Here is a 143,737-nt window from a genome sequence, read left to right as displayed (position 1 = left end):
GTAGGCTAATACTAATATGCCATTCGTTAAGAGTTCAAAAAGCTGGGCAGGAACAAGCTGGTAAAAGAGGATGTTTTATTTATTACTCTTATAGATAAATAAACCAGTATCATATTCTGGTAACGTATCGTGATCCTTATGGCAGGTATTGTATCGAAGTCATAATTTTGGTATTGTGACAACCCTAGTAGCCTACAAACTCCACAGCTAGCAGAATTAGAGTTTGGGTGTCGACCCAATATAAGAAGGAGGATTAGGTGCTAAAAGGCTATTACTGTCTTTTTCACAAGCTTTCTACAAAACTCATTTTGTCTCTTTTCTTAGAAATGAACACAGAGGTCATTAGCCTCTCAAATCTTTCCTCAGAGCTGTACATTTTCACTTTTAACAGTTAACTGTTCTTCACTGATTCACTTTAAGATGTCGTCTTGTGTTGCATTATAGTTTTTATGTGTTGGAAAACTTAAATTGGGAAAAATATTCTCAAATTATAATCCTTTATATAGGACTGGAGTATTGTATATCAACACCAGTGGTCGACCAGTACAGGTTTCTAAATATCCAATATTTAGAGAGCAGAGCATAGATATCATGTTTTTTCTGCTTTTTTGCATCTGATAAAAACAACAATTTAATACATTTTAATTTCATTTAGATATAATATTTATTTAACACTATGATTATCGGCATTGTCTCTGTTTTGCTAAAGTAGATCTGCTCCTACAAAAAAAAATGCATCAACTAAATCGATGTCTACAGTGTTTCCTCCTGAGGCTTGATCAGGACACTGTTAACAGTAGTCCATGACTGAGGGGTTGTGTTTTTAGTTCTTTACGGTTTTGTTAACCAGCGGGTGGAGAATATGTCATGGTCTCTTCTGCCACCCAGTGACATCCACTAATGAATAAACTGCCCAGTTTGAACACTTGTTACTCCCGTATTCCCTCTTTAGTTGGGTCATCGGCAAGACCTGCCCGGTGAGCTGGTGCCAGAATACGAAAACAACGAAGAATTCCTGAAGAAAGTGCACAGAGTGCTATTAGAGGTAAGAAGCACGCAGTGATTCCTGTTGGGCTGGTGTTTTTTTTTGTTTTTTGACTGCAGCGGTATTTTTTACCACAGTAAGTAGTAATAGGATGCACATGATGAATGTGTGTTCTTTTTAGGCTTGTAACTCACCATCTTCAGTTTCCGTTACTCTGCATATTGTTGTTGTCAATGACTTTATTTAGGCTTTGGTTATAGTAGTGAAAACTTTTTTTGTTGGCATCATCAGATGTGTGGTTTTGTCCAACCAAAAGTCCGAAACACAAAGATATTTAGCTTACAATGATCTAAATCAGAGAAAAAACAGCAAATAAACACAATGGAGAAGTTGGAACCGGAGAATGCTTGGCATTTCTACTTAAAAATTACTGAAACGTTGATCAAAATACATATTTTGTCAATTAACTGATCAATATAGGGAACACTTGGTGCAACCGTTTTTATTTTTTCCATTTGTTACTAAGATCTCGTTCACGGTCAAATATTTAAATTCACAAGTTGTTTTGGCTCGTTTTTTTTTTTTTTTCCAATGAAATTGACAAACTAGCATGAAACAAGTTTTGAAAGTTAGGAAAGGATGTCTTGGAGGAACCACTTCTCCATTCTGGATATTATTTGCCATGTGGGTTCCAACAGTGTTTTATATTCTTGTTCTACTGAACATCGTTATGGGATGTCTTTGTGTGGAACACTTCAGTACTTATTTTGGATCACACAACTGAAAATATTGACTCTCGGTAACATATAAAAGATGCAGTCGGTGCTTCACATCCTCTTTCTATTTCTGGCAATAGCAATTTGCAGCAAAGCTTTCTTGTGGGCGTTTACTGCAAAGTGTCTTGTTTTTCATAACTGCACCACGTTCGGAAGACAGTGCAATTTAAAAGTAGAGATCTATCACAGGAACTGAAGTACTTTGAGACATTATTCTAGCATTGTCAAAATCGTTGGCATTCATGTTAAACAGACTGCACTAGTGCTTTACTCTTTGCCCATCACTCACACACTGATGGTTGACAGAGGAGCTAGGAATCGCACCATCAACCCTGTGATTAGTGGACGTCCCGCTCTTCCTCCCGAGCCACAGCTGCCCGCTATGTCATAGCCACTTTGTGCTGCCCTGACAGCCTCCATTGTTCTGGGAAGACTTTCCACAAGATATTGGCGCATGGCTGCAGGGATTTGCTCCCCTTCAGCTACAAAAGCATCAGTGAGGTCCAATACTGGTCCCAGTTCATCTTAAAGGTGTTGATTAGGTTGAGGTCATGGCTCTGTGCAGTCAAGTTCTTCCACACCAAACTCCGAAATCTAATTTTGTGTAGACCCGGGGTGGCAAATATCATGTTGAAACTTGAAAGGGGCTTCCCCAAACTGTTGAAACTATTTCTTGCAACAAAAGTGATGTTTACATCGGGGAAAAAACTCATTGAAACTGTATTGAATGCATTTCCTTCCCCATAAAACATTAGCAGAAGTATTTTTAAAAGTATATTTCAATTCTTCATTGGACTGTGTATGGCATGCATGAGATGAACAAAACAGGGGCACACTATAAAAAAGACACCTCCATAACGCTGCTGGTGGTCAGACACTCCATAGGGTAGCATTAGTGGTGAGGTACTAAAAAAGAACCGATGCCTTTAAGATTTAAGTAGTGGCCTCACAGGTTTCATGTATTGCTGACGGGTGTTGATTGGGATGGTTACTTCAGCCTGCTTGCAATAAGTCTATTAAGTTACTTTTATTAAACTGTCTTTACAGAATCATATCTTGTGTCCTTTACTGGACCACACCCCAGTTATCAGGAACAACTGGTCTAAAAATCTTTGTTCACTGTAGCATTTAAGATTTTCTGTAATTGGAACTGCGAGGCCTGGGACAAACCAAAAGTATGGCGACAGGGGTGTCCGAACACTTTTGGCCATACAGTATATTCTGCTCTACATTGACATCCAGTGGCGGTCTCTCACCTCTCGACTTGGTTGTGTGTTGTGCAGGTGGAGGTGATCGAGGGCTTCCTGCAGTGCCCTGAATCAGGACGAGAGTTCCCCATCTCCAGAGGAATCCCCAACATGCTGCTGAGCGAGGACGAGGGGTAGATGTCAGCTTCACCAAGTCAACGGTTCTCACACGCAACCTCACCCCGAGCTGTCACTCAGATGGGAATTGTGGGCATTCAGAGAGAAGCGAGATGTTGGATTTAAGTTGGTGCCATGAGAACCACACCGTTTGGTTGATTGTTATGACATTTAAGTGGCTGATTCTACCAATGGAGGAAAAATGTTTTGAAAAATAACCGATGGAAATGTTCCCAGAGTAACCCCGTGTGGTTTTATCTGTATTTATTTTTGTTACTGTTTGGGTTCTTTTTTGTGTTTTTTTTTTTTTTTTTTTTTTTTTTTTTTTTTCAATAAAACGGTCCTGATTTCCACGACGGACAAAATTGTTTTAGGTTTTTGTGGAAAATACGGATTTACTTATATTACAGGCATGCTAAAATATAAAATCCAGAGGCTTCATGAGTGAGGCAGACTCTGAACCCATCTCTCCCTCTCAGGGTTTAAGTGCTGAGGCCAGATGACGTGGCAGTGGCTCGTCTATATTTGGCTTTGAGGAAAAGAAGCAGAAAGGCAGGCAGCCTGGAAGTTGTTTTCGAGGAAGTCCGTCTTTTTTCTTTCTCTCATGACACACACACACACACACACACCTGGGTGGGCTGCTGTGATCTGAGATCCCCCTCAGTGGGTATGATCTTTTTAAAGACTGCTGAAAAGAAGAGTCCACCCAGACAAATTAAGTGTCCTTCTATTCATTTCAGCAGCAAGTTGTAACAAGAAGCCTGTTTGTGGCGGCGTTATCGTTTTTAGAAACCTTGCCAGGGCAGATGATGAAGGGGGGGTTTGCCCTGACCAGAAAGCCTCGAGGCAGCCGGAGTCTCCTACCTTTCCCTTCTACTTAGAGCAATTACAGGCCTGCACCCGCAACTATAATAATGGTATAATGGGATGGCAGCAGAGCAGCAATAAAAACCAACCCTGACAGATTAACAGTCCGCTCCAAGTTCTGAGCTGTAATTAACAATGAGACCGAAAGAGGAACAGAGAGGAAAGAAAGGGCCGGGATTGAAAGCTAGAAAAGATAAAGATAAAAATAGATGGTGGAGTGATTTAATAAAATTACAACACGCCTTAAACTGGGATGAGTGAGTCCGAACTAAAGCAGCATTTAGAAATCACTGCAATGGACTAATAGATTATCCCAATCATTTTGATGTTTAAAAGTTTATTTTGGCATTTTGGGAAATATGCTTCTGGTCTTCTGTGCGGTAAATATTAAGCTACTGCTGATAGTCTGTTAGTTTAGCGACTAACGATAATATCTGGAATAAGCTGGCTTTGTCCAAAGGTTTAAAAAGCCGAATAGAAACTCTGAAGCTCAATAATCACCATGTGATAGAGCATTTGTTTAATTTGCATCAAAACCGAATTGTAAAAACAACAATTCAACATTTTATGAGTGGATACGTACCGGTCTATTTCTAGTCTGGAACCAGTAACTACCTTGATTTTCAACTGGTCTCCTAGCTACAGGTCCTATTAAAACAGGGAAATAAATCCCTTAAAACTGTAAATTGTTTGTTTTCTTTAAGGAATTTAATAAAAGAGATATACCTTGGTAATTATTGAGTTTGAAAAGTGTTAGTTTGCAGGTGTTTCTTTAATCTTATTATGAAATAAATGTTCAATGCACAATGTAATGACTATTGATTAATGTTGTAGTGTGACGTCATTGGTGTTTAGATTGGTTCTCCATAAGCTTGGCTTTTCATTATGCAACTCAGCCCGTCACCGGGTAACTGGGCAGTGATTAAGGCACCTTCCTCTGAGGAATCTCTCCATACGTAACAGGTCCACTTGTGTATTTGTGTGTAAAAACAGTGAATTAGTGTGATTAATGAAGTATACAATATTATTATGTAATTTCTTTGCGGTTAATATCCAGAGTAGTGGAAAAGGGCGAACGTTGGAGCAGCCGAGGAAACTGTGGAAAACAAAATGCAGTCTATGCGTTCCAATACTCAGACGACCGTATTGTTTAAGGTGCCAGAATAAATTCAGCATGTCCCAATACACACTATGTCAAATGCAGAAGGCCAAAAATACCAAAAAGTTCTACTGCATCCGGTCGCAAGCATCTCTGGTTGTTCTGACCCACAATCCTCTGCACAGTAGGTACACGAGCAAGAGGGTCAAAGTTCAAGCTGAAGTAGTATTTCCCAATTTAATGCATACGGCATGCAACAGTGTGTACTTTGTACGGGCAGCTTCAATATGTATTAAAAATAAAATGATTTCTATCTTATTTTGGCTCAGGAGAACAGAAAGTGACCCGGTTGTCTTCACAATGGTTCCTCTTGGAAACATTGAAGCTGAGCTGATGAACTACTGGCTTAGAGCTAGCTTCATATTTAGTTTGCAATCTTCTCATCCAATAAGCAAAGTTCCCAAAATGTTTAACTATTCCTTTTAAGCCTGGCGTGTCCTCGGGGAGGGGGGGGGGGGGGGGGGGGGGGATGTTTACCTGTGGGGAGAGAGTGCTGCATTTTTGTGGAGAGAAGAAATTGCAAAATGTGTGTGAGAGGGAAGATGGGTCTTACCTACATAATCACACACTTGCTTCACTTTGGTGGCAACCTGCCCCACCTCCTCCTCTCTTACATCCAGTCCCTCCTCCTCCTCCTCCTCCCTCTGTCTGAGCATTTCTCACTGAGGATCTGCACAATAATGGAGTCACATCATGCAGAAGGTCTCAGTGTTTTCAGACTGGACTTCATCTGGACCGGGGAGCTGTAATTTACTTTAACGTTTTCCTCTTTTTTAAATTCACAGCACAAGGACTTCTTTCATATATTTTTCTGCGTCATGTCTTTTTATGTCATCTGACTTTTTCCGTTTATATGAGGGGGATCAACAGGCCCACCATGGTTTTTCCAACATAAATCAACAGTTTCTTTCTATGTTTTAGTGCGAGCTGCTTTCTGTTTACATATAACTGAGAGGACCTCATTTGTTTTTTTGTTTTTTTTAAAGCTGCAGCTAGATTTTCTGGAAGTGGGTATGGGCCAGTCTTTTGCTCCACAGATGGGTCATTCGGAGTGGAAGCACGTGAACCTGCTGCATCAGTTAGTTAAGTGAGCTGCTCAGGTTTTAGTTTGGAGAATTTGCGACATGGGCTGAGCTCCTGTGATGAGTAGTTTCTCCTTAAAGCTGTTGAATATTCCGAGGATGGACGACGGGAAACGGAGACGGATGAAACTTAATGTATCGGTTAAAGTGTAATTGAATATATTCACCTTTTACACGCGAGAAAGCGCACGCGCACCTGCACGGGACGACGCGGAGCTTCTGAGCGCACCAGATTGGAGTTCAAGCGTCGGCCACATTTACAATCACTAAATGTGAGTTATTTTGTTTAACTGTGGAGTTTGGTTGTAGTGTGGTGTCATTTGGAGTGGAGAAGCAGTTGTTGTTATTGTCATCTATATGTTGTGTCAGCCTGGTGTTAAAATCTGCAGGCCCATGTATGAACAATAACCATTGCAGAATAAATGTTAAGTCAGCAGATGTGGGTTTCCTTTCCCCAGAAAGTGGTTTTGACCAAAATAGCCCGTTAGAACTGAATATTGGATTTTCTTTTGGGCTTTATTTTATGCCAGTAGGTTTATGCCAGTTCAGCAGAGGGTATTGGTTTCACCCTCAGCTTTAAGTTCGAAAGTTTCACGGACAAATCTCGTAATTGTTGGTTTGCAGATTAATATTTAGTGACAATATCCCACAGTGACCCTCGTTATTTCTGCTGGATTTCCTCCCCGGCCATCCGGAGATTTCCGTCCCTCCGGCTCAATGTGGCTCCCGCGCCTCGCGCTGCTGCTGCTCCGGTTCTCCGGTGTTCTGCTGGTAGAGGGCTTCAACACGTGTCACTCCATCAACCTGGACGCGCAGAAGTCCCGGCGCATCGAGGCGGTCCGCGGCCAGATTCTCAGCAAACTCCGCATTCGCAGCCCGCCGAGCAAGGACGAGGCCCCGCCGCCCGGCTCGGTGCCGCCGGAGATCATGCTGCTCTACAACAGCACGCGCGAGCTGCTGAAGGAGCGCGCGCGCCTGGCCGAGTCCGCGTGCGAGCGCGAGAGCAGCGAAGAGGACTATTACGCCAAAGAGGTGCAGAGGATTGACATGCTGCCCCTCCGCACCGACACAAGTGAGTCCGGTTATGATGCATGACAGATACAGTCTGTGTGACAGAGGTTCTCAACGTGTGGTCCGAGGTCCTTATGGGTCACTGATCCAGATTACCTGATTGAATGGTTTTTCATTAAAATGCATACTAGGTCAATAGTTTATCTATTTGCTTGGGACTCTTAAATAAACAATGTATATCATAATGTCTATCTGTGGACCTTCATTTAACTGTTTTTTTCTTCTTATTGTTTTATTTGAAGGCGTTTTAGAGGCCTGAAGAGGTGAAAGTATCATAGAATATGTATTAAAGAAATAGCCACAGCAGCCCATTTTAATAGATTACATTCAGCATTGTCCTTTTTTTCGCATAATGAAAATGAAATGCACTGATTAAATAGGCTTCACCTCATTTAAGGCCATTTCCCAATTCCCATTCTGTGCCCCATCCCCTTTGGTTGTGGAAGAAGTATAAATATTGTTAAGCTCTTGTAAAAGTGTTGCAGTCAAAGTCAAGTCGTATATACGTGGTGGTAACTATGGCAGAGCCATACAATAGAGTAAAGATGGAGAAGGTCAAGATATTAGGTCATCAGATCCCTTGACTGTGGCTGGGACCACACACCTCTCGCATAGAGAAATACAACTTAATTTGGGAGATTTTTAAGATGAATGTTTCTGAATATTATGGTACATGATTACATAACTGTGATGAGGTTTCATACAGTAAACTCTATGAACTCAACAATTATCCATATTAAACACAAGACCAGACGCATTTACTCACTACCCCAATCCTATAATTTTGTTTTGAGACGCTCATCAGCAGTAATTATGTCCGAGACAATGATCAGGCCCACAGAGCTTTTAACCAACACTATAAATACAACATTGTCGTAGAAGGCATGAGATGTTGTTTGATCTTTAGTCATCCTTTTTATGTTTTTCTTTTCATCCAGATGCGGTACTGCCTGTAACCCCCAACCCCCATTATAGAGTCGTCCACTTTGACGTCAGTGGCGTGGACCTGACCAACAGCAGCCTGGTCAAGGCCGAGTTCAGGATCTTCAGAGCTCCCAACCCGCAGGCCCGGGCCTCAGAGCAGAGAGTGGAGGTCTATCAGGTAAACGGCAGAGTGACGGCTCAAAGCTGTTGACCACTTTGACTTCAGCAGAACCACCAAATTAGCACATAATCACAAATATTATTTCGATGTCCTTTTAAGCTTTTACATCCAAATATACATACATTTCCCACAATTATGAAAGAGATACTGAATCCATTCTTCTTTAAAAAAATCACTTCAGGCTATCTTTGGTATTAAAGAAGCAGACGCAGGAGTTGTTTCTGTTCTTTTGAAAAATTATTCTCATATCCAAAAGGTGTGAGCAGGAATACCTTTTAAATTATTTTTTATGGGGTAGATTTTCCTTTCAGGAACATTGGCATCATGCCAACAAAACTATTATCACAATATATCTTAACAAATTAAGCTCTATTTGTATTTTGACTTGAAGGAGACATTTCTCACCTCTCAGAAATTTGTTCGCCGCAGAAAGTAAGTAAACATAATTACCACGCCTGAGGACAGATTTGCAGGTTGTTGTTGGTTTTTATGACACAGTAATCGGCTCTGTGCCAGACATGTGTTATGAAAAAATGCAGAGAAGATGAACTCGCTGCCCTCTTTACCACAGTGGAAATTATATTATATGTGAGTGTGTGTGTTTTGGTTTGACAGCTGCTGATGCCAGATGAAGAGAGCACCTCCACTCAGCGTTATATTGCCTCCCGCACCGTTCAGCCGAAGGCGAAGGGAGCCTGGATCTCTGTGGACGTTACCGAAACCATTAAGGACTGGGTGTCAGATCCAGGTTGGCCACATAATGATTAATATAAATACACACACACACACACACACACACACACACACACACACACACACACACACACACACACACACACACACACACACACACACACACACACACAGAGCATGAGCTGACCTCAATGTGTGTCCCTCTACTGATCAGAGAACAATCTTGGCCTAAAGTTGGGCGTCCACTGTCCCTGCTGCACCTTCATCCCGTCCACCAACAACATCGTTCCCAACAAGAGTGAGGAGCTGGAGGCTCTCTTTGCAGGTTTGTGGCACTCAGTTGTGTTTTCTTTCTTCCAATGTCTATCATGTTCAGCGAGTCTTGGTACTCACACAAGTGTGTGCAGAGTGGACGGCTACAGCAGCTTTCTGAGGCTTAGATTAACCCTCAGTGATTAAATCCTTGACTTATTTATATTTTGACTTCCTCCTCTTACAGAAAAATGCTGAGTTTAACCTTCTTTTTCAGATGTTATTTTGAACAAGGAAATTTTTTTGAACATGTTGATTTTAGACTTTGTTGAAGTCTCTGTTGATGTTGATGTTAAACAAACAAATAAACAAACACACATGACAGCCAAAGATCAAAGAGTCAAAGCTTGAACGTTGAACATAGCCTCAGTTTTGCTGAATGGTCACTGAGATGAGAAACGGAACAGGTTGGTTATAAATAGCTTTGTGCATTAAAGGCACTTGTGTCAGATTTATCGGCACAGCAATAATTCTGCAGGCGCCTCCAAAACGATGATGAAATGGTGATCATACAGGAACAATGGAGACACTGTTCTTTTACACTCTGTAAAGCTGTTGAAGGACTATCTGTGTTGCTTCATTTAGGCCCCAAATTATGGCACTCCTTAAGATTTACACTGAGTTGAGTAAAGTCAGTGTTTTTACCACTTAATATCAACTTTTGAAACTAATACAAGCAGGGGCTTGTATAGAGCTCAGAAAACACACACATATATATATATATATATATATATATATATAAATTCAAAGGTGTAACTTAGTAGTGCCCAACCTTTTTGGAACTGAACTCTTAAAAACAAAGCAATGTCTCCCCACAAACCTTTATAGCGGGCTGCATTTATAATTATGTTTTTATTTGAATTGTTTTTCCAGCCTGATTAGTGGAGACTATCCAGTATTTCATGATAAAAAAAAATCAAAGCTTAAAGAAATGTCCACAAAGATAAAAACACTTGCAAACATTTACATTTGTGTTGATCATTGTGTGACACTCCAGATAGAGAACCACTGTATTAACTGTTCCACTACTCTACGTAGGTGTGGATGACGAGTATCTTCGTCAGATAAGAAAGCCCGGTCCGGTTAAAGGCCAGGCAGATTTCAGCACCAAGACTCCGCATCTCATCCTCACCGTCCTGCCCAGTGACAGGGTGGAGAGCCCGGTCAGGAAGAGCCGCAAGAAGAGGGCGGCCGCCACAGAAACCACGACCTGCTCCCGGTAGGCCGCCTACCGTGTGTGTGTGTGTGTGTGGGTGTGTGTGTGTGTGTGTGGGTGGGTGTGTGGGTGTGGGTGTGTGTGAGAGGTTATGTGTGACTGACTGACCACACTGACATGTAGTTTCATAATTCTGAAATCTAGTTGTGGTGGGCGGTGTATTTTTTTTTCTCCTGACCCAAAACTTTGCAGGCTATTGTGTGGTAAAACTAACAATATTGACCCTGTGTTTAGACTGCAGGCCAACAGGCGTGCAGTGTTTTATTTAGACTACCTCACGCTGCGGGGGAAGAGTCCGACGGTTCGCTGGCTCTTCATCGGTGCCAAATGGCAACTGGTCACCGATGAAGGGGACCAAAGTGGGGTCATGGGAAAATTCCCATGATCCTTGCCCCAGACCATTTAAAGCAGGATGGGAGTTGAAATATTTTGCTGTGTCTGTTCTCGGTGTGTCTCAGTGGCTCGGACCAGGGATGCTGCCTGCGCTCGCTCTACATCGACTTCAGGCGGGACCTCAACTGGAAGTGGATCCATGAGCCCAAAGGTTACAAAGCCAACTTCTGTGCCGGCAACTGTCCTTACCTCTGGAGTGCCAACAACCACTATAACATGGTGAGTTGGTATGTTTGTGTTTCTGTACGATGAAGTACGACCAGGACTGGGTGTTAAAGCTTTTTTATAACCATCCAAAATGTCTCTAAAGCACCAAGTATTGCAAACTACGGAGCACAAAAACTGGCATCAAATGTTTTGTCTGATTTATTTATTCTTTGATCAGTTCCTGGTGTGAATCAACATTTTATTTAGGCAAAATGAAATATGGCTGCTGCATGACTGTTGTTAAAGTAAGGTATACAGAGTACTGTTTTGATCTTGTAATGAAATACCTACATCTTTTGTAAGTCCACGAGGCTGCTGTGAAACCAGCCACCTCAACAAAAACATCTGTTTTAACCACTCAGACTAATAAGTTACACTGCACCCTTTTTCAGTAAAGACACACAAATGCCATTTGTGCTCTTTTTTGCTGCTATCTTGAGATTCCTGACTTTTTATTTTTTTATTATTTGACTGGAAAAAGTGACAAAATCTTATGAAAACATAGTTATGAACAGTTGCTCCAGTACAAACACAAACAACTTCAATAACTGAGTGTCTCTCTAGTAAAACACTCTGGTTTGGACCAAACTCAAATCAACCTCCAGATGGATTTCAATGTACAGCAAATGCGGGTGATGTTTTCCTTGAAATTAGCTCTAAGTGCCTTGTTTGTGGCGGCTAAATACCACAGTATGACACTTTGTCTCATAGCTTATGACTTGGCCTGCAGCCACAATGGCTCCTACAGAACCTTCTGATGTTATTTATATTTCTTCATATCCTTTATTCATTCGATTTCTAGGATTTTCACATTTATATGACACTTGATTTACTGCAGTGATATATTTTGTTGCTGACAACAAATGCCACTGTGGCTTTCCCACCATTTGATTGAATTGGTTTGATGGAGTTTGTGGTGCATGTTATAGTATTTGAAGGACAAAAAAGGAAACACATTGACAGAAAGTAATATATTTATCTACACAGCCTTTTTTAAAAGCCCCTGAAAACTGTTTGCTATTTTTATAAATGTTCATGACAGAGCTATGACAGTTAAGAAAAACACATTCTTAGGTATTATTTATGAAGATAAATCTGCTTCATTAGCTGCTACTTCACAAGAACAAGTCTGACAATTTGGGAAATAAGCTTTTTTGCTTGCTTGCCTACAGTTGATGAAAAAATTAATACCACTCTGTATATATGAAGCTACCGCCCAGAGTTGATTAACGCAGTTTAGCATAAAGATGAAGAAACAGTTTAATAGTGAACGCACTGTGATGATGTCTTTCCCCTGGTCAGATCCTGCCCCTGTACAACAAGCTGAACCCTGAGGCCTCCGCCTCGCCCTGCTGCGTTCCTCAGGACCTGGAGCCCCTCACCATTATGTACTTCATTGGCCGCACACCACGCGTTGAGCAACTCTCCAATATGGTCGTCAAATCCTGCAAGTGCCGCTGAGTTCAGCGGAGGAGGTGAGGGAGGGGAATGATTACAGGACCAAAACTACAAACTGTTTCGTTCGGGGGATGAAGACGAGAGGACAGGCGGATCCTCTGTTCATTAATCTTCTCTGTTTGATCACCGTTAGCAGACTTTTGAGATGTAAAATTTGTGCTCAAATATCCCATTTTTTTTTACAGGCATGAAAACGTCTTCATTCTCTGGAACTGTGCGTTTGATACAGGACACTGTTAATATCCCAACATAGATTTATTAAACCTTTACTTGGATATTAAAGGGGGTGTTGTGTGATTTGGTCTACATGAAAATCAGGATTCTGATTCCACCTCTGCCATTTATACGCCTGCGGCCACGGGCTGCAAAGCAAGCTAGACGTGTTTGTTTTAGGTTTGAAGGTGTTGATAGGAAGGAGGCTGTGTGGAAAGGTTTGCAGACTGAGATCTTCATGCGAGGGCGGCAGGGAGCTGATAGAAAAGAGAGAGAGGAGCTGTGTCCAGGCGGAGGCTCTGCCAGCTCTCTGCGGTTCCCAGGCCGAAATCTGCCGGGCATAAACAGGATGTGAAAGATTTCCAGACACCGACCCGACCACTCACGGAACGCTAGATTTAAATGCTCCCCTCATCTCCTCTCTCTCTCTCTCTCTCTCTCTCTCTCTCTCTCTCTCTCTGGCTCAAGGTTCTGGGATTTGTGGTGGGAGGAGAGAGAGAGAGAAAAGAGAGGCTTTGAAAATGAGACGTGGGATGATAGGGCTGTATTTGGAACGGCTGCAAGTTTGGAAGGTGGTATTTTGCAGCCTTAGCAAATTTGTACCTATTTGGGTCTAGCTCAAATATTTCGTAATCACACTCTTATTGTCGTTTTATGAATGTGCATTTATTATCTTATTGTAAAAAAAGCTGTTGACTTTGCTATTCCAATGCTGCGAATATATTTTGTCACATCTATTTTTTTACCACCAGTTTCTCTCTCTCTCACTCACTCTCTCACACACTCTCTCACACACACACACACACACACACACACACACACACACACACACACACACACACACACACACACACACACACACACACACACACACACACACACACACACACACAGACAGTCTCTCTTTCTACACCCAAGTATCCACAGTGACCACGTTTGATAGAAGGTCTAAATGCTGAAAGTACAAAAAACATCCCTGGGGCATATTTTAAATATAGACTCTCTGGTATGCCAGTGGTTTGTGTATGTGTGTGTGTGTGTGTACTTGTGTGCCTGCCTGCGTGCGTGCGTGCGTGTGTGTGTGTGGCTGGTGAGGTCATGTGTGATGGCACTGAAATTATTCCCTGGATTTTATTTTATTTTTTTATTGTGTTCGTGACTGGGTGGTGTTCTCTCTGTGACCCTGCTGAGAGTGACATGTGGATTTATCTTTTTCAGTTGTTTAATGCAATTTTATCTTTTTTCTAATTGGATAGCAACTGCTTTATTTAACAACATTGTATTGAGAGTTGCAACATGTTTAAATAATTTCAACCTTATTTGTGAGAAATCCTGTTTTATACACTTGATCAGCTACCATTGCCATGGAAAATGGCCCGACATGCAGAGCTCATAAGAAAGTCAGACACGGACCAGAAGATGAGAAAACACATTTTCATTTAATGTATTTAATTCACACAGTACTATTCAAAAATAGGCTTTACCATGTGGTTATTTCAAATAAAACATTTATTTATTTATATATATATATATATAGTTAGAGATATGAAATGACCTATATCGGGATAGAAGATTTCGTCCATATCGCTCAGCCCTATGATGCTTTAATGTCCTGAAATTGACAGGAGATACGCCCAGAGGATTTGAGTGACTTCTGCCGTTTAAATAAGAGATACAAACTGTTCTCCAGCCATAGCAGTAAAAAAATTTTTTTCTAAGGCACAGTGAGAATGCAGCTTAAATCCTAGTCGTGAGCGTGTGCGCGTGTGTTGGGGTGCTGGTGCTCGAGCTGTGGTGAGGCTCCCTCCCACCCGAGTAAACTAGCCCCAGCATCTGTTAGTCTTTTCCACTTAACTACCCCTTGCTATACCCAACCTGTACTTATCCCACGGTAGAGCGCCTTGCTCTGTCTCGCTGCCCACTGTCCTTGAGAGGGAAGTCCATCGACCCCCGCTCTCTCTCTCTCACTCTCTCTCACACACACACACACACACACACACACACACACACACACACACACACACACACACACACACACACACACACACACACACACAATAAACCATGTCTATGCCTTTGACCTTGATGGGGAGTGTACACACAGACCCTGTAAGCATCAAAAGAACACCCATGCATCCAAACATCCGGCCTGTATAACCTCCATTTAGCCAAATCTTTCATGGCTCTGCTTCTTCCCATACTGACCAAAAAAGAAAAAAGAAAAAGTAAAATGTTCTTGAGGATGACCGAAAGCAATTCTCTCTTTCTCACATGCACCTTGTGGTCCGTGACAAACATAGCTCACATTACAGGTCTGGACGAAACTTTATTCGTCACACAACTAGATTGAAATTGTTCCTATTTATTTCTGGCAGTTCAATTAAAATACAGCTCTTGGGGCAACAGGATACCATAAACACAAAATAAAGGTTATACAAGCAGCAATGCAATAATGAGACACAGGAGTACAGAAGATACCGATCTGTGGCCGCAGCATTATTGAAGCCGTACTATCGGAGCAGTCAAAGTACTTGAGGCCCTACTCAAACAAACCCACAGAGGTCCAGCTGTTCTCTTTTTAATTTAAAAACTGACATTAAATTATATTTTTTGACAGTTAAGTCTGTTTGTATGGAGCTGGTTTTACTGCCGAGGTGATAATGGAAATCAGATTAAATGAATAACAGGATTGGTTTATTGCGTATTATATTGTAACCTTTTTTCTGACATACTTAACTCTTTGTTTAAACATACTGTACTGTTGTTTTTTATGACATACTGTTCTATGACTTTGTATGACATACTTCCTCACTATACTTGATGTTACACTTTCAAAACAGTGTCCCGGATTATGAGGTTTGAAAAATAAAACTGAAATATCCTTTTAGAGTTTTTCACCACATATTTAGTCAAACTGTCTTATTCAAATTAAAAGAAAATTAGCATTAAAATCCGTTGTAGGTCGGTACTCAAACCCGTATACAATATTGATGGCTCGTGGTCGGCACACCAACAATATTTTTCTCCTTCCAGCCCTCTGTCAACAATTGACAATATGTGGGAGCCGGAATTTGAGTGTGGATTCAGTGAGTCACTTATTTTGAACGTGGTAGAGGGCAGAGCACCACAATGGCCTCTTGTCGTAGTTCCTGGTTCTGAGTAAGCAGAAACTGAATGTTTATCTCAAATCCACCAAGAGAGTTCACTCAGGACGTTCAGGGTTCAGCTGTCGGCTCATTTCAAATCTCCTGCTCTCTGGTGAACGGAAGTTTGGGAACAACAGACTGTGTCCCAATTCTATTCTGCAAATGTATTGTATACATTGAGTACTATATAGGAATCTTTTTTCTCTCAATGTTTTTTTTTACAGTTTGTACAGAAGCAATTTAAACTTACTTTACCTTTTTTATACTATAATGCAATTATACGATACATCAAAAATAAAATGCCAATCAAACGTTTCAGAGAGGACCCCAGGGAAAAACCGGAATATATTTATATTGTATATGTTTATATATTTTTATAGGCTGTATTTGGAGCTGGAAAATTAAAAGCGCGGTTAGAAGAAGTATAGCATGAAGGGTGAACACACTCAAAAACTGCTTAGAATTTGTGAGTAGTATGAAACTGGGACACAGGTTTGGTCAACATCCCTAAAGAGCACCACAGGCTTTACACTCAAAGGTGCCATGTGGAGGTTTTTGTAAACATTTTTTTTTTTTTTTTTTACATTGACTGCTTTTCACCAAAACGTATTCTGTGTGTCCTTGAGGTCTAACAGACATGTTGAATGCATACAATTACTGTATTATTTTCAACCATTTTTCCTAGCTCGTCTTCTCCTTCACTTCCTTTGTTGGCACATTAGTGCGTTTCACAATAGTTGACACAATAATATAAAAAAATTAATCACAAAGGCATCTGCACAGGTGAGCCTTGAGCCCCAAGTCCCCCCTAGGGGTGAGAAGCCCTTCTGGAGGCCTTAGTGAGGTCTGTTCAAGTAGGCGTGTGGACCCCAAATGAGTTCTAATACTTGTGTTATTTTATATCTTTTTTTTTTCAGAATTTATTTGTGAAAAAAAATTCTATCACACAAGAAATGCTGGGTATCCAACTGTGCATAAATTTCCGCTTAAGACGTGTGACACGTTCTAAGAAACCTCCCTGACCACGGAAGTCGGCGCAGTCGAAAATGTCGAAGGGAGTAGTAATAATAAGTAGTAACTGTACTACACACAAGGATTCGTAAAGCTTTATTAGACTCATAAAAGATCGTAGGATTACGAAGAGGTGTCTTTTATTGAAATCCGACTTTGTAAAATGTACTGTAAAGTCTACTGAAACGTTACGGCCGCCACCCGGAAGTGACGGAGAGGTTACAGGGTTTGTGTAATTACATAAACTTAACGGTAAGTTAAATTTTGTCTGAGCCGATAGAACCTTTCCCACAAGACTTTACTGTATTTCAGCAATTTAAATGAAGTTAATCAACGTTGTGGTCCCGGAGATCCTTTAGGTAACGTCACTTGACTTCTTCTTCTCATTTCTTGTCCGATAATGGGCGTCGCGAGGCTAAAAAGGTTACGGTTAATGTCAAAGAGCAGTGTGTGTTAAGAGAAGTCTTGTAATCATCACTTTAATCTGTCACTTTAGGACATTATGGGGCATCTAACAGGGTTCAACTGAGGACAAATAGTATATCACTGAAAAGGTGTATACACAGCTATTTATGTGGCAGAGGGGTTCAGTCTTTAAAAATAATAAAACAAACAAACAGTATCAACCAAGAGGAAAAACAGTCACAAGCAGAACCAACAGTGATTTAAGGAAGGAGGATATAATTGATAAACACCAAAAAAAAGAAGTAACCTAAGCGTTGCTTTAATAACCCGGAACACTTTTATTCAAGGTGAGTACACAAAGATGCTTATTATGGTGTAAAGAGCACAAACGTTTTATTACGAAGCAGTGGCCAGTAACTTTTACCCCTTAAAACATTCAAGAGCATGAACCAGCAGCTGTTAGTTACCTGCTTCATCCCTCAAACAACTCGTAGCCTCGTATGACAGCATCACACAAAAGGAGTGACCTGGCCTGATGCTTTGCTTTGTTCTGTGGTTTAGGTTCTCCAACCTCTGCAGGGTTTCCCCCGGGAATGTTTTCAGCTGAGGTGGTAAGCCACCCAGGTCCTGACGCATTTGATCAATTTATTTTTGTAGATGATGTCACACTTGAAAAAATAATGCATTTATTGTGTTTAAAAGCTCCTGTGCTCTTCTTCCCTTTTAAATGTTGAAGTACATAAAAAAGGTACACATTTTTATCTGATTGGTTAAAAAAAAAAAAAAGCTATTAGTCAGTAGCCAAGAGTGTGCCTCTTAAACAACATACATCTGAGAGCTAATTATGAATATGTTTGCCAAGAATCAATTGAGCTCAAAAGTGGAAAAATAGATGAACAAAGTAGATAAACATGTGTAATGATGTCAGGATAATGATGTCTTTCATAACCTCTGAAACTTGTGACCAACTATTTACACACAAGATGTGATCGCTTTGAAAAGATGATCGCCTGGTTTAAAAAAGGCCTCTTTATCTCTCCCTCTAGATGTATTTAGTCAATCCACCATTTTAATCCAGACTGAAATGTCTCAACAACTTCTGGATGGATTGCCATGAAATAGACCATTATGGTTCCCAGAAGAATAATCTTTCCTTGATTGTTTGTACACACATCTACGCCCGCACATTTAACGGCCACACTTGTGACATATTTCTGGCATTTTCCACATTGCCATTAAGACAAGCGTGTGGCGGTTTATCAGAGCTCACTGAGACTCGCTTGATTAATACAAATAGTAATAATAATGTGCAGCACAATTGAGCTCAAATGATTTGTTGGAACAAATAAGTCACAGTTATAATCAGATGATGGAAATGATCTCAGTAAAGTCACACAATGTCGCTTGCTGTAGAGTCTTGTTTTCTGTTCTCTGATGCAAACATCAGTGACAGCCCAGTGAATGATGCAGTCATTCAGTCTGGCCATCGCATCCTCATGTGAAGAGAAGCAGTTGCCAATCATATTGTTCAGCTCCCGTGAAGGAGTTTGTGTCCCGAACAAATTTCCATTGAGCTTTGTCAGATCGCTAAGTAGAAAAGGGATGTATGGCACAACTTCACCTACTTCCAAGGTGCATGGAGGGAAAAAGTCTCAGAGAGTTTTAACCTCCTCAGATCACGAAGTAACAAAGTAAAACGTGTGGGCTGACTTTGTGAGGCTAGCCGTAAATACAAAACAATCTCCTGGAACATTAGCGTTATTTACTTTGGCACCATGTTGTGAGTGCGTTGGCTGTCAGAGGGTTGGACCTGAACCTGTCTGGTTCTCTGAAAGAGAGAGTTCTGGAGGAGGTGTGGGGGGATTTGACGGCGGCTGCATATCATTGTTGGGCCTCCTCACCTGCAAGGGGCTCCACTTGTGTGACAGCTGCCGCCTCATACTCCTCCTCTTTGGCTTTCTTGGCCGTCTCCTCTTCTCCTCACTCGCTCCTGGCTGGGCGCGATCGCTCAGCGTGTCTGAGGACTCGTCAATGTACGCCAGATTCTCTCCGAAGAAATCCAGCAGCTGGCAGCTGGATGAGGAGGCAGCGTGGAGGGGAGGGGAGGGGAGGAGGATTTGGTGGCGAGAAGATGGAAGAGGGGAGAAGCGAGGGTGCAAACCAGGAGCAGGAGTGCGTCTGTGGTTATTTTTGGCGACAGATAAATACTCTGCTGGAATCAGTTTGTCTTTCTCTTGTGCTCTGTTCATGTCTGCGGCTCTCGCTCCTCCCTCCTCCATGTTGCTGACTGTATAGCAGGTCTGGAAATTGTGGAGCGCCAAAAAGGACGAGGAGACTGAGGAAACGTCTGATCTGGAGTCATAAGGAGACTCGGATCCAGAGAGGGATCCTCCTTGCATTGCTGCACCTGCTGAGTCCAGCTCTAAGGTGGAGTGGGCCGCAGGGAGGGAGAACGAGCGGCCCAGCAGGTGAGGAAACGGCCTGCCCTCCACCTGCAGACCCACAGGGGGGTCAACTCTCAATGCAGGCCCCGCCCTCTGAACCATTCCACCTCCAGCGGCACTGAGCCGCGGTCTGGACTTGGCCAGCAACGCCCTCTCAAGAGACGAATGCGTCTCCAGCCGGCTCATGGAGCTGGACAGGCCGGCCCAGCGGTTTGGCAGGTGTCCATTCTCAGATCCTCCTCGAGCCAAGTATCCCAGAGTGCCCTGGGCTCCCCGTCGCATACGGCGACGCTCACTGCGTTTCCAGCGCCGGCGCTGCAGGAGGAAAGGGTCGTTGAACTCCAGAGGGTTTGGGATGCGGAAGTCCATGGACATGTTCTGAATATTCTGAGTCCAGTCTGTAGCGTGGGCCCTCAACTCCTCCATCTGAGAGACAGAGCGGGAGATGGGGAAAAAAGATGAACCTCTCAACAGGATTACGTGCTGCTCCTCTTCTCTTGGTGTACATGCCTGGCTATCTAGTACCATATCTCTCACCTCAGCGCGGGTCCTCTTAGACAGCACCTTCAGCCAGTTGCCTATCATGGTGAGGATGGAGGCAAAGTAGGCGAGACCAAACACTATCCACAACCACACCAGAGGCTTGAAGAACCAGCCGTCCTCACGACCACCTGGACACAGAAAGTCGATTTTTAGTGTGATGGTCCCCAAAAATGCTGTAGTCCCCTTTCTGTTGCCTCCTCACAATAATCAGAAGTCAGAGTCTGATACAGAACAGTCCTGGAGCAGGGAGGGAGACGGGTCATTAACATGGGAGGCCTGGATGAAGGGCAATTGCTCTATCCACAGACCGGTGTCTCGTCTTTTTTGCTTGAGACACCTTAAGTAGAAATGATTCACATTGAGAAGCTGGAAGCAGTAGCAATCTAATCAATTATCACAAATGTTTCTGAATATCTTTAAGTAGATCAGCTCTGTTTGTCTATTGCACATATGTAGTATGATAAAAAAGACCCTGACTTTGACTTCAAACTGCTGCAACTAAAGATAGCAAATAAATGAAGCAATTTAAATAAAGAAGTATTAATTATATAAAAAAAGTCAAAGAAATGAACAGAAATGTGTCCTGCACTGTTTGAAATAGGACGTGAGGTTGCGTGTAACTCGTGTATTGTGTGTGTGTCGGTACCTGGTACGTAGTCTCCAAAGCCAACAGTGGTGAGAGTGATGACCACAAAGTAGAGTGACTCCAGAAAGGACCAATCCTCCACTTTCTGAAACACAACTGTTGGCACGGCGAGGAAGATCAGACAACCAATCAGGATGGAGAGCACCGCTGAGATCACACGCACAGTGGTCGGCCTGACTTTACGCTTCTGAGAGAGAGAAAGATGGCGGCAAATACAGAGGCAGAATGAATGTTAATGAATACTTAATAGATGACTGATCGGCTGAAGAAAGAAAGCTTAAAGTCGATTGACTAACTTGATTTTAACTGGTCATTGTTTTTACCATTTCAGGTCAAATGACAACTTCTTTTTACTTAAAAAGTGCTTATTGGTGTGACACTATTGTTTCTTTCAGATAAAAGTCAATTAATGCTGAATAATTTCAGTACCATTCACTTATATTTAATGTAGCTATTTAATGTAGTGTTTGTATGTGATGTTTTCTTTCTGTGCCATTTATTTAGATTGTATACTTCTTCATGTACATCACTGTACAGCAAATAAGAAGTCAAATAAAGATTTTGCAAGATTTTGCTTAAGATATTTAAAGCAGTTTATATTTAAGGATTTAGGTTTAAGGTTGAAGATAGCTGAGTATTTACAAGTAGCATCTGACAATATATAACTGCATTTTTGACCTTGAAGTTGGTAGTTGAAGTATCTATACTGAGAGTGTGAGTAAGGGAAATGTGTCCTCTTTCTCAGTTACCACTGACATGGCGCCCTTGAGCAAGGCTCCTGTGTACTGCTCAGCGCTGCAGCTGCAGCATGTGGAATCGCAGAGAATCTGAAATGTGCCAGTGCTGACAGCAGCCATGCTAATTGTTGTGCCTTTTGAGGAGTCAGCAGCTACTTTATTTAGCATTTCTTCCTTCCTTTAAAATAATTGAGAAAATGGAAAATCACTTATTTCATGACAACAGGAATATTAATTTACACCAGTAGCAGTGGTTCACACCCAGGTAGTAGGTTCTAGCTTGATTCTTAATCCAAAAAGATTACACTGATTATTCACAAGGTGTAAATCAAACTGAGGTTTGGTTCCTGGGCAGGACAGACCATTCTCACCAGGAAGAGGGTCTCAATCTTTGCCACAGCTCTCCGCAGCACTGTGCCCATGTGGTCCCCTACTCCAGCCAGCAGTATGCCAAACATGGGGATGCCCACTAGGGCATAGCACACACAGAACAACTGGCCGTACCACGTTAGAGGAGACAAGTTCCCGAAACCTGTTAGAAAATTAAAAAACAACAACACAAATCTGGATGAGAGTTCTAAAAAGACTCCTTTTGTATCACCAACTTCCATTTACAATAGACCTGAGACTCAATTCTGAGATGTCTTTTGGACTAACATGAGGTAGAGTTCATTGCACATGGATTTTAGATGGCTCGTATCAAAGAGGAATGAAAAACAAAAGACTAGCATGCCTATTATATTGACAATACTAAAGCATACTGAGTGGCAGTCAGTACGACTGTCTAAAAACAATGTGACTATTTTGGGGCTTTTTGCTAAGATTGACTCAACGTTTCGACCAGAGATATTTTCTTTTGCTTACGAATCTCTGTAACTTTGAAATGTTGGTATAACCAAATCCCCAGTCTGCAGTCTGAACTATTGGAAATCCATGTGTAGACCAGAATATAATTATGCAATAAATATATACAATAAAAGGTCATAGCATCATAAAAGTCATACAAATAAAAATGTATTAAGATATGGACTTGAATATAGTTGTATACTTTATAAAATTGTATTACATAATGTGTCATAAAATATCAAGTAATAAAAAGGTCATAGCAGAGTATGTCGAAAAAAGCTATTCAATAGCGTCTAAAAAAAAAGAAGTATAATATGTAATTAAAAATGTCATGTAAAGGTCATAGTATAGTTGTCATTAAAAGAAGTAATGTCAAATATTATAGTATAGTGTGTTATAGAAAGGTCATTATTAAAAAGTTACAGCATAGTAGTTATAGCATACTGTACCTATGGTGGTAATGATGGTACCACAGAAGAAGAAGGCGGAGGCCAGGTCCCAGCGAGTGGTGAAGTTGGCAGAAAGGTTGTTCACATCCAGTCCCGACTCCACCGCAGACACCACTACCTGTAGGTGAGGTGTGTCATTTACTGACCTCATCTTAAAACACAGGTATGCATCCGAGACAGAAAGGCTGCAGTTTCCAGGGACTTCAGTTAGCTGTCAGTTGGATTGTGCTACAGGGTTTATACCAGTAATGGAATAAGTACTCATATCCTTTATTTATTTACAAGTACCAGAACAAATATATTGAAAAAATCTGATTGCATCAATGCAAAAGAGACATTTTAGTGCTGGTTGAGATCTAATTTAGTTTTCTTGATATGAGGTTAGTTAGTTAGTGCAATAGTCCAAACTGGGGCTTCTTGAAGGGTCAAACAATTATCAATGGGAAGGGAAAGAAGAACAAACAAAGATGCTGCTTTTTTTCAGCTGTTTTTCAGCTTTTATCAAGAACAAATTATGAAAATACTCCTTACTATTATTATGTTTTTCAAATATTATACCGCATATTAACTGCAGTGCAAACTCATATTTTTAATGGAATATTGTGCAAAGATTTGAGATTGGCAAGTGCATCCCAGAATTTTCTAAAAATAAGCCTGATTTACCTGGTTTTATGTTTTTATCAGTGATTGATGTTAGAGATAAAATGGACACTTGTGTGTTGCGTCTCAAGTTAAATCAAACTCCGTTGGTGTGAGTGAGATTATGTAATGAGAGTGCTTAGTGTGTCCAGTGATACCTTCACAAGCTTGTAGAAGTCCCGCTCTGTGACACAGGAGTTATTATCAAGGAAATCGTCCTTGGTAGCGAGGAGGTCCTTGTACGCCAAACTCTCCTCGGGGAGCTCCAGGGTTCCAAAAACAAGCGCCCCCATCACAAGGTACAGCATGACCCCAATCAGCAGGGCCAAGAGGGTGGTACACCGCATTTTCTCCCCGTCGACCCCCCTTACCCCTCCAGGGTTAGAGGGTCAGAGCTCAGAGGCCAGGCTCTCAGTCAGGAAACACCGGGCCACAGCTGACCATAAACAGGAAGTTCCTTTAGAGAGGTACTGTATGTGTGAACACGGAAATAAGCAAACAACACAAGTGTTCTTGGAAGGCTGACACACATTAACTACCTTTATTTATACATGTGTGCGTGCGTCAGACCAAAGAGACGGTCACTGACAGGAAAAGTCTGAATTTACGAGCTGACAAAGTGTAAAGTACACTTCCACACATCTTACAGTAGCTGGTTCAACAGTGATGTGACGCCACAGACGGTGGTGTGGAAGTGTTCCAGCAACTTGTTTTTGTAATTCTCCATTAAAAGCTATGAGCTCACAAAAGAAAGATGAATAAAGTTATGGTTCAAACCGAAGCAGCAGACACTGTGGTACCCGGTCTTTTTAGCCCTTTTGTATGGTTCAAGCAGACATTGGGAAACTACATTTCCCATAATGCAGTTTGATAGTGTCTTTCATTATGATCCGTTCATGTCAATGTCCAAGTTGTAATTGCAATTGGAAACTCTCTGAAAGCTCTGATATATCTGACTTTGCACTTAAAAAATAGCTCCGATCTAAGCTGATTTATTGTTGTTGCACTTGTTATTGTTGCACTGCTGTAACACTTTCAGACTCAGTGGACTGTAGAATCAGAAATATCGTCTTTTTTATTCCACAAACTCTTCCGTTTTTTTAAAAAAACTGGCTCCCATAATGAAACATTCGGATCACATAAAAATGCTTCAATATTGTAATATTGAAAGAAACTATTCTTCGTGCACTCTTTTACGATAAAGAACGTTTTGTAACTGAGAGGGTAATAAAAACAGTAGCGTAAGTCACTGACGTCAGGAGCTCATCCCATTAGCTCCACAAATCAGGTGACGGAGAAATTTCTACCTTCCTCTGGATCTCTGCTTTCTCTCTGGTTCTCCGGTCGTCAATGTTCAGGAGTGGAGGATTGTTGGTCCATTTCCCTCTCCTTCATGCCACTTGAAGACTTAAGCACTACAAAATGCAGAAACAAACCGATGCATGTAGATGTGGAAATGTAAATTACAGCATAGACGAACAGAACAGCTTTAAGTTGGCACAGTTCCCCGTTTCTAACTTTGTTTTAGCAGGGTGTGAGTGGCATTGAATTAGTGTTCACACTGGAGAGACTTTGTCATAATAATCAGGGCGGGACTGACACACTCCAGGCCACGCTGCCATTGGGCTCACAAATGATTACACGCTGCCAAAACTCCAAACATACATCTCGACATTAATCGAAAACATGTTTATCGCTTATCCTCATTTGGCTTCTAATGTTTTCTTTGAACTATGTTTACTTTTGAGACACGCACACACACACACACACACACACACACACACACACACACGCACACACACACAAACACTAGGATTTAGGAGCTTCTTGCTCTGGGTAAGCCGGCCCTGGTCGTCTCCACATGGCAATGTTCTGACATTTCCCAGCCGACTGTCAGCATTCTGCACTAATGGACTGTTGGCTTTGGTTTGTGTGGACCGTCTCGCTCTCTGCCCTTGGCCTCAACACAGACAGATATTATTAGTTATTATCACTGTCTAAACCTGCACTGGTATATTTTGATATTTTGCTAAGATACTAAGTGAGAGGGGCTTAGAACGAGCAGAACTGTGGCTGACGGGCGGTGATCTAATCTTAAGGTAAACAGTGGAGGCAGGTGAGGAAATAAACCATGAGGTGAGCTGTTTAAAAAGAAGCACGGGGCTGTGGGAAGATGTACATTCTGTCTATACTTAGTTTGACATAGAAATCAGGTGCGCAAGACAAATCCGATCAAAGTGGGATAAAAACAAAATTAAAACAAAAGCAGCTGCAAACATTCCTCTCAAAGTGGTCATTCGTTAGGTTAACACACTAGAGGCCCCTTTGTTACTTCAGTGGGATGTTTGGGCTTCAATGTGACTTGAGGACATACGTACAAACTGGATTTGTGACATCACCGCTCGTGTGGCGCGAATCATGGTCCAGTGTGCAGCTTATGATGTGGAAACCTGAAACCTTTAGTGCACATACACCGAGACCTCTTGCGTCTAACTTTTAATATGAACAATATTTGCATATTCATATTTTTGACTTTGTTATAAGGGAGAAGAAGAAAAATATATTTTAAGAATTTGTAACTAGTTACCTGAACATTCTTGTGAGAAACATTTTAATAGATAAATTATCCTGCAAAGCAGAGTATTTTATGTCTAACATTGATTTATCACTTTCTTAAAAAGTTATTATTAGAATTGCTTCTGAAGGAATTGTATGAGCATAACAATTAAATGTAAATCATTTTCATTCATTCAATGTCCTTATATGATGCAATACTAATGTTTCATGGTCATTTTGATATTTTGTCACCTTAATCAAACATGTGAGCTCAGTTTGTAACAAAGGACAACACTTGGTTTGGTTTGATTGAGGTCAGAGGAAAGGAAAAACATTTTTCTTCTTCTTTATAATATCAATTATGGGCTAGTATTCATGAAGCGTCCTCGGACAAAGAGGTTCTCCTATGACTAAACAAATCTTAAAATTAAAAAGATGAACGTTATTCAAGTGTTCACTGGTTTATAGATTATTTACATGCTGGCCAACTCTATACTTATATAGAGCGCCTGTGTTTTCAAACACTTTGTATGGCTTATAATTTATTCAACCGAGATGTTCATTACATAACATTTTTTATTTATAATACTACCATGTTTGAATAGAGTATAACATCCATAATTAGGACAATCTATTTCACTGTACATCATTATCATTAAGAATCTTCTTGTCTTTCTTTTTTTGGGGGATCAACCAAAAATCACACCTCTTTAAAAGAATGAGTCATACCTCCTCATGAAGGCAAAAGTTTCTGTCCCTTCCTTGCTGCTCTCAGAGGTTTCCTTAATCACTCCGAAGCTCGGACTCCTTGCTAGAAATGTTGAGGCTCATTTAGGAGCTCTCTGGATTGTGCCGCTGGATTCTAGAGACTGTACTATTTCTACAGCAAACCAGTCTAACAAAAGAGGCCTCTTTATGAATGTGACCGTCTGCCAAAGGCGAAGAAAAGTCATACACGTTTCTCTGTGCCGACTACCCTGAGAGATGAATATGACTGTCTTTGGGTCTAGTTAAGAATTTGCAGTGCTGGGAGAAAATAAAGCTTCTTTAGATGTAATTTGCCTCTTTCACACTGACGTCAGAGAGATCACAGGTTACAACTTTTATGCTTCGGGAAAGAATGATCCTCAACAATAATGATAGGACTGTTTGTGCTACAGAGGCTGCATAGAGAAAGATGAACTCGGCAAAAATTTCATCCAAGGCTATGAAACCAAAAAAGAATATTTCCAATTAAATGCTTAGCAAATGCAGCCGCACTCCCAAAAGCACAGATGCCAACAATCTTAGAATGTAGTTTAAAGCTAAGCTTCCTTTCTAAATGTTGCACTTAAATTACTGAGCTGTCTGTAACAGGAGTCAGAGAATGTATATTGGCAGGAGATTGATCATCTCTTTTTAAAAATCAGTGTGACAGTCTGCGACTATACTTGGTAACCTTTAATTAAAAAGAGAAAAGGCATAAGCCACTAGTGCAAACTGGATCTAAAACCGAGCAGCATGCATGATAAAAAAATATATACACACACATTTCTGCTTCTGAAGTGACAAACAAGAAACAGTCTCGACACCAAAAAAGAACTTCCGTTATAACCTTTTTTGTTGCATTTCTTACCTTCAGTTTGGAGAATGTTGCTATCCAAGTTCGGCTCGTGCAGCATGAGCCGTTGTCTCACCATTCAGCGCTCAGCGAGGAGCTCAGTGAGAGTGTGTGTTGTGAAAGTACATGTGTGTTTCTTCCTTGGAAGGTGTTTCCCCATTCTGGTGACCCTACATCACTCTGACAGAGGAGAGCAGATCGTAGGAGGATGAGATGGGGGGGGGGGGGGAGAAAGGGACGAGGCATGTGAAGTCCATTACAGTGTAGCAAGTGTGATTAAGTGCCGTGACTGCAGAGGAAGAGCAGCGGGCCTCGGAGTTTCCTGAGCTGGACGAAGGGGGGCTTATCTCTCTAAATCCTCGCCGCTCCAACCTCCGTCTTTTTTGGGAAGTAAAAAGAGACACTTGTTTCTTCAAAGTCAAACGTATTGTGCACACAATTTTTCTTGCACTTGAGGAGGATTTTCATCATGAAATAAAACAGACTGTAAGGTTGGAAAGCTAGACTCTTCCATCGTCTCTTTAAATCTTTGATCCAAGTCTGCTCCTTCAAAGCTTTCGCTCTGAAGCTCAACAATGTGTTCATGACAAAGAGGTAATTGAGGAAATACTTATGTGACTTACCAAGATATTCCACTTAAACACTAGGCGGCTCTCCTCATTGGACCACGGCTCTCCTTTTGACTTAAATGTCCACTAGCAGCAAACAAGTCTTCGCACTCAGCAGGCTAACGTCAAATCATGATAGAAAGTAAACAACGTAGCTTCTCAGACTCAAAAAGGCACTCAAAGATAAATAAATCCACGAGAGACAACTGTTAAATTATGAGCAAGCCTTTTATTGTAGCTGTGACCACAGAAAGATTCACATGAAAGTGTCTAAAACAAGGCAACAAATAAACAGTGAGGCCGTCACTGCCAAAAGACTACAGATCCCAGAGATATGAAGGCAGCTGAAAGGGAGGGGGTGTGAAGATGACGACTCTACCACTAAATAAAATGTTCACTTAAACACAACTGTGTCAAAAACCTAACATTTAATCTCTGAAGTTACTGAAAGACAGTTCAGCAAGGTTTTAAAGGATAGGTTTGCATTTTAAGTGTTAAAAGATTTCATGTATTATCAGTATAATTGTTCCTCCTGTTTATACTAGCCACAGAGTAAACTTTCTTAAAGCGATTTCAGTGTTTTTAAATCAGCGACAAAACCCAGAGTCCTATTTCTGAAGTTATCAGACTTAAGTTAGTTTGTCTTTTTAGCAAGTAAATTCCCTTTGTGTTAGTATTCCTCCATCAGAACTCGGCAAGTAAACACTGATTATTGGCTGCGATGCAGCTATTCACTTTTATTTAAACTCCACTGTGGTTGGTGATGGTGTGCAGACAGTTATCAGACAAGAGTCGATGGTACAAATATGCCCTTTGAATAAACTGTGGTAAACAGAGAAACTAAACCTCATGAGCTATCGATACTGACTGGCTCAAAACTCCAACCAGCCCTGCGAGTATAGTCACTACGTCACCAAACTTATTTTGTTGTACCACAATTTGGTGTGACTAGGCCTAAACTCAGACTGCTTAAGTCTCATATCAGCCTCTACAACAACTAGTCACTCTTTCTATGTACAAGTAAGCAAATACATTGAAAAAAATAATAATTACCCTTTCCTTTAACTTTCACTCAAACAAAGCTATCGGGCATTATACAAACCGAAAGCTCAAAATGCATCTACAAAATCTACAGTGTACAAACTGTTGTCTATGGCACAGTAACAAATGTGCACGTGTCAAATCCCTCAAATAAATTATATCTGAATCGGAATTATATCTAAATATAATGAACCAACTACATCTATCTGTATACTCTAATAAAATAAAGCCTAAATTGATTAGTTTATGATAAATTCAACCACTGAGTGCTCATTAGTGTTAGACAGAGAAGCACAGCAGCAGCAGGAGGAGGAGAGAAGGAGCGCAGTGTTTCACCATACATGGAGCGGAAACCAACACAGGTTAGACTGAGTCATAGACATGTGCTCGCCCCTCTCTCTCTCTCCCCCCCCACACACACACACTTTAATATATATGTATATATATTAAACACACACACACACACACACACACACACACACACACACACACACACACTTTCATATTCACAGCTAACGACTCACTCACACTTTCTGTGCTTTCACACATTTTTTGTAAAGACCAGCCTTCTACAAAAACACATTCAAGTGTCCATAAATAAGCCTCGTCAGGGATTAAAACGAAGAAAATATATGTACCACATTTTTAACAACAGGCCTCTCTTGGCTTCATACTTTTGGAAAACAAGTCAAATTTATCTTGACAAGGACATGTTTAGAAAAGCATCAACTAGGCACTGTGTCATTCAAAGTTGGCTAAAGCTATAGACCCATACCGTAATGCTGAGACACGTCAAACTAAACAGTCCCTTTGGAAAAGTGGTTGTAAACTTTAAATAAATACCAACAAACATCACTAAATCAATACCTCTGGACCTAAATGTACAGGTGGGTGTACAGTGGCAGCATTGTGATGGACAGCAAAGTCTCCACGCGGCAATTAGAGGATAAACTAGTGACCATTAAGACATTTTAGATCCACAGTGGAAGTGTTTGTTCTGCCAGTGCAGGCCCAGTTACCTGCACACACATGCAAATGTCCATAGCAGCACTTTTAAAACTGGTCTTGTGTTTGTTTGACAGTCTGAAGTGCTTCAGGTTGCTGCTGACCGGAGCGGCCCTGCAAAGCGGCTGTCATCCATCACTGAGGTTGTTTGTCCAGCCAGTGATTGTTTTTCCACCAGATCTGTAAACAACCAGTATACAAAAACATGTAAGTCTATATACTTTGGTCTCGAGATTTTTACATAAACCAAAGACAAAATAAAACAGTAATAATGATTTACAATATATCACTTGTTTCCAAGAATTTTGTCGAGAGAAAGGACTACATTTGTTTCAGTCTGGCGATATTCTTATTTTTGCTTGTTGTCAACAAATTTGACCACAACCAACAATTAATTGATCCAACTAACAAGTATCGCTGTGCCACACTGTTGCACGTGGTTACATGATTGTAAAACAAGTTGTTAATAAAACAACAGACATAAATGAGTTTCTCGCTGTGCTCTTCACCCTTAGGACTTACACGACATCACACTTGTTCTGGTGAAGTGACCATCTCTTACTCTGTATGGCACATCAAGGGCTACACTCCCTTGATATCATACTTATGATTGAGTTTCAACTGATTTACCTTCAGTGCAGGAGGAGTTTAGGAAAACTAAGATTGTTTTGGTTTTTTTCTTTTCAGAAAATGTTTGAAAAGTTAAGTTAACTCACATCAACATGCCTTTTGAATTTCTATGTTCTTAACACATACAATCTACACCAGTGTCTCTGGAGGTTACCTGTAGCTGTACTTTAATCCGTCTCCTCCTCTGGTCTCTGGTCTTTCTGAGGGACAGGTAGGACAGTTGTCCCTAACAAACCTCTTCTTACAATGTAGGGACACGAGGGACCACTAGGGATGTCGGCAAACCCTGCAGGGCGGGAAGAGGGGACAGAGGGTTAGGGGTCAGCAGATCTGGAACCGAGTGAGAAAGCACTCAGAACTTCAGTTTTCTGTTGGTTACATAGTCAGAAAAGTCACAACCAAGATTCAGATATTCAGGGACTGCAACAATGAACACTATTAATGATACTCAACCAATCAGACCCTCTTTCAGATTAACAACTGCATCATTTTCACATCTATGCTAAGTATTGAGATAGGATCTAGACTGTAGGTCTGATGCTTCTTGTACTAATTGTGATTTTACGCAACTCTAAATAAAACAAAAATGACTCACTGTTTTCCTTTTTTTTTGTTTTTTTACACAACTTAGTTTCATAACACACCTTTCATAACGACTTCCGGCAGTCCATAAGGTTCATACTCTGTGTCATCAAAGGCGGCCGACAGCTGCGTTCTGTTGCGGCGGATTCTTTCAGCCAGACGGGCCGGATCAGTCGGGATGGGGAAGGAACCCGTAAACAACACTCGGTCTCCTAACGCTGCACCTTCAGAGGATGGGACAGAAGAGACAGGAGGGGAGGCCACCAACTCTTCTTCCCCTTCCTCCTCAGTCTGTGTGTATGCACAGTGGAGTTCAGAGGTTGTTGGAGCATTGCAAAGATGCAAACTCTCCTCTGTTTGACTGCTGACGCATCTCATTTCTGTCCGGACATCTTTGTCTGAAGAATCACGTGTTTGTATTTCAATGGTGGGTCTGGAAGCATTCAATAAGGCCTCAGGGTTCCTTGTGTGACACTCAGTTGATTTGGTCTGCTTTGGTCTTGAGACTTTGGTGGTATCTTTGGTGGCATGTAGTTGACCAGCTTTCTCAAATAACATTTGTAAAACTTCTGTGTCCCTCATCTCTTTGTGGTGTGTTTGACAGGTATTCAACTGATGCAAGAGGGTGATCTCATGGTTTTCTTTTTCCGATTCCTGAATCAAGAGAAACACATAGCGATTAAAAGCCTACATGAGAAGCTAAATCATTTGAAGTAAAACTAAAGCATTTTTCTGAGGAGGTAAATTAACTCATTCTAAATGGACTGCAATTATATAAGGCTAGTGAGGGATTTCTACTAAAAAACCTTGACATAAACAAGCATAAAACACATAATGCCCTGGTATACAAGTGAGAGATTAAAAACAAATCACCTGAACAATCTGAATACATTCCTGAAGCGACGGAGTCTTTTTAGAAGAATCAAGACTCTTTGGTTCAGGGAGGTTGCTGTGCTGAATTCTTTTGGTAAAACAACAACAAAAAAGTTAATTCAAAGCAAACTCAAAGGCCGACAACAGAAACCTACAAACAGACATACATTGTGTTGTTTAGATCTAGTGCCAGTGTTACCTGGAGAACAACATGCGGCCCTGCAATTTGTTGGAGGAGCAGGAGAGGAATAAATCATCTTCTCTGACGACTGTCACGACACCAGGGCTCTCCTGAACACCCAGGCAAGGCGCCTGATCCTGGGTTTGAACAGTCACAGTCGGAGCCTGGCTCTGGGTCATCTCATCGGTCTGCTGCTGGTTTGACTTAGACTGTGTGACAGCAGAGGTCTGGTCCTGGGTCTCAGACTGGTTGTCTGTGTTGGGAAGGAACTGGTCCAATGTTGGGGTTGGTTGGGATGCCAGTCTCCACATAACAAGCTCCTCTGCCTGCTGCCGTAATCTCATCTGCAGCTCCTCCACCTGGACAGGAGGGGAAGGACAGGATCAAACTGATATTCCAGATAAAACGTGACAAAACTTAAGAGTAATATAACTGTACAACAGTTGGTGGAAGAAATCAAAGGGGATAGTTTGCGTCTTTTGAAGAGCGTGGTATGTGGTACTTAACCATTGTCAGAGTATTAACTACATGGCGGTTGACGCGCTCCCAGTTTGGAGAAGCAGACCAGAGTACTGGCACGGGAGCAAAGCAACATACTGCTGTGGACGGGGAGAGTCTCAAAATGTATTTTAGTCACCTAAAATATTATTATTTTTTACGGGGAACTGAACTGAAACAATCAATGCTCTCTTTAAAGCTTTCACTTTCAGTTCCCTGTTGGAAATTCTTTTCTAAATATAGCGCACACTTACCGATATAATTGTTTGAAGTTGGCCTTTCTTTTAGGTAGCTAAAATATACTGTATACAGTGCATTGCTGCAGTTTGTTTTTCCAAACTGGAGACTACTGTAGGTAGTAATACAGTGACTGAATAAATACCCATTTCCTTTAATAATGTAATATACTGTAACATTACATCTATACACTTCATAGTTTCTCCATTATATATTTAATTTTCCTGTGTATGCGATTCATTTATCAACCTATTTCAAGATTCCAGATGTTTTACTGTCATATGCATAGATAGAGTTATTCTATACAATGAAATGCTTATTTTGCTGGGTCCTCCTAACACACAGAATTAGAATAAACTTAAGGTAAAAAATAAATAAAAATAAGGCACAAAATATAAAAGATATAACAGTATTTCACAAAAAAGAATATATAATAATATAATAATAATAAATATAAAATATATATTTATAAATATATCATTATTAACTATAATAATAATAATTAATATAACTAATATAATAATAATAATAATATGAAAATAGCATTAGTATTGCTCAGTGTATAAAGTACACTATGCATTGCTACAATGTCACGTTTTTGTTGTGATAATAAGAGGTAGTATGCCGTCACTACCTGCTGGTGTAGGCGGTTGATCTGAAGCTCAGACACTGCCTCCAGCTCTTCTTCGGCCTTTGTAGCTCTCCGATCTTCCATTCCTAAATCTCCTTCATTTTTCATCCTCTCCACATCCTGAAGCAGTGACTGCTGTGCGTCAGTGGTGATGTTATCCAGCACACTTGGTGACCTCTGCTCCGCCAAGCAGGACAGAGCAGCATTTCCTGTGTTTTGGCTTTGCTCCACTGGGTCTTCTTGTTTTTCACTGTCAGTGTGTAATGCTGGGGTCCTGGTGTCTGAGACCGCCACGCTCTTTATTACTTGTTTCAGCAGCCGATTCTCCTGGCGGAGGGCGAGCAGTTCTGCAACCATGTCTGCTGTACCTCCATCTTGACTGCACTCAGTTTCACTCATCAAACAAGCAGAGTCATGGTTATTCCGAGTCTCGTCCCGAGAGCCTGGATGCTGTTCTCCTGACCTTAGGGCTTCATTGTCTGCTTCACCACTAATAGGTGTTGGTCTTTCAGCATTAGATGTCACAATCTTTGGTTGACCTCTTTGTGCATCATAGTCACTGTCTGCTAGTGAGTTCGTAGTGAGGACGGTGACAGGACACTCATTTCTTTGGTTTGACTGAAGCCCCGAGATCTCCACAGACCTTTCAGCTTGTGTCTCTTCTTTTTGTTCTTCATCCTCCACCTCATTGACTATCATCTCCTCTCTTATTTTCTTCTCCTCTCCCTCTTTATCGGCCTTGCGTGCATCCAGCTCTTGCTTGTAGCGCTGCAGTTCCACTCCCTGGGCGAGGAGGGTACTCTCCTTCTCATGTAGCTCAGCCAGAAGACCAGAGATGTGCTGACTCTGCTTCTCAAAGGCCATGGTAAGCTGCTTTGTCTGACGTGTCACCTGAGAACAAAATGACAGAATAATAGAGGAAATGTTGAAGAGAAACTGGTAATAAGCAGAGTAGTAGCTACTCTACAGCAGCCCCTGAGTGACTTCTTTCAAAACTTCTTTCATGATACCTAAATATTATTATTCTACATCGCACCATTCTTCTATCGAAATTGAATTGAAGTGTTACGGTCAATAAGTGAGAAGTAAAACACTTGGATTGAGTTGGCTAGTCACAATCGATGTAGGGCTCAACAATGAATCAAAACTATCAATATTGCTATCTAGCCATATAGGAGGCACGCTATTTATTAAAAAGGCAAAATGTGTGTCAGACTACCATTTTAAATTAAGTCTCGTCATGCAGCAAAGTCAAATAAATCACAATTAGATATTTTTTCAAATATTTTCAGCCCTAAATCCATGTGTTGATTTAGTATACAACATATTTTTCTTTGTATCTTATCAATATACATTGTTCTACTGTGGCTGAACAAATTTAATGTACTAAACTGTATAGCCACCATTACTTACCTGGCTCTGCAGGGCCTCCAGTTTAACTTGGTAGTGGTTAGCACGTTCTGTCTTCTTTGTATTCTCCTTCTGCAGGCGCTCTACCTCTTTTGTCAAATCTGAGGAGGCAAGCTCAACCTGCTGGAGGTCAGAAAGTGACCTTATGTGGTCCGACAAGGGAGACCCTCCCAGATGCTTTTGTCTGTCGTCTTCCATGTCAGAGGCTACTACACCCGTTTGCCCCTCATCTGACAGAGGTGAGCGTTCGGGATCTATCACTGTTCGCTCTTCCTGGACTAGAACGGCTGCGGTCTGAGATACAAGCATGTTGCGTTGGTTGGTGGACTGGCAGAAGAGAAGGTGCTGCTCTGGTGAAGAGAGGGGTTTGTTGTCGCGGCGAACAATGTTAGAGTTAAGCTCATCATCGTGGAGAGTCAAGTATGTCAGCGGGCTGTTGGCAAATAAGAGTTTCTCCTCTTCCAGTGAGTCTTCTTCTCTACTGCGCTTCACTTCTTCCAATTCAGCTTTAAGTTCTTCCAGTTTCGTTCTCAGCTCTTTCTTTACATCTATGTCTATGTTTGTTAATTTGTTCCTCTCCTCTTCCTCTCTCTTTCGCTCTTCTTTTTCTAAAGCCAGCTGAGCTTTCATCTCCCCCAGCTGTTTCTTTAGCTGGATATTAAGTTCTATCATTTCATTCTCCCGGTCTTCTAGAGCTTTGTTTTTCTCCTCCTTCTGCTGCTCGTCTCTCTCTCTCTTGTCTCTTTCCTCCCTTCCTCTCGTCATCTCTATCTCCAAAGCAGCCATGGTCTTCTTCAACCTCTCCGTCTCAGCCCTCTCACTCTCCAGCTGTGTCTTCCATTCCTTGTCCAGGTCATTCTTCTCCACAGCCTGGTTTGCACATTTGCGGCTGAGTTGTTTGAGCCGGGTCCTGGCTTCTGTCTCGGCCCGTCGTTGGGCTTCCAAGTCCTCAAGTCGTTTCTGCAGTTCTTCACGTGCATCAAGTAGCTCTGAACGCAGTGTGGCATTCTCCCTCTTGAGGTCTTCAGAGGCCTCGCAACGATCACCACTCATAGAGGTGTTGGTGGGCGTACCAGGAGCAGAATGAGAGGAAGTAGAGAGCACTTGATCAAATGTGGAGTGCTTGTTTGCCCTAGAGCTGTCACTCTCTATTGCCTCATTTCTACTTTTATTCTCCGCCTCATTACTTCTGTGTCCTCCACTTTGTAAACACTCAGAGTCTGGGGAGATATGGTTAGTGATGTCTTCAGAGTCGATGCCTTCTCCTGGCTCTCTGTCAGACGGGTAAGATGCTGCAATCTCTGCCCTTCTCCTATCCACATCCACGTCCTCCTCCCTCTTCTGCTCGGCTAGGGAGGTGACACTGGGCCTCTTGATGTGAGTTGATGGTCGAGAATGAGAGTAAGAAGGTTGAGGGGAGAAACTCTGCCCAACAGGGCAAAATTGGACAGGTTGAAGAGGGGTTGCTGGGACAGCCATTTGTTCTGGAGTCAAAAAAAAAGAAATACAAACAGCAGAATTATAAGATGCTTTTTTTAAACTAAAGACAGCACATACACTAATAAATCATAGGCTCGAGAAAAAGCAGTAGAGTCAGATCTTATCTCCATTTTTAATGCATTATTCGTATATTTACTTGTGTTAATTTGAGAAAATGGTTGGTGCATAAATGACCAGCAGGGGGCAGCACTGGGATAAGATACTTTTACATTAGAGGGGAATGCACATGGTATATTGTAGAACCCATGAACATCAAGCACTTATTAGGACTCGTCTACTTAAATAATGAATGTCCATAACCCATTTTATATAATTAAAATTAATAATCACAAATTTGCTCTGCTTTGGAGACTTTTAACAAGACACAGAATCCCTACGACTTCTTGACCTCCCAGTGGACATATCCCATGACATATCCCTTTGTCTTCTCTCCTACACACAGCTCGCTCCTCACCCTGCAGTTCTTTGAGGAGACGAAGGGCGTCAACTCGCTCCTCTGCCAGTCTCCTCCCCTCCTCCTCCAGAGCTCTCTCTCTCTTCTTGCTCTGCTCCAGACTCACTGCCACACCCTCTGCCTCGCGCAGAGCTTCCTAATGGGAGGGTAAAACACAACACATAATGAGGTGGATTCAATCCAGCCAAATAAAATGCTCAGTTCTCAGTTAAACCTGTACTAACCATATTCATAGTCTGCTTTGAGACAGAATTTTACAATATGTGTCTGTTCACATTAAAACCTCTGCAACAGCCTCTTTACAATATGTGAGACCTGAGATGTTTGCGTTTGTGCAGCAGGACTTCCCTTTGTAAGAGCTATGTATTGACAGCTACATACAATCAGAGTGTCACAATAGGAACAGACCACAGACAAACAAGCAACAGATAAACGCAGCATTGATGCTGATGTTGCAAGCTGGTATGCGTGTAATAAACAATAATAAACAATGGGAGGCCATTTAAAAAAATAAAAATCAGATAACTCATCTTTTAAGCTCTGTGAAATGCTCTCTCATGCTAAGCCTTTATTCAAATATTATAATGCAACAGCTGGATGATTGAAGAAGCCACAATTTACTTATAATTTATAAACAGTTCACTCATCTTAGACTGACATATGGCACATTAAGATGTTGTTTAAAAATGGATAGAGTTCACTATACAGTCACTGCTCAGACTCAGCTAATGAATAATTCAATCAAGTGAGACACTGACTCACTAGTGTGTGTGTGTGTGTGTGTGTGTGTGTGTGTGTGTGTGTTACCGTCAGTTTGGCTTGTGTCTGTGCCTCTTTCTTCTGGCTCTCCTGCAGCTGTCCCTCTGTCCACTTTAGTTTCTCTTTCAGCGTGTCCATCTCCTTGTCCAACGCCTGCTTCTGTAGAGACAGCTGATACAGGACATTAAGACTCAGTAGCTGATAAAAAAGTGGAAACCTAAATTAAAAGAAGATTACCGGTAGGTATAAGAAAAAGGTGAAGGTAGGAGGTAAAAATACAATAAATTAATGTCTGTAGTTGAGGGCACATGAATCAGGACCAGTGGAGGGAACAGGAAGCAGGAGAACAATCAGTGATCAATAACGGGCATAAGCTCTGTCTAATGTCATTAGCAGGGATCTCTGTGGGGAAAGTGAGGAAGACTTAACAGGCTGATCGGCTTCCCACCAGTGTTGATACCAATTTTCATGTCATGGTTCACGTGAACAGTGTTTAAGGTAGCGCTATTGTCGAGTGCTGTATAAGATCACTGCTGATCCAGTTTTATTAAATCACATTACTAATCCAAGTAATTAGTTACTTTCCTCAACCTTTTTAGTTTCATTTTTCTTGTTTCTTATCCTCCATTCAGGTACAGTGTACCTGACATAACGAACGAGGAGGTAAATAGAGTTCACAATGACTGTTTGATGTTGATTGACCCAATTCTAAGTTAGCCAAGTTCATGCCTGGTGTAGTGTAACCAGTTTAACTACTTGTAACCACTTTTCTCATGATGGAGTCAATTACTAATGAGAGATGTAGCAGGGACAACTTAACAGCTCTCAAATTATGTTTCTACAAATCATATCAGCTGATCATGTTCTGTGTTGGCAATCTTCTTGCAAACTGGTTCCGCCTGTTTTTTTGGGACAACTTATGCTCATGTTCCATGGGCACACAAGGCAGTGATATACTGTTTTGACACTTTAATCAGTTCATTAACTGCATTCAAATATCTAAAAGAGAATCATTAAAACCTTGAGTTCAATGGGTTAGTCATGACTGAAACTCCATGCATTTGCAAACACAAAATCCATAAAGAGCTGTGTAAATGGAAATATGCACTATCAGCAGTTGAATAAGCGATTTGATTCAACTCAAACTGTGCCTCTACTGTGTGTTTACTCTCTGTAGCCTTGTCAAATAAAACAAGGTAACATCTGTGTGGTTTACAAAGGGCTTACAGCGTGGGTAGAATGAATGCTCATTGTTAACACTTTTTACACCTAGTCTAAAGGATAAAAAAAACTCACCCTATTGCTCAAAATTATATTATTGTTCTACTGATAAAAAAGGAATTACGACGGCATTCCTTCACATAAATTTAAATCCAAATAAATAGAAGAAAAAAAATTACAACACAGTCTTCAAACACAAAAACACTCCTCAGACATGCAGCTTGCCTCAACACACCACAAATCTCTCGACCTTCACCGTCATCCCACAGCCATGCCTTCACGCCTCGCTTACGATGAACTCTTTACTATTTCTCGCACACAAGTTATGAGTTTGTTTCACGCTTCCATAACCAAAGCATTCTACACCATCAAAGGTAGTCACACAGTCATTACCTTCGCTGCTCAACCTTTCCACTGGGGAGAAACCGAGAGGAGGACGAAGCAGAGAGGACAGCGGGTAGAAAAAAAGGAAACAGAAACACAGAGGGCAAGAGAGTGAAACAGAGAGTGAGAGAAAACAACAAGGGTAAGAAGCAAGTGTGGGAGAACAAGCAAGAAAAGTGTATGGACCTTTGTGTTTAGTAATACAAGTACCAGGAAAAAGAGAGAGGAAGAGACAAGAAGGAATAGAGACGAGGAAGCAAGAAAGAAAAACATGGAATAGCTGAGAAAACAGAGCAGACATATGAACCAAAATATAAACAATATGTACATATTCCTCCAAAATTGATACAGATCTGAATTAAAGGCTTTACTTTTATCTTGGTGAATGTATTTGTGTGAATAAACATATTAGTGCCTTGTTCATGCGTATATAGTTTGTGCATATGTATGTACTTTGTGTGTATATTTACCTTGTCAGCCTGGGCCTGCAGGGCGTTGTGGAGCGTCCTGGCCTGCTGGAGCTCCACGTTGAGCTTATTCACCTCCTGCTGATGCTGCTTCTCCAGACACTGCTTCTCCTTTTGGAGCTCTGTCAAATCCTGGACACATACACAACACACACTGAGTCACTATCCTCAATTGTAATGTGGAACAAATTATTTTTTTATAAGAGTTGAATGAAACAAAAAGGCGGTTGGACCAAAATCTGAAATTTTCTCTTGCTTCCTTTATCCATTTCTCTAAGGATCATCTTTTATTTCTCTCAATCACCCATCTCACCCTTTGGTGTTGTTTCTCCAGCTCCTTTGAGCGTTGTTGGTGTTGCAGTCGGCTGCTCTCTGTGTTTTGCCTCTGACACTTCAGCTCTTCCTGGAGGTGCTTCAGCTTTTGTTCAGCTCCTGACGCCTGCCACACAAACATACACTTTAAAATGACAATAAGACAACTTTCTTTGTTTCCATCACAGGCTTAAGAGTGTGTGCCCTGCTAAAGAGTAGTCACATTAAATTATTCTTAAGTGACATGTAAAAAAAAAAGTTGGGCATGTTTTTGTAAGTCAAACTATAAACCTGTTTTATCAACTTGCATTCACATGATGTGTTTAAACACATTTGTTATATTGTTTAAATTTTGTTTTACCTTGTTTTGTATCTTGTGGTGCTAATTTGGGATATCAATTTGACAGTCTAACACAAGGAAAGCACCAACACTGAGAACTTAGCATAGATATTCTTTATAAATGGGACAATTGTCCGCCTCTCCCTGTCTCTGCTTGGCATTGCCAAATGGTTAGATTTCACAAAATATCCAGTGGATTGTTGTACAGCTCAGAGCAGAACAAGAAACTGTTTTTCTAGCTCACTCATTTCAAAGTACAGAATAATAACTGATTGCGTAACATTGAAAAAAATATTCCCAACATGTTTTGTTATGTGCAGGAACGTCAAAGAGAAATGTTTTGCCAAATGAGGGTGACACCCATTTCGGAAAATACAGAACATTAGTTTTCAGTGGTCATACCACCAGTTGAATCAGCTGTGATAGAGTGTTTTTACCCGCTCACTCTCCTGGGCCATGCGTGTGTGTGCCTGGCTGAGCTCATTGCTGACTTTCTGAAGGCTGAGCTCCCTGGCCCCGAGCTCCTTCTTGCATTGCACCATTTCACTCTGGATGGACTTCAGCGTCCCGGCCTTTGCACACAGCTCCTCCTCCAGAGCAGTCACACGACTCCTTGCATCTGTTAAAGATGCTGGTGGATGGACACACAGAGATATTCCGGTTAACATGCTCATGAGCTCCCCCAAACACCTTTTAGGTAAGTCAATTATGAAAATCGAAAGCACAACAGTAAATCAAGTATTGAGGAAGATGAGTCCTGTTATGTTGGTGAACATATTGCACGTAAACCGTTTTTAAATCTGTGTTGTAAATCTCAGAGGAGGGGTGTTGCACAGACAGTCCTGTAACCACATATAATATATACACACAGAAATCTTGTAAGGCCATAAATAATTGTCCCAGTGTTTCTAAAAGTTGTATCTTCTTTACTAAAATGAGATAGAGTTTGCATCACTGCCCACCATGTTCCAGAAGAAAACAGCTGACACAAATATTGACTATGTTGTGCAAATAATATTTAAGGGAAATCAGAGTAATACAAATATTTGAATCCCAGAGTTAGAAGGTTTTCAACTTCAAAGAGGGGAAAGGTGAATGAGTGGGTTGAGAGCAGCAGAGAGACAACAGGGGAGGATAAGTACTAGAAAAACACAAATTTGTCCCCTCAAAATGAGCATCGGCATTATCACCAAGAACATCTTGATTTCTTATGCAGCATTACAACTGACCACCAACAGTCAACAACACACGGTCGGGGTCTTCACTGATGGGGTCAATCCATACCGACTGGCTCATCGATCACCTCAGCTGTTGGAACTCTGTACGATACTTTCACAAAGCCTGTGGATGTCTGGCTGCTGATTTCTAAAGCCAGGGATGAAATCAATGTCTGTCCAATATGTTGTCCTGTATCTTTTTCCTTTTCCTTAATTTTACAACACTGTTCAACATTATTTTAGTGAAGAGCCACTACAAAAAGAAGCATCTATAATTATTACCCTCATCACGATCTTTACTTCACAAAAAAACAATCTACTTATAAAAAAAATTATGTTTTATATAAGTGTACTGTTTTTTACCATCTATTGTGAAATCCGTTAAAATATATTTGTCTTTTACAAATTAATCACAATTACTTCATCATAAATCACAATGTGTTGTATTACTAATCAAAAAATAACCTACTGTTGCTTTCTACAATTTACATTTACCAAATACAACCTGAACAAGCAAACCCGAGTAAAATCCTGCAACGTGCATATAAAGTGTGTGTGACTTCAGAGATTACAAGAGAGAATAACATAATAAAACAGCAGCAACAAGCCGGTGAAAAGCACACCTAATGTAAACACAGCACTGCTGCTTCCTCCTCCTCTGTGTCCCAGCAGCTAGAAGAAGCATTTATGGTTTCACATTGAAACCATAAAGTCTCCTTCCTCGTCTGAACAAACACTCTGAAAAGAGGAGTGTCACATGACAATTAGTAAGTGTACTAAGAGCCATCATGAAACTGGGAGCAGAGTCTCTGGCTGAGCCAATGAGTTCAACACAATTCTTATGTAACAAGTGTTGATGTTATACAGAGTACATGAGATTTGTTGAGGTAGATAAGCCTCAGTGTGACTTAGTGTGATGCAAATATTACAATTTCAGCCATTTCTAAACTTTATGGAATAATATTTAAAAGCAACTAATTAATCCTACCAACGAGTGTTGACTTTCTCACCAAAGACTATTTTTATTATTATTATTGTACAAACTTTGCAAAAATGAAAATGTAAGCATTGTACTTTATTTAGCTCTTTATTTCCAACACATACATAATTTGCTTCTGTTTGAGTGACATAAAAATCAAGGAATTGTCTCAGTAGCAGTTAAATGGAGAAATGGAGAAATGGACAACATGCCGCTTCCCGGTTAGTTAGTTATCCAAAAAACTTAATTAACCTTGCTTTAAGAAGAAAGAAGAAATAATCCTTTATTAATCCCACAGTGGGGAAATTGGTCTCTGCATTTAACCCATCCTTAGTAATTAAGGAGCAGTGGGCAGCCTCGTGAGGTGCCCGGGGAGCAACTGGGGTTCAGAGTCTTGCTCAAGGACTTCGACATGCAAACGATGTGGAGACCAGGGATTGAACTGGCTACCTTGTGGTTTCAGGACGACCTTTCGCCACATGAGCTACAGCCGCCAGGAGACATGCTGCCGTGTTGAGCTGTATGTTTATATTTGCAACTACAAATGGGCCACACCCAGTTGTACTATATTACCATGGTGACCATTTGACATTACTCACCGTCCGTCTCTGTCCTGTGGTCCTTCTCCTTCCCACAAACCCTCTTCTCCGACAGGCCTTGACTGATGACATCTGCGCAGGGTGTCTGGGGAGAACTCGGAGACGGTCTCCTGGCTGCTGGCCTCGAGTTATCCTGTTCCCACGGAAATACAGCTGAAGGAGTGGAGTCCGATTGGTCGGACGAATGGCGGTGGGGTGTGTTCTTGTGTTGGTCTCGGGGTAACGAGGCTGAGCCAACTTCGGAGAACTGGAGCCGCTGCAGAAGGGAGGAGAAAAGAAAGAGAAGAAAAGAAAAAAGGAGGGTGTGAACAGGATGTCAAACTAGAAAGAACACAATAACAAAATGTACAAACAGGCCTAAAGTTCTTTCACGTCTGACAGTCATTGCTGTTATGTTCATGATTTCTTCCTCATAAATTTGACTCTATACAGTCGCACTTCTTTCTGGACAAAAGTGACAACTTTTTCTTTCTTTTCGACCTAAAAACAACTGCACTGGGGTATTCCCATGAGCAAAACTCTGGGAGTGATGAAAACAGCTGTTAATTAGTTAGTTAATCAGTGGAGGAAAGAACAAAAGAAAACCACAAAACAAAGAAAGTTCTGTTTAACTTTCATGAAATGAGCCAATTCCTACATCTAGAGAACTCCAGCTTTAACCTAAAAACCCACATTGGTCTTGAACAAGCCAATACATCGCTCAGCACAAACACATGCTAGTACTTACTCGGAGTGTCCGGCTCTGTCCGTCATCTCTGTAACCTGGCCGCTTCTCCTTTCTACTCCCTACAGGGCAAAAACACAGCATACGGATTGGACTTGGTTCCTAAAACCAATCACCAAAGCTGAACATAACAACGGCAGTGAAGACCCAAATATTTTACTGACATGAGAAGAAAGAGAAATACAACAGTCCTCACAAAGTGACAGGTTGGGAAAGGCGCTAAGGGCGTTTATGTATAAACTATGTGCTCATGCATTTTCTAGTTTATTTTCAACATTATACAATCCATTGGTGAAAAGATATAGAACCAAAGAGAATAAACAGGTTCTGCATGACTCTACCATTGTCTTCCCAGGGGGTGGTTGTATTCCAGCACGGTGTAGAAAACAGCGTTGTATCTGTCGATCTGCTGCTGTTCTGCAGCTTCTCCAGCTCTGCCTCCAGTCTGAGAGAAAGAGAGTTGAGAAGAGCCAAATGTGGCACCATTAACCCAATGAGAATAATGACAGCTACAAAACATATAATAGACTATTTTTATTGGTGTCCATGAATGTCATTTCACTGGTCCTAACCTTTTGATTTCGAGGGCGATTTTGTTGTTGAGGGTGCGAGCAGCATCTACCTGGCCCTCCAAAGAGCATACTTGGGCTTGCTTAGTCTGAAGCTCTTGGGTCAGGCGCTCGCTGCTGGTCACTGCTGTCTTGGCCTCCTCTCGAACACCCCGGAGCTCTCTCTGCAGAAACTGGAGCTCGCCACGGACCTCTTCATACTTGACAGGGAAGAGGAGGAGAAAGAAGAGGAACGGTACGTATTTTAGGATTTGGTATGAAAATACCAAATCGTGTCAAAGATGACTGGCTCTGCCAAAGTTTGGCAGGATTATACAGGTTATCAAATGTTTATACAACATATAATTTACAAAAGTTTGCCATTTCCAAATGCATTGTTCATACAGCTGTTTAAGGAAGAAAAACAATATGTAGGTCACACTAAAGAAGATGACAGTGTTTTATTGAATTGAAGGCTTGGATGTGTCTCTCAACATGAATGCCTGCCTGTACCTTCACGTTCTGTTTTTCAAGGCTCGTATGGATGTTGTCCAGTTGCAGCTGTTTCTGCTTGTTCTCTCTGGACAGTCGATCCTGGTGGACCTGCAACTCCTTCACCTTTTGCAGAACCCGCCCAGATAGCCCCACCGTCCAGTCCTCCTCAGCCCAACTCATCTCTCTCTCCCTGAGCCTTACAGGGTGAGAAAATAACATCAGCACAAAAAAGTTAAATACAAGTTAAGTTTTACTTCTGGATTTCTTTTTTTGCATGCATTATAAGACACTGAAGAAAACAGTTCCTTTCTGTTCAAAAGGCAACTTGGTTTCTGAGGCCTTGGGTTAGCCATTTGTGCCAAATGCATGCGTCGATGAGAAACCCTGCAAGCTGACCTGTCTTATTCTGGCTTGACTGATCTGGAATCAGACAGTTCCTGTAGCCATGGGAGTCAGCAGCTGGAGTGAAGAAAACCAGCAACACACACAGTCTGAAACAAAGGAAGTACAGGTCTAAGGAAGTAAGGTGCAGGGAGCTCATTGTCAATCAGTGCTTTAACAGATGATCCAATCCACACCACATCATCTTCATTTTTCAATCATCTGTGTTTGTGGCTGTGTGTCCTGTCTTGAATATGTTATGTTGCTAAGGCTTTGATCCCTTAGGAAGAGACTGGTTGTCACCGCTGGGCAGCTGTGACTCAGTGTTTTCCAACACAGACCGCCTGCAATGTTCCAAGAGGACCTGAAGTTTAAAATAAATCTCTTCTCTCCCTCTCAAACTTCGACAACAGTTATATACTTACTTACAAATAAAGTACATCACATTTGTAATGCAATTGTTTTCAAGTTAAATCTGTAAACACTGCATTTACTGCACCATCACTTTTTATAGAATGTGGGTGAACACCAAGAAATTGACACAAAATGAAAAAGTAGGAAAGAAGAAGAGCCTGATAAAAATAAATGGCCAGACCAAACCTGTAGAAGTTAATTCTGAAGTCAGCTTTGACATGCACTCCAGCCTCAAGGCGATTAACATCAGTCTGTTCCAGTCATAGCTCACAGGCTATGTCACTGTGTTTACGTGTCCCTGGAGACTAGAGTGGCAGAAATACTCAACTTCTTCCAAGTGAGTGTGTGATTTAATTTAAGCCTTGCATTAATGATGCTGGTAAACAAGCTGCATTTGGTTTCAAGCTGCAACTATCACATATTTGTATCAGATTAATCTATACATTATTTTCATTATTCATCAATTCATAGTTTAGGCTATAAAACATCAGAAAACCGTGAAAGAAATATCGCTGTAACAATGTTCCCAGAGCCTGGGGAACCTCAAATAGCTTATTTTAATCAGTTCTGACAAAAACACAATTTACAATGAGTTAAAGAGAAAATCAGCAGATCTTATATACATAAACAAAATAAATCATATCTTACTGTCAGCGACAGAATAATGAAATCCTTGAATGACTTCCATTGTTGACATGAGTCACAGTGCAGTACTTATCAAGACGGAGGCAGGCAGGGTGTTCCCTAGATCTAAGACACATACTTGCAACATCCCTTATTGAATTACGGCAGGGGACCATTGTTGCAGGCCATAGCCAATGCTCTCTTCATGTTTCCTGATACTCTACTGTATAATCTTTAATAAAGACAGGTATTCAATATTTGAGAAAAAAAAAAGGTACCAACACTAGCAAAATCCCAGAAGTTGACATAATACATATGCAAACATCAGTGTATTAGTTTAAACTCTAAAGCAGTTTAAGAATACAATCTACCTGCCACTATTGCCTTTAAGGCAGGACAACCTGTCACCTCCATAACAGAGGAGGCAGCTTTGTGTAAAGACCATCAGCTTCCTCACGTTGAAGCAAACTAAAGACAGAGTAGCTTATCGTCCCTTCCCGGGAAATGTTCCCCGAGTGGGTTGCCTAATGGGTTAACAGCAGGTTTAGCTAGTTATCTGAGTAGAGGAGGAGACGGGCATCCAGGAGTTGAACCATGGCCTGTTCTGAACCAGCGGACGGTCACGAGGTTCAGACAACAAACGACGACCGACAACTTCCACAACAACTAAATGTTCAATTTAAAAGTAACCACAGTCAGTCAGTGAGATCACGTGAACGCTCACAAACCCCGCGCCGAGACTGATTGAGACTTTTCTCCCGCCTGTTGGTGCTTCAGTGGCGATAACTCGGGTTGAACTAGCAGCGACGCTACAGCTAACCCCTCACCACCCGACTCCCCGCTCACCGTAGACCGCTACAGAGGTCCACTCAGACCGGGAGCTCCGACACCGACGCTCGCCAGTAACGGCGGCCTCCAGTTCTCCTCCGCGACACACCGGGCCAACCGTCGCTTTGAACAGAACCGACGCGATCAACTGACGTTAGCTGACGGTTTTCATATCTGAGACAAGATGCCGCGCGTCTCGTGCAGCTGACAAGCCAACTGAGTCGTTGTGGCACGAGGAGCGGGTGGAGCCTAGTGACGTAGCACGGGGAATGTTTTGGGAAAAGTCCTCGCGGCGGTGTGACCTACTGATGACCTCTAGCGGTCAGACGTGTGAGCGAAGCTGCCGTTTTCCATCGAAACATATTTTTATATTTATTTTGTTTGACAATCATTGTATTATCTATAGTTTCCTTTGGTACAACGGGATTAAGCTCCACTCATGAACTGATGAGGTCTTCAGGCAGATGTGATTCATTAGCAGAATGTGAAGGACTGTCTTGGGGAGTTTCCCCGAGTGGAAATCTGGTTTCACGACTTCCTTTATTACTGCTAATACATGCTGCGTTTATTCAAATCAACACACATCAAAGTCGAAGCAATTAAAGGTAAATCCTTCACATACTTGTGTTCAGGGAGTGAGAGGAAATGGAAATTATAGGCACCCAGCAGCTAATGATTTTAAAGATATGGTACAAAATGTGCTGAACACAACATTATTTCAACAAATGGTTCAGGGGCACCATCAGCTCATGCTTCATTGGTCTCGCCACATAAATAATGGATGGAAATGAGCAAGACATAGCTTTAACCATGACGTGGACACTGACATTTATTAATCTACTTTTCCTCTATTAACCTACTTTAGACTGTCGGGCCGTGTCTGGGTGACACTGAAGAGGTCGTTGCCTAAGAGACCAACAAGTTTCTCTTGATTGGAGAAACACACACACACACACACACACACACACACACACACACACACACACACACACACACACACACACACACACACACACACACACACACACACACACACACACACACACACACACACACACACACACACACGATGACGAGGTAGCTCATTGTGAAGATAGAAATCGTCAAATGTGATTCATATACTGTTAACTATAATTCAAATATTTGTATTACCATTGCAATTAGGATATGAGCAGACAGAGCAGCTAGATCAAAAACCACACTCTAAAAAAAGTGACTGGCCGAAGAACAAATTACCCATCACGCTTCATGTTGGTGACCCCAGAACACGAAGACCAAAACAAATTCCTATATGTAGTCATGTAAGAAAATCTCAAATGAGTATCTTCTTCTATAGGGCAAAGTGTTTGCAGTAAACAAGACGTTATCTGAAGTACGAAGTGTAAAGTCCCTCAGGGTCCTGTTGAATGTATATAAATGATTTTAAGCTGTAGTAATGTGCTTCCAGATGTGTGTGCTTTACTCATGATTCATTAAGATCAAACTTAAGTCCAACAGTCTCTCAGTAAGGCTCTTTAAAAAAGTAAGCACGATATCATTCGTTCACCTTTGAAAATACCTCTTTATTTGTAAAAGGAGTCCAGTGTAACTAAGTGACTTCACCAATATGTAGTCAATTCCTTTTTGTTTTGAAAGGACAACTGTACAATTAACAATTGTTAATGTTCCAGGTCACTTTGACTATGGGGCCAACTTTTAAAATTGTTAAAGAAAGTGTGTTCTCTGATAAAAGACAGCAATTCCACCTAAGAGTACAATAAAATATATACTATTTAATTTTAAGGGTCTGATATGTAAAAATATGAATACATGCAAATTCATCTCCTCTGCTGCAGCACAATGAAAGACGTTTTCTACAAGTCTAAAGTTGATCAATACTTCAAAAGTGGCCTTTTAAAGGTGGTTCGTTAGCTTAGTGACTCTGCATATGTGTTTGTCCTGCGTCGTTTTCTGGATGTTGAACGAACACAATAGATATGATCCTTTAAATAGTTTTTATGTCTGAGGATTGTAGCTATTGTGTAGAATTCTAGTATTTGTATTAATCAAATACATTTAATCAGTAAACACTGTTGATCACTTACAGTTCCTGTGTATTTACAGCAGTAACAACATCCATCCACTGCAGGGAACTGTAATTAGATTATAATAGTCATTATAGTCGCTCATTCTTCCAGGTAGGCTCTGGATTTGAATCTAATCTGGGATTTGGTGGCTCAGTGCTGAGTGGTGCGGAAACCCAGGAACTAGCCTGCAGTTACCTTCCATACGAAACCATTTGTTAGCCAGTGCCACAGACAAGAGAGTTTGTGTGTGAGAAAGAGATTACTTGGGTAGTTATGTAATCTCGTCCATAACAGTTTGGTAATTACAGGTGTGCCTGAAGGATTATTGTCTGCGAACCGGCAGACCATTTTGAGACGTACACTGTTGTTTTCAAGGGTTGAGCCAGATTTAATGGCAGCAGGGTAACGGTTTGAAACCAGAATGTATGCTGGTTAAAATTTCATGACTGCCCATAAATATCTCTGTCGGACACTGGGGAAGTGGTTTAAAGTACCGTTGAACGAGACACTGTCCAGCCTGAGTGAGCTGAAATCTTCAGTTTATAGTTTTATTAAAAAATGAAGGAAAAACATATTTTTTTTAATGTGTTAAAGTTAAATTAAATGATTAACTTAATTAGCCAACACTCCCATGCTATTATACAAACACCCCACCTAAATTGTCAGTCACAAACACCAACACACACGACTCTCCCAGGCGTAAGCTCATGTGAGGTAAGCTCCTCTCATAACTCGCTCATTATTAATACAGGATTACATATATTCTCAATCCCAAACTCACACACAGTCCACGGGCTCCTCACTGAAGTACACACCCTATCTGCCAAGGACCGTCAAAGGTAGCAAGGCAGTCAGGTAGCTGTGTGCCGCCAGCTGGAGTCCGAGGAGTTTTTACCCTTTTTGAATGTCACAAGCTCATAGAGACCTGCTGTTCATCTGGCTGCTAGCAGAGGCTTTACCAGGCAACAGGTGGATTTCTGTCTGACAACAATACACTGCAGCTTTGTAAACCCAGTTTCATGACGGTAAGACACAAGTTAAACTTCTATGAGAGCATAGAGAATGACAAGTGATACTATTCTTCCTCAGAAAACGTGGTTTGTATTGATCAGCTAGATCAATTGTTTGCCGTTCACAACTTTGAGAGTTCTGTTTTACTTGAAGGAACTGTACTGAAGGATTTATCTGGCATAAAGGTTGTACAGTGTGGTTATACAGTGTTTTTGAGTTTTTCTGTGATTATCGAAGCTTACATTCTCTAAACAATTACAGTAGACATGATTAAGTCCATATATCTGGAAAAGATTGTATCCAAAATGTAAAATAATGCTGAGGTTGTATTTAATGGTCTGCAAATGTTAATGTTTCCTTTCCTCTGTCCCAGATGTTTCCTTGGTCAGCTGTTTTCTCCCTTGAGCCCAAAGTGCCCGGCCAGCGCAGCTCTGAGGAGTTGGTGACCAATACTCTGATGTTAGAGCTGGGGGCCATGGTGAAGCGCACTGAACGCATCCGCTTGGAGCGGGCGACCGAGGGTCGCCGCCGCCGTCGCAGCTCCTCCTCCACAGCTGACTACAGCTGGCTGGCCACCGCCCCGACCCCACAGCCCTACGAGCTGACCCCCAAAGACCTGCTGGAGCTGCAGGACCTCTGCGTCAAGATCCCTCCCGCACAGTGTGGCCCTCTGATCGTCAGGTGAGACAGACAGGGAGACACAAAGAGAGTTGGACATAGAAGAAACTGACTGGGTGGAAAATAAATTGAAATAGTGAGCCAGACTGAAACAGTGCGATGTAATGCTGGACTAAGAGCCTAAAATACAGACTGGAAATAGAATATGAAGAAGAAACAGATGAAGCGCGACCTGCAATGTTTCAATCTAATCCCCATAACACCCTTTAACTATATCTTGGAAATCAGGCCGATACTTTCAGATCCAGACACATTCTTTCTCTCAGAGATGACGACACATGACATCCCAACCAGAGATCTTAAACCGTGCTCAAATGTCTGTTTTTGCCGCTTTTGCATTACAAAGGTCTAAAGCTGAAAGTCTGTGAAGCAATTAGTTCACTTTCATTTTCTATTATTCAACAACATTGGATTCTGCACCCTTTAAAAAAAGACTGCCCTGCCACGCCACCTCCTTTCTTAAGGCTACAACTCCCTTCTCTTTTATCAAACTACTCTGTTAATGCATGTGTTATTATACATTAGGCTGTTTGCATAATCACGGCTCCCACTGCAGGTTCAGGAGGCTGGTGACACAAATGGAGCCTGAGGTTCACGAGGTCCCCCGGCTGTTTCGCTCAGTGCTACACGACTGCATGGACGAGGTGAACGGAAATGACGACCTGCAGACGCAGGATGCCATCTTTGAGAAGCAGCAGCGCAGCAAGAGCCTGTCTTTTGTTACCTTCCGCAGCAAGTTCCGCACAGGTCAGCTCTTCAGGGGTGGCAACATGAGAGGCTCCAGGGGGAATCTGGAGCAGCAGGTGGATTGGTCCGACGAGGAGGAGGAGGATGGAGAAGGAGAGGAAGAGGCCATCAAGGCCAGGGCGAGGAAGGGAAGGAGCAGGAGCATGCCAGAGATCAGCCCCATGGAGCAGAGTGCCCAGGGGTGAGAGACTCAGGGGAGAGACAATGCAGAGAGGATGGTGGGAGGGACCGATAAGTAGAGAGACGGGTCAGCTGAATGTAAATAAGGGGAGGAGTGTTTTTTCTTGTTCCAAATCATTTCAAAAACAGAAGATAAGTCTACAAAGTGAGCTTAGGAAGATTTCTTAACTTTCAGGAAACCGGTCTAATTGCTAATGAACTTGAAGTCTCTAGTTCATCCCGAAAGCATCGCGGTTTTGGTTTTAAGATTCCGAAACATGTGATTAGCATTTATTAAAAACATGTCATGCAACAGACAGGACAGCTGGTATTTGCAGTAGATTGTGGGATATTCGGCAGTCAGTTTGGCGCCACCTGCTCGGTTATCGAGTACACTCATAGCGTATCCATCTAGCAAATCCTTGCAAGCAGGAAATAACTAGAATCTTCTGTAATCTTTCTTTTTTTATTGTGAATATGATCTGTATATGGGGGAACAAATATACAGTGTTGTCATTATTTCTATGCGGTTAATACATGTTTCCCCTCACAAAGATGTGTGTAGCATTTGTGTAGCACAGTTGTACAGTTGTGTAGCATTTGAGACTAAATGTTAAATTTTTGCCCGTTTATGTGTATGTCTAAATTTTTTAAGTCTAGAAGCCTTGACGCCTTTCAAGAAAAGGAATGAAAGATGCAAAGACCTTTATCACCTTATTGTGGTTGAGAAGGTTCAATATTTATATGTAAAAATGTCTGGGGCCTGTAAATAAATATAAGTACTACGCATGTTTCTGGTGTAAATATGTTGAATTATGTCATACAAAGCTGCACCTGCTTAGCACATCTCTTTTAGCTAATCTTAGCCTCCCAGCATGGCTAATTATATCACTGCCGACTAATCCTCTTATCCCAAGAAAATCTCAGCCATGAATGCCAGCACCCCATTATCATTTTATTAATATGCACTTTCTTATCAATACATCATTATCACTATTTGCACTTTATACACTGAAGTCAAGGCATTTGGCTAAAAAAAGAACAGACAGGGGAGAAAAAAAAAAAATCGGAAGAATGTTTTCTCTTTCATTTTAAAAAGCTATGGTCATTTATAGTAACGTCCGATACGTTTAGAAAGATTAAGAGGAGAAGCTACTACAACAGTGGCATCCAATCAGACACTTCCAGGGAATCTGGCTGATTGAGTCACTTCATTAGAGCCTCTGCAACCAGCCAGCCTGACCCCTTCATAAGCATTGATGTCAAACCTGGACCCTTCGGATACTTGACTCGTACGCTGAAATCGTTCCGCAGCATTTAATGTGCGAGGCTTTAACTTTTTCAACCTGCCCAAAGGCGAACAACCAAACCGTTTCATATAAAACAGTTTTGTGACATATCTTGTGATTTCGTACAGCTTGTATCGGAATACCACCAGCAAAAGTCCCCTCAGCTGTCTAACTTCTTGTGCCTTCCGGACACGAAATGCTGGACCACAATACGCGTCTTTGTTTGTGTCACAGTTCTATACGAGTACCCATTTGGCAAATAAAGTTAGAAAACACAACAGAATAAGAGATAAATTGTGATGAATTGTTGATAAAGAAGGTCACAGTCATGCTCTCCAATAATAGGTAAGTAAACTAAGAAGCAAAATTATCTGAGGATAAAGGTTCTGTTGTTTGGCTTTTAAATAGTATGATTATTATATAATTAGTATTATGATGTGGGGTAAACAAGAAAATCAAAAGTTAAAAAGACAGTTTGCAGAATCAAACCATTAAATTATAGCCATTTTGATTAAATGTTTATGAATAAATTGGTCAAAGTACAATACTGAGCAACCTCTCTCTCTCTCTCTCTCTCTCGCGCTCTCTACAAAGTGGGGATTTTAGATAATTTATTCTTTCATTTGGACAGAATTCGACATCTTCATTCATCACTGAATGGTCGAATTAAGATCAAGAGTCCGTGGCTTGGGCATAACCGGAAAGTCTGTTTAATGAATGTGAGCGGCTCCCAGGCCTCCATCAAAGTGTCACTTTGAAAGTGAAGTCTGTCCTATAAATACGTTGTCTGGACATGTCGTCTTAGTCCGGCTTTAGTTTCACTTCACCTCGTTCAATGTGCTTTTCCTCTCCTCTCAGCTGCTTCCCTTTTCTTCAAGCGAAGAAGACAACAAAGACGATGAAAAAGACAACGAGGACGAGAAAGATCTTGATCATCAGCCAGCGGTTGGAGGAGACTGACTGGAAGTATTTGAGGATCTCCGTGTGGGCGGACTCAACGTTAAGCTGCGTGTCTTCCACGTTAGCGTCGATCCTGTGAGGGAAGGACAACAGGCGGTTCAGTTTTTGGCAATTATTTTAACCATCAGACCTTTTCTTTCAGATCAGTCAGTTCCGGTTATATATATAAATAAAATAAATTCCTATGAAGAGTCCATTTAGTGAAATATATCAATGTGAATTGATCACAAGCAACTGAATTCGGCATGAAGTCAATTAAGTTATAGTAGCATTTCCCTTCTTAACTCACAGTTTTCTGTTTCCTATTGCTTGTTTATTAAAAGAGTAGTTTAACATTTTGGGATATCACCCCCCCCCCCCCAATTCTTGCTCCGTCTAACCTCTGAATGGTCTCCTCTTGCTCCTTGACCATGTGTGCCAGCTGCTGGAATATCGAGCCCAGCTCCACAATGGTGCTCTCAATGTTCTGCATGGTGTCTGCACGGCTCTGGATGTACGAGTCCTGTAACGGCACAGCCAGCAAGATCTCAATGAGGGCAACAGTACAGCACAGTTTATCCATTAAGTTAGGTTTCAGTCCAATATTTTTGATAGATGTTCTACTAATAGTGACAACAATGCGCATCGACTAACTTAAAAATAAACAACAATTTGTGCTCGCACATATTCCTCTATATCTGCCTGACTTTGACAATCATACACCAGCAGTCTACCTGCTCATCAATAAGCTGGAGTTGCAGGGGATTGGTCTGAGAGTCCATATCGATGGCTACGTCGCCCAAACTCCTGGACTCATCCTGCATCAGGACCGAGCTCTCTGAAGGGAGACAACAAGCAAAACACACACACACACACATGTTTAACGAGATCAGACAGAGATCCTCAATGGTAGAGGGGGGAAACAAAAAGAACAGCGGGCACATACAGTGGCTAGTTATACCCACTGGGAGAGTCAGGCGTTCCAGGGAAATACCTTTTAAATTTGAGGTTGTATTGCCCTGGTAACCATTGCGTGGCTCACGAGCTGCATGCGGCTCCTGGGCCCCTTTTTTGCGGCTCCCTAAAATATTTTTTAATTTTTGCATTATAGATGACCAAATACAATAATTATCATTCACAAGGACTTCGATCAGTTCCCAAACACAACAGCTGTTAGAAAAGAACACTGCCAGTCAAAATCTTTCTGTAAATCTATGGCATTCGTAGCTAAATTTCAACTAATTTGCTCATGGTGAATAAGCTAGTGAGGATATCTTAAAATGACCAGGTATACAAGAACTTTTTAAATGAGCAAAAGTGCCTCGATAAGTGTTCCAAAGATGTAAACATGTCTAGTCATGTACAGTAACCGTTTCTGACGAGCACCATCGTATAATATATATATTATTAAAAGGTGGGACAGGTCAACCCGTTAAGTCTAGACTGTTATATTCTAATGTTTACTCTCCTTTCAAACTTCTTTTCAATTATTTGTTGGTTATTACAAATATAATATTACAAACATTTTTAATTCACACATCAATTTGCTACCTATAATTTATTGTCGGTAACAGTGAGCACAATGTTTGCGGTTTTACCAAAAACTGAAATGTAACCCGTTCATAAACGTTTCACTGGCAGTGTAAACGCCCCCAGAGCAAGCATCTGTGATCACTAAAAAGGACAACATTTGTCTATTTGTTTAAAAAAAAAAAAAAAAAAAGTAAACTGAGTAGGAGCAAGACATAAAGCGGTTTGCCTCTAAGCTAAAACAAATACTCAATAAAAAGATGTGTTCACTCTATAACTCTTTTTGAAACAAATTTTCATGTGAGATGAAGAGATGTTGAGCAGGCGATGTTTTAGGTAATAATTGATTTTCAAAATTGGGAAATGATGAGCAGGATATAATTTGTCCTGCATGTTAAGGTTACACCAGTTGGTATATAACAGTTACCTTTCATGTTTTAAGAGATTATTTTTAGGTTGGGATTTGAATGAGATACTGCTGCGTTAGGCGTTTAATCAGCACAAAATGTGGCTGAGGCAAAACTTTTCCCACAAACAATAATCAGTAAAGAGTGAACACGCCCTTATGAAGCTGAAACATCATGCTGTGTTGACCCAGTTGGTGCCAATACTTTACTGCGAGACCCTTGTAAAAATTCTAGTGTGAAGCTAACATGTGGACAGACTTACTGAAGTTGTTGGCCATCAGAGGAGAAGACGAGACTGGGGGCTGGGAGAACTGCTCTCTCCTGCTGCGTTGCTGCTTCAGGTTCTACAGGAAAAGGGACAAATGATGGAGGAGGTAAACACGGCTGAGAAACCTGCACCCGATTCAAAATCTTTTTGTTTTGTCTGCCTTGATAGATGATATAAGTATGACAAACATCTCTCACCTCTGTTCTGACTTCTAGGACTGACTTAAAGTCATTGGACATTGAAGCCAGTTTGGACTGTAGAAAACAAAAGATACAGAACAAGGTTCAACAAAGTGCAGCTTAATTCATCTGTGTACAGTTGTTACAGAGCACCAATATGTGAACAAGAAATCTAAAAACATTTTATGATGCTATTATATTAGAGATTTAACACAATTTATTTTTGAAGTATTTAATTACCTGTAATGACACCACTATAGTGTTAGAGTGGGTTTGGATGTGTCGGCCACCTGGAGCTCCGCGGGACCTCACCAAGTCCTGCAGCTGTGCAATCTGTTTGTTTAGACTGTTGATGTCCTAAAAGCAAGAGAGATAGAAAACAGGGTGTATAGTTTTACAAGATAATACAGGATTAAATGTGGCTGCAATATTTACAAATAATGTACATGCTTGCAAAACCACATTTCATGGGATTTTAACAATTCAACTTACTTGTTTAATGATGTACGTTAGCTCCTCGATCTCCACTGCCTTGTCGTCAAATAGAGATTTTCTTTTTGCCACTAAAACATAAGAGCATGAAGAATCAGCACTTTGAACAGCATGACACAAAAATAGATGATTTAGGCTAAAATAACATTAAAAAAGGAACACTTACAAATAGTGAGCTTTTCCAGTTTGGCAAATGTATTGCTCAAGTCTTTTCCAATTCTCCTACAAGAAAACAAACAAAAATGTAGCCTTCTTTGTCATACACATACCAAAAGGAGTACTACAACATGTTGAATACGCTTGTTTACATTCTTAGAGGGAATGAGATTCTACCAATTTCATCTCTGTGCTTCCCTGCTCTGCCAAACAATAAGGACAAGGAGGTGAGAATGTGCAAACACAAATATTGCAACACCCCAAATCATCATAAAAGAACAAATATGTATGAGCTGGTGAAAGACGTAAGAAGACTTACTTGGCCATAACTGTGAAGTCACTGCGTTGCCTGAGAGCGCTGAGAATTGGTTTACTGAGCTGGACTCCATTCTGCCAGGAGAGAGAGAGAGAGAGAGAGAGAGAGAGAAGAGTATGAAATACAATTGGAGATACAATCAAGGAGTAACTGTGAAAATAGGGCTGCAGAAATCCTCAACATTGATTTAATCAAATGATCAAGTGTCAGGGAACTAATTTAGTCCAACTTATTGACAGCCTAAACATTGTAGTCAATTATTTGGTTAAAATTCCAATTATTTACTGATCACACCCTTCACTGAGATAGTCCATTCGACACTGTCATATTTAGGCTGTTATCAATGGTGACATTTGAGGGTTTAAAAACATATCAGATAACGTTAGACAAGCAAGTTTAATAATAATTCCCTTGGCTTGTCTTTTAGCCAAAGAACTGTGACAACAATGTGCACTGAGTGGAACATTAACTAACTATCTATCACAATATGGAACCAAAACTAGACACAGAGGGGGAAGTAAACAAGAAACTAAAAGCAAAAGTCACCAAACCCAAATTCATCTGAGCTACAAAAAAACTACAGTGGTAACACATAATTGTAATGTACATGTTGTACAGTTGGGGGAAATGCCTTATTTTACATAACGTGGTCAGTTATTGTGCTGTGATGCGTCAACACACCGGTCTGCCCTGGAGAGATTTACAGGCGGACTGGAACTCGAGGGTACGGTCACGGCACGTCATCCTGCCGCAGGTAAAGGGTCACTAGCCGGCTCTCGAACCTGGGACTACCGGGTCCCTTTCCCTCTGGTCTGTGTGGTCGATCAAGAGGAAAACCTCCCAAAACTCACATCCAAGGTGGGGTATCCTTCATGGGCATATGTACACACATGTCTGCAGAAACGGGAAAAGAAAACAACTCGTGAGCTGACAGTTTGAAATGTAGCTAGCTGATTAATAAACACAGTTTATAATGTAACTAATAAATAAACACAGTTGATCGTGTAACTGATAAAAACACAGTTTATAATGTAACTGTTAACGCTAGTTAACTAATAAATAAACACAGTTTGAGGTTTTACGTTAGTTAGCCGTTAGCTAACAGCAGGAGATCGATTGAACCGCAATAAACAGACAATACATGACAAATGACTGCCACCGCTCACAAATAAGGCCCCAGGTGAGTTAAATACAAACATCATGAGGTAACAATAGCTCTCTGCGAGTAAAGGCCGTCCATCGCGACACACAGCTGATCACGGCCTGACCGGTTAACGTTAACGTTAGCTTCAGAGAGCTAACTGGACTCTCCATACGGTCTCACCTGCTCTATCTTGTTAAATTCGACCTAAGCTCAACATGCGACGTTACATCTGATTTAAAAGACACAAAACGATCAGTTCCTACTCACTTGAATCGACATTACATCATATCTCGGGAGCCCTCGACGTTTCTGGTTTAAACTAATCAACCCAGGAGTTAAAGTTCCGATCCGGGTCGTTTCCGGCACCGACGTCACTGCCACGTCTGCTTTACCAAGGATGAAAACCCCTGCGGTACAACGCGTCACCGCCAGGGGGCGCCACACCTCCTGTTTGTAGTTTAGCTTCATAGTATGTACATTATTTAGTTTATATGACTGTAAGAAAGAAGGACAGTACAAAATGCCACAATAAAGTATAAAACAGGAAAAATACAATATAATAGTTTAACCAGAAAACCAATGAAATAAATAGCCAACCTAATGGCCTAATTTTTTATTATGCAATGGTGTCTTTAAATCCTAGAATCATGGCCAAATTAACCTGCGAGTGAAAAATAGTAGCTATAGGTCCAATTCTGCACAGATATAGCCCCTGTGCTAGAACATTACATATTGCCAGGTGAGTAGATATAAACCTCATGTAAGTAAGGGTTGTATAAACTGAAATAATTAAGGTCTTAAAACTAGATTTTGACCCAGGCTCTCAAGATCAGGTTCTAATGGCAGTTTTGTGTGCTGAAGAAGTATATTTTCCTGTATTCCCAAACAAAGCAAAACAGTGGACTTTCACCTGAAGCTTTGTAGTCTTTGGGGTTTCGGGGTCTGCGCCTTGGAGCCAGCCTTGCCACTAGCGCTTTATTTGTTACATTTGTTCCAGCATACAAGGAATTTAACTCCAGTTTTTAGGAGTTGTCAGTATATCCACATACTCAGTTTATCCACATACTCTAGACTAGAGTCACATATACTGCAGATTTACCCTTGGATTTAGTATCAACAATAAACAAAAACATTACTATGACTGTAAACAATATCTAATTTAAATTTAAAAAAACTAGGCTACATAAACATTGTGGTTTGATGATCGCTTTTCTGATTTAATTAATCTGAAAAGATTGCATTGCATTATTTTGTCTAGTCAGGATTTACATTTCTCAGGTGGTAGGTTTGAGCATCCTTTACTACAAGATAAATACAAGCATGTTGGAGCCTAATGGTGGATCAAACAATGCAATACAGTAATACTGTATGCTATTAAACCTAAATTATTAACAGAGAAACATATAAGTGCACTTATAGAATAAGAGGAACAAAATGATCAATCGGTCACTTCCGGCTGACGCCTGCTGAACCAAAACAAGATGTGTCATTAGTGATGTTATGCTGAACCTTTGAGTTTTTTGAGAGGGATCAGAGGAGGAATGAACAGACAGACAGAGGATGTGATTGGCTGCCGGCTCAGGTGAGTCGACCTGCAGGTATGGTATGGACAGAGCGATAACATCCAGCCGGCTCTCTGATCTCCTCTGACTCCTACTGGTACCCGCATCCTCTGCCTGACAGGCTCCAGCACGCCCAGACCACAGCTATGCCTTCGCCTCCTTACCTGCTAGACCCCAACCACAAAATCCCTTCACCCGCCCCTTATCCTCTGCACCACCCCTCATCTACACTCCCTTTCACCTTTTATACCTCACTATAATCTACCATACTTATCTCTTCCTCTGAAACACCTACCTCCATGCTTTCACACATTTTTGATCTCTTTGACAAACATCAGGACGGAACAGAACAGTTTCTCATTTGTATCTCTTTCTTTATGTGCATTGCCTTACATTGTTAAACTAAATCTCATTTCATCGGCTGTAGCTCATGGGGAGGGTGGTCGTCCTGGTAGCCGGTTCGATCCCTGGTCTCCACATAGTTTGCATGTCGAAGTGTCCTTGAGCAAGACTCTGAACCGGCTGCCCACTGCTCCTTTATTACTAAGCATGGGACTAATAAGAAAATAAAAATAATGAAATCATATAATTTTATCCATAACTATGTCGGTTGGTTGAGGCGGTCCACTAGCTATGAAACGATGTACCGATATGGTTCACATCATACCTGCTGAACGTTGGCTTCTAAACATTGTCATTATGAGCATTTTACAGCAGCATGTTGACATTAGCACACATACGCACAACTGTGCATTAGTGTCGTCTCACACTAAATTAAATAATGTATGTCAGTGTGTTTATGTTAAAACCATTTGTAGTCTTTTTTTTATTTTGAATTCTTACATTTATGTTGTGAATGTTGCACAACACACTTTGGCAAAACTAGACCTAATTATGGTCATGACAATAGAGCAAAACTATTTGATTTTTCGGGGGGTCTTTTCAGATGCTGGTTCCCCATGTAGTAACAGGAGCCGTTAATATTTTATCAAGGTTGATGTCCTTCAGTGGACTGAGACAGACGAGGCCGGTGGATCCATGTTTCGATTGCAGATAACACTGTTTGTTTATTTTGTCAAATAAAATAAAAAAGTTCTTTGTATTCACAAGAGATGCTAAAAAACACCCGCTTTCCTGTCAGTTTGGCAGAAACCAGCGAACACACGTGATTCGTCTTTGCACTGCACATATTCTCTCCCTTTCTCTCCTAGTCTTTCATCTCTGTCTCTCTCACTCTCTCTCTCACACACACACACACACACACACACACACACACACACACACACACACACACACACACACACACACACACACACACAGGGGTGCTGATATCATCTAACAAAACACACTTGCAGGCCAGATAGCGTCCAGTACCTGCTTCAACACAGCTGCTGCTACAAAAGCAGGGAGGACACCGCAGCTAGTTATTAGAAAAACATGGCTCTGAACGCAGAGTGAGCAAGGTGGAAAAATACAGGAAGTCCTGATACAAGTGCAAAGACTGAGAGGTGCAGAGGGAGATGGATGAAGTGAGAGGGTGTAGAGGGATACATGTGAGCTTACTGGTTGAATATACACAGGAAGTCAAATGAATGCATGAAATGTATGAGAACGTGATGATGAATAGTCAAAGACCCACATGAAAGTCTGTGCAGCGTTTCTGCCTTTCCATTTTTATTCACCCGTACGATGAAATATTTTTGGGGGTTCTGACGTGCACAGAGCTTAAAAAAGCAGATTTGGGAATAAAGGCATCTTTTCTGTATCGTGATGGATGACTCACTGTGTCCTTTTCTTTTTCTCTCTCTCTCTCTCTGTCTCCCTAATCTTGCAGCTATATTTAGTACTGGCATGATGCCCTTCCAGACAGATAGGTTGGAAGCAGCATTTAGCTCCTCTTTCCTCTCCTCTTTCATCCTCTCCTCTCTTCTTCACACTCTGTAAAGAGTAACGATGGCCAAATTAAACTGCTGCTAATATGACGCCATCATCATTATACAAAGTCAATAATACTGTCATGGAAGCTTATCAATTTATAGCTACTACAAATAGACATAGTCATTAACATATCACTCGTCCTTTGGTCTAAAGTCTGCTCTGTAACGTGAGGTGATAATTTGAGAACAAACATCATATTGCCAGCCACCTTCGTCATCATCATTATCGTCATATCCATCATAATCAATGCCAGGGGAAAACAGCCACAGTGCCCAGCAATGCCAATGCACAGAACACACAGACAAACTTAATCTCCCAGACACTGTATCTCTCACAGAAACACAAACCACACTGAAACTTTTGTTGAACAGCAACCATTATGGCCACAACTGGCAATTTGGGGTAACTGCTGAAAATAGGGTAACAATAGCAAAAGTAGAGAGTGAGACAACTCAGTTCCACAAAAAAATCTTTCTAAAGTTTGCTCATTAGCGCCATAACCTACTGGTCATACCGGCATGCAGCGGCAAAAGCCCTGAGTGTAATAAACTAAGCAATTAGTTTTACTTATGAATTGGATTTTTTTAATCTGTAAAAGGAAAATGTGGTTATTTTGTCTTTTTTTAAATCCCATATTTTCATTTCAAGTAAAAGAAGTAACACCATGATGTAAAAATAACCAGCACCAATAAAGAAATGTTTTAGTCATAATCTTGACGAAGCAGAATGACCCCTGCAAATGTTAAAACATGATATATTACATAACTGTCTTATTAGGCTTAGATGTTTTACCATACAGTTGGTTTGCTCTAATCTACAGAAATAAATACATTTTATTAGTGAGGATTATAACGGATGGATGTACTCCAGGTTTGTCACATGATCCACATTGTTTTATGTGAGCTTTTATGTGAGTTTTAGCATTTCTTTTACCATATGTTTGATCTATTTTATCCTGTTTTATTTATATCTGAGCCCACGTTTCACCCGGCTGTAAAACACATTTAAAGTAAAATTTAAGTTGAACTGGTCATGTGTTTTGTATGTAAAATCTTAATTTGCCAAGTAACGAGTAGCAATAGCTCTGAAATAAATAAAAAGTACAACATTTGGCTCTGAATTGTAGTGGAGTAGAAGTATTAAGTAAGTTCAAGAGACTCAACTGCTCTTGAGTAAATTAACTTTTGTGTGGGGCTGCACACCTTTGTACTCGACCAGCTTCTGACTCAGCAGTATAAACGAGAGGAGGAGAGGGAACAATATTATGTTTCATAACACCACGACACATCACACACGCACTTTGTCTGTACCTGACTCCCATGGTGTTACTGTAATCAAAAGTGTCTGTTTACCTTTCATTATCGTTAAAGGAGAGATTAAAACAAAGAGATGGGGGCGATGACGTCAGAGCAGATGGACGTTAGAGTGGATAAACAGTGACAGGAAGAAAACAAGAGGTTTATACGAAAAAATAAGACATTTCCTTTAATAATATATGTAACATCACGGTTGTATCCTGGTATCATTTTCAACATATTTGATGATGTAGTATAGACTTCTATGTGGACATTGAATTAATTAATTGGCATTTATATTCTAATACAAGATAAGACTGCATTGTTTTCTACAAAGACATCATAAAAGGGCACAAATGGTGTAGCAGCAAAAAAAGAGTTTTCTTTATACATAGGCTACAGTAGTACAATGTACTGGCAGCGAAGAGATTCATTGCAAGGTATAGCTAACATGAAGTTACAAATACATCTCTAAAGTATGCACTACGTCATACACAAGGTCAGGTTAGAGATTATAAAATGTTATATAGTTTAGTAAGGGGTCTCTATAGGCTAAGACACTGGAGGCTAGAACAGGGCTACCTTTACGGTACAATGTAGACTGTGCAGATACAAAGCACACTGATGTTGGATACTGACACAGGATCAGGACATTTGAGTAGGATATTAATATGCCCAAGTTGTACATCTTAAAGAGTTGTGACGTTGAAATGATGGGAGCAACAGCAGATACCAATGCTTTCTTTTTTGAAGATAATATTTCGGGGGCATGTTTTTTCTTTGATAGCTGAGGGTGGAGAGAACGGAGACGACCTGCAGCAAATGGCGGTGGGTTGGATTTAGACCCAGACTCAGCCTTAGTACGTGGGAAGCCTGGTCTCCCTTTCAGCTTTCTGAAGGCAATTTGCTGTTGTCGCTTTTATTTTTCAGAATTTGTACTTTGAAATAAGATCATTTGGTAACAGGAAGTAAACACTAGAGCCCCAGAGGCCCTAAGAAAAGAGATCTCAGTGCCACAACTCTTTTAGGTGGAATGTCTTTGATATGTCGTACATGTCTGCATGAGTAGAGCTTTTCGATCTGAGTCCATGTGCTCCTTTAGATGTTGTTTTTAGTATTTAAAGTATGTGCTTTACAATCTGAAACATGAGTGCAATCTGTACTGAGGTTCAGGGACTCTTAGGTTCCCCAACACATTTGTCCCCAAAACGCAACATTATCCATAAATGAATGCTAGAAAATTGGAAAAAATAATTGAGGCTAGCTGTTTCCCCCTGTTTCCAGTCTTTATGCTAAGCTAAGATAACTGATTGCTGGCTTCAGCTTCATATTGTACAGACGTGAGTGTGGTATTGATCTTCTTTTCTAACTCCAAGCAAGAAGGGGAACGAGTGTATTTCCCAAAAAGCCGAGACTTCAACATCACCAGTAGTTTGAGGCTACAAACGCTTTGGGGGACCTTCTCCTGTTCCACATTATCACACAGTGTCAGGTCTGTACTCAGAGTACCAGTTCAGTTCTCCTCATATGAAAAATGCCTCCCATCTGCTTATTAAGACGCACACATAAAACTCCTATAGGTTCCTCTAAACCAGTAATTATCGCTACAGATCTGCTGCAGCTCTACATATCTACATTAGACTGTGTTTATTGCTAAATGTAAATCAAAACCGTATTATCTTAAGAGAGGTCTGAAATAACACAAGAGAAAGTAACAACAAGGCTCTAATACTTGGTCATTAATATGTTGTGATATAGAGGTAGTGATTGAAGCATTGATTGATAGGAATAACAAACACTGAACAATGGACAAGCGTGGAAAAATAATCTCATCTCAGGAAAGTATAAATACAAGAGCTTATCACACTAGCCACTGAAACAAAGTTCTTTAGCTCAAGGCTGACACACAAATGATTCAGCCTCTGAACTGTTTTAATCAGCAGGATCGTATAAATCCTGGGTAGAGTAAAGACATTAATTATGGAATTTCAAAGCTACCGTTTGTCACGATGATAAGATGTCACTGGTAAAATGTTCTCAGGAATTTTTGCCGATGACAAAGTGCCTGAATGAGTGTCAAAAGATGGGTTTAAACTCCATGACCCGTCATAATGGGTGCTCTGAGCTCTGGCTTTAGCCCGTCACGCTGACTGACAAGCTGCTCGAGACCTCGTCCTTTGTGAAACCAAATCAAGGTTCCCACCCAACGGCCAAGCAGTCATGAACTAACATGGAGTTAAACCGTGAGATTCGGTCAGAATACAAACAAGTTATGTTCCAAATGAATAATGCTCTTTCCATCCCAGCTCTCACATGCAACAAAAACAGCCATGTTTTCGTTCACTGCACTGGGAACGGCTATTTGCTTGGTTTCGATGTACTGCGGACAACACTGCCCTGCTGATTGTTTGAATTACACATTATAATGTATATAGTCTCCCATTTGTGGCCTGTGTGAGCTGTGTCTGTTTAAATTCAATACATTTGGGTATCGGTTTAAATGCTGACTGTATACATAGACGGCCACCCAGCGTGACTCTTTCATTCAGACGGATTAAAGATGAACAAACAAAACAAAGACTCACATTCTACAATATAGAATTTGCAATCAACTTGACATAATTATAATAAAATATAAAACAGAGGCATATAATGCAATATTAAATGAAGACTTTGCAGTAAATCTCAAATACAAACAACTAACATGTGTATATTTGCACACTTGGTGTGGCACGAACAAATGCTTATGGCTACCTGCATTCATTTCACATTGCGTGTGTGTGTGTAAATATGAATGTATGTGTGCCTGCTATAGCACAGAGTGAGTGAGGTTGTGTGTGTCTGCATTTGCAGTGTCGTTTGTGTTCCTAGTATTATAAGTGTGAATGTTTGTGTGTGAAGCAGTGGACAGCCGCCAAGCCTCATTATTGTCATTCTCCTCACTGCCTAAAAGAGAGCCAAAGAGAGGCAAAGCGGCTGCTTTCAATCCAGGAGCCAAGGGAAGATGGAGACAAAAGACCCAAATTAAACAAATGCCGGAAAGCGGCTTGGAGAGCCAGCCCGTGGTCATACGCTTTGAATGAGAGAGAACGGCTGCAGGGATATCCCATCTGGGTCTTTCAGTGGGGAGACCACACAGATATTCTCCATCCCGGCATTCAGCTCAACTATAGGTCCACGCACACTGGGGTGCCAGTTCATGCGCATGTCCTGTGTCCTTCTGGTATGTCTGAATGTGGACGTGTCCATCTATAATCTGTTGCTGTTGCTTTTCAAATCCTCCACAGAAAGATTGGCCTTGACTTCACCCTGGAATACATCTCAACAAAATCACAACTTCCCCTGAAGTGTCAACACGTAGGACTCTTGCGACTGATCAACGTCATATGCATTGTGCTTGTATAATCAGTCAAGTTTCCACTGCTCTCTTGTATTAAAAGTTCAGCCCTAAAGAACCTCCAAATCACAGCAGAGCGGGAGTTCGAGTGATTGTGTCCACCAAGAAAGAAGTTTTCTGAAATCCACGTCTCTCAAAGTTGCCATTAAGCTGCCACCTCATCCCTCCACTCATGGGATGTGTCTGTGCCTCTACATGTCTGGACACGCATGTTCATGTGGACTGACAAAAGCTTTGCCACAGAAGCAGAGGAAGTGGTAAGATGTTTGGCTGCACATGCATACGTAGATCTATATTCCGGCTGTAATGCTTGCACTTGTTGCTTAACTAAGAGCGCTGCTACATGTTTTTTGTGTGCTTCCGTTAATATTTCCTTCAGTCTGAAGTTATTGGATGTGCAAGCGTCTGTATGCTCCATGGCACTGATGCTGAGAGTGGGCGATGAATCAACAGGGGTGGGTGGAAAGAAGGAGGTAAAAAGTAGGTGAGTAGACACATCAAGTCCTCATGGCATCACACCTGAAACAGTAAACATTAAAGAGAAGAAGGTTTTAGATTCAATCGTTTTTGACAGATTCAGGGCTGATTCACACATGCATGGTGGATTCTATGTACATTTACTTTTTCCTGACGTTATTGTCCAACACAACATACATTTAATAAATCAAATATACTCACTCTGGGGGCAATGTAAGGCTACGGCACTGTGAAATCAGCACCAACACTACAAAAACTAGTCAACTCACTCTACAACTTGAGTTACAGCCACTCCCAACAAAACGTTCTCACTACCTCAAAAGCTCAAGCCTCTGATCAACTGTCCAACTTGCATAATCTATACAGGAAATGGATTGTGGGTTGGTTATAGCTGAAGATTATAGTATATAGTGAATACCCTGAATCGGACACACACAGCTTCAATTTGTACAAGAGACAAACAGATGCAGTATACATCTGCCTGTGTATTGTTGTATTTGAGTTTGAGTATTGTTCAAACAGAATTAAACAGAGTTATAATTTCTGAGTTCTGAGTGATGTTTTTGTTTGTTTTGGTTGCGCGTAAACTGACCTACAGCGGCGAGGATTGAGCATACGCTCTTTCCGACTGCAGCTCTCAGCTGTGATGGTGCAGCGGCACTGACAAGACGTTGCATCCAGTGCCCACTTCCTTCCTCTGCAGGGGCGGCAACGAGGCCTCGGAGATGGTGACTGAGAGGGAGTAAGGCTGGTTGGCGGATGTGATGGAGGAGGAGGTGATGGGGGAGGAGGAGTGGATGGGGGAGGAAGAGTTGGGGGAGCATGGGTCCTGGATGGAAGGAAGAGGGATGTAGAAACAGCGTTGTTAGCTGCTGAATGTTAACTCCAGAATCAATACAGGGTCTACAAGATTTTGCTATTGATCCTGCAACACACTGCTAAAACTGAAATGCACAGCTTGTTTAAACATGCAGTGCCAGACTGAAACAAACCCCCACAAATGTAGTGTGTGTGGGAGATGTGTGACTAATGTGAGATACTGTTTCCTTTGCTGCTGACAAACTTTCTGCTCTTTGTCATTCTGTGCTTCTGTTCGTCACCATGGCAATAGTCACATGAGGCTTTCAGTTTCTCCTCCTGACGCTCTGTACTTTTTCTCCGAGTCTGAGAAAGTTGCCTGCATCAGTTGGTCCATTAACTGGAGCTGGTTCTGTCTCAGTCTTCCCGGGAGGCTGGCGGCTTTAATGAAGTTACTTAATGAGGCAGAGAGGGGTAATCTTTGTCCAGACCCCGATGACCACGCCTGCCGCTGGCATGGAAAGAGGAGGTGGCATTTGGGAGCAAATTACACAGATTTCACCCCTGCCATAGTCTGAATAAAGCCTGTTCTGAGTGATGGATGGGTGCTAAGGGACATCACACCCAAACCGAGTCACCTCTGGCCCCCCGGGGGCCGGAAATGACTGACAGCAAAGTGAAGAGGAAGCAGATGGAAAAAGAGACCAGACTCTTTCATCCTTCGCTGCTCAGGAGTGAATCATGGGAATCAGAAACAGAGCAGACACTCAAAGCTCAAACTCACCTGTTCCTCTCAGATTACAGTGTAAAAGGTTACTTCAAAATGTTTTTTTATTGACCTTGAACTGACCTTTTTAAAAGCCTGTGTTGTGAATTATGTAATATAACTTATCACAGCAATGAAATAGTTGCTAGATACTGTTATTATGAAGCTAATTGGTCTTTACACAGGCGTGAGTCCTAGGGCTTTGTGTGTGTGTGTGTGTGTGTGTGTGTGTGTGTGTGTGTGTGTGTGTGTGTGTGTGTGTGTGTGTGTGTGTGTGTGTGCATGAGGGAGACCTTGACTGCTGTGGCTGTATAACAAATTGTCCTTCAGGACTAATTTAGACCATAAGTTTCTGTTCCTGTCTGAAGTTGATGGTATCTGTAAAATACTAACAGAATCTCAATGTAAGGCTTGTAACTGAGATTAATATATATATATATATATATATATATATATATATATATATATATATATATATTAATAAATGTGTGTTTTGAATATTCAACATACGCAGCTCTGACGGCTCCAGTTGTCTTCTGTCTGGACTTTTTTTCTTTTTTCTTGTCTGTTCTTGTTGGCTTCAGATAGGGCCTGGGAATATGAGACAAACAAAATGTGTCACACATTAAGGGGTAAGGAGTTATATCTTTGACACATTTGGGCAAAAAAATTTAATTAGTAACAACAAAAAACAATATATATATATATATATATATATATATATATATATATATATATATATATATATATATATATATATATATGTGTGTGTATTTCTCAAAGGAAAGGATCAAAAGACGGTTTTATTTTAGTGTTGGTACCAAAAGTCATGTTTCGTATCTGCACTAAATTATTGAAAAAATGTCAAACAACACCCAGTCTCCATATATTTCATCTCCAAATGTTGTTTTCACAAAGCACAGAGCTTTTAAATAATGATCTAATCCAAACATATAGGCCTTCAAAAACATGATAAATCACCTTTTCAAAACAATTTCTGACCTCGATACCATATTTCTTTAAATACTCCTAACGTGTCTTATGATATTTGTCTGGTATCAGTATTTAATTTTGCAACTTTATCCGACTTTGCATTACTTTTCATCATATCATACAGTAACATAGGTTCTGTTGTAGCTGCTTAACAGTGAGTTTTGAATATTTTTCAAATATGATATACTTATTATTTGCAATCATTCAAAGTAATTTCAAGTATCATAGACATAAGTTGAAAGGTAAAATCACTAGTTAAACATAATTGAATGTTTTTGATACCAGTATGTATTTCAAAGGTTGAAAAGTACATTTACTCAACTAGTATTGCACTTCTAGGGTTCTGAGGTACTTGTACTTAACTTTATAGTATTTTAGTTTCATTCTACTTTACTTCAATCCCACTACACGTCAGAGGAAAATATTGCACTTTTCACTCCAATACATTTATTCAGCAGCTTGAGTTAGAAGTCATTTAGCAGAAAACATAAAATGTGAATTATTGTTCAATATGGAAAAATCAAACCACCCATCAGTTTATAAAATAGTGAGAAATAACTCCACCCCGACCTAGTAAAACATTAGAATGCTGCTTCAGTGTTAAAAAAACGGCAAAATATATCCAGTGAAAGCCATTCTGCTGCATTATGACAAGAGATACTTTAAGTCAATTTTGCTGATATTACTTGTACTTTTGCTGAAGTAAAATTTTGAAAGAAGGATTTTACTTGTAATGGAGTATTTTCACAGACCGGTATTGTACTTTTACTAAAGTGAAAGATCTAAATACTGAATACAGGTAATTGACAAGGAGGCTCCAAAAACGGCTGTCTATTCACATGACATTAACAAAAATCAAGCAAACCAATGACGTCAGGGTGCAACCAGCAGAAGAGAGAGAGAGAAACTCCCCAAAAGGTGCTCTGGAAACATTACACGTATTACTGTAGCGTTTCATTTTGGGGTCCTGTCCACATTGCATGATGTTTACCATGCTTTGTCCATTCCCCTGTCTTCCTTATCATTTTAAGTGCTTGGTCTTAATTGAGCACAATCTGATTTACTTTAATGTATGCTGGTGGTCAACAACAAAGTGCATCTGCTCACTGCTTTGGTTTTCGGCTTGACTGATTTAACTTCCTCTAATCTCATCCGCTATAAACTGTGTTCAACTTTTATCAAATTACGAGGACAGCGTTTAGAGGCCTAGCTCTGACAACATTAACTGAGTGTGCTGCGGCTGCTGTTGCTGTCTTTGGAGTTCTAATTTACGATCATGGATGCGTGACTCCGTCAGTCTGTAAGAGAGCACATGGCAGGGGAGATAAAATCATCGCTATGGTGACAACAGGATGCGGGCCGTCCCAGGGGATACAGGGAGAGTCACACAGATGCTAACTCACTGATGGACACACACACACACAGAACAATATTCTCACACGCACATATACTAACACAAGAGAATGTACACATGTGCAAATACATGCAGAGATTTAACAAGCGCAGTCACACAGACACACAGACGCACAGACACACAGACACACGAACAGGGGAAAATAAGATTGTATGCACACACACACATACATTGGAATCCTTTATTTATGTCCACATCCTAACAGGAAGTAGGAGGACATAAACATTAAAGATGCAATCATATGATTGTGTGGTTGGACCTGCCAGTATGAGGTACACAAACAAACATCAGGGATCCAACGGAAATGTTCCTTTTGCAGTGCAGCTGTCAGTTGGCTGAACCGCAACATGGATCATTCAACTGAATGCAATTTGTCATAAAGATTCAAGGTGAAGATGGTGTTGTTTGTTGTGTTTTCTTTGTTGCTGCTGTATTTAAGACACTTTTCAGTCCGCTGCAGTAAAGCGTATCAACAGCATACATTGTAATCAGTGTCCTACATGTTGATTCTTCACTATGTTTATTCATAATTAAACAAAGTTAAATTATTAAAATGAAGATGTGAATTTGTTTATTTCTTGCATTCAAGAGGTGAGATATTGGCCTGAGATGTTGGATTTCTACAGCAAAGAATGACTGAATGTTTGAAATTGCTTCAAGCCTTCTGTCCTCGGATAATTAATATTGGGACAAGTAATCTTTTTTCAACACTATTATGCCACTTATCGTTACTTGGGTTTCATCCTCTGAATACCTCCTCCTTGTCAATAGCATCCTCATCGAATTATAAGAGCCTCATTAGTGAACATGGCTTCACATTAGAGATGATGGAAAATGACATTTTACAACAACAGCTCACTCACACACAATTTAACAGGAACAGACAAGGAGAGATGAAAATGGAAAGAAGGGAGGAGGAAGGGGAACTAATAACAATACAAGATTCACAAGATATACAACATAACACAAGATATACAACATAATATGAAGCTTACCTTATTGTAGGTTTTGGCTGAATTTCTCCTTTTAATCTGCTCACAGATAAAAACAGATTTGTCAGTATGAAGGTGCAGTGAGGTCAACCAACAACAGGTACACCAAGTATTTCTGAACACAGACTGTGTGTTTTATTACCTGCACTCACACTGACTGTGCTCGACGAACGGCAGCTCAGTGAGCTCATGTTTCATGAAGGAAGTCCTCATCAGCTGCACGCAGATCAGAACAATATTCAAACATCATCTCGCTGTTTCCAACATTAATGCCCTACACTGAAGCAGGGATTTTGTGTGTGTGTGTGTGTGTGTGTGTGTGTGTGTGTTTACCTCCATGGTGAGTGTGTGTGTGAGCGAAGGAACACACTCCAGGGCCTCGTCAGCACAGCAGCCACCACATCGCCTCACCGACACACAGGATGGGACGAAGAGATGGTGCGTCTCCCCCGGCAACTCCCGCCAAACCTCCACCAGAGTGTCCCGAGGCTCACAGCCGCTGCGCGAATAAACCTCCAACCACCGGCGCACTGGTGTAGATAAATCAATACAGTCAGGGTTTTATTTCACACTATCAGCTCCATGGAGTGGTGCAGGGGTCAGCCTACCTTCTCGACCTTCCCTGGATTTTGGGGAGTCTGCCGGCCGCCAGTGAGCAAGCTGGAGAGGGGGGTGGGGAGTGGAATAAAAGTAATGAGCACATGTGAAAAGCACTGTTTCAATACATTTAGGGTTTCCTGGTCAAGTTGACCTGTTAGATAGCATTCAGCTTTGCACTTTGGAGTCATGACAAGCGGTCGAATTTCAGTCCAACAAAAACTTTCTTTCTGAACCTGTTATTATATAACAGTAAACTGACTGTTGAGCTATTTCCTCCAACGTCCTGTTTGACCTTGTTGTAAAAAGGCTGCTGGTGTACAGATCAAAGTATTTTATATTAATGGCCACCACAATGTTTCACACCTGGCACCTGAATATGACGGGCTCCATAATGCATTGTGATAAGTGGAAAATAAGAACTGGATTATTGAACTTTGATACGCATGTCAGAGCCGCCCTACAGTAGTATGCAGGCTAAATAAAACATGCCTAATTTTGGGTCCATTGGTCCATTTGAGTGTGAGACTGAACACGTCTACGTTCCCGACCAGGATTCAACCATATTTTTAAACAATATGACTACTGACTGAACAAATTGAGGGAGGGTGCTGCTGGTTTTTTGAGCAAGTTGTACCTGCTACCTTTGCCCTCAACTCTATCACCTAGCGTTTGAAACACGTTCAGTAGCCACGCAGCGGTAGATAGTGAGCGTATCTGACACTTCTTAACAATAAACTGCTACAATCAGTGAAGCTTTGAGCAAGACGCCTAAAACTATTTCATAAATGAGCTGAAGGGAGTGTCAGGGATTAATCGGACAGTAATATCAACCCGGTATATAATACTATTTACTGCTATTATACTTGTTCACATGCAATTTACAATCACATATAGTTTCTGTCCAAAGTCAACTCTGAGAGGTAAAAGTACAATGTTGAGGTACTTCCAGTAGATGAGCAATTCCATTTTCTGTTACTTTCAACTCCACATTTCAGTGACAAATATTGTACTTTCACTCCACTCCATTTATCTTTCTGCTATAGTTACTCATTCATTTGCAGATTAAGATTTTACATAAAAAATCACATGATAACTTTGTAAAAACATCATAATTAAATATTAAACCAGTGGTTCCCAACTTGTGTGATTCTTTATAGAACGTGTAAAGTGTGTGGTTGGAGCCTCTTTGTCGGGTTCCAGATGTCGATGAGTTGTTAGCAGTTCCACCAAAGTTAAGATTTACCCTCAAAACTTCTCATTGAATAACTGTTTGAGGCCCAAATTTCACATACAACAACAAAATATTATAGAAAAGTCCAAAAGGTAAAACAGATTTGTATTGCAGAACTTAGTTTTGTCCTCTACTATTAGTCATCTCATGACCCCTCAGATTTATCTTGTGACCCTTTGGAGGGGCCCGAAAAATGCTGTTCACACATTATCAACCACTTAATAATGTCATATTTAATTATATATCAGGCACAAGTACTTTCACTTTTGAGACCTTATAGCGTACATTCAGCTGATGATACTTACTTTCGTACTTTTACTTAAGTGGGAAAGAGACACTGAATTTCATAGCTCTCTAAAACACACACGCCGTTATTGGACCTATGTGTGTGTGTGTGTGTGTGTGTGTGTGTGTGTGTGTGTGTGTGTGTGTGTGTGTGTGTGTGTGTGTGTGTGTGTGTGACAACCAAGGCCACTTGTAAGGGAATGTAGACTTTGTCCAGTTGCCCCCCTTTGACTGCTCCACCCCCTTGTACCCACCCACCCCCCCCACACACACACACACACGCACACGCACACGCACACGCACACACACACACACACACAGACGCAGGTTTGGCCCACATTGATTCTGAGTTAAGCTGGGACTGAGGCCATTTTGTGATTGGATGTGAGCTTAAGTAAGTGTGTCTTTTCTGTATCAGGCTTTAAGATGGGGATAAGATGACCTCCTTTTGGCAGCCACACATTCACACATTCTCTCTCTCACACTCTCACACTCACACACACACACACACACCCACATACACTCCTGAGTGCCAGCCCAGTGACATCTGCACTGGTTTGGTGTCTGTCTATTGTCTAACATGTCTAACTCACAACCACTCCCAGAGCACACTGTACAGCAGGGCCAAGAGTGTGTGTTTGTCCTACAGCTACACACCACCTCCTCCACACTGAGCCTTATCTCTACAGGAGAAAGGATGACCCCTTTTCTCCAGTAATCTGTCAGTAAAGCAGACAGCATGAAAGCAGAGCGCCTCGGGTGAGAGCCAGCGGCTGTGAGCAGGTGAAGAGTCACACTATGTGTGTCATGTAGCGTCTAGGATGATACATCACTAAAACATAGGCTACAGCAGCTCTAAGTCAGGGCTGGCTCTCACACTGCTGCAGAGCACTGCCTGTTCCTGATACGAGCCTCCAGACATAAATAAAGAATCAGCAGGTCTCTCCATATATGTGGGCCTGCTGATGTGTGTGTGGAAAATGTTAGTATGAACATGTATTATCAATAATAAGTCAAATGAATGATAACCACAATCTTTTGGAATGACACAAAGCAAAACATTAAGTCCAGGATTATTGGTACCACAGTTTAATGAGATGCCCTTACCTGAAATAACTAGTCCTTTAATCAATCAGTCAATTTACAGAAAATTAACTGCCACAAATTATGTATAATGAAAATAATGATTGGTGGCAGCCCAAAATGGTTGTATTGATGTCAAATGTACTCATGCTCTATAGATCCGTTATAAACCATTAAGACTTTGTGGTTGCCAAGATGACATCTACTTGGTCTTTTTTTTAACTGACGTTAGTTCTGAGATCATCAGGAAGACAGTTTGGGAAGTACACAAAGTTCTTGGCCAGAGTAGTTGCTAAGCAACCAGAGGAGACTCGACAAAATTACTGGCCATTTTTTTTTGCTTTTACACCTTTTTCTTTCTCCAAATGTATACAAAGTACTGGGAGTTACCTTTGGACAGAGCAGGCTATTATCCTGTTTTCAGTCTTTATTCTTAACTAAGGTAATGTGCTTTAAACTCTCGGTATAAGGGCGGCAAAAAGTACATTTCCCTAAATGTCAAACTGTTCCTTTAATATATAACATACTAAATAATCCATTCAGTAATAACATTGTTAATGAATGAATATCTGTACTGATGCCCTGCCCTTTCTGATTTATTAAGCTAACTATAAAGACAAGTTAAATGCCATGCTGGAGGAGGATTTTCCACAACCTGGCAACCCAAAAGTTGTTCTTTTGAATGGCATACTGATCTACAAAACTTTGGTAAATTATTTATTACAGTGTATAAACTCTCTGTATCGGGTGACTCACTAGAACATATCTGGCACTGAATTGTGACGTAGAGACAATAAATACCACAATGTCACTATAAAGTCAATAAATCATTCACTGGACTAGTGACAGATGTCATTGACCTATAGGGGGGGATAACGTCCACAAAACTAAAAGCCCCTCATGTTCTCCACCTGACTAAATTCATTCATTAGGATGTTAGTTTGTGTCCATCTGAGCTGGAAATAAACCGCTCAGGCTCATAGCTGATGCAGGCTGACCCCCTCAGACATACAGTCTTTAGGGTCAAATGCCGATACATACCTTGGCATGGGACGTCGGTATTCTGGTTAGCAGCAGGAATTGAAACATTCCTAGAATAACTTGAAGCATAATCCCCATTGTGCAGGAGTCGAAGGGGAGCGCAAAAATATATTTTGGACCAATCCAAAAAAGAAAAAAGAAGGTGGCTCCGTCTCCTTCCTTCGCCTCTGTGTCCGATTAAAGACGCAGAAATCCCGCTTTCATTTCATTCTCCAGGCTCCCTTCCTTGAAAGGACGCCCAGGGCGGCATCCTTGCTGTTGGAATATGAACTTTACCTTGTTGCATTTGAGACTAAATGATCGTCCAAACTAGCAGGAGTAGTTTGTATTGTAATTAGTCAGACTGGAATAACCCTCCTTCCACTAATGACAGACATACAATCAGCCACTCTCAAGTAATAACTAAATATGCCTCTCCATCTAAAGGTGGCACCATAACCTTAAAATTCTGAATTAAAAAAATAAAAATGTTATCAGACTTGTTCAAACTTTGAATGCCTTATGTGTATTGTCGGTCTGTCTATTGGTCCTGATCCCATTGAACCAGTGTGGGGGTCCGGGGTGGCGTGACATTAGGAGAATCCAGCATCCAGATTCCCGCTGAAACGTGATGCGATCATAAAATCCTCTGTATGGCTGAAAGAAATCACATCATTCATCCCAGACATTCCTCCGGTAAAGACCCGACGCTTTAGCCCGACGTGCAAAGCTGGACAGTGGCGCATATTCCGCTCCCCGGTTCGGTCAGTCTCTCCACGTTGTCGCTGCATGCATGCACGTAAAAATATGATCTTCCCGTTTTTCTTTTTTTTTTGTTATCCTCTTATGAATATAAATATGACATCCTCCACTGACATGGCAGCACAGCTACAACAGCGCCGAAGCAGCAGGGTAGTCCGCAGACAGACAGAGAGGTCTGGAGTGGTGTCTTCTCTTCATTACTTGTTGTGATCGGTTTCCTCGTTTCCTTTGCCCTTGAGACGCACGCAACGTAACCATTGCGCTGCCAACTTTTTCCAAACGGGACAGGCAGACTGAATACAGGTGCAGCGTCTCTACTGGTCCCAACATGGGGGGGGTTCAGGGGCCCCTTGCGAGTGGGGAACAGGGCCGTAGCTGCCACTGAGGACAATGAGGTCATGTCCTCGGTTTTATCTATGCATATTTGTTTTGTTTTAGTTGGGCAAGGGCTTATATTCTCCTAATGATTCTGGTTGGGAAATATATGAAACAATGGGTCGAATAATCAGTGAGTCCATTCACATAAAATGTATCTGCGACTTTTGACAACTGATCAATCTTTTCAGTCATCTGTTGAGGAAAAAGTGCCACAAATGAACTGGTGCTCAAATATGTATATTTACTGGTTTTATTATTCATCTAAAGTGATCAACTTAAATATTCTCAAAAAATTTAAATATCAAACAATATCCTGGAAATTTTCTGGCATGGGCCATTTATTTATAAAATATGTAATTCTCAAATAATTAATCATTTTAGAAGAATTAAGATGGTTTGATATTGAGCTGTTGTGGGTATTTCTAACAGCTACGGCGAGAAAATATAATACCTTCATTACATTTTAAAACTCTAAATGTGAACACAGTGAATATTAAGTTTACCTATCAACTTATTTAATCAAAACTCATTGAAAATATTTTTTTTGGGACAGAATTATATCAAAAATAAAGCAGTGCGGTGTAAAAGTCTGAGGGTCACTTTTCTATCAATGATTTATTTTCCACTCCATATCTCGATCTACCGTTTTCTAAAGGATAAATAAGACGACATGCATGTCCAGTAATATTCAGAGCACTGACACACTGCATATGCAGCTCATTAAACTGAAGATAAGAGACAATTAAAGCCGTCTTCATAACTAGTTTCCCTCTGTGTGTGTGTGTGTGTGTGTGTGTGTGTGTGTGTGTGTGTGTGTGTGTGTGTGTGTGTGTGTGTGTGTGTGTGTGTGTGTGCGCGCGCGTGTGTGTGTGAGAGAGACATGCCAGAATCTCAGTCATTATAGTGTGTTTGGGTTATGACAGGGCACATGAGGGTGAGGGTGTCTGTAAGCTATGCTGGGATGTGTTATCTCCAGCTGAAGTCTCAGGACAAGGGCCGCTGGTGACAAGAACACAGAGAAGGAAAAAGGCAATATCTCTTCTGAAAACACAATTCACATGGTATGGTAGTCTGTACGTTAGTTTCAGAAGTTCACTTGTGCATGTATTCTTTAAACAACTAGAAACCAAGCCTTTTTCCATGATGTCAGCAGCAAACAAATGTTGTGCACCCAGGATGTTCTTATGAATAGTTTCATAACCAAAATCATGTGAATGTAAATATGCAAATAAACATGCTGTGTACTGTATTGGTAAAGTTTGTTTCCCGGTTAATCACATCCGCAGGTCCACATGGGAGGTTCAAGGTTTAGAAGGGCTGTTCAAATCCACTTTAAAAGAGCATAATGGAAAATAAACTTGTGAATTCTGATGTAGGGCAGATCAATGATTATCTCAATATTATCGGTCTACAATGGTACGGACTCGTCGGTGTGGTTGCTCATTGAAAGGAGACTGTCTGCATCTGGATGTCTGAGCCTCTTGCTAACTCTTCAGAGGAAATCTTTTTCACTGTCAAAAGATATCGCTGTTATGGTTGGTTAACTTTCACTGTCCCTTTTTCAAAGATAATCTAACATTTATTGATATGAAAACACAAACAGTCTGTTCTGTATCACAAAACCAGAGCCAAAGCATATGTGAATGAGACAAAACAAAGAGAAGTAATAATTGATGAGTAAAAGTGTATCTTTTAATCATTTTCCTCTGACATACCTTAAAAAAAAAATAGGTAAGGCAACAATGTCTAATATCGAAAAACTGAGAGGACAGGTGGTAAGTGCTGAAATAACCGGTGTACTTCATTCCATGTGAACATTTTCATTGTCTAATTTTTAACACAATAGTTGGACTATATTTAAATTACTCAGCACCACTCTTTGAGTAATAATACTGATCTCCTTCTTCTCTGAATCCAGTTCAAACAACCAATTAAATTACAATGAATAATTATTATTATTCATTGTATTTCTACAGTAACACCGGGTCAACAGAGGGATCAATAAGGAGTTTGATGGCGATGTCCCAAGATTCATAACCCTGAAAAGTAAACGGGCATTAAAGCACGTTTCAACCACTTTTGCTTGACAAACTATTATTGCAAAAAAGCTTGACTTTGCACATGTTCCACTTCACCCCTGAACAGCCTCATCAAACCTAAGAGGACATTACGGAAACGTCCTTGTGTGCAAACTAATATTTGATTTTAATCAACACAAGTCTTATTGAATACATTGGCACTACAGCTGGTGTGTTTCGGCTCAACTAAATCAGCTCATCCGCTGTCATCTGGCGTTAATTCACTGTTACCCGTGAACCCCACCAAGACGGCAAAGAGGCTGAGGACCAGAGATCGTGTCCCTGTGAGTTCATTAGAGGCAGTTTAAACATGTGTTCATTATGGTTCCCGAGGACACACACTGTGGCTGGATCCTTTTGACCGTCACATCACTTCAAATATCAGTAAAAGGTTCAATAGACCAGGTCCAGTCGGATGAAGAAACCCATGTATGACCAGAGGAAACCCTCCCACATGCCACCCATGTTCTGTGTGTCTTCCACGTCCTCATCATCACAACTGAGGCCAAACACGTCTGCATGTTTCGTTTCAATAAATAAACTTTAAAATCCTAAAACAAGTACCACATCCAGTTTGAACTCCATCGTCACAGAGCACAGTTGGAGACTCTTCTACTTGTCATCTCCATCGTTCCGGATGTTGTATTTCTCCAGAAACTCTGCATGTTTCTGCCGCAGGATTTCTGTCTGTTTCTTAAAACCGTTGGCCCTGAGAAACAGCACAGGAGACACATTTACACTCACAAAACCCAAACAAATGTACTGCTACCACCCAAATGTGCCATCAAGCAGAAGAAAAACATTTATTAACATAAAAAAAGGGTGCTTTCACCTGGCCCGCTCTTTGGATTCATTATAAATTTCTGCGATGGCTCGATCTTTCTCGTCCATGAAGTTAGTGTGAACTTCTTCCAGTTTCCTGAGAGTCGGAGAAACACTTCAGTTAGGACATCGCTCGCAGAATAACTTTGCTAAACCTAAAAACTTGTCGCTCAGCACGCACGCTGCGAGCTCAGTTGTCTTTACGAGTTTGTACAGCTGTTATAACAGCTCGGCAGATCACAAAGAAGCAAATCCCCGCAAACAAAAGTGGCACAGATTCACAGAGTGTGAAAACAAACACAAGGTCACATGCCGTGAGGTTGTGCCAACACACATGGCACAGAGACATGTCCACAAACCAGCCCATTCATTTGGATGTGAACGTGCAGCAAAGAAAACTCAGCGCAGTGAGGGAAGTCAGGAAATAGGATGGATGGACGGCAGTGAGAAGTTTGATACAAGGTTATATACGTAGTATGGATATTGTTATCTTTCTAACATTCACCTTTTAAATGCTTTGTGGTTTCCTTTTAAAAGTGTCTGCATCGTGTGCCGGTTTTGTACCTGAAGAAGACTACGTGGACTCCGATGCTGAGCACCATGGTGATTAAGCAGTAGCCCACCAGGCGAAAGTTTCTCCACTTCCTCCTCTGCCACTCCTCTGCTGTCATCTCTTGTGCTTGAGATTGGCGAAACTGCTCCCAGTAACGAAAGCTCTTCTGGGTATCCGTGCTGATGGGGAAGTCGTTCAAGAAGAATTAGGATTGGTGACATCAAAAACAGGAAGTGTGATAGACAGTACAAGTGTTAAAAACAGTCTTAACTGAATCGTTACTGAGTCTGAAGGATTATTAAGGAGCAAATTTGCACCAAATTGTGATGGACAACCGCTTCTAGATCATATTCTTCCACTTGGCTGTGTGGCAGTAAGCTCTCACTGACTTGTTTTTTTTTCTCAAAAACTAGGAAAACTTGAGATGTTAAATCTTAAGTGGTTTACCGACTATAAAAATAATTTTAACAACAACAAAAATACACAACGCAAACAAACAATCTGCTGGAGATTGGTTTATGCTTTGTGTAAAAACAATGTCAAAAGCACAGTTTCTAGACATGTACACAAGGTTGAAAATAACCTAAAACTTCAAACTATGTAGCACCCCCATCAAGGATTATCTAGAAATATAAATTTAAATATCTGGCAATAACTGCATGGGTAGTTTTCCTTCTTTGGGAAAGTACATTGATTCATTCTTCATTCAGCTTTGCTGTAGCATTTGAGGTTCCAGCTAAGGCTTCATAAAAACAGCATGTCCAATGAGAGTGTTACAAAAAATATTCCACAAAGCCACAGTGTTGAAGTTGAAACTGCAGGTCTTCTTGACACAGAAGACCACCCGCCAATCGTCTCTTTCCCTGACATGTTACAGAGTGAGCAGGAAGGTCAGGTTACGTAAAATGAATAAGCAAGCTCAAACTGACATATTGCATCATGTCTTCACCTGGCTCTGTAGCTGGCGTTAGAGGAGGTAGCTCTGAAGGCCTGGCCACCACTGTATGGATGTCTGGTTTTGAAGTCATACTCCTTCCTGCTCGGATTTTTGCTCAGCACTCGGTAGGCCTCGTTCAGCTCCACGAACAGGCTGTGCAGCGCTGGGTTGGATGGGTCACTGTCTGGGTGCAGCTGCATGATGAATGGATCAGTTACAGTAATGAGATCTAAACCAAACAATTAACCAAAATATGTATTTTGGTGCAGACATGTGCTAATTGGGACAAGTATACCTATACACCTCTCTTACACGAATGCATTCAAATGTATGGTTGTCCATACAACCATGCTTTTTTCTCTTATGGCTGAGTTGGCTCACCCCTCAAATTACACCAAAGCCACAAGGTAAATACACATGCACATCCTTATTTACACTGGGAGCCACAACATGAAAACAAACAGACATGAAGCTCACTGTGGGAACAGTTAAAAAGTAGAAACTAAGCTGTGAAAGGCTGCCCTCATGTGGCGATTCATTTTCTTGTTAGAAAAAAAGTAACTTACCTTTTTGGATTTGTCAAAAAATGCATTTTTTATTTCCTCCAAGGAGGCGTCAGATTTGACTCCCAGGAGATCGTAGTAGTTCACAGCTTTTCTGAGGTTGAGAAAGCAAATAACTCAAAACCAAACAAAGCAGAGAAACACACTAAGATGTTTTCAGTAATCTGACTCAATTCAACACACACACACACACACACACACACACACACACACACACACACACACACACACATATACATATATATATATATAATAATATATATATATATATATATATATATATATATATATATATATATATGTATATAAAATTCTACCTGTGTGCATAGCTCTGGGAGAGCAGACGCAGGCCGCTCTTGCAGCACCAAAGACAACTCTGACAAAGACGCAGCTGAGCCTCCAACTGCATGATGTAAAATGTGTGAGGTTGCACGAAGAGGACCTGTGGAGATATTTTAAATGTTTCTCTAATTATTAACTTCTAAGTGGGCAGACTTCAGACCCAGGCCTCACAGCATATTAAAAATATAGATGTTTCATTTTGAATATCTAAATTTACTTCTGTTATGGACATAGTATTTATTCATCTAAAGTTTGCATTTATTCAAAATTCTCAAGGACAAAACACAAAACAGTATGCTTAAAAATATTTGTTCTAAACTTTTATTTCACCACAGTGGTAAGAGATCAAACCATGGGCATCTGTGAAATAGATTGTATGGACTAACTGGCCTTTACCTAAGAGCAATATGTGAAATGCGCCTATAATATGTAATCTATGGCAAATGTAATTGAAAAGTATTGTATATTACGTTTGAAAACACATTGATACTAGTTCAGGTAAAAAAATAAAGAAAGGTTAAAGTTGCTATTAAGACAAACGTCCTGTTTTTACCTTTCAGTGGGTTTCCATTGAAAATGATGCAGTCAGCAACTTCCCCCTCATCTGTGGACACGTGACCTGACTAAAGACAACAACGGGACGAGGTGAGTACATATCTTTGAGGAGTAAAGTCAATCAAACGTAATTGTAGTAGCTGGGACCGTTCTCGTCATCTGCTGAAACATAAAACACAAATAAATCTGTCACTTCGTAACATTATGCAACTTTGTATCGGGGCAGTGTTGACCCAAAACAATCAAAGATAGTTTTAAACGAAATACTTTGAATTAAAAAGTACTGCTTAGTGACTTTGATTAGCTACACCACCACCCACAGACTACTGCAGTCTGCACGCGTCTCGTTATATGAACGAAACGGTCAAATAAAGAGCAAGTGTTTCCGGTAGGAACACTTTGTTCCGCTAACGTTACCTGAGAGCTAAAGCTAGTCCGGGTTAGCTGTGCTATTGTTAGCTTGCTAATAATGATCGAACTTAATGGTGTTTGGGTTAAAATATGAAGAACACACATTGAACAATGCAATGAAGCCGGAACCTAACAAAGCAGAGTGACATACCTGCAGGACTTCGTAGGACTAGATGTCCTGTGGGCCCCTTACATAAACTCAGCCGCTTCAAGCTAGCGACAATAAAACCGGGAAACAGGAGATTTACCCTTTCAAAATAAAGCTTAATTTTCACCACGACAGGCTGTGCCTACAGGGACACGTCGTACCTTTTTGTAAAATATAACATTCAACACAGAAGACAAATGCTATTATAATATACATTTTACTATATACCTCTGCCACGGCCGATAGCACATATGACGCTATATATTGTTAAGTGTTCTTTACGTGGATACAATATAACTGCACTTCATTTATTAGAATGACATTTTCCTATGCAGTATTTACCTTTAACTGTGACTTGCAACCATATATTGTTGTAACCCATGGCATAGACTGTTCTTCCAAGGCATTGTCCAAGAATCTTATTTTGGTTATGACCGGAAGTTGTTGTTGGTTCTCGGCAGCTTGACACACAACAACAAACACGCCCCATGCACGCGTTTCCCAGGATTTAACCCTGTTGTTGCCGTATTCACCTACAAGAGGTGAATTGCATGATGTATTCATCGGACCACTATATATTGATCACAACAAAATACATGCACGGTTTTTAAAATACACGTAATAATGTATATCCTTTAACCTAAACAAAACTAAATGAATTGCTGTCAGTCCTTTATTTTAGAAAATTAACCTACCTATATGTTGTTTGGACTCTTGGTCACTGGATGGTGATAATGAACACATTATGCCGTATATCTAAAATAGAGGAAGAAACTACCCTTGGCTCATCTTTGCATTGCATACGCTTCCACAGGAAGGTAAGACACGAACTACTTTTGTGCCCAATCTTAACATAATAGTATACTAGTAATACTAGTTTAGTAACGTTACAGTAAAATACAGGCGGCAATATCGTATTACATAATAACTTGTGATTGGTACTTCAGTAATTGTGTCGGTGTTCAGCTGCTGGATGAACTGAAAGTCTCTGAAGTTAATTAGTGAACAGTCGGAACAGTTTACAACATAAACTCAAGTAACTCAAACGAAAAGAATCTGCAAAGCAACATCTGTGATCCATGAGAAACAAACTGTACACTAGCCTGCAAAGGAAAGAAACATTAAGGATTTTCTCGCATTTTGACTCTTTTAAAAAGTCTGAAAAGTTCTAATTCGCATTACACTAATTAAAAAAACAGTAAACCTCATCAAATAAAAAATAATCGTTTAATGTATTTAAAAGAAAATAACTTAGAGAGATAGATACAAACTGAATCTCTTTCTCTTAAATGAAATGAAATAAAGTAACATTAAGCATATGCCAGGAGTCAAATTAAACAAATAGAAAGTATTTGGGACCACAGTCTCTTAACAATAATTTATGTTCTCTTCTTTTTGCTGAAGTTAAAATGTAGCTCATTACAACATGAAAGGTGTACGTTGTTGCACCATTACGAAGGAAAACCAGAAACAAGACCAATCGCATTGTCTTTCTTTGATAATGCTGTGCAGAAGTACACAAACTGGTTTCTTAATGGCTGGCTTGTTTTAAAGACAAGCACAATGACTAATGCTGCCCAGCTTTTATTCTCTGAATGAGTGTATATGTGTTCTTGGTTTTCGACTACACCTTGAATAAAGAAGGTAGCGCCGTAGTAGCACTTTAGTAGCACTTAGATGGCACTTACTAATAGCACTTTGTAGTTTAACTTCATTGAAATTGTACTTTCTTGTTGTTCTGAGGTTGGTACTCATGGTGGAATTGCACTTATTGTAAGTCGCTTTGGATAAAAGCGTCAGCTAAATTAAATGTAATGTAATGTAATGTGTGTTTGTTTGTGTAAGAGGAGTGGAGGAAGAGGCCTGAAAAAGGTCAAATTCCTGACCTTGGCGTGGTTATTTGATTTAGCTCTTGTTAACAGTTTTTTTTCTTTCCTGTGTGAAATGTTAACAGTTGAAAACACGTACAGAGACTTTGACAATCCCTGGTGGGAGATGATGGACTCTGAGGTGTCTGTGCTGCTGCACTGCGCAGCCTGGAGGGGCCTGCTGCAGTCTCAAGTACAAGTGGAGCTCTCTGAAAGGTAGACACGTCGACGAGGCCTCTTAAAACCACAGAATTATATAACTACCCGGCCTTTCTACTTAAAACCATTATGGCTTAAACATGTGACATAGATATTGGGATTTGGGATTCATTTTTAAATAATTACATTGCCCGCCCCAGTGTGCCACAGACATAGTCGGCCTGGAATGATAGCTACCTTTGTGAGACGATATATTGTCCCGAAAATAATAACAATAAACCAAATTGTCTTTTTTAGACCATTTTATGTCATTGATAATAACATAATATTGTACGCCCTTTCAAAGTGCAACAAGCTTCTAATTCTTAAGAATATTCAGACATTGGAATGCGAAATACATTATAAAAAAACTCAAAATAAATAAAACTACACCATAAATACAATTAATTAAATGGACTCTTGAGCTCTGTTCACAAAAATTGCACTTAAATATTAAACTATTGGCACAGGGGTATAAAGACTCATTTATTCCTTTACAGGCAATATGCTGCCAATCAGTCCCTCAATGGTTAGTAGAAAGTAACACCATATTAGGTATAAGTTAGATAAAGTAAAAATAACAACAACACTCTCTTATTCGGTTTAAACAAAAAATCTTCCCATGTCATAATATTATAATATACAGTATATATATATTATATAATGCTAGGAATTTTTTTTTTAATGGGATTTGTTGATGAGAAATATAGAATAACACCAGCCTTGTCCTTACATCAGTTAGACATTGGACAAAATGTTACTAAACTGAAACTTGCTTCCTCTTCATCTTCCCAGATTTAACAGGCAGACAGATCCATCCCTGGAGCATCAAATAGAGGAGCTGTGGACAGAGCGGGTGTCCAAAGAGCCGTGGCTTTTCAACGGGTCCAAATTCAGACTGGACTCTTTCTGCTTGGCCTCATCATCCTCTGTTTCTTCTAAACACTCACCCTGCACCCATCAGTGCCACATGCCCCTCTCCGACTGTGCAGAGCAACAGGAAGGGAAATTAAAACACAGCAGACAGAGGATGGAGGAGAATGTGCCCATCAATGATTCTCTGCATGATGCTGTTCAGAGCGGTTTGGACAAAAGAAACAGACCTGTGAATCAAAGAGAAAATGAAGATCGTGCATTGTCACAAGCGTCGTCCATTCACAGTGAATCTAAGAGCGTCACGGCTGAACGTCCTTCCAAAAACATAGATGATCAGGGGACCGCGACGCTCCTCACTCTGAGACTTGGCCTCACCTGCTACAAAGATTACCTGGGAACAAACTGGTCGTGTCGAGTGGCAGAGCTTCGTCAGCGTGGAGAGGTGCAGTTCGGGGATCCTCTGGCGCTGCTGGCTCAGCCTCTGGGTGTGGGCGGGGTCCTGTGTACGGACGACGGTCAGGTGGTGTTGATCAGGAGGAGCCAGAGGGTGGCAGAGGCAGCGGGGCTCCTAGACATCCCCGGAGGTCACCCAGAGCCAAAGGTAAAGATATTAAAGTGAATGAAGTGTCATTTAAATATGTGTTATTCACACCGTCGCTGCACCCCTCCAGGTGGTGTGTGAGCGTCTGGGCCAGCTTGTGTGTGAGGAGCAGATCAGTGTGGACATGATGCAGCAGAGGCCTGTCGTCTCGGAGCTGTTCTCGTCTGTGTGCGCCGAGATCAGAGACGAGGTAAGTGGGGGGGTGGGGGGGGGAGTACTCTCAACTTGTTAGTTCATGTCAAGTTGATGTTCAGTTCCACAGTTTCATGATTAAAGGTAGGATCTGGTGGCATCGAGCAGTGAGGTTGCAGATTGCAACAAACTGAAGCGTCTCCCGTGAGCCAATGCCTGTAGGAGAAGTCTGGTGCCCGATGTGAAAACATAAAAACATGAATGTCCCTTTCTAGAGCCAGTGTTTGGTTTGTCCGTTCTGAACTACTGTAGAAAAATGGTGGCCGGCTCCGCGAAGAGTAGATTCAAACGGCTCATTATAAAAGGTAACAAAAGACCTTTTTTTATTTTCAGGTGATCATAGACTAAAATAAACATACATAATAATAATATATTCTATTTCTGCCAATAGATGCCCCTAAATACTACACACTGTTCCTTTAATAGAATGCAAACTAAAGGCTGCTGCATTTCCACAAAATAAGTAAAGCTTTAATTGCTCCTTTTATTTCCTGAGGATTTGTTCGTATAAAAAAAAATGTCCTTCTCTTTCGCTTTCACTGAAATCTATAGTAATTTGTAATGTCCTCATATTGTTGATTTATTTTGTATTAATTGATTAATCATTTAGTCTATTAAATGTCAAATTAGTGGAAAAAGTTCTCGGATTTCTTCACCAACCGTCCAAAATATTATGTTCAGTTTATTACCACATAAATTCCTTATATTTGGGGAGCTACAACCAGCAACTATTTAGATTTTCTTTGTTAATCAATGAATTACACAATTAATTAATCATAACAATTGTTGTTCCTTAATACTGTCTTGATCAACTTATTGTTCAACTGTTTCAGCACTAGTTTGAGCAAGTTTAAGATTGAACTGCTTCTGTCCTTCAGTGATAAACTAAGAAATCAGTAACTCAAATTAGAAAACATAACTGTTTTCAAAGAAGATGAACTCTGGTGAACGTTTATATTTTACCTTACTGATTGATGAACAAACTAAAAAATAAAAAAATGAAGAAAATATGAAACAATGCTCACGTTTTCCAATATATTGAAGCCAGCATTTTAGCACAACTTAGCAATGATAAGAGAAAATCTACCATATTCACTTTAGAAACTTTCTTCATCCCGTCTGCAGGTGAATATTCCTCTGAGCTCCCTCGGAGAGCCAGTCCTGATGGGTGTCGCTCTGAATCACACCAGCGCTGGCAGACCAAGTGCTGAGTTTTACGTCAGGTTCTCATTCCCTCACGTTTGACTCTATATGATGGAAGTTTGACTTCAAAACCTTTATAAAAATATAACGTATAGTCTGTGTTATTGGTATGTCCTCAGCTGCTCGTTGACATCTGATGAAGTCAGAAAATTGTACTGGAAAGGAGGAGCAGAGGCCAGCGAGTCCACAGAAATATTTTTTCTCAGCAGGATGGTGAGTGAGCCCAAGTTACAGATGTTTAAATGTCTAAATAGCAACTAAGGAATGAGCATTCTTGTTTTGGCAGTTGCATTAGAAGCAAAGTACAGTATATATACAAAAAAGATATACAGTCCGGTCCATAAATATTTGGACATCGACACATTTTTCATTATTTTGGCTCACAACAATGGAGTTGAAATGAACAAATCAATATGTGCTTTAAGTGCAGACTTTCAGCTTTAATTTGAGGGTATTTACATCCAAATCAGGTGAACGGTGTAGGAATTACAACAAATTAAAATGTGGCCACTCTTTTTAAGGGACCAAAAGTAATTGGACAATTGGCTGCTCAGCTATTCCAAGGCCAGGTGTGTGTTCCCTCGTTATTTCATTTACAAGGAGTAGATAAAAAGGTCTAGAGTTCATTTCAGGTGTAGTATTTGTGTTTGGAATCTGTTGCGGTCAACTCTCAATATGAAGTCCAAAGAGCTGTCACTATCAGTGAAGCAAGCCATCATTAGGCTAAAAAATCAAAACATTTGTGGCCAAATCAACTGTTTGGTACATTCTTAAGAAGAAATAACGCACTGGTGAGCTCAGCAACACCAAAAGACCCGGAAGACCATGGAAGACAATTGTGGTGGATGACAGAAGAATCATTTCCCTGGTGAAGAAAAACCCCTTCACAACAGCTGGCCAGATCAAGAACACTCTCCAGGAGGTAGGTGTATCTGTGTCAAAGTCGACAATCAAGAGAAGACTTCACCAGAGTAAATATAGAGGGTTCACCTTAAGATGTAAACCATTGGTGAGCCTCAAAAACAGGAAGACCAGATTAGAGTTTGCCAAAAAACATCTAAAAGAGCCTGTCCAGTTCTGGAAGAACATCCTATGGACAGATGAGACAAAGATAAACCTGTACCAGAATGATGGGAAGAGTATGGAGCAGGAAAGGAACTGCTCATGATCCAAAGCATACCACCTCATCAGTGAAGCATGGTGGAGGTAGTGTTATGGCGTGGGCATGTATGGCTGCCAATGGAACTGGTTCCCTTGTATTTATTGATGATGTGACTGCTGACAAAAGCAGCAGTATGAATTCGGAAGTGTTTTGGGCAATATTATCTGCTCATATTCAGCCAAATGCTTCAGAACTCATTGGACGGCGCTTCACAGTGCAGATGGACATTGACCCGAAGCATACTGCGAAAGCAACCAAGGAGTTTTTTCAGGCAAAGAAGTGGAATGTTCTGCAATGGCCAAGTCAATCACCTGACCTGAATCCAATTGAGCATGCATTTCACGTGCTGTAGACAAAACTGAAGGGAAAATGCCCCAAGAACCAGCAGGAACTGAAGACGGGTGACCACTTAAAAATTTGTTGTAATTCCTACACCGTTCACCTGATTTGGATGTAAATACCCTCAACTTAAAGCTGAAAGATTTTTTCATTTCAACTCCATTGTTGTGGTGTACAGAGCCAAAATAATGAAATGTGTCAATGTCCAAATATTTATGGACCTGACTGTAGATACATAAGACTGCATTTGGTTGTCCCTTAATTTTGTAGGAGGTGTTGCAGCTGGACAGAAGCAGCCCTCTATGGTCGGAGCTATGTCCCTCAGCTAAAGGCGCCGTGGTGCTTTATCAGACAGTGAAGCCAGACAGCGAGCGAGGCCAGAGCACACGACACGGCACGACAGAAGATACATCCAGATGATCAAACGTACACAAACATAAAGAGTTGAGTCATTTATTACTCTTTGACTTTGAAAACTCTCAACTGGTGTTCACAGAATACTGTGCATTGTCATCATTTGTAAACTTTGCAGTAAAAACATGATTGAATTAATAAAATATTTTGAATACAAATCCTTTAAAGTGATCTAGGTCAAAGAAGCGATATATGTATACTGTATTTCTTTATAATGCGTTTCGTGGTTGTAGTTTAGCAAATGACATCATTAGAATGATTGTCCCTTTACAGATGTGCATCTGTTTCTTCACCAGTAACCTTCATATCCGCTGTAACCCACGTCTCTGTAGTAGCTGCCCGGATCCTGATGAGGGACACTCCACTGAAATGTAAATCACATAAAAAGACAATAAGATTTGGTTTAAAAATAAAACTTAAGTGGCTGTTAGTTAATTGGAATCTTCCGGCGGGTTAAGTGGCAGCTAAATGATTAATTGGATCCGACTGCTCAGATTCAGTTGAAACACAGCTAACCCAAACAAGACGATGAGGTTAACGAGACCAAAACCTCTTCAGCCTTAAAGTGCAGCTCAGCTAAAGGACAAAGCAAAAGCCCCAAATGATGTCACAGTGAGTTTGTTGTGTCGGATTTCAAAGTTCAAGAACACTTACGTATCTTGGCTGCTGCCTCCATGGCTGCATGTTGAGTCTTCTGCCGTTCCCTCCTACAAAGACCATAAAGAGATCAACTAACATCTTAAAATATCAAGTCTCCCAACATGTTGTCCCTCATTTCTCACACTGACCATGACGTCCAGTCCACTGGATCCTGTGTGAGGGTGGAGGGCCGTGAGGGTGGGGTCTTATCTTGTGATGTCGGGTTTTCTTCTTCTCCTGTTGGGAGACGATGGGGGGCAGCAGTCGCCGAGCCTCATCGGTGTACTCCTGCAGGAGCGCCCGCGCCGGCTCCTGAGGCAGCTCGACGTACTGCAGCTCCTCCAGCAGGTCGCTGTGCTGCTCTGGAAGACTGAAGCTCACTGGAGACGAGAGAGCCAGTGTCCGTTATAGAACACGGAAACACATGTATGTGATGTTCAGTCTGGACACATTCAAATGACTGTTCTGGCCCTGGTTTACTGGCTGGCTTACTGGCTGCCCACCTCGCTTAAGTTTTACAAATATTATTCTATTTCAAATACAATATTAATAAAATAAAAACTAAACGATCAGGCCTATACACCTCTGTTAACACACTGAATTACATGGTCCTTTCCTCTTGTTTCTCTCTGTGAGGAGTGGTTTTAATTACTCCCAAAGAGACGAGATGATGTTTAAATGTGAATAGTGATACATTAAAAAGTTTCCATCCCCAATAGAAACGCCGTTCAGATCACCTACCGAAACCAGTTTTACCGACATCTTCTGTGTCCCTAAATTTGCACTGAGATATCTTCTTGTGACTAATTGAGATGTTATACTTCCTGTAAAACAATTCACACCTTGGAGTTTGAGCAGGGCGGTCTCAGGGATCTGTTCCCCGCTCAGCTGGTGTTGAGACAGTCGTCTTTTCCACTCGTCTGCCGAAGGAAAGACCACTACCACCCGGCGCCTGAAGCCTGTGAACAGCTGCAGCTTGTAATGCCGTGCAGAGAAGAGGATGTTGCACTAGAAAGAGAGATTTGAAAAAGAGAATATGTTAAGAGAGCTGAGGAGGTGGAATACAAGTACCGTTATACCAACGCATGTTTCAGTTCTTCAATTAATAATTCATTCCACATGGTTATGACTAAAATAAGTTAATATGCAGTCACTTAAAGGTGATTTCCGAGTTAAAGTGATGTGTTTAGAAGTGAAGAGTTACCTGGTCGAGGATGTAGTTGCCAGGAGTCTGAGCAGCCACCTTGATCAAATCAGTGAGACACTGAGAGGCCCGCTGCACCCGGGTGGTCCTCTGTCCATCACTCTACACACACACGTCAAACATTTTTGGATCAGTTAGTCAGAAGTTGAACATCTTCTTTAAATATGAATATAAGCATGAGATTGAAGACTGGAGTTTTGACTGACAATCATACATGCAAGCAGCTCCTCAGTGCCCAGCAGCCTGTACTGCTCCTCAGGATGCTGCTTCATGTGAGTCCTGGCCCAGTGGCTCTTCCCAGACCCAGGAAGACCAACCATCAACAACACCTGGAGGGGGAGAAATATTTAAATGCAACAACTTGTAATGAATACCTTTTAGTTACTTTCTAAAAATATGTTCTTTATTAGCAGCATGGCTTTAGGGATGTTGTCTGTTGGTCCTTAAACAATTAACCTTTCCACCACAGGGATGCAGGGCTTTCCTTGACTAAAAGAACATTTTCAGTCGTCTAACACAATTTTGCCGACTAATCAATTAGTTGATTTAATCTACAGATCTGTAAAACTGAGTTTCCCAACCAAAACAACACATTAGTCGACTAATCGATTAAGAGGGGACAGCCCTATAGGGATGCATAAAAACACCTTGTGATAATGTGAATTCTGATTCAGCCGTTCCATCATACAAATTCAAATACTTTGGATGGATAGTTCCTGTCTCACCTCACACTGTGCTCTGGAGGTAGGAGGCAATGTGGTGCGCACCCTCTGCTGAGCAGAGAGAGCTGCCAGCGGTGTGAACTCTGGAGGACCAGGGTACCAGGGAGGAGCTGTGGGGTCCAGGAGAACTCGGACTGAACAGCTCTTACAGAGGACGTGAGGAAACAGAGGACGACACAGCAGCTCAGAGGCCTCCAGGGAAAAGGCGACACCCATGACGCGACCGTTCTTATGGAAAGAAAGTTCAACAGCCCCGTCTGTGGAGAAGGACTATCGATGTGTAAACATCTCACACACACACACACACACACACACACACACACACACACACACACACACACACACACACACACACACACACACACACAGAAAAAAGAAATGTCCTCAAACTTTACCAACATAAAGGAAGAGCAGATAAGAAATGTGTCACTTACAGCATAACAGCCAATGATATCTCCGACTGAGAGGAGTTCTCCAAACACTTCCTCCTTCCCACCTGACACTTTCTTACCGCACCCATCATAAGCAAAAGAGAGGTCATCTTCACCTGGTATGAGACGGTGAAATAGCCACAGAGGGAAAGAAGAAAGGGACATTAACAACAATAAACATATCTACAGAAGTGCCTTTGTTCAAATCAGTTCTTAAAATAAAATAAACCAAATGATGAACCTAGTTCACTTCTTACCCAGCAGTAGAGAGGTGTTGGCTAGAGACCAGCCTACTCTCAGGCCACAAGGATCCATGTCTTCTTGTTCTTCCAGTTGTGTAGTCGACAACTTGCTCTCCAGCCTCACTTCAAAACCCACCTTGCCCTGCAGCACCCCGTGGGTGAGCCTGCATCCTGACCACAGCGAGGGGAATCGTGCCCAGAAGCGCGGCTGTCCACATGCGCCATCAGGACCCACCTCAAAGTGCAGGTGACTTCCATCTGTGCAGACAATAGAATATCAAGGATTCAACAAGCTTATCATAGTTTAAATCAATTTAACAAAATTAAGTTTGTTTCACGTTCCTCCACCAGGAAGGTGGTGCGTGTTGTCCAAAGACTTACGTGGATCTAGTCTGACTTTATCTTCAGCTTCCTTCTCCATCTCTTCTCTGTCCTCTGGAGGTTTTGTTGATTTGGTTCTGGTTTGAGACGAGAAAGAGACGCATGTGCTGCATTAGAACACCCTTTACATAAAAAGTCCCTCAAGACCAAGTTTAGGATATTTTCAATATTTGAACCCAAACCCTGTCAAAATTTCCATACGTCTCATCTGCGTATTCAGACAGGCATTAGTGTAACTAAAAGATATAAAGTACATGAAGTCAATGACATTGAATTAGAAGTGTCGCTTGCGATCCTCTTTTTTAAATCAGTAAAAAGGTAGACAGGTCCATCATCTTGCTCTGCGATGCATCGTTTAAATTATGAAATGTCATGAGTACATTTATGTTATTTAAACGGCCAAACAATTGCCCCATTGAACAGTGAACCGTGACTTTGATGAGAAGCTCATGATATGTATATTCACACATAAAGCTTCATCCTCACATCTATAAGCTACCCACCCATGGTAAAATATATTAGGATTCTGGAGTGGGAGCCTTACATGTTATGGGACATTGGTCTAACAAAATCCACTGTTTTATAATTGAGTATTTCAACATGTGCCCAATATTCTTGCAGAAGGAGTGAACTAACAGCTCATAAATATCTATAGTATAATCCCAATTTGTTTTATGTAAATGTATATTTCGGCTGATCCTGAAATATGATCCTTTAATTTAGCTAACTACATCACTACAAAGTAAAATCTCTCTCGTGTTACCTTTTGTATCGCACCTCCTCTTTGAACTCGTAGAAAGCTCTTCCTCTGCCCATCTCCTCTGAAGACAGAGCTCTCCTGTCCTCTCCCGGATCCTCCGCGCCTCCCTGCTGCATGTCAGCGTCTCTTTCCCCCGCTTGGTGCGCGGGCACACACTCCGAGTCGTGCTGTTGTGATGGCAGACTGCGGGCAGCCTCTGTCTGCGTGGCGCTGTCTGTGCAGTCCGCTTTCCATCGCTCAGTAGCACCCGCTCCTGTCGGGGGCTCGTCCGTTGACTCCGTCGGTGCTGTAGGTGTCAGTGAGCGGTCCTCGTGTAGTTTCCCCTCTTCGTCGCCGTGTTTCGCCCCGTGTCCTGCCTCTAGCGCGGACCACAGCCTCCCCAACAGCTCAGCCTTCAGCCCCTTGTTGTCCAACCCGAGCTCTTTAAGTCTGGACCGCAGCTCGAGCACTTTTAACTTTTTGATGTCCGTTAGCTTCATTGTTAAAGAAAGAGGACAAATTCAGCTGTCTTCTTGTTCCAGTTGTGGGAAAAACGGACTTAAAGTAAACTGCCAAAGTAAATTGTAACGAAGAGCTGGATCAAAACATCGGTTCACTGGTTCAATGTGGTGCCCTGGTTTGCAATTGGCTCTTTATTTCTTCTTTCTTCTATATTTTAGTAGACTAGACACTCGCAGGAGGTTTTGCTGCCACCCAACGGTTACGAAAGGTACTACATCTGGTGGTGAAACATGGATGATCCACATTTTGTTAGTCTTTATCCATCTATTCTCCGCTACGCACTCCAATTCAGTAACTTACAACAGTGAACACAATAACAAAATGTATTGTTCAGCAGTTGTGGAAATACTCAGATCATTTAATTGAGTAAAAGTACCAAAAGCACAATGTGAAAATACTCCATTACAACAAGTAGAAGTTCTGCATCCAAAACCGAATTTAAGTATTATCAGGCAAATGTACTATCAAAAGTAAAAGTAGTTCAGTGTTTTACTTTCATGCATGCGTTTTTTGGATTACTATTACAGGTGCATCAATGTGTATGTTGCATTTTACTGCTGTAGATTAAGGCGGTGCTCATTTTAAGCCATTTATATACTGTTGTTGGATAGTTCAATCTACAGCTTTAGGCATCATATTCATCATTTTTGTATTGTCAAATTCCTGATAAGAGCCACTTATCTCTAAAAAGTAAACTTCTCATGCTCAGAAAAACATATATTTTTAGCTTTGTGATGTTGCATCTTCCAGCTGATTCACAAGGCCTTTTAAATAGCTTATCTATATTAAGTAATGATCATTAGTTTACTTTTGTGGATGTGAGGAGGTAGAGGTATTAATAACATTTAGAAATTAAAACGTGTGAACTTACATATTAATCTTGTTGACCTGATCTGCTCCGTTTACTTTTTGTATATTTCTAGGCAGGTTTTTTCTAATCATGTTCCTCTTTAAAAGGCAAGAGATATAAAGTGAGTCACAGCCGGCCTTATAGGATGAAATTCTCCACCTCTCAACACATCAGTCAGTATTGTTGTATTTGAATGTTCTTATTTTCATACGAAAGTTGGAACATTATTATTTCAGGATGGGAAGCTTTTTATTTTCGATAAACAAGACAAAATGCAAAAAAACATGAATGAGCACAAACAGTTAATACAAAACGTTTCATATATTACAATTCATCTCAAACGACATTACTGTCTCATCTCTCTTTACTTCAGATTTCTTGCTCCGCTGTCTGTGTGTCATTACAACCGCTTGGCTCCATGATAATAGGAGGGAAGTTTAACATTTAATCATTTGTTTTAAAAACTCAAAAAGGTCAGTAACTTCTTTCCTCATCACTTCAACCCCCTGGGCTCAGCACAAATCTCTCTCACTATGAAAACTACCTTAGATCCTTGAGGTGTTTACCTCCTAATTACACTCTGCAAGCTCTACAAGTATCATTGGAGACGATTTGACCGCTTCATTAACGCCCCCGAGAGCGGTTGCTTCAAGACAAACAGCATCATGAGAAAATCTTCACAAGAAGAGAGACGGTCAGCAGTCATTTTTCCGTTACACAACAGTGCATTTGGGTCGTGCTCACACAGTGAGCCTGGTACTTGGTGGCTCAGTCACTCTCTCACCACATGCTTCACAATAAAAGCGCCTCAGTGCTACATTTGAATGTAACACTCAGAACAGTCAACAAAGTGAATTCTCCCTGATGAGGTCACAACGGTGCAAAATGTCATTTTCCAGCAGACATGTAAACAACCATGTATATTAAATATATTCCAAACAGACCAAAAGAAAAACCCTGCTTCGTTTTTTGTGAAGTCATTGAGGGACGTGAATAAACTGTAAATGCATTAATTCACAAAGTCACCCTCAAGTGACAAGAATGACTATCAGCTTCTAAATAACACTGTTGTTACTAGATGACTGAATACATGTGCTTCTGTGTCTTTTTTATTGTGTAAAATCCCTTTTGTTTTCCGGGATAGAGCTGAGGTTAGTCCCAGTTAGTGGCTCTCATGCATCACCATTACGTTGGAGCTAAAAATAAACAAAATTCCCGCACAGCTTTGAAAAAAACAGAAGCTTGTTTTCCAACACTTAGTGCTTTTCAAAGGGCATTTCCAGAATAATTTAGTCCCTTTTAACCATATAGATTAAATCATATTCAGTCTGCAGCATGATAATAAACTAAATGTAGCTGGAAATGAAATATGTTCTTATTTAACGCTGTACTGCATTGACATTTGTCTTATTTCGCACAAAACAAGCAGGATATGTAATGCTGCATAATTTCGGCAGATTGGGAAGAACAGGTAAACCGTCACACATTATTCACACATTATTCCCAAATAAAAGCTTTAATTAGCTTCTTTTGTTGTGTTATGTATTTGGAGTGGTTCATCAACAAATGCTTTAACTGTTGTTACTTTCCGGCTATCTCGACAAGGAAACAGGTTAAAATCGGGATACTTAAGAATTTGGGAAATTGGTTACGATCATTCAGGAAAACAGATGCTCAGTTCTGTTACTCAAATGTAATAAATACAAGAGTCCCAAATTATAACTCTAAATTGTGTTCCTTCAGTGAGACAGGCTGTGATGGCAGTATAATGTAAAGTAAGTTATTTTGGCCCAGCTCAGACGACCTCATGTCATTATATAATATAGCCTGACCGCTTTGTGGATGGTAAAAATAAACGTGTCAGTACTCTCTGGAGGACAAACTATGTAACGGAGACACTGCTTCTAAATGACTTAAAGCATTTCTTTGGCATTTCTACACTGACATTTATTGTCATATATCAGCTGACACATAAGCACATACCAATTATCTGCCAGGATCTTATTATATAAGATTATGAATTATATCAAAATAGAAACATACGTCTCTGCTCATATTCTACATGCAGTAGTGAGAACTGTATTCAACGTGGACATTATCATCTAAAACTGAATTCAGACAGCAGAGTTCACTGTAACATTGTTCATCACTACCTCATACTCTCTCAGCTAGACAAAGATGGTGGGTGTTGCTGGAGGATGTGGAGGTGTGGGGGAGCCGCTGTCAGACGGACTGTGTCCCAGCAGCAGCTCCTTCTCTCGGGGGCGACACGGCCCGCTGATGTGCTGGCTGTGAGAGTGGTAGAGACGCAGGAAGGCCAGTATGGACTGAGTCAGCCACAGAGCCGTCACACCCCACAGGGACGCCTGAGGACCAAACAGGCTTGATGAAGCGTACAGTAACACTTATATAACTTAAAAAATAACATCAAAGCCATGAATATTGATGTGTGTGTGGGCTCCAGTTTTTTCCCAAGTTTGGAAAAACTAAAGAGCTAATCAGCACTTTGTAAAAGGAATTAAGAGAAGAAAGGTTATCGTTCTTTGCAGAAGCCGAAAAAACATCAACATCCTTGGAAGAAAACAACAGAAAAGGTCTCACAAACCCCAGTGTGGATGAGATTGACAATGCTATAAAATACTCATCTTCCAAAAAAGGGAACAGAAATAGGAATGAGCATAAGTTCTGTAAATTCTTGTCTTAATTATTATTGACTGCTTGCTGCACTTTACTGTTATGCACTACTTTACAATTTCACAATTGCTTCTAGGAAAAACTGCCACGGTCAACTTCTGTCTTCAACCTTGATTGCAAATGTGTTGCCATACATAGCATTAGCTGTATATCGACCCACATAGTGAAGGCAGAAGATTGGTTGAATGCTAGCTAATTATTATAATGCAGTGCGGTAGTCGATATGCGAGTAGCACAGAATATCACAGTATCATGTCTCAGCATTATAGAACTACAAATAAAGAAAAACCCCTGTGGGAAAATACTTTGTCTAGTTGAAGGGCTGTGTTGAAAAGTGGGACTTTAGTTATCTGTTGTACATCTGTGTGTGTGTGTGTGTGTGTGTATTTGTGAGCACTCGTAGTCGTACCTGTGCCAGACTGAGCTCTGTGTAGAAAGAGGAGGTGTTCACATCCAGGTAAAGCGGGACAGACTGGGACTCTGCACAACTGAAAAGAAACAAACAAAAACAGATGAGACTCAGAATTTAACTGTTTTTGTTTGTATGTTCAGGAATGGTGACCCTTCTAGTTTTGGATGCACTCTTGACTGAAAGATCTCCACGTAAAATATTGTAGGATGTTCCACCACCAGATGCTGTACCTGAATGGCTTTATGTTGTGATCCGTCACGGTGTCACACCAGGAGACGAGTCCCAGAGACAAGGTAACACTGGCCCCTCCAGACAGGAAGAGCACACAAACACTCAGCAGCACAGTCAGGAAGGATGAAAACAGGGTGCTAAGCAGAAACACACATAGACACAACTATCAGACATATGGTACGATTCATATTAACATAGATTAAAAGCTATATGTAGACACAGCCACTAGAGGTAAAATTAGTAGTTGGTGAAAATCGAATTAACCGACACCGGTTTTGATAGTTGAATAATTATTTTTCAAGTAAAAAGACAACACGTTCTCGGGTTCCTGCAATTCAAATGCAATGATTTTCTGCTGTTTAATAACATACTGTATAACATATAATGGTGAAAGGAATTTGTTTGGGTTTTTGACTGTTGGTCGGAAGACAGCATCTTGGGCTCTAAGAAATATTGATGTGCACTTTATCACAAATGTGTCTATGAAATTTTAATTTCATAGACAAAGAGATGAATCATTAATCATACTTGCACTTAAACTGGAAATAGGAGATGGATATAACAAGTATTCTCAGCTTCTTTGTTTACATCCCTGAATCTCTACTCTTAGACTATAGGTAGGCATCTGCATTTACATTTATATACTGTATATATTAGCAAAGTCCTGCATTCAACATCTTACTAAAGTAAAAGCACTCATTAAGTGTACAGAATGGCCCATTTCAGAATAACTTTAAATTAAATTATACAGTATCCAATGAGCGTTACTAGATTATACTTAATGATGCGTAATTTGTAACTATTAATATTGCTCCTGCTAAAAGGTGGATCTGATGTTAATGACTTTATAGACTGCTGGGTAGCTCAATTTATAAAAAAATATATTTTCTAAAGCTTTAAAATAATAGTGGAACACATTTGCCTCAAAAACGTCAGTATCAGGTCTAATAAAGAGCATTACAAGTGTATAACAGAAGTGTAATCAGTTGTCTGTGTCCACTCACTCGTCGTGCCGTCCGTGCAGGTAGAAGAGGCTCCTCCAGCTCTGCGCTGCGCCGTACAGCACCGTGAAAATACCGACGAAGGTGGCGAACTGGCAGGCGGCCGGTGGGCCCCACTGCTGCACCACCAGGTGAGAGACGGCTCCCGGCTGACCCGTCAGCTCCTCCCGGTCCTCTGTCCTCCAGTAGCCGGTGGAGAAGAGCGCGCAGCGGCCTTTGAACGCAGAGCCGTTGAGAGCCATGGGGACGACCACCAGCAGGCCTGCCGCGATGGAGAGGGCGTGAGCCGCGAAGTGGGCCAGCAACAGCCGCCGGTCCAGCTCCATGTTACAAGTCAAACAACAACTCAACGGGGAAAGTCATACGTTGATAAAAATATATGTATTAATGTCAGCACATGTCCGTGTATTTTCCATGTAACGGTTCCCCGATGTGGAGGTATTTAAAAAGAACAGGGCGGGGACCGAGTCATGGCTTCTCGGATCAAACGTTAGACAACGCCCATCACAGAGAGGAGGAGGAGAGGAGGAAGAGGTCTCACTCCGTCGAAAAAAGAAAAGACAACACCATTCATCAACATTAAACTCAAAATAATGATTCCTGTAATACACGCTTTCTGTTTATAATTCATATCAAGGAATATGAGCCACTAATTGCTAAATCAATCAATGTAGTGTAGTGGCATAACTAAGATCAAATGTAATGGCATTAGCATAATATACATACATACGGCTTAAGTGATATCTAATTTAGTTAACATACAAGTCACTCCAAAAAAAAAAGGAAACCAAATAGTATGTTTAATCAAAAAAGCGTTGTGACAATAGAAGTAAAAAATAAGTAAATGTTTCTTAAATTGGAAAGAAAGGAGGAATCTAGGAAAAGTATGATTTAGTTTGCTTCAAATTAATTATGAACTAAGATGTTCGAAAGATTAATCATCTGAATCACACCAAAAACAATACAAACAAATGCTATGGCAATGGTCGGTAAGTTATTCAACTTGTCTAGAAGTGTTTCAATTATCTTAACAACAGACAAACAAACTGGGACAAAAACAAACTACTTCACTACTCTTTCTGTTAACACTATTTAAATCCAACTCCCTTTTTTGTAAACTCAGAGGTCGTTTTATTATTGAGCAGAGGAAAATATCTTTCACACAAACGATCATTGATGCTAGACATTTCAGCAGTGACGTAGAGACGTCGATCTGACGTCTGTTTTTAGCAACTGGCCTATTCTTATCAGCTGGATGACCTCGTTGATGAAGGGGTTGATTAATTACTTTAATCAAGTCATTGTGTGTTTATTGTGTTCAATAGAAACCTTACTTAAAAAAACAGAATACACTGTTACTTTTCCTGATCCTGAATCCCAAAGTCATGTTGGGTTTATTACAGACACAGATATTCTTAAATTCTGGGACATCATATGAGTTAAATTAATTAAATGTTCATGAGCTTTATCTTAGAGGTGCAGATTTAGAGGACCAGTGCTGATAATTATGCCACTAGTAAAGATAGCTCAGGTCTTTTTTAATTCAGACTGGATGCCACTGTTTGGTTGACAGGAATGTGGGTGGGTGGAGCTGGGTGAAATTCTTCTTTGTGGAAAAGACCAGCCTATTACCCCCATCCAAAGTTGATCAGTGAAACATTTCCCTAGAAATCCTTTTAAATTATGTGGAGAGGTTTTCAGGTTTCATGATGCCAATGCAGAACATTCAAAACCACTGAGTGAGAAGAGAACGGGTTTCATTTGTAAACTACATGCTATTGACTTTTACGGCCATACATATAGCTAAATAATATACTAGCACAAATCGTCTGTCATTACATAAACATATCAAAAAGAAATGTAGTTTAAATGGGAAACATATTTTTAATCAACTTCATACCCACAGAGCAAGAGTGTGAATTAAAGGGAATGAAAGATGTGAATAAATCCCAATTACAAATAGCATTTATTCTACAGGGATGATTCAAATTAGTGCAGGGTTTTAAACGTCTTATTTAAAGGTTACAACGAGAAAACAGACAAGAGACCTAAAACTGCCTTTAATGCAAAACTATGCTCACAAAAATCCCATATAGTGCCAGATTGAATTACCACAGAACTGAATGAACATGTTTGGGACAGTCACGAAAATGTGCTATTTAGTGTAGGCTGCCATTCAAGAAACAAGGCCGATACACAGAAAGCTCAGCTACATCTAAATCAATTGAGAATTAAGGAGAACATGGATTTAATTGATAGTTAGGACATTAATTGAATAGATTACATTATGATAATAATCAAGTAGATGCCCAAATGGTACCGTTATGTTTGGAAACAAAGCCTACATTTTTATCAATATTTTATTTATTTGCAAAAGATTGACTAAGCTGGTTTCCAAAGTATGTGTACAACAAAATACCGATGCCGAAACCCGGGATCGAACCAGGGACCTTTAGATCTTCAGTCTAACGCTCTCCCAACTGAGCTATTTCGGCCATAGGACAAACCCAACGCGCATATGGATTTTGACGACAGAATAATTACGGAAGCTGTTATGAATTTATCCGCGATTAAAGTCTACACAACCCAACATGGTAAAGAAGCTTTAACTGGTGGTTTAACTGGTTGGTTAACTTCGTGTCTCCGTTGCTCTGGAGTGCTGGTGCGTTCTATACGATGACGTCATTTTTGCGCCCACTTTAAGCGCGGAGGCTGCTGGGAAGAAAGGTCAAGAATCGATGGCCGTGGCAAGCGCGGATTAAACGTCACTGCTGCAAGAAAGATTCGCGCTTTAATAGAACAAACTAGCTAATGGTCCTGGAACACACTATTGTATTATATAAAATGAGACAGGAACGCCCTGTTTCCCTTTATACAGCAAACATTTTAATGAGCTATTGTCTGTTTTTTAGACTCAGTCGAGCTAGCTGCCGTTAGCCTAGCAGCTGCATTGTTATTGTTTTCGCTCCACCAAGCGACAATAAAACACTGTTACTCGAGGTCCCCCAGCCGAGGCCGGGGCTCGGACTGCCTGAGTGATGCTGTTTTGTCCGCAACGGGAAGATGGATGACAAGTCCAGCAGTGGCAGCAGCCACCACCGGCTCCTGATCGTCCTGCTCATGGTGTTGCTCTTTGGCGTCATTATGATCCAGTATATCTGCCCGAGCAGGTCCGATTGCCAGATGCTCCACCAGCTGGGGACGTGGTTTAAGGACGGCAGCGGAACTGGTTCCCGGAGCAGTGGCAATACGATGCAAGACGGGCTCCAAAAGGATCCGTATATCGCAGAAGATGGCGCTCTGGTCCGCTTTGTCCCTCGCTTCAATTTCACCAAAGCTGATTTAAATCGTGTTGTAGACTTCAACATCAAAGGAGATGATGTGATAGTTTTTCTACACATTCAGAAAACAGGTGGCACGACGTTTGGTCGACACCTGGTACGGAATATTCAGCTGGAGAGGCCCTGCGAGTGTCATGCAGGCCAGAAGAAATGTACCTGCTACCGGCCAGGTAAAAAGGAAACCTGGCTGTTTTCCCGTTTCTCCACCGGCTGGAGCTGCGGGCTCCATGCGGACTGGACTGAGCTGACCAGCTGCGTCCCGTCACGCATGGATTCTCGAGAGGCTCCCGTGGACCTGCCCAGGTTGGTGTAGGAGGGTACTTGTGGTCGGAATTTAAGGGTGTTATTGAACATAAGATAGAGATCTCAAATGTAATAATGTAGCTGCATGCCACAGCTGTTAATGTAATACATTCATAATGCAACACTAGATTGATGTAGCTGTTCACCTAGTGTGTGTGTTAATGTGACCCTTGGCGGAAGTTTTTCACAGAGGATGTACTTTTGGATAAATCTTCATAACAAATATTTAGTGCCTAAACTTTCCTTTAACCTAATTCACAAACACGTTTCATACACGGAAACCAAACAGTTGCAAGAGCTTCTTACCAAACTAATTCAACCAATCTATTCTCCAAGCATTACAATTGGTACATCAAGTGCTGACATGGAATAGTAGATACAATAATCAACTGATTAATTAATGATGAACACAAAACAGTTGCAGCACTTTTAAAGTTGGCGTATTACAGACCTATAATGTTGTCTTTTTCTCTCCAGTAGGAACTATTATTATATAACCATCTTAAGAGACCCAGTATCACGCTACCTGAGCGAGTGGCGTCACGTGCAACGTGGTGCCACATGGAGGGCCTCCTTACATGTGTGTGATGGACGTTCACCAACACTGACCGAGCTGCCAAGCTGTTACTCGGGAGACGACTGGTCAGGTTGCTCCCTGCAGGAGTTCATGGACTGCCCCTACAACCTAGCCAACAACCGGCAAACCCGCATGCTAGCTGATCTCAGCCTGGTGGGTTGCTACAACGTCTCCACGATGAGGGAGGAAGAGCGCTGGGCACTTCTTCTGGAGAGCGCCAAACGCAACCTGCGCGTGATGGCCTTCTTTGGGCTGACAGAGTACCAGCGTAAGACCCAGTATCTGTTCGAGCGCACCTTCAACCTGGAGTTCATCGCACCCTTCACGCAGCTCAACGGCACGCGCGCCTCCAGTGTCGAGGTCCCCAATGAGACACAATACAGGATCCTCCAGCTAAACCGGTGGGACGTAGAGCTGTACGAGTACGCCCGTGACCTCTTCCTGCAGCGCTTCCAGGTGGCGCGGCAGCAGGAGCGCAGGCAGGCCAGGGCGAGGCGGCAGCAGGAGAGGAGGCGGCTCCGTGGAAGGCTCACAACGAAGCAAGGGAGGCAGTTGAAGCCCACAGATGCACCCCGTTACCCTCTGAGCCACTCTGTTGTAACTGAGGAGCAGCTGAGGGGAAAGGCTGGGGGAGACGGTGAGGCGCTACTCCCAGACTGGTGGGATCTGGATGAGAATGGCACCATGGAGGATTACATGGACAATGTGGAGCAGTGGTAGTGAGTGACTGGAACAAGCAGTAGGTTGTCTTAATACTAAGTGTGCCATGTTCTGCCTTGTCTGTTGTTAAGTAATCAAAGTTATTTTAAAACATGCCTTCCACTAAATTGTTTTTTTCTTCTCCATGAACCAATGACATACGTGTATTTATTGAAACTGATTGTATTTCTTTTCCACAGCTGACATTCATAATGAATACTTTTCTTTGACATAAAGAGGCTTGTTTAGGTAACTGCAATGCTTTACCTTTCAGTGATCACACAAGCCTTCTAGATTGTTCTCCTGGCTTTTTAACACATCTGCACTCTTGTGGTGGAGCTTGGAATAAGGGGGTGTTTGTTTATCTTTTTTCTTTCTTAAAAAGAACAATTTAATACTTGTTGTATCTATGTTATGCTACTGTTTGTGATATACAATCGAAATGTTTGCCAAAATGTTGTCCTGTCCGAAATGCGTACATTTTAAATGTACCTGTGTTTTTATGTGTCTTTTAAGTAACAGAAAAGGAAAATGGAATTTAATTATTATTAATTATTAATAGATACCTCATTGTGTAGCATTAACTGCTAATTTGTAAAATCCTGAATGTGTCTAAAGTCTGAATTTGTTTTTATATAAAAATGCTTTTACAGTCACTAACTACACTCTTGTCTTCTCTTGCCATACTTAAACATCTGTATGTGTCTGATGTCCTTTTGTCTGATAATGTGCACACAAGGGCTGCAAGCTTTTGTTTTGCACTTGCAAACCTCTGGAACACCAGCAGGGGGCGCTGCAACAACTTTAATGAAATCCAAATTTCCTTGGTGGAGCTACTGAGGTGGGAGTTTGCGCCACAGCTTGTTCTTACATTTGTCTGGACAGGATTTAAACCATCTTCAGTGGATTTAATAGAGGGATCAGCTGGGACAGCTGTTCTTAAAATGTATAATTATTCATCAATATACTAAAAATGAAAAAGCTCAAGACGATATGGAGGTTAAAGGATTGTTAAAAACATGTTTTTTTTTGTATAAGTACAATTGCTTTGGCAGCGATGGGTGTGGGATGAGAACAGTACCTGCTTTTAATTATAAATTAACTAAGTTACAGTATTCATAAAGAAAGCACGGCCATATAAAACCCGTATTACACTCAAGAAGCTCTGGCCCTCAATAGGGAGACATGTTGCTCTGCAAGCATACAAGTCCTGTTTGGGATCAACTGTAGCTTATACTTGCTTCTACGTGTATACAGGCTACACCACCATACTACAATTATAATAAACAATCTATATGACACAATATTGCCATATAATTTGCTTAAAGACTCGGCAAACCAAAACGTTTGCGTTTAACTGCCTTTTAATATCAGCCCAACTGCTATGCTAATATTTAAACAAAATTAAACCGAGTTAGCGGTGAAATTATAATCTTAAAATGATTTTGTAATTTTGATTTTGTAATTTTGTATATTTTGTATGGCTAACGTTAACTTGACCAGGTCGACATATCTTTGTCAACCATAACGAGTCGTCTGTGCAGGTGAGTCTTTTATGAGTGTGATCTCCAACACTGTTGGTTGAACCTACCTGCGACGTGATTTAGGACTGTTTTACCTTGATAACCTGCCGGGCTTTTTGTCGTGACTTTGATTTCTCCTCGACGCTAAACACGTTATCTCAAAACGAGAGCAAACCACACTCTTGTCCCTCCCAACTCCACCCTCACCACCCCGCCTCCGCTCTTATTTTTTTCCTTCCAAATCTGTTATTCTGCTGTGTGCTTCAGTCTGTGTTGCAGCCGAGCAAATTTAGTTGCAGCAAACATTTCCTCATCCAGCCAGACCCGCTTCTTCCTCTCTTTCTCTCTCTCTCTCTTTCTCCCTCTCTTTTTCTCCCTTTCTCCCTCTTCGCGGCGGCAGCACGTTGTTTCTACTTGATTTTACTGCTCTTATCCGGCGACAACGCGCTTTTATTTTATGTTCCTCTTTCCCTTCACGTCAGATTATAAGAACGCGTCTTCGTGGGAAATAACCACAAAATAAACATTGCAGCCGACGTGACTATAGGAGAAGATACATCTGAATCCGACGCGGCTCTACACAGGTAAGAGGCTGAGCACGTCTGGCGCAGTTTGCAGCAATACCACTACTCCCTAGTTTTATCTTTAAGCCATGTTGCAGTCATTCAAAATGCCTCCTCAACTCTGCCTGTTGCGTGGAGGCTCAAAGCCGCCTTTGTTATTGTAAAATATAAATAATACTTAGTGTAAATGCTGCTGATAGTTAACGGCTGTGTGGATACGTACAGCATATCTGAGTGAGGGATCTGCACACGAGGGTTTGGTTGAATGCAATTGTATTGGATGTCCCAATCGCAAGTTTTTGTTGACATGTCAGAGATTGAAAGGGCAAAACAATAAATCGTATAATTACTGTTCACTGTAATACTATATTTATTCCCATTACAGTTGGCAAAAGTGAGGAGCACCTGCAGTTTCCTTCCTGGTTATCTATCTGTGTGTCTGCAGGATTTCGCAGCCAGGCTCTATGCATGCATGCGGTGCAGGGAGGTTGAGTCATTGCGTACCCAGAGGGGTCAGATGCTCAAACCAGCATAGCATACTGTGTTGTCACTACTTGCCTATACAGTACATACTGTATACTGCACGCAGCTCCAGTGCCATCATCTTGGCTCGTTTAATAATGCAGCCAGTTAAGACATGTTCAGCACGCTGCGGGATGTGGACTCTGCACCAGTCTAGCTAGTTTGTCTTTAAATTATATAAACACTGATGGAATGACAAACACACGTGGGCATGTTGCCATATTTCCCACACAACCTGTTTAAAAAAAAAAAATTCCCATCTCACACATTAACTGCCTGGGAAGCTCCATTTTTGTTATGGTGCAAATAAATACATTCACAATAACAAATCAGAAATATAATGCTGATGATACGCTATTGATTGAACTCCACACGGTTAATTTTCATGAGCTCACGACAGGGATGTGAAACTCCCAGCTCATAACCAGCAACGTTAAATGAAAGCTCAAGAGCAACCACTTTATGCAGTCTCTTTTTCAGAATTAAAAGTGCAACCGGAAACTAAACTGCAAGTATTGCATGCTTTATGCAGACTATGTGTGATAGGGTAGGCTGGTTGTTTGGTGAATGAGAACTGTGGTGCTTTAATGAGCTGAAAGGATTACTCATACTTAACCTAATTACATTGCTCCCTTCTTCCCGGCTGCTAGCTTTCACTCTCATTGTGATTTATGGATCTTCCACCTTATGCTTTTTAATCAATCACCTTTTGATCAACGTTATCCTGTTCTGTACTTGTCCTTGTCAATGCTCCCAAAAGAGCTGACTGTTTCGTGAGCTAAACAACAACCGTAGCTGGAGATCAGAGTTCTGTTTATATAGCTACAGTATTCGTTACACAACTATCGGTGCCTCTAAAAAAGAAATTCGGCAAGCTTTTGGGAATGGGAGATAACATTGATTCTCGCGTGAATCCAAACTGACTCATAGATGTGAGCCAAAGTGTTTTTCTTCTCCAATGTGTATAAATGCTCAAATGAATCAATGTGTTTCCCCAATTGGTGAAATACTGAACTCCATAGTTGTATGATCGTTGTGTTCTCACTTGGAGAAATTCACAACAATAATTCACAAGTGAATGAAGCAAGCTTATGTTTCCAATCACTGACATTTCAACTTCTTTTAGTTCTTGAAGTTCAGCTGAATTTTCAATTCACTTAGTGCTCGCACTTAATTTGAATGACTTTCACCTCTTTCATTTTAGCTGATGTATCCAAATATGATATGTTCAGTACTACCATCTTTCATTATCTGAACTATTTAAAATATTTTATCTGTACATTTTCAGCAGTATGCATACATGCATTTTCTTCTAAAAACATGGCCTTATTTAGTTTTGTAAAGCCTTTCTTCTCTCTGTCAACCTGCTGTATTAGCCGATAACACTTTGTAGTCACATTTTTATTTATTTATCGAAAGCTCTTAATTTAAAGGAATAAAAACAGTAGAATCAAAAAATGTCTACACCACCAAAATGGCTGTCGACCACTGGCGAAAGGAAAAATCTAAGGGGAGAAATTAAATGGGTTTTGTGTTTGTTTATTTGTTAATATGTCACCTTACCTTTGACTTATTCCATGACAAACAGTTTTATCGACGTAAGGCTATCTGTTAGTGTGAGCAGATAAGGTGTCTGTCGAGGTGGCACCCAGCCTGCACACCAGCCATAATGCAGACGTCAGAGCTCCGGTGAAGGTTACACTGTCGGTGGCCCTTTGGTGCACTCTGTTTGATGATGGACGCAGTGCGCCGGAGTCAACAGCAGTCACCCCCTGTGTCCTCCTTATACTTCCCTCCATCCTGTTCCACCTCCATGTTGACCCCCGCCTACTGACTGCTTGAACCCCTCTTCTCTCTGCAGGCACCTGGTGGACCGGCAGCAGCATAATGTTATAACTGGGGCGCTCTGTATTTATTAACCATGCCGCATCCCCGCAAATGATTGTTTATGCTGCATTGTAAAGGTCGGACAAGTTCAGTGGGCCAGGATTATTTCTGTTCAAAATGTACACTTTTTATTACAGTTCTCCTGAGGTGAAATTATCATTATATTTATGGATTAGCTGATCACAGAAAACAATCAATGCAATCAATGCAACTATTTTCAGTTTCCTTTATTAAAGCTTACAGTTTGACAGTTTTTAAACAGGGAATCCTAAAACGTGTCAGGCAACCACAGTGATCGTCATGTTAGACGTCTAAAACAATTTGCAAAACAATTTTAGGTCATTATTACTGTTTAATAGCATGAAGGTGATAACTGTTTTAGGTTTCACCTTCTCAAATGTTCAGATTTTTTAAGAAAAGGTTGTGGGAATTATTCACTGGATGAAAACAATCGTTAGTTGCAACCGTACTGTGTATTATATAAGATTAAATTATGTATTGACACATAGCTACAGTAAATCCTATTTTCATCGTTTCGTATATGTGGTTTGTTATTGAACCATAACCCAATCATCAGTGTTGTAGGGACAACAGTCAGATAGTTGAGGTGTGTGGGTTGACACAGCACAATAATGCAGCCTCAAACATGTAGCATCAACCCTCTCCTTAATAACAGAGCTCTTGAGCAGTGTTTTGAGATAAGAGTCCTTCTATCTGGTATCCTTCCACTTCATCTGCCTCTTAATTATGGGCTTCTTTGCTGTTTGTTATGCTGGTGTAACTTTTGGCCTCTTCCTGTTTTATCATGCTGTGGTAGGTAGGTTGTGCAATATTGCGGCTTGGCAATCTATGTTTCATTACAAACTGAAGGAGTACTATCTCTTAAAAAAAACAACTGCTGATTATAACATAAAACATCAATTAAACGCAGGGAGACATATTTTGCTGAACGCAGACAATTCATGTTTTTGTACATAAATACAAAATGAATTATGATGCAAAAATATTTCTATCATCGTTTCTATTGTTCCGAACGATGGTTTCTTACAATTGTGTGACATCTTTAAAGTCCTCTTTATAAATTCTAAATTTTTGTAAAGACGTTATGCTGTTGGATTTAATCCGGTGGTTATACCAGTCTGCTGTATTCACTGAATAATGTGCAGATTAGCCCCATAGTCACTTTTTACCCAAGCTAGTGGTGAGGCTTTATGAATGGTTGATCTGTTGATGCACTTTAGTCCAGACTGAAATATCTAACTGTTGGATGAAATAATGGCATTGTTTTTACAAACATCCATTGTCCCCAGAGGATGAGTCTCTGTGATTTATGCTATTAAACATCCAGTTGAGGGATTGACACAAAGTTTGTACATTCACGGTTAACAGATGCTGATCCGGGTTTCGAACCCTAGTCTTCCCAAAGTTTGCATCTCAAAGTGTCCCTGAGCAAGACACTAAACTTTGACAGTTGTTCCCCGGGCTCTTCAAGGCAGTCTCCTTAGGATGGGTTAAATGCAGAGACCATATTTCATGTATGTATGTAAATATGTAATATGACAAACGGATACTAATATATATCCCAACAACTTTGGTGATATTTTCCTGTCATCCAACATGAGGTCGACATTTCTGCTTTAAAGTGGTAAGACTGTCACAACATGTGGTACACACATCCACGTCTCCCCCAGGATGGAAATGTTAGACTTAGTTTAATTGATCAAGGTAGAACTCTGCATTAATTCAATATACACATTCATTGTATTTCAATGGAATCATATCGTGATGAAATCATAGTTTATGGCATCATGATACATAATCATGTTGTCTAAATTGATAATAAGCATTTTCTAACTTGGAGCGCCTTCCTGTGCAGTCAGTGGATTGAGGCCAGCAAAATGTGTCTCTGCAGTGTTTGCAAGGTGCCGTTGGAAACCTCGGCTTGGAAATAGTTGCGCCCATAATTTCTCACTTCTTAATTTAATGAGAAAATACTCAATACTTTTAATTCGTCCCGGTATTTAATTCACACAAGGGTATTCATAACCATGTGGTTATTTCATACAGACTATTTGAATTACCAGAAAACATGCTATATCGAGATATATATATCGTTTTGTGAGATGACTCATATGGTGATAGAAGATTTTGGCCACGCCCAACCCTATAGGTCAAGGTTAACTAAACATTAAATATGTACATTAACGTACACATCATGCCATGGCATGATTTCTCTATTTTTAACTGCCTCCATTGTCTTCCAGTAACTGTAAAGGGGAAGGATTAATTAAATAGTGGGTGAAATTTTCCTGAGGGTGAATCTCCTGAACAGCAGAGTCACAGCAGTGTATATGAGCAAGTGAAAGGTCATTACTGTGTATACTCAAAGGTGCAGGGTGTCGTATAAACTAGAACAGCCCTGGAGGAGAGCCAGCGTTAGCTGCGCAGCTTTCCAAGAATTGTCGTAATGGCAACTGTGCGCCATTTGGTGTCTGGTGTGGCGAGAGAGAGGCGAGGAAGTGAAGAGTGTTGCTGAGGAGCATTTTGATGATGCGGGTTGCATATTGCTGAGCTGCGTCGTCAGGCTGTGCGTAAGCAAGGGCGCTCGACACTGACGTGGACCTGAATGCAGGACAGGCAAAGCTGCAGGAGGAGTGCTTGTTTTGTCCCCCTGAGAAAAGTTTCTATCGATCAGTAGGTGGGCTGGGAGGAGGAGGAGGCACAGACAAGCATAATGGTTAAGCAAGCAAAGCAGTTGCTGTACCTGCTCATCTCTCATTCCTGCCTCTCTTTTTGTTTTGGGCTGGTATGGGTCTTTGTTCTTGTGTTTGAAGGTGGGTGTATCAATTCAGTTCCCACCTCCCCCTTATCCCTCCTTCTCCCACTCCACTGCAGTGTTCTCCTTCTGGGCTGTCTATCTGCATGCAAACACACACACACACACACACACACACACACACACACACACACACACACACACACACACACACACACACACACTCTCTCTCGTTCCCTCACACTCCCCCCCGCCGGTTCCTCCGTCTGTGTCTGCCGCCATCAGACGCAGGGACTGATAATATCTGCTCCTCCTACTTTTTGTACTCCTCCTCTCGTGCATCTCGCATATTGTTAATTCACTTTGTGCATTAATGTAATACCATGTTTCATACAGGACAGCCTTCTTTTCTCTTACATTTTGACCAGCTCCAAAATGCAGTTTGGACTTAGCCTTCTCTTGTGAAGCTAATTTGTAGTTTCTTCCCTGAGTGTATCTTTATTGAGCCACCTCACTGATTGTTATCTGTATTCAGTTAGTGTCCGGACACGTCGCTCTGCTCCCTGCATGCATCCCCTCTCCTTGCATCCCACTGCAGTATAGCCCACTGTTTGAATAAGACAGGACTTACTCCTCACCGTCTGTCTGGAGTCAGAGTTGTTGTACAGTATGAATATAAGCATGTGGCTCAGCCATGACTGTGAAAAAAATACTGGGAGGAGCAAGGACGGGCTCCGTGGAGGGAGGAGCCGCTGTGGAAACTGCCCTGTCATTGGTCGGTGATGTGCTCTGCATGCCAGCAAAAATGTGTCTGATTTGCTGGAGCCTTGCATTGAGCACAGCAGCTGCAGTTGTGAAGCACTACCCCCCACCCCACCCCTCTCTCTCTCTGCCCTGTCTCTCCTTTTTTCTACTTCTTCCCCTTCACATTAATAACTGTCTGGGAATCATCAGTGTCGACCACACACGTGCCAGACTTCAAGGGCATCGTTTTTTACAGTATATTGTAGCATGATTCATTTGAAGTTAGTCAATTACTTTCTGCTCCGTGGAGCTCAGGGGAGTTGAAGTGACGTCTCTGTCCTGCCTGCAATCTCCCTCCATCCCCTCTCTCTCCCTCTCTCTCTTGTATCACTTAATCAAGACATAGCTTGCCCTTTCCTGTTCATTTCTGCCTCCCTCCCTCCCGTATGCTCTGTTCCGCTATTTGTTTGTCCTCGCTTTATTCTCTTTGGCTCTTTCCCTTCCACGCTCTTGCCTCGTGGTTCTCATCACCCTCCTTTAAACAAGCTCCACACAAGGTTGTAGCTTCACATTAATGACATTTTTTCTCCTCAACAGGCTGCTTATTCTTTGTCAGTGCTTTGAATTAATGTTCTGTCTTTACAGTCCACAGCGAGACTTCAACAAAGGACATGCAGAAGAGAGGCAAGTGAGGAAGATGACAACAGAAGAATCGACAACGGCGAAGGAGGGATGAGAAAGAGACTGATATAAGAGAAGGAAGTGGAACTCCAAAGTGCCTACTGCGAGGGGTCGTCTGCTGCTGTTAAGCCGCTGGATGAGAGCAGGACGTGGCTCTGTGTGTGTTTGGCCTTGAATGGAGGCTATATTTTATCCTGACAGCCACAGAGTCATCCATCCTGCGTTTGCTGAGCTGCAGTCCCCACATAGCCTGAGCTGAGCCGCAGCCTCGTCTCATCACTGCAAGGACACCATCCCTATAAGGTTCTGCTTTTGTTTTTGCTCTTCAGAAGTCTTCTTTTTCTTGAGGCCGTTCAAACATAACTGCAGTGACGGCTCCAGCCCCGGCCATGTTGACGTGAACGTAGCAGTGACTTACGGTGGGCGTCAGTCGATTCAGGTGAAGGCACCAACGCTCAGTGTCAAATGCCAGAGTGATGTCCTCAGAGTAGCTCCTGTTTTTCCTTTTTTTTCTTCTTACTTGGAGACAGAGCTGGCCTCTGCTCACAGTCTTCCCCTTCTATCTCAAACTTCAGCTGCCACGTTTCCCAGGAAGAACTAATAAACATTCCCGAAAATACACCAACCAGAAGGACTCGCTGCCTATTTACACTGAGGAAAAACAGAAAATATTTTTTTTGCTTCTGTTTTGCTGGGGATTTTTCTTGGATCACTATTAGTCACCCTTACTCACATCAGACAGTTTCCCGTCCATCTGCCCTCATCGCTGTGTAAGTGTTTGTGAGCGACTCTGATGGCTGTCAACATGACCATGGGACGGGACACCAAATGGCTGACCCTGGAAGTGTGTCGTGAGTTTCAGAGAGGCACCTGCTCGCGGTCTGATGCTGAGTGCAAGTTCGCTCACCCCTCCCGGAGCTGCCATGTGGAGAATGGCCGAGTCATCGCCTGCTTTGACTCACTCAAGGTAACAACGCAACAGACATCCTAAAGACCTTCCTTAAGACCTGTCTTAAGGAAGTTGATGCCTTTTGGCATTGCGTAGTATTAACATACAACAGGCGCACACACACACACACACCTTTGCTGTACATATATTAAATAAGCGTGACTATCGTTTCGGGTGTCATCTGCTAACTAAATTGTTACTAGAGATGCGTCAAGAAGCAAGTGGCTCATCACGTCAGCTCAAACATTTCCTGGAAACCATATAAATATGTCAGTTGGTCAGCTGATCCACCCTTTTTACCCCCACATTGTGTTTCGAAGCCATTTTCTCAGACTTTCTCTTATTTCATCTATATACCCTTCTGATCGTGTGGTTTTTAACAGGTTGATAAAGATCAAATCTTTTAACACAGTGTAGCTATAGTTATACTGCATATTGTTATATAGTTAATTATTTTTTCTTTAATGACCATTTTTTTTCACAAGATAGCATATTATTGAGAGATGAACAGAAAAGGGAGAGAGATAGGTTTTTACTGCCATAAACAGTCTTACTCATTGCAACATTGCCTGCAATGACGTAATACAACCAGTTATATTAAATGGATAGTTACCACAGGATGGTATTGGAAAGTCTCTGATGGTGGACACATTTCGTCTTATGTTTTATATACACCCAACAAGTTGTAGTGGTTATGGTCATGGATGTAATCTACTCTCCAGACTCACAAATATGGAACACATTCAAAATTACATTTCCGTGGTTCTCACTCTTATTGGTTACACAAATAACCCGAGCTCTGAGCTCTTCAGCTAAGCCGTATAGGGTGTGGATTCACTTTAAAAAAAAAAAAAAAAAAGTGAACCCAGACCCTACGGTCAATCAGAATTGAGGATTTTCCGTGCCCTTGGTAGAAACATCAAAAACGTTTTATTCTCTAAAAATAAAAACATATGTCAGAGGAAAGTATTATAGTTTAGAATGTGTTAATTCTGCTCAGGCATGATGAAAATTTCTGGTGAAGCCACTTTGCCGACCTTCTGCCTGTCCGTCAGCGATGTGGGCTTGTGGGTCGTGCTGCTTCAACATCACTTCAGCTGCTCTCCTGACTCTCGTCTCCACCGCAGAACCACAACACTAGCTCCACTCATACACAGCGGAAAAACCAACAGTCTGAAACGTGATTACGCTTTGCTGCATTTTAGAAGAGCTCCGACCATCAGTGGCCGATTGCGCTAAAATAGAGAATAGACTGTTGCTGTATCGGCGTTTGTGTTGCAGGGAAAAAGTGAGACTCAGACAAGGGGCTCTCTGTCTGAGTGCAGCTGCTGTCTCCTCGTTTATTGAGTTAGAATTTATTATTCAGCCATTTTTCTGTGTTATGTCCTCCAGAGCAGGAGGGAGATGGAGAGGGAGAGAGAGGGAGAGAATCAGAGAGGGGGGCCTAGCAACAGCACAGGAGCGCGTACCCATTGGATAGTTTGATCTTCCTGAGTGGCACGGCTGTTTTTAGCACAGAGCAACAGCCTGGCTCTGTACTGGTTGCATTGATGGGAGAAAGAGGCGAGCTGCTTTGTACCAAAGGCAATGAACAAGCATTAAAGGCCACTTTCGATTGTTTGAAGCCCCGGGGTCATGTTGTTTGAGAAAGAACTGAAGTTGGTGACAGTTGAAGGTCAAAGCGGCTTTCTTTATCAGAAGCTGCAGTGGGGCTTTAGTGCCAGTATGTCAACAAACACCTCTTTACAGCAGTGTTGCTACCCCCATTGCTGGCCAGGATTATTCTCAGCTGACAGACGTTGTTTTTGGTTCGACTACCTGGAAAAAAACAAAGAAGCACCTCGCTTGAGACGTTCTACAGCATCACTCCTTCCTCCTGCTCTCCGCCCGCCCCTCCCTTTTTTGTTAATTTTATGGATTTATCTGCTAATGGCCTCCCTCCTCACTGTCCCGCCCATATCTGGCATCCCCGGTCAGTCCGAGCCGACCGCTGTCATTCCCTGTTGCTCGTCCATTAGCTCCGTCTTGTTGATCTGAACCTGCTGGGGGGGGGGGGGGGGGGCTCACCGCCTAGTTCTTTTTACCTTGTTAACTGGAGTGCTGCTGTCATCTCAAATGATTAGTGTGGACATCACATCTGCCCAACGCACAGCAGATTCAACAGCAGTGTCACTTTTGGATGACATGCTTGGGCTGCAACTAACAATTATGTTTATCGTCAATTAGTCTGCAGAACACTTTGTCGATTAATCGATAAATCTTTTGGCTTTTAGAGCGACGGAAAATAGATTAAAATGTTAAAGAGGACTTTTTTAGAGTGCTGCTTTTGTCCAAACAACAATTATGAACCTAAAACTACTTCTAAAATATAAGTAAAAGCAGGACATCTTCCCTTTTGAGAGGCTGGATTCAGCATATTTTAGGCATTTTTTCTATGAATAAGACAAAGGGTCGCTAGCAGCTCTGTGAGGCTCTGTGACTGGTCAGGAGATCACCAAAGTGATCGTGATTCATCGGCTAAGTACCATGGATTTCTGTACCAAATGTCATCATAATTCATCCAATAGTGGTTGAGATTACAGTCTCAACCAAAGCGTCAATTAACAAAACTGCTTACAACTTATTTTCTATTGATCAACTAATCGACTATTTGTTTCAAAATCATCGTCACTTATGAGAATTAACCCAAACTCCGAGCTTGTCCCATACCAACATACAGTTTAGATCGGTTTATTCCTCATTAGATTTAATCGAAGATCTCTTCTCTCTGAATCCATCGACAGCACACTTTTGTATTAACGGGGACTTTCTCTGTGTTGCGTAGTGTGTTGCTATGGCAACCAAAGGGAGATTCCTGACCCAATACTCTCCTCGACGCCACGTTTCTTTGGCCTCTTTCTCCAACCCAGATTGTATAGCTTTTTATAAGTGTTTTGTTTCCGTATCAATGTTTTTGGTCCAACTTTTGTTGTTATGGAGGACACGATGCTTAAAGTGCATCATTATGCTCATTAGTAGGTACTTTTCATTTCTCTGTGAGTTTGAGTAGGCTTGCTGGCCCCGTGGGACTCACTCCTCATTACAGACTCGTCCCTAAACACACAGCTCGCTGACGCAAAGCTCGCTCTCATGCATCTCCAGTGTGGGCGAGAGTGTTTTTGTAAGCCTCGTGTACCATTTGGACCATTTTTCAAGCAGCTACATGTTTTGCTTGTATGCTTTTTGTGTGGTGTGTGAGGTTGTGTGCGTCCCTCCAGGATGCTGGTATAGGAGACATTGCAGCTTGTCCTATATAGCTCCCCTGCTACTGAAACCCTTTTTTTTTTATGTGTCCTCATCTCAGCGCGACATCATCCATCACCGTCAGAGTCTCTGCACCATGACGTCAGTTTGTCTTCAGAGTTTTTTTTATTCTCCGCTACCAGTTGTGCGGCACTCTCACCCTCCCGTAATGTGAGCCGGTTGGTGTGGGTGTGGTTTGACGACAGAGCATGTGGCTGACGTTCAATGGAGATAGTTTAGCGGGTTAACAGCTCATCTGCAGGGCCAGACAGCTGCTGTCGGCCCAGGGGTTTAATGGAGACTGCAGTTTTTGTGTTGACCTGCAGTGTTCCTGCAGCACCATCTTCACCTTCCCCACAGACTCCGGAGGGAGGAAGGTCACTGCCTTAACAACGTTTGGGCACAAAATGAATTGCTTTTAGATAAGTGGCTCAAAATCAGATTTAGGGTTTGACGAAAAGCCAAAAATGGCAAGTGGAAAAATGAGCTTAAAAAGCTACTACTGATCAAAAAGGTTTCGTGGCCGCCGAATGGAAGAAGACTCAGCTGACTAAATACAGAATTATAGCAACCGACGTTAGTATTAGGTTGTTGAAACGCTTGTTTTGCATACTGCACTGATCACAAGATTGAAAGATTAATCACTGAAACTAGCATTTATGAAGGGGTTATAGGCTCCTTTATCCAATATTCAGTTTAATTTATAACCCCCAATATTGCTAAGATATGTGACCTCTGGGAATGTTTTTATAAATATTTCTTGCTGTTCTACTCACATTCATTATGAAGGGAATCTGCTTTGCTGAAACACGTGTAAGACGTTGCCGTCATACAAACGTTCTGCCTCCGTTGTGCCTGGATGTGATGAATACGCTTTGCATGAAAGATAAATAGAAATGCTTTGACTGTGAACAGAAGACAAACAGCAGACTATGGCTGCACAGCCAACATGCTTCATGTGTTCATGAATATTCATGAATACAGTAGTAATGCCGTAGTTATGTGTTCATTAGATTGGCATGTTTATTTTTTCATATCTATTTATTTTTGATTGGGGCGCAATATGAAAATACTTAATACAAACTTTCTGTTAGCAAACCCTGTTCCCCCTGAGTAAAGAGTAGTAAACATAATACAGAAACCAATAATCTAATCTAATACCATGTGCATGGAATACTTTTGATTGTTTTTGATACTTTAAGTACATTATGCTGATAATGTTTGGTTTCAAAGCAGGACTTCTACCGACATCGCTTATCAGTATCATTACTTTGTGATGTTTCTACTTTTACTCAAGTAAAGGATTTGAAAACATCCACTGACAGTATTATACAAGTTTCCGAACAAATATAAGTAAAACAAAACATTAAAATGAGCTTAATGGTCTCTGTTTCCCATCTAATCCCATTTTAGCTCTTCTCTAAACATAACAAGTGCATAATAATAATGATAATACATTGCATTTGTAATGCACTTTATATTTAAACAATCTCAAAGTGCTACAGAACAGGATAAAACAAGAACATTTTTAAGATATATCTAAAAGCAAAGCCCATAAAAGATATTTTAGCTGTACGCTTTCTTAAAATGTTGAGCATGTGCTGCTGTCAGTCATATATATATATATATATATATCGTAGTTTATTTAGTAACTGATAACCACCAGGTAGACATAGAGATACAGAATCTGTTGTGCAGGGCGTGAGAGTGGAACATGTGTTTTCACGGCTTTATTTCTTGTCAGTTAGGTTTATCTGACATCTGCTTTGCCTCTGTGGAAAAAGTAGAAGCTGGCTCAAATACTACACCTGTCATTTCACATTGCTATAAAATAACTTGTTACGGTATGAAATGAAAAGTACAGTTTGACTGGCTCAATGGCTTTAAGTCATTTGCTTAAACAACAGATGAATGACAGACAGTTAAATGTGACTTTTCAGCTTTGCTCCGATTGTTGTTGATTCCAGTGTAGCATATTTTTTAATGATGTAAGTGGTTGAACATTTCTCATGAATTATCCAATATGCAGTCTTCTGGGACTTCATTAGTGCTTTATTTCAGCAGAATTTACCCTACGTAGTTCTGCTCTGTAAACACGCTTTAAAATTGATGTTTAGTTCAACAAATTGTACTTTATTATACAGAGGAGTGCTCTGCTAAACTCAGATCAGTTGCAGCAAAAAGGTGAGCTTTCCACCACTGATTGATTTAGTGTTACATTATTCTCATCATTCCCAGCCGTCTGCTCTGACACTCATATTTCCTCCCTCCTGTCTTCTTCTCAGGGGCGCTGCACCCGGGAGAACTGTAAATACCTGCACCCACCACCTCACCTGAAAACCCAGCTGGAGATTAACGGGAGGAACAACCTGATTCAGCAGAAGGCCACGGCAGCCATGTTGGCTCAACAGATGCAGTTCATGCTGCCCGGAACACAGCTGCAGCCTATTGTGAGCAGCTCACGCTAACACTACGTCTTTACATTGCAATGTGTTTGAAAATGGGGTTTATCTATCGAAATATTAACTGCACTCTGTTTACTGAGTGATGTTTTAGCCAGCAACAGAGGGGCATTCATTTTGACTTTCTGCTAGTGCAGTTAATTTCTTCAAATTTCTGTCTTCCAATAAAGATAAAGTAGGGAATACAAATAAGCCTTCTTCTATCATTAGTTAAATATACAATATGGCTTCCTGTCCATTTACAGTGAGAACTATGCAGAATGTTCTGCCAGATATAAATTATTTGGTTGTTTGATTTATTTTAGTTTTTGTTATATCTTGTATACAGTAGATAATGATGCAGATTCAACAACCATGAAAGTTGTCTTATTCAACCTTTTTAAATGGAAATGTAAAACTTCCTGATTAAAAAGTGAATGCAGAATATCCATATGTTATTCATACACAGGTAATTACATATTTAAAGTAGTAGTAGTAGTAGTGGCATAGCAATGGGTAACTGCATGGTCCTCAATTAAGGTAAAAAGACAACAACACAGTACTACTATGTTGCACCAAATCTTCCTCTAAAGCTTCGCCATAACTTGTTTTGTCGCTCTCGTCTCTGCCCTTCTCTCCCTCCCTCAGACAACATTCCCAGTGTCGCCCTCCCTGGCAACATGCCCCAGTATGGCATTCAGTCCCTATCTGAGCCACATGGGCCCAGGCATGGGCTTGATGCCTGAGTTGCTGCCCAGTGCTCCCATGCTGGTCCCTGGGAGTCCCACCGGCCTGGCAGCCATGGGCAACGGCACCTCCTTACAAAAGCATGTGCGCACAGACAAGCTGGAGGTATGCGGCATGCGCGCAGTTGTTGTGTTTCTATGTTTGTCCGAAGAATGATGAAAGGTAAATGTTGATCAGTGCTCCCGCTGGCCCTCCCAGGTTTGTCGAGAATTCCAGCGCGGTAATTGCACGCGGGGTGAGAGCGACTGCCGCTACGCTCACCCTCTGGAGGCCGGCATGGTGGACTGCAGTGAGAACTCTGTCATCGTCTGCATGGACTACATTAAAGGCCGCTGCTGCCGAGACAAGTGCAAGTACTTCCATCCGCCAGCTCACCTGCAGGCCAGGATCAAGGCTGCACAGCACCAAGCAAGTCACAACACAGCGTCCGCAGGCATGGTGCGTACAAATACTAATAACTCTTTGTTCTTTATACCAAAAATAAACATAAAATGCTAATCTATGATAAGCTGAACACACCGGTGTAAATCAATAATGACATTTTCAAAAGCGACATTCACCATTTCTTCTTAATACAGCAATGAAACAGTAGAAGATGTTCTTGTTCTCTACTTGGATATTGTTTACTGATGCAATGGAGGATCAGGGTATCGCAGTATCCCTCAGCCAGCTTGAAATTTGATAATGTAGGCTGGGGATTATGTTTTTTCATGAATGTCTGCTACTGTGCATGTGTCTGAGCCCGTACTCTCGGCTACAAGGGCTAAAGTTAGCATTGAGAGCAGCTGTAACATAATCAGGTCAATCTGCAGTGCTGGTGCTAAAAACAAAAAAATCTGTATTGCAAAAAAGACTAAAAATAGTATGAAAGAAATCAGAAACTTACCAAGGGTTTATATATGATGGCTTTCATTTTATTAGGTTGCCGTTCCTATTTACTGCTTTAATGTTAAATAAATCCGGTTTATCAAGTAGTATAATAAAAAACTAATATATTTTTGAAATGACAGCTTGACATCACAGCCTAATGTATGTGTGACTAAAAATGTATTTTGGTTATTTTCCACTGTAGTTTGATGTTTCAGCACCGGCCCCATTGCTGAATGAAATCATAACAATCCCATTTCGCTCTTGGCCTGACCTCTGGGCTGTCCTACATCACTTCAGCTATACTGCAATACTGCAGTGTCCTCTTGTGGTGGTAAACAGAAACGTCCACGTCAACTGGATGTTGAGTCTTTAGAGCACCCAGTGTATATTTAGATAACACCAGATAATAGGTGACTTTTCTTGTCCTTTCAGATTCTGCCTCCAGGTGCCATGCAGCTGCCACCAAAGAGGCCGATCATGGAGAAGAGCAACGGAGCTGCCGCCGCCATCTTCAACCCCAGCATGATCCACTACCAGCAAGCGCTGGCTAACATGCAGCTCCAGCAGCCAGCCTTCATCTCCACTGGTGAGTCTCCACACACACACTGGAACACAGGGCTAAACAGCTACCATACATGTAGGAGGTAAACTGGAGTCATGGACTTTCATTGTGGGCAGACGAAGGTATAAGGGCTTTTATGTGAAATGATAATGTTAGGTAATATTGCGGGATACATATATACAGTTATTTTGCAGGTGTAGTTTCAACAGTTGCATGCTGTGGCTTCTCTACTGTGTAAAATGACAATACAGTTATAACAGCTGGCCTTTACTCCTTCTATCACGCCACGCTTCTCTTCTGTACCCTTTCTGTTGTGTTACTTGCATTTTGCTTCTCTCTGGGTTGATGTGTGATGAGAGTTGTTGAAGCCATTACATTTACGTGACAGTAATCAGTCAAAAAACAACAACAATACACTCATTGAACCATCAGTCGGGACTGTTTGTGCATGGATTGGTTGCATGCATTGCAGGTTTCTGGAGGTTTTTCTCTTTAAAAAGTAACGTTGCATGTGTTGCAGCTGGCAGCATAAAGAACGTGAGACAGAGTAAAGGAGATAGCTAACACCAGTCCTACTACTTTCAACCATATTTAAGACCCTGTGATATGATTTTTACATTGTATTGGTTATCATGCGTTTTAGCTTTAATTTAGATATATAGACGGGTTTATTAGAAGAAATTACAGCTGGAACTGTTAGTAATAAGTAATTAATTAGTGGATTGACAGAGAATCCATTGACAACAATTTCTAAAACAGCTTAATCGTTTAACTCATTTATCAAGCAAAAATACCAAGTATGTATTTATTTAATATTTTTTTAAATATTTTTTGTATTTTTCTCTGTTTTATGTACCAATCATTATAACTTGAATATTCATATTTTTAAGTCTTGGTCAGAAATTATATGACGTTTGAAAGTGGCACCATTGGCTGTCAAAATGAACTATTTCTGGACTTCTTTATATGAAGCAATTAATCGATTGATTGAAAAAAGAATCCTTGGTAACAGCCCGAGATGAAACTGAAGATGAAATAACTAAAAATGTGTAGGGACATGGTGTTGATGAAAATGCATTTTGTTAACATATATTTGGCACATATTGATACAATTGACACTAGCAGGTGTTGTGTCATGTTCACTGTAAATACACAGGTTAACTGTAAAGAAACATGCCACATACCTAAATTATGGTTTTTATCTTAATTTCTTGCTGATTTGATATACCACTAATGCTGATCAAAGCGTCAATGCCTTGTGTGTCCTTGCGCGTCGTCACACATGTGCACTAACTGTAACAGCCTCGATGTCGCCTGTGTTGCCTGCACTAACCTGAACCTGTTGACTAGCCTTGGTCGCCTGTGGCCGGCGACCCCGTTGTCTTGTCCTTGTTTTCTGCTGTCCTTCTCGTCTGCTCTCATCCATCTCGATGTGTCTATACATAATGTGACAGGCTCTCTTTCTGATGCCCTCAGGAGACATTGGTAGGTCATCTGTATCATAGCTGGAGATCAGTAACTGTGTTAGTGTACAGGAGCCCTTATTGATTGATTGATTGATTGATTGATTGATCGGATTAGCTGCTGGAGAACACAAAGACATTTTTCTTGGAGCTTTCATCCCATTGTCTTCTTCGTTGCATCACGTCTATGTGTTTTGTCTGTAATCACATTGATGTCCTATTTGTTTAACGAGTCATGCTTTGTGTGAGCAAGTCATTAATTCTTTTCTCTGTGCATGCCTGGTATGAGTACACGGGTGCATGCATCTCTTGTGGGGCTTATGAAAACTCCATACGCTGTGGTTAAGGGACTCCCTGTAGGTTATCCCTGCTCAGACCCGGCCTGTACCAGCTTCCTAAACCTCCCAGAAAAAAGGCTAAACTGGTCTTAGTTGAGCCAAGTGTGGAGCAGTGTGATGAAAATATCCACAAAGCTGATACTGAAAACCTCAGAATAGATTTTAGTTTAATCAAAAATGTGAGGATTGCCAATGCAGCTGCGTTTACTAATTTAGTCATTTTACATGTTTATTGAAGTCTATCAGTACATTTGTGAACCTAAATAGAATTAAGACCAGTGAGCCAGGCTTCTCGTCTGTGATCATTTAATGCTGACGTGTTAACAATGATATATATATATATAAATCAAAACACACTTGAAGACAAAGAAGAAAAAATGTCAGCTATTGAGATGCTGATCTTAATCTCAGTCACAAATCTTGTTGATGGTAATCATGGCAATCGTGTGTGTGTGTGTGTGCGTGTGTGCGTGTGTGTGTGTGCGTGTGTGTGCGTGTGTGTGTGCGTGTGTGTGTTTTGTCCTCCACCCACAACACATTTCCAACTGGCCCATGCTGATATTATGACATAATGATATAATATCCCTGTCAGTAAAAGTAGAAACTTAAGAGGCAGTGAAGAACATATGATCTATGAGCAATGATTCCAATGTGTGTTGACCCGCCCCAACACATCAACAAAACCAGCAGAAGTGAGATGAGTGAGATGGCCATTAAATGTCTTTGTATTCGCCCACACAGTCCAGAGAAGAGGTCCATTTAGGCAACATAAGTAAAAAACAGATACAAGAGATTTAAAGATAGATTTAAAGATATAGACACTGCATTCCAAATCACATTTTCTTTTTACCTTTAGTACATACTTACAAAGCACGCACTGTTAAATGCAGTATGCATTCAACTGGGACAACTGCTGGGTTTCATTTGAACCGGGAAGTTGTACATTTTCAAATTTTCCCATGGGAAATTTCTACTGGAAAGCATCCTGAAGCCGTAAGAACCCCACCAACCCTGACCTCAAAATCCAAAATGGCTTCTCTGCATATCAATAGTACAAAAGCTGTATTAATATGCTTTTTATTAGTATGTCTGTCTGTTTGTGTCCCATGAAATCAGTCATATATACAACACTGTCCAACTTCTATCTGTGGACATGTTGCTAAAGTGTTTGTATGCGCAAAATACCGACATAATGTGCTGTTATTAACTGGTATTCCTAATAATAGCTAATCTGGCAGCAGCAAACCCTTTTGAGTTTTCGGACTCGTTGTACTGGAACGCGGGCAATTCGTGCTCTGACAGCTGATTTCTGAGGGTAAATGGACCGGGGCAATACTACTTCGTCGTAGGACTGCACCTTGAACTTTTACCCTTTTGCTCTTATATCCACTATATCGTTGTGGAATAGCCACAAAAGCCCCCCCAAAAAGAAATAGCCACAACAGCTCTGTAGGCTGAGATAACCCCTGCTGACATCATCAGGGGTTACTTTCTCTCAGACTTGACAAATACTTCAGACACAGATGACACACTGTCTGTTTTCAGGATGTAGTCATACTCCCAATGCCTTGTAAACTCAGTTTTCCTTTAAGGTGTCCCCAAATTAGACATTGTCTTATCTACCTCGTTTTTTAAATATTAATTAAAGATGCTGGTAGAAAGCAGATCGTATTCATGTGACATTATGCAAATATTGTTTTTGTCCAAAGCACCTTCAGCGCAGGACATTTATTTAAGTGGAATATAAAGTTAAAGTGAGATGTTGAAATTCATCTCGCAAAGTCAGTTACAAAATCTGATATAATAACAAAAATCGCAGATTTTATGATTATCCACCCTTTCTAGAGAAAAGATAAATTACTGTCACACTAAAGCTGTGGTATTGTTGTCTTATGAATCATTTGCTCCCTCCATACACATGCTCTGTCCATTTGAATACAATATATCAGATTCTCCAGTCTGATTAGATTGTATGACTGTGTATTGCCTTGTTTGTTTAACTTCCATTTGTTAGTGGAACAGTGCATTTTATTTTTTAACCGGTTTGCAAATTAAAAATGTATTTTTCTTTATGTTTGCATGTGTCTTGATATTTGTTCATCCTGGCAATATCACTTGACTTGTGCCATGACTTTTGATCCGACACATTTTGCCATGGTAACCATATCATTCCTGTCCTCCCCCCTCCTCCCCGCCCACATCCTCGTCCTCTGTCTTTCGTCTGACTCGCCCGAATAAAAGTTCCCATGATGCACGGTGCCACCACCTCCACTGTTTCGTCGGCTTCGACCCCAGTCACCAATGTTCCTTTCGCTGAATCTTCCGCCTCGAATCAGGTTTGCTCTTTCGTTTCAGTCCTCTTTTATTTTTAGCCCAATAGGTCTGAGTCCTGTTCCTAGTCTCCTTTCATCAGGTTAAAGAAACACCTGCCCGTAGAGTCACATTTATTATATTCACATTTCATCTGTCTTCACTTTCCAGTCTGTTGTGGTGTGAGCGAATGATAACAGTTAAAATAGGCAACTGTTTCATCTAAATGTCGTAGTTTGGTGTTTCATGTCAGTCTTGGTCTTCTATGTAATGTATGGACATACAGTATGTGGTCTGGCAGCAACCCTGCTATAATTCATAATTATCCTTTACAGACAGTGGTAATGTGCCTTCTATAACACAGATTGGGGCACATTTTATAAAGAAGTATCCAAATAGCAAGGGGGTTTAGCAGTTGCTTGTGGCTGTGCAATATGCAAACAATACATGTTTTTTATTAATAAGTTTCTATTATTTGTATTTACTTCAAAAAGTTGTTAACCACCAATCCAATTTCAGTGCAACATGGTTTTTAAAGGTGCTTTACACTCTCTTCATTGTCTAAAAGGTTGTTTTTTTTTGTTCCTGGATTAAAGAATGAATTTAAGAGGTAAAATCCTAATCGCAGACTTTTTTTTAACTAGAATGTAATCTCTGTTAGTGGCTTCATTCCAACAACCATAGTAATAATTATTAAAAATACATAAATACATACAAATATTGTCATGTTTTGGAAAATACTGGCTTCACCGTATTAATATTTTGCACACTAACTGACTCAGTCAGGTGTTTTGGAGCTCTTTGTGTCCGGGTGACTTCACTGCTCCTCCCCTCCCTCTCTCTTTTCCAGTAGACCCCTCTGAGCTTCTGACTCCTGATCCAGTGGAGCTCCAGTGCGTTCCCATGGAAACCCATTTCTGCCCAGTCCCCAAACTGCTGATGGCTGCTCCGATGACCCTAAACTCAGTAAGCCTTTCCCGAAACCCCAGTTAAAGCCCCTGAAACCATGCGCACTACCAGGGTGGTCATCTTTTCTGAATGCAGCAAAAATGTGCCTCGCCTACAGCGCACACTGAATGAGTGTGAAACTTCTTATCAGATGCTGTGAACGTAAGAAAGCTGCGATGATTCACACAATACAAGCCTGGACGTATTACTATTGCTTTAACGCATCCATCCCGATACATCTTGACTTGGCTGAGCAATAGAGTTCCCTCGTTCGTACAGCCATACATGCCCACACCTTAAAAGTGCAGCAGACATGTGCACGCACACACACACACACACACACACACACACACACACACACACACACACACACACACACACACACACACACAACCCATTTAAGACTACATGCCCTTTATGGGATGGAGCCATCACAGGATGCAACCCGACACTTTTAACAGAAACCCTGAAAAGCTAATTCTGGAAATTGAGACCATTCGAGCGGGAAACGGACCCGCTGCTGGTCCAACCAGTACGTATTGTCAAAATGAAAGAGTGTTTCATACCATGTCATGTTTACGTTTCAAGATGGCTACAAATGTGACATTTGTGTTGTACCATGTCTACCGTTCAGTTTGTTCTCATGGTCTCATCTTGCCGGATGAAATGCCAACGAGTTGTTGTTCATTTGTTTGTGCCTTTGATTTATCTGCTCAGCTGCAGCGGAGGCTTAGTTTCACAAATGATTCAAAACACTAACAGCATACATTATTATACGTTATTTTCAATTAAAGGCAATAGCTGTTGTTACATACTGTAAATGTATCAACTTATAGCTCCTATTGTAAGAAAATGGAGGAATTACAGTGATTGCTACTTTAAATTGACATTGTTTTATGAATGTAATTTGAATCACAGTCAGTATCTGTTACTGACGGGATAATAGCAGAAAATGAGACAGTACTTTTCATGTAATGCAACAAAATTAAAGAACTACAAATTGACACAATACAATCACCTCTGCACCATTAGAGGCAGTTTGAGGCCATTCATGTTGTTAAAACAGTTTGAATTTGAGTGATGCAGTATCTTTAGTCGCGGCTGTGCTGGGTAATTGTCTAATGGCGGGAAAGGAAGGTTTCTTTGTACCGTTTCCCCCATTAATTGATATTGAAACGTGGTGTTAAAGAATGACAATCTACATGTCAAGTTCACTTCTTGGCATCAGCCACAAACCCAGATTTCATGTGTTTGTTCAACTCGCCTGAAATCATAGTGCAGACAAAATTATATTTCTGAGAGTCAGATTTTTATAATTGGCACTTGTTAAACTTTAACACCTGATGTCAGTGCTATTGCACAAGATGGGAGCTGGATTTGTGTCCTGATGTTGTGCCTAAAGTCTGTGTGTGCCAAGTAGTGGTTGGTATATGCTCGGAGCTGCCCCATTTAATGCAATATATGAAATATGTATAAGTCCCTCTCAAACTCAGAGATGTATTTTAAAAAGGCAGTTTGTTTGTGTAATTCTCTCCCTTCATGCGGCTTTTCGATTGAATACGTGGCACAAGATTTGTATGTTTTATGGCTCTTCAGGGAGAAAGCTTATAACTTGAAAATGTGCTGTCTGACTTTATAATGTGTTGTCTTTTCTACTGATGTGTCTTTATTGTCGACAGTAGTAGGACTCTACTTGCATCCACCTCTGTTATAACCAGAATTGAGTTATGGTAAAGTCAGGAAGTGGAGGAATAAATCACCCATTTGGTATCTATTGTAAGAAAAAAAAGACAAACCAGTTGTATTTTGGATCTTAAATGACAGGAAGGAATTGCTCTGTAGGTGCGAAAAATGGGGCGTAACACTTCTGGAATCCGCGCTGAAATCACTTTCATCCAAATTCAAATGTGCCTCTTTCAAGTCTCCTCAAACCACCACTGTCAATACACTGTACGAACAGACCAGTGCTCAAAGGTAGATCGTTTCGTTTGGTACGTTATTATAACAGTAAATCACATCTCTACTTGTTTCCTCTCTGAGACAGCTGTGCTGTCTTATCGTTTATGTAAAGAAATAGATCAGTGAGTTGTGTGCATACTAAAAAGACAATGAATCACATATTTTGTTAGTTGTAAATGCTGCAGACGGCATTTCCCACTGAACATTATTCATTTTAAATAATGTTATTGTGTCGTGAATGTATCTATTGCAAAGACTCTTCACATGCCCTTTTGAAAAACAGGCATTTTGAAATGTAATGATTTACTATATATAGACAAGTTATGAGGTCACATACTGTAGGTACCATGCTGATACTGTGTTAAGACATATTAGAGTATGTGTATTGTCATATAGATTTATATTTAATGTCAATGGATGGTGTGACTACTTTTAGAAATATCTTTCACTCTCAGAAATCGTAGAGCAGAATTGTACTTTTCAAAGTACAGATGTGCACCGTACAGGTACGGAACAGTACCATTTATTGCTATCAGCTGTTGTACCCCTCCCTTGGAAGTACCCAAAGTGTCCAAAATGCACCTATAAACAATAATATATTCACGGGACAAAATTAAGAAAATCAGCATGCTACCCTTCTTTTTAGCGTTTCTTTTCTGTTTTTGCATAATGTGGATCTGTCAGCGCTCCGTGCACTGCGTCCCTGTTTCTGTTAACTCCCACTGGGGAGGCTGCATACAGAAGCGACAGTGTAGACCGACCATCCTGTAGGAGTCTGCTTGTGCTATGTCAAGTATGTAATCCCTCTCTGGCTTCCCACCCATTAACACTGACAATTGTGTTCAGCGGGGGCAAGTTGGATTGACCTTGGGTTTGTGGGGAATTACCTTTAGGAGTTTAAGGAAACTTAAAGGAACAGTGAGCGTATTCACTTTCTTTCCAAGTTAGATGAGAAGATCAATCCTGCTCTCATGTTTGTGTGTTAAATGTGACGCTAGAACCAGCAGCCACTTAACGTAAAGGAGAGTAAACAAGATATTATGTGTTAATTAGTGAGCTGGAGAAGTGTTGCGAGGCATATTTGTTTTGTAGCTGGACTATAGTATGTATTTTTGAGACCGATACTAATAGAGATTTAGTACTTTTACTTCCTTTATTTATATATATATATATATATATATATATATATATCGACTGATTGTAACTTTTTTTTTCAACTTAAAAGAGCAAGACAAACTGTCATGTTTGTTTTGGGGGTGTATTTGTAAATTACCTTCAACCTAATTTGGCATTTCTGTACTGCAATTGCTTCTTACTCATTGGTCGAATTATACACAAATACAATATTTCTATCATAAGCTAATATTGTCTGATTTGTTGGTCTCGCTCTACTTTGGGCAGAGCTAGCTTTACCCCCTTGATTATATTCTTTATGCTAAGTTAAGCTCACGGTGTCCTGGTTCAAGCCTCATATTTACCTCTAACCTTCTAAAAGAAAGTGAATAAGCGTCTTTCCCAAAATAATTGACTTTCTATCTACAGTGGACGAAGCGTTAGCCTGTTATATGCCTATTATCGTCCATCTGTAAAGAAATTCTCCTTTCAGTTATCACCTTGTTTTTGAATGTGTTGAGCAGTTACATTTTCTCAAGTCTTTGAGCAGACATATTTCTCTCCTACTCGATGAAATGGATGATTCGAATGTCCAGACAATTTAGTTTGTCTTAATCCTACAGCTTTTAAAGACTAGCTTTGTCCAGCCAAGAAAACCCTTCCCTCTAGCCTTCGTCTCCTCCCTCCTTCACATCATTATGCCTTCACTAACTGCTTTCCAGCTGGAAAAAAAACAGAATACTTGATTAATAAATTGTGCCTCTTGAGAGCATTTTAATGTTTAAGTACATTTAGATGTATGTATTAATGTACAAGAGTGTGTGGCACGAGAAAAAAATGTTTTAACCTCTTTCCCTTTCTCATTCTCTTGTACTTGATTTCCTTTAGGTCTCAGTGTATTTTTCCCATACAGACATGAATCATAACTCTGGAATATGCAAAATGCTCTGATCATTGTGGCCAGTGACCAGATCCTTTAGCATGTGGACAGTTAAGTCCTGAGCATACTTCTTTTTGCCGGGGCACAAACAAAGGGCCTTATTTCTCGATCACTGTATAAAGACGTGATAGCTGTGTATGAAAGTGACATGTAATAATGGTAAGTTAAGCTTTTTTTAAACTTACATAAGAAACTGCATGGAAATAAAAAAAAATAAAAAACTAATTTATACATAGTTAATAGTTTGTGTAGACCAACAAGAAAAATATATCATATGAAAATAATTTGTATACAATGATGGAGTCATTGTTAATGGTAATGTCGCTGTATCCGTGGTAACAGAAGGACAACATGGCTACCTTTCTATTACCCGAATTCTGATTTTTTTTTTTTCTCAAATTAATTAAAGCAACATACATCACTAACTTATTCAAAAAGGGAATGTCTAATTAGTTTGTCTTGTTATTGCGACGTGATTAAATATTTTGTATGAAAAACTTAAATCCTTGTAATATCCAAAGGTCCTTAGTGGAGATCAGGTGTTTATTTAGTTTTGTTAAGTTGACAGTAATTGTTTTTTTTGTTCTTGTACATTGAGTTTTTGAGAAATAAGAATGGACTTTTAAAGCGAACACCTATCTGTCAGGAAGGTAAAGAGACTTTGGACTAATAGAAAGATCTTGTTATTTTTCTGTAAAATCAAACGAGTCAGCATCCCACTGGTTCCCTCCTTCAGACTGGACGGCCCTCGCTCAGTTTTTCTGGACGGAGCTTTTATTATAGAGTTCTGTTTCAGTTTTGGTCAAGAAGGTGGTTCAGAAGTCTCTTTCTGCCCAGCTGTGCTGGGGGATGTCGATCCTTGCTGCGGTGTATACGAATGTGTGATGTTCACCTTGTTTGCACTTATGTACATAACTATGTCAAAATACTCAAAATTTATTTTGAATAAATATAGATAAAAGAGTTGATTAAAAGTCAAATCAATGTATTGTTAATAATACGAGTATGTTTATCATTTTATTACAGTATAAAAAGATCTGACGGATCTGTCCTTTTGTTTATTTGCTAGAGCCCTGTTGTTTGCCAAGCATGACATTGCCTAGCTGTAAACCACAAATGATTTGCTTTAAAACAAAACAAAAATTCAGTTAATTTACTGTAATATCTGACCCTGACATCAAACAAGAGAGGTGGATTATAATAAAGTCAGTTTGGATATGTATATGACAAATCAGTACTAACCGTGTTCTTAAATGCTCTTCATGAATGCACCAAAATAAAGCACAGAGTATCTCCACATGCAGGCCGAATAGCAGCCAGTTGTAAAAGTGATGCAGATAATAAATCTGACTCCAGAGGGACATGTATGTGAGATGTGTTAACAGGGTTTTAAATTCACTTTACTTTTGTCCTTTTGTAAAATGGGCTTATTCTTTTCTCCCTTGATGTCATTATCCAAAACAACAATATATCTGAATTCTCCTCAGGATATTAGTCAAAATTCCTTAAAAAAACTGTTTTTCCAATGTTATTCTTATAGCAGCAGCAACATCCTTACGCAATTTTGTTCCTGCAGATTTGGACATTTGATACCCTTCATTTGCTATTAATGCCAGCAATTTTGTTGCCATGGCACTTGTCCTGGTGGTGGATTGAGTCATCCATTCACAGCCCTCTGACTCCACATGTGGAGTGGACTTAACATACTGTGTGTAGGTTTTTCGGTTACAAACAAGTGAATAAGATTGTGATTTTGTTTTGAAATTGATTTATTGTCATCATTATTTTAAAACAATTCAGTTGTAATTGTGCCTTTATCATGCAAGATGTAATTTTTCCTTTACGTACTATGTTCATATTGACTTAAAACAGCACATGTATTGTGTGTAGAACATATCCCTTTATTTAAAATCCTTTGTCGGGTTGGTGAGTCATTATTAACTTGGGTATAATCGCAGACTGAATGGCAACCCGTGGAAGATGAAGAGGGCCAAAGACTGTTCAGGACTAAGCCATAATATGAAATACTCTCTCTTGACACTCTAGGACAGACTTGAAAGTGAGTGCTGTTTCTTTGTCATCTATTGTTTCACTCTGTTTTCTGCTTGTGGTGCTTGTATGTGCTGCTGGCTACATGCCAATTTGTTTTGCAGTGTATAGCTATTAAGAGTAAGTTACTGTGCCTATGATAAGTTCTGCTATTTCTGTTTGACCTTTAATAAAACACATAATCGTGATCCTCTTGTGCTGTGTTTTTTTCATAATTGTTTTTGTCCCCTTTAAAGACATGTTCATGCATCTCCTGGATTGTGAGCTTTGATATGACTTGATGATATTTATATGACTAAAGGTTATATTACAGTATATTAAAATATTGTCTTAGGAACTGCAAATAATGCAAGCGTCTTGATGTGAAAATGCGTCTTGATGTGAAAATGATGCAGGCCAACACCTCCTACATTCTACAATGAATGTGTAGTGGAGATCACAGCCTTTTGAATTCCAAAATAAATCAATCAACTTGTTTTTGACAAAATCATTCTGGAAGCACATTTTAAATGTGCTGAAAATAAAAAAAATTAAACGTGAATCATATAAACCTTAAAAGTACCACATCACACTCAACCATGATGGCACAGTGTATTGACAGACCCTGGAGTACACGTCTGCATCACTGGAGGAAGGTGAGAGAAGATAATACACTGGAGGACAGCAAAAGAAAAGATGATTTTCAGCCAGAGTATAAATGAAATCACTAGCTTGACACATCTGAATATTTAAGCTATCATAAACAAGGTAGGTATAGGTTGAAATGATTGTTTGGCAATAGTAATATATTTTACATTTATCATTCAGTATTATAGTTACATAACAATAAATTAGAATTTATAAAAAGAGTATTGCTCTGCCTTTTTATTTTTTTAATGAGAGCAAAAATACAGACATGAGAGAGTGGGAGGATTGGTAGCCTATGGCATGTAACACTCTCCCCAGCTAAAATCAAACTAGGGACCATGGTATGGTCTTAACCACTAGCCCTGTAGGACAACTCTTACATGTATTAATTATTTTTTGTCCAGTGGTTTTTTGGAATGACCTTAAATCAGTAAAAACGTCTGACTTATAAAAACCTATAGATATTTACAAATAAAAATGATATTTTGCATTTTGTTGCATCTGTAAAGCTCGTTCAAGTATTTAGGGCTCACTGCTGTAGAGACGAGGCTTTTATTCTGAAAACAGCCACACCGGAAACCAGGTTGTCGTTAGCGGAAACCAGACTGTTAGCTTCAGGAAATCAGTTGGTGGAGAAAAAAAAGCTCTCCTTTCTGTTATCAAATCTTCCCTGCTCAGAGCCAAACGTACGTTGGAGCAGCAACAGTCTGTGGCCAATGGACCCTCGGACTACAACATCGAATCTGCGGTGTGTCCGTCGATAGTACGCCTGGGTCCCGAGGCGCCAGGCCGGGCCGGAACCAGAATAAGGCCCGGACGGACGGACATAACCAGCGCTGCGTTTTGCGACACCGGCGGGCTGGTGTGTGTGTGTGTGTGTGTCTGTGTGTGCGGGAATCGTCATGTTGGTAGGGAACGCGTAACGTGTATCACCGTGACTCGCCGCCTGTAGCTCCACGGCACGTTTGTTAACGAGTCCCCGGTCCTTGTGGGCGATCACATCGGATATAACTTCTCGAGGTTCGGGCATGGGACCGCGGGACGCTGGGTTTAGCCAGAAGCGAGCTAGCGTTCACGTGAGCTAACGTCAAACGGACGTCAACTTTTACTCGTTAACCAGCGAGGCGACGTGAGAAAAACAACGAGTATGAGCGCTACAGCCGTGTTTCTGTCAATGAAAGAAGTTGTTTGATATTGCCCCTCATTCCCCAGCTTGTCGGCTCTTTAACGGGCCTGGTCGATGTTTCTGGGGCGAGTATAGCAGTGGAGCTCAGTTAGCTGCTAGGTTAGCCCGCCCCGATGAAGGAGTACAAAGTGGTCGTGCTCGGCAGCGGCGGGGTCGGGAAATCCGCGCTGACCGTTCAGTTTGTTACCGGCACCTTCATCGAGAAATACGACCCAACCATCGAGGACTTTTACCGAAAGGAGATCGAGGTGGACTCGTCTCCCTCCGTGCTGGAGATCCTCGACACGGCGGGGACGGAGCAGTTCGCCTCCATGAGAGACCTGTACATAAAGAACGGACAGGGGTTCATCCTGGTCTACAGCCTGGTCAACCAGCAGTCATTCCAGGTACCTGACGTCACCTCGCACACCTTAAACCACACACCTTAAACTGGTCATGACGAGGTAGTTAATTACGGGGTGTGACTCGTACTGTAATTGTAGAGACTTGCAGCATTCTAATGTTACTTTATATAAAGACGATCATTCATTTGATGAAAAATACTTGTTCAGTTTTAGGCAACTTTATAGACGGTAAAACCTTGTGCAAATAAGCGAGTGGAGACTTCATTTTCTTTATCAAGCTACCAAGAAACATGAAAGTGTGTCACATAATTCAAATGTGAAACAGTCTTAACTGGATAACAGCTTTAAGCTACCAAGCGTGCAAAACTGGTTCCTAGTTAGAATGTGTGCAGGAAAAGGAAAACAAATCTTTGCTTCGTAGTTACTACAACTTTTCAATTTGGCCAAACTGAGTTTAACAAAAGTCAAAATAGTGAATTGCCTCAACAACTTATAAAAACACCACAATGTGCATGTTTAATAGAGAGAGAGATACTTGTGATGAAGTTTTACATGGTAACATTTAATGATAAAGGTCTAAGCTGTGTCCTAGTTTCCATACTACATACTAATTGTGTACAGTATGTAATATACCGCTGTTCTAATTCTCATTGTATACTGTTTTTGCAGGTAGTATACAAAGATATACTTGTATCTTCTCTACGAACAGGAATTAATATAATACCAACAAAATTTGATTAAAACTATGGAAAGCCCTTGCCAATTAAACTTAACATAGAGAAAGGAAAATGTTTAATACATCATAACATCTTAATTTAACTGTTTCTCCATCATACTCGATTAGTTTGTGTTGTGTTTACATCAACCGCACACTCTCTCGGTGTACTGATTATTCATCTGTGCTACCAAAAACTGCGGTTTTCATGAGAAAACACTCGTATCCTCTTCATCTTTCAGGACATCAGACCAATGCGAGACCAAATAGTTCGAGTGAAGCGGTTCGAGAAGGTGCCGTTGATTCTGGTCGGGAACAAAGTCGACTTGGAGTCTGAGCGTGAGGTGGCTGGGGCAGATGGACGAGCTTTGGCTCAAGAGTGGGGCTGCCCTTTTATTGAAACTTCAGCCAAGAGCAAGACTATGGTGGACGAGCTGTTCGCAGAGATCGTCCGACAGATGAATTATTCCACACTGCCGGAGAAGCAGGAACAGTGCTGCACAGCCTGTGTGGTACAGTGAGAAAGAGGTACAAGCAAATTCCCATCCTCCTTTTGCATTCTTGCGTTCATATACGGGCTGCCCCAAAGAGCTCACAAGCACAGCACAGTTGGCGGCGCACTCATTTTCAAAATGTGACAAAATGTCCCTGTAATGTAAAATGGTTGAGAAGAAACTGAGAATAAATGTGACAAATGGATGACTGAGGCATTTCAGTGCAGTGTGAGGGAGAGAGGATAGGTCCAGTTGGAAGTGAGAAAGACGAGTGGGCGGTGCTGCTCCATGCAAACCGTTGGTTTAGCTTGTGATCATAAAATTGCAGAAAGTATGTGGCATGAAGAACACAACTGTAAAGCAGCTCAGGGCCTTGCAGACTAATGAAACGGACAGTGCTACGAGCCGAGCCGCAGAAAGAGGAAAATGTGACATCCTGAAAATGAAAATATGCTCCAAAACAGGAAGTTCACTTTAGATTCTGTGCGAGGTGTTGCCAGTGTTGCGCAGACAGCTGCACACTAAGAACGCCAGTTTTTGCCCTTTACACTTGTTGTATTAATAAGATGCCTCTTTCTCTTTCTCTTTTGTAGATGCATAATTTGTCTGGATCACCACAAGGATTTTGATGTACCATGAACCTGGGGACAAATTGACACAAACTTACCGGAGCTGGTAAAGTTTCTGTTCAGTGTGGTTTCTGACTGTATCACAGAGCATCTGACAGGAAAGACGTCTGTCCTATTTTTGATATCATAACTGTTTAGAAGACGTTTCTGCTGCAACCTTAACGGCCTTTTCGATCATCCAGGATGGATTCAGACTGACGGACTTGTAATGAGCGAGAACGACCATCTGTGAATTTCAGTAATTTTTTTTTCTCCTTTTAGTCGGAAGTATCCCTCAAATAATAAGCAGGAGTGTTTGTGAGGTTGCAGCCTCTTTTTAAAGCTGCTTTAATCACTATTATATACTTTATTATTACTTGTATTGTGTCTCAAGTTTGGAATTTGACAAAGTATTTCATAATATAGAAACATTTTGACTTTTAAGCATGCATACTTCAACCAGTTTGCTGCCCAGGTATGCTGCTGGCTCTATTTTGAGAATCTTGTCTGAAATAATTCTTCTATCTGACATGAACTACAACAGCGTGTACAGCGTGTTTAGGAAAATTAGACGGGATGTACGACTCTGGAATACTCCTGTAGCATCAAGAATTTCCTTTTTTATTATCGCAGTAGCCTGAAGCAGCTAAACTCATCTGAAAACATGCATGCTCAAAATTGAAAATGTTCTACTAAATCAACTCGAAGTGATAAGGAGGAGCCATTTTACTGTTTTTAGCCTGAATTCTGTCAAAGTCTCTACAAGGCATGAATCACAGGGACGCAGGTCTTCCATTTTCAGTTTTCTCAAGGAGTCTGTGGGAGAATGATTTTGGAACGACCAAAGGAAGCTCACAGTGCAACTTTGTGTTTGACTACATGACGTGTTGCTTTAAATTCAGGAGACGCAGATTTCTTATCATCAAATTATTCGCAGCAATGTGGTTTGATAAAAGTTCTGGCACAGTTAAATCAGATTTACCTTTGTATTTTTCTTTTTCTTATAGTAACATATTTATTAAAAACTAACGACATGGGTAGCCAGTTTTAAACTTTTACTAGTTTTTGCTTTTTGTGACTTTTCAGGATATCTGGTACATTGTTTTTGAAGCTGAGGATTTAACAGAGCCTTAAATAACTTCTGTTGCACCCTGGTGTCATGTTTCTTTTTCTTCTCAAAGATATAAAAATCTGTCGTCATTTGGTAATAAACATGCTGGCCTTTCTGCTTTTGTCATTGGGCACAGTTACGGTGTTGGCTTTGATCGATTTTTAACTTTGTTTTACAACAACACTCATGTCCTGTTGGGCAGAGCACCCAACTCATGTTGAGTGCAGGAGAAGTGCACCTGCTTCCTCTTATAAACTCAATAGTCACAAGCCCATATGTATATTTAAATTGCTTTAAACTGCTGTTATTGTTCCTGTTCATACGGGCCAATATCAAATCCCTTCATGATGCCGTTCCAGTGTGAAGGAACAAGGACGAAATCCACAGTTCAAAGTTATGACTCAAGTCAAGTACAGTGAACGATAACTCTTTCAATAAAGTGTGTTTTATACAGATGTGAAAGAATCATTTAAACGTTTTGTAAAAATGTTCTCATGAAACATTTCTTCATTTTATGTTTTGCCCACATTTTACCCCACTGGTTTTGTTTGAAAGATCAAAAATGTGTTGTTGCTTCTTTTTTTTTTTAACTAGTACAGAATTAAATTATATAGGCTTTAAGTTTATAGTATTTATATGTAGAATAAGACTATGCGTAATGTTTCTGATCATGTCTGACGAGTACTTTGTCTGAAGCTACACCGTCTAAAAATACCAACTCTCAGAAGCAGGCTACACTTTCCACTTCCTCGTGTGTGTTTTCATGCATCAGGCTGGCAGAGTGCAGTAGAGTTGGTGTGTGCTCTCCACATTTTGTTTCTTTGTGTTTGTCACACATAGCGGCGCTCTAGTTTCCCCGTCCCACGGAGAACAGGGCTGGCTCTTGTTCCTCTCGCTCTGCGGTTGTCAGGTGGAGCGTCTGTGCGCTTGCTGAGCTTGTGCATCCTTCACCGAGCTGGCAGCAGCTGCTGCGTGACGTCTCTGAATCGGCAGGGTCACCACAGCTCTTCCAAGCTCCTTAAGAAGGGAGGGGGGGGGCGTATTTTGACTGCCTTGTCCTAGCTCCTGCTGGGTTTATCTCTGCCCACACCACAAGAGTTGTAGGCAGAGACACCTATCCAAACAAAAGCCCCACAGAGCCACTGGGCTGTCATCTGAGTACCAAGTAAACAAGAAGGGAGCCAGCGTGTTCCTTCACACTGTCCATGTTCAGGTTACCAGACAGTATGAACGGCCTCAAGTGTCATGGGAATGGTTGCGTTACATTTATTTATATCTATTTGGACAATGCAACATTTATTTTACAGTCTTCAATGTTTTTTCCCCAAGTGGACTTCTGGTCCTCCATGAGCACACATGGTTTACAGGTTAAATGAAGTTACTGCAAAATGTGGTTGTGAATGTGTGCAACACACTCATACTTAAGTAATAATGGTAATACCACAATGTAAAAATACTCCATTACAAAGAAAAACTTCAATATTTTTACTTGACAGTAGTTGAAGCATTAGCCGTAATATTTACTTGAATTATCAAAAATAGGTGTTTGTTATGCAGCAGAATGGCATCTGTCAGTGTTACACAACTCCCTGTTTTATTGTTGGTGACTAATGATTGATTTTTATTATTTAATTCATATTGTTGGTGATAATGTGTTAGCAGAATGTTTTTTTAAACTGACCAAGGTGGACTGTATAATACTTGTTTGGTAAGTTAACAGTCGCAGGTTTTCTTAATTAAAGCTTTATCTGATAAGTAGCTGAAAAATACAGTTCAGTCCAGATCGCTATTGTCCTTCAAGAGAACACTGGCAGCATGAATCTTAAACAATAGAAGACATTAAGAGTGCTGATCTGCTACGTTAAATGCATTACAGTGTAACAAGTAAAGATTAAACCAAATGAAAACTCCAACAATAAGATGAATATAAATTGCTAAGGGACTATTTTGAATGAATAGTGTTTATTGTACACAGGAGAATGATAACCTGAAGTTATTTGGTTGTGTCGCCGAAACTCACATCAAACCAAATTCAGCCTATTTATACTCTAATGGCCTCCACATTTGGTACATTTGTACATCACTAAGGGTGTATGAGGGGGAAACATCAGCAGCAGTGATGATGCACCCTTGAGCCCAGCCGTCAGTGTCAAGTACAAACGTTAATGCCCGGATTCCTTTGTGTATCTCCTGCGACAGGTTTGCTGGTGTACACCGACGCCTTCCAGTAACACGAAGCCTGAACATCTCATGCTGTATTTTTCAAGTGTGTTTGCTTGTCATCAATTGCCTTTGAGCGCTTATTCACTGCCACTTACTAGTCCAGGACATTGATCTGTGAGAAATAGGTTGGTGGTGGACTGGAACTGCAGAGCAGGATGGACACCAGAATCATTTATTTTTGTCCCCACATGTTTGTCATGAAGCACAATCTTTTCCAACAGCTTTGCCTTGAGTTGAATCTTCCTCTTTCCAAACAGAGTTTAACTTACATCACAGCACAAGCTTCTTTCTTATCAGATGAATGCTTCCCTTAAAGTATCCATTATAATCCATAGTTTATTGTCAGATAACGTCTCGACATGTTTCTTGCTTCACTGCAGCTTCATTTACAACATCCTTAAAGATAAAACCTTAAGACGAGAAGCAAGGTTACATACATTCAACATAGCATTATAAACACCAAAGACAATGATATTCAAGATATTTTATCAGGGATTCAGCTGCATATTTAATGTTCAGATTGCTTCAATCTAACCTCATCAACCTAATGTTTGGTATCTCTGATGTGAAGGTAACAATTTGTATCCACTGTTCAGGACATTGGGGACTTAATATGTTATCATGGTAGGCTGATTCATAGAGTTTATCAACGGGTTTAACTGCAGTCTTTGAGCATATCTAGGGACATTGGAATTGTGTTTTTATTATAAAGAAGTGGTATGACTAATATTCTATTCCATGTATCGCTGTGCAGCTCAGAGACCTCAGACTAGTATTTTTCCACTCAAACACAATACTGTATGAAGCGGTTACAGCTCCAGGCCTCGAGGGGGCAGCAACACGTGTTTGATTCACGGTCACGACTGCGACGTCACCGGCCTGACGCGGAAGTAGCTGTCAGTTCACGGCTGCGGGACAAAAGTGAGCTGCTGTGAGAGGAGGCAACGAAGTGCTTTTGAAAAACAGTTTTAGCGGAGCAGTCATGAAGACGGTGTTTGTAACTGTCGGCACCACGAGCTTCGATGACCTCATTGAAGGCATCACGTGTCCAGAAGCCGTTCAGGTGAGTAAAGCTGGTACAACCTAGGGGTGGAAGAAGTCTTCAAAAAGTACCAGTAGCACAGTGACACTATATAAATACTCCTACTACTTAAAATGTTGCAAAAATACAAGTACAGAGTTTTAGTCTCTAAGTCAAAGTAGACCCCTAATTATGCAGAATGGCACCTGTCAGTGGTGTATTATGTTATTTTCATGATAACCAGGTTTTTAGGT

The 143,737-nt window shown here is 40.9% G+C and overlaps 14 protein-coding genes and 1 long non-coding RNA gene across 16 annotated transcripts in view; 8 read left to right on the top strand and 7 right to left on the bottom strand.

Annotated features, from left to right (window-relative positions):
* trmt112 (tRNA methyltransferase activator subunit 11-2) overlaps nt 1-3,403 on the top strand; it is a 5,356-nt gene extending 1,953 nt beyond the window's left edge. The window contains exons 3-4 of the mRNA XM_079228377.1: nt 953-1,045; nt 3,045-3,403. Of these exons, the coding sequence (XP_079084503.1) occupies nt 953-1,045; nt 3,045-3,146 (195 nt within the window). The 3' untranslated portion in view covers nt 3,147-3,403. The remainder of the gene's footprint in view (nt 1-952; nt 1,046-3,044) is intronic.
* A 3,547-nt stretch (nt 3,404-6,950) lies between these two features.
* Nucleotides 6,951-12,928, top strand: tgfb5 (transforming growth factor, beta 5; the record flags this gene model as incomplete). Its single annotated transcript, XM_079228936.1, has 7 exons — nt 6,951-7,305; nt 8,243-8,406; nt 9,025-9,157; nt 9,317-9,427; nt 10,453-10,633; nt 11,089-11,242; nt 12,533-12,928. The coding sequence occupies 7 exons, from the start codon at nt 6,951-6,953 to the stop codon at nt 12,689-12,691; spliced, it is 1,257 nt and encodes a 418-aa protein (XP_079085062.1). The 3' UTR covers nt 12,692-12,928.
* A 6,331-nt stretch (nt 12,929-19,259) lies between these two features.
* kcnk4a (potassium channel, subfamily K, member 4a) lies at nt 19,260-24,114 on the bottom strand (the record flags this gene model as incomplete). Its single annotated transcript, XM_079228773.1, has 6 exons — nt 19,260-20,333; nt 20,445-20,578; nt 21,097-21,283; nt 22,205-22,365; nt 23,129-23,246; nt 23,926-24,114. The coding sequence occupies 6 exons, from the start codon at nt 24,112-24,114 to the stop codon at nt 19,260-19,262; spliced, it is 1,863 nt and encodes a 620-aa protein (XP_079084899.1).
* An 8,042-nt stretch (nt 24,115-32,156) lies between these two features.
* LOC306746071 lies at nt 32,157-32,989 on the bottom strand. Its single transcript, XR_013771121.1, has 3 exons — nt 32,862-32,989; nt 32,663-32,750; nt 32,157-32,443 (listed from the first exon to the last, which is right to left on the bottom strand). It is a non-coding gene; the product is annotated as an uncharacterized lncRNA (long non-coding RNA).
* An 18,326-nt stretch (nt 32,990-51,315) lies between these two features.
* On the top strand, nt 51,316-52,552 carry LOC306746236 (protein RD3; the record flags this gene model as incomplete). Its single annotated transcript, XM_079229115.1, has 2 exons — nt 51,316-51,623; nt 52,177-52,552. The coding sequence occupies 2 exons, from the start codon at nt 51,316-51,318 to the stop codon at nt 52,550-52,552; spliced, it is 684 nt and encodes a 227-aa protein (XP_079085241.1).
* A 908-nt stretch (nt 52,553-53,460) lies between these two features.
* stx5a (syntaxin 5A) lies at nt 53,461-59,599 on the bottom strand. Of its 2 annotated transcripts, XM_079228574.1 has the most exons (12): nt 59,514-59,599; nt 58,784-58,996; nt 58,106-58,176; nt 57,797-57,852; nt 57,631-57,701; nt 57,379-57,495; nt 57,157-57,213; nt 56,954-57,035; nt 55,749-55,835; nt 55,489-55,592; nt 55,156-55,277; nt 53,461-54,848 (listed from the first exon to the last, which is right to left on the bottom strand). In XM_079228574.1, exons 2-12 carry the CDS (start codon nt 58,844-58,846, stop codon nt 54,689-54,691), a joined length of 990 nt encoding a protein of 329 aa, XP_079084700.1. In that variant the 5' UTR covers nt 58,847-58,996; nt 59,514-59,599; the 3' UTR covers nt 53,461-54,688. The 2 variants fall into 2 exon arrangements, with proteins under 2 accessions (XP_079084700.1, XP_079084701.1); XM_079228575.1 differs by lacking the exon at nt 55,749-55,835.
* Nucleotides 59,600-67,935: 8,336 nt separating this feature from the next.
* On the bottom strand, nt 67,936-77,196 carry vegfba (vascular endothelial growth factor Ba; the record flags this gene model as incomplete). Its single annotated transcript, XM_079228772.1, has 8 exons — nt 67,936-67,957; nt 68,508-68,744; nt 69,990-70,070; nt 72,882-72,917; nt 73,021-73,094; nt 73,212-73,408; nt 73,487-73,538; nt 77,119-77,196. 8 exons carry the CDS (start codon nt 77,194-77,196, stop codon nt 67,936-67,938), a joined length of 777 nt encoding a protein of 258 aa, XP_079084898.1.
* Nucleotides 77,197-80,791: 3,595 nt separating this feature from the next.
* Nucleotides 80,792-84,122, bottom strand: dnajc4 (DnaJ (Hsp40) homolog, subfamily C, member 4). Its single transcript, XM_079228365.1, has 7 exons — nt 84,086-84,122; nt 83,508-83,632; nt 83,194-83,284; nt 82,640-82,821; nt 81,702-81,869; nt 81,148-81,234; nt 80,792-81,024 (listed from the first exon to the last, which is right to left on the bottom strand). The coding sequence occupies exons 2-7, from the start codon at nt 83,597-83,599 to the stop codon at nt 80,928-80,930; spliced, it is 717 nt and encodes a 238-aa protein (XP_079084491.1). The 5' UTR covers nt 83,600-83,632; nt 84,086-84,122; the 3' UTR covers nt 80,792-80,927.
* A 2,519-nt stretch (nt 84,123-86,641) lies between these two features.
* nudt22 (nudix (nucleoside diphosphate linked moiety X)-type motif 22) lies at nt 86,642-91,530 on the top strand (the record flags this gene model as incomplete). Its single annotated transcript, XM_079228630.1, has 6 exons — nt 86,642-86,730; nt 87,508-88,189; nt 88,260-88,379; nt 89,507-89,604; nt 89,704-89,797; nt 91,356-91,530. The coding sequence occupies 6 exons, from the start codon at nt 86,642-86,644 to the stop codon at nt 91,503-91,505; spliced, it is 1,233 nt and encodes a 410-aa protein (XP_079084756.1). The 3' UTR covers nt 91,506-91,530.
* On the bottom strand, nt 91,525-95,950 carry LOC306745619 (heterogeneous nuclear ribonucleoprotein U-like protein 2). Its single transcript, XM_079228447.1, has 11 exons — nt 95,882-95,950; nt 95,119-95,195; nt 94,753-94,995; nt 94,499-94,611; nt 94,068-94,334; nt 93,549-93,671; nt 93,343-93,444; nt 92,981-93,146; nt 92,288-92,518; nt 92,154-92,206; nt 91,525-91,863 (listed from the first exon to the last, which is right to left on the bottom strand). The coding sequence occupies exons 1-11, from the start codon at nt 95,932-95,934 to the stop codon at nt 91,789-91,791; spliced, it is 1,503 nt and encodes a 500-aa protein (XP_079084573.1). The 5' UTR covers nt 95,935-95,950; the 3' UTR covers nt 91,525-91,788.
* Nucleotides 95,951-99,227: 3,277 nt separating this feature from the next.
* LOC306745460 (transmembrane protein 179) lies at nt 99,228-101,893 on the bottom strand (the record flags this gene model as incomplete). The annotated part of the gene is made up of 4 exons (XM_079228250.1): nt 99,228-99,595; nt 100,333-100,411; nt 100,566-100,703; nt 101,571-101,893. The coding sequence occupies 4 exons, from the start codon at nt 101,891-101,893 to the stop codon at nt 99,398-99,400; spliced, it is 738 nt and encodes a 245-aa protein (XP_079084376.1). The 3' UTR covers nt 99,228-99,397.
* A 2,737-nt stretch (nt 101,894-104,630) lies between these two features.
* hs6st2 (heparan sulfate 6-O-sulfotransferase 2) lies at nt 104,631-107,133 on the top strand (the record flags this gene model as incomplete). The annotated part of the gene is made up of 2 exons (XM_079229204.1): nt 104,631-105,217; nt 105,689-107,133. 2 exons carry the CDS (start codon nt 104,631-104,633, stop codon nt 106,506-106,508), a joined length of 1,407 nt encoding a protein of 468 aa, XP_079085330.1. The 3' UTR covers nt 106,509-107,133.
* Nucleotides 107,134-115,976: 8,843 nt separating this feature from the next.
* Nucleotides 115,977-129,138, top strand: mbnl3 (muscleblind-like splicing regulator 3; the record flags this gene model as incomplete). Its single annotated transcript, XM_079228560.1, has 5 exons — nt 115,977-116,150; nt 121,700-121,864; nt 122,801-123,040; nt 123,905-124,058; nt 128,996-129,138. 5 exons carry the CDS (start codon nt 115,977-115,979, stop codon nt 129,136-129,138), a joined length of 876 nt encoding a protein of 291 aa, XP_079084686.1.
* Nucleotides 129,139-137,080: 7,942 nt separating this feature from the next.
* On the top strand, nt 137,081-140,369 carry rap2c (RAP2C, member of RAS oncogene family; the record flags this gene model as incomplete). Its single annotated transcript, XM_079228350.1, has 3 exons — nt 137,081-137,353; nt 138,269-138,554; nt 139,114-140,369. The coding sequence occupies 2 exons, from the start codon at nt 137,081-137,083 to the stop codon at nt 138,545-138,547; spliced, it is 552 nt and encodes a 183-aa protein (XP_079084476.1). The 3' UTR covers nt 138,548-138,554; nt 139,114-140,369.
* A 3,020-nt stretch (nt 140,370-143,389) lies between these two features.
* LOC306745459 (UDP-N-acetylglucosamine transferase subunit ALG13) overlaps nt 143,390-143,737 on the top strand; it is a 2,668-nt gene continuing 2,320 nt past the window's right edge. The window contains exon 1 of the mRNA XM_079228249.1: nt 143,390-143,525. Coding sequence (XP_079084375.1) covers nt 143,445-143,525 — 81 coding nt within the window. The 5' untranslated portion in view covers nt 143,390-143,444. The remainder of the gene's footprint in view (nt 143,526-143,737) is intronic.

Source organism: Taurulus bubalis (genome assembly GCF_910589615.1).
Source record: "Taurulus bubalis genome assembly, chromosome: 13".
NCBI classification, from domain to species: Eukaryota; Metazoa; Chordata; class Actinopteri; order Perciformes; family Cottidae; genus Taurulus; species Taurulus bubalis.
This window is presented reverse-complemented; position numbering and strand designations above follow the sequence as displayed.

What these genes read in the sequence shown, in the direction of transcription:
- LOC306745619 (XM_079228447.1), bottom strand. Translation starts at nt 95,934, where the DNA reads ATGGGCAGAGGAAGAGCTTTCTACGAGTTCAAAGAGGAGGTGCGATAC. An exon ending in GAGGAGGTGCGATACAAAAG is followed by an intron (nt 95,196 to 95,881) that starts GTAACACGAGAG and finishes GTCTCAAACCAG; the next exon opens with AACCAAATCAACAAAACCTC. An exon ending in CAACACCTCTCTACTGCTGG is followed by an intron (nt 94,612 to 94,752) that starts GTAAGAAGTGAA and finishes GTCTCATACCAG; the next exon opens with GTGAAGATGACCTCTCTTTT.
- stx5a (XM_079228574.1), bottom strand. Translation starts at nt 58,846, where the DNA reads ATGACGTGCCGTGACCGTACCCTCGAGTTCCAGTCCGCCTGTAAATCT. An exon ending in GACTTCACAGTTATGGCCAA is followed by an intron (nt 57,853 to 58,105) that starts GTAAGTCTTCTT and finishes GTTTTCTTGTAG; the next exon opens with GAGAATTGGAAAAGACTTGA. An exon ending in TACAACCTCAAATTTAAAAG is followed by an intron (nt 55,593 to 55,748) that starts GTATTTCCCTGG and finishes GTCTCCCTTCAG; the next exon opens with AGAGCTCGGTCCTGATGCAG.
- dnajc4 (XM_079228365.1), bottom strand. Translation starts at nt 83,599, where the DNA reads ATGCAGTTGGAGGCTCAGCTGCGTCTTTGTCAGAGTTGTCTTTGGTGC. An exon ending in AACGCCAGCTACAGAGCCAG is followed by an intron (nt 81,870 to 82,639) that starts GTGAAGACATGA and finishes CTTCCCCATCAG; the next exon opens with CACGGATACCCAGAAGAGCT. An exon ending in GAATCCAAAGAGCGGGCCAG is followed by an intron (nt 81,025 to 81,147) that starts GTGAAAGCACCC and finishes GCTGTTTCTCAG; the next exon opens with GGCCAACGGTTTTAAGAAAC.